At 45.8% G+C, this 101,962-nt stretch overlaps 1 protein-coding gene across 2 annotated transcripts; it reads left to right on the top strand.

The window, feature by feature from the left end:
- The first annotated feature begins 17,199 nt into the window (after positions 1-17,199).
- On the top strand, positions 17,200-77,841 carry JPT2 (Jupiter microtubule associated homolog 2). 2 transcript variants are annotated; one of them, XM_068244377.1, is made up of 5 exons: positions 17,200-17,320; positions 55,406-55,554; positions 70,024-70,163; positions 72,334-72,382; positions 74,840-77,841. In XM_068244377.1, the coding sequence occupies exons 1-5, from the start codon at positions 17,265-17,267 to the stop codon at positions 75,133-75,135; spliced, it is 690 nt and encodes a 229-aa protein (XP_068100478.1). In that variant the 5' UTR covers positions 17,200-17,264; the 3' UTR covers positions 75,136-77,841. The 2 variants fall into 2 exon arrangements, with proteins under 2 accessions (XP_068100478.1, XP_068100479.1); XM_068244378.1 differs by lacking the exon at positions 17,200-17,320 and adding an exon at positions 38,044-38,140.
- Positions 77,842-101,962: the final 24,121 nt, after the last annotated feature.

Below are 101,962 nucleotides of genomic sequence, written 5' to 3'. Positions count from 1 at the left end.
CAGTGTTTGTGAACAGCAGTTTTCAGATCTTGCCACAGATTCTCGATTGGATTTAGATCTGGACTTTGACTGGGCCATTCTAACACATAGATATGTTTTGTTTTAAACCATTCCATTGTTGCCCTGGCTTTATGTTTAGGGTCGTTGTCCTGCTGGAAGGTGAACCTCCGCCCCAGTCTCAAGTCTTTTGCAGACTCCAAGAGGTTTTCTTCCAAGATTGCCCTGTATTTGGCTCCATCCATCTTCCCATCAACTCTGACCAGCTTCCCTGTCCCTGCTGAAGAGAAGCACCCCCAGAGCATGATGCTGCCACCACATTTGACAGTGGGGATGGTGTGTTCAGATTCATGTGCAGTGTTAGTTTTCTGCCACACATAGCGTTTTGCATTTTGGCTAAAAAGTTCCATTTTGCTCTCATCTGACCAGAGCAACTTTTTCCACATGTTTGCTGTGTCCCCAACATGGCTTTCGGCAAACTGCAAACGGGACTTCTTATGCTTTTTTGTTAACAATGGCTTTCTTCTTGCCACTCTTCCATAAAGGCCAACTTTGTGCAGTGCACGTCTAATAGTTATCCTATGGACAGATTCCCCCACCTGAGCTGAAGAACTCTGAAGCTCGTCCAGAGTCACCATGGTTCTCTTGACTGCATTTCTGATCAGCGCTCTCCTTGTCTTGGTAGGCTTACAGTTGTGCCATACTCCTTCCATTTATGAATGATCGCTTGAACAGTGCTCCGTGGTATGTTCAAGGCTTTGGAAATCTTTTTGTAGCCTAAGCCTGCTTTCATTTTCTCAATGATTTTATCCCTAACCTGTCTAGTGTGTTCTTTGGACTTCACGGTGTTGTTGCTCCCAATATTCTCTTAAGGCCCGTACTCACGGGCTGCAAATGTTGCCTGTCGCCAGCACACGTGAGCGTGTGGGCGACAGGCCGGCGACAGCTTCTCGCCAGGTCCCTCCGCGTACACACGCGGAAGAGGAACCAGCGGCGAGGCGGAAGCTGTCGCCGACGTTCCTCCTCCCCCCGCCGGAAGCTCCATTTGATACAATGGAGGTTGCTGTCGCTAGTCCGCGTACTCACGCGGACTAGCGACAGTTGCGGGGGAGGTGCGGCGGCGACTGTCGCCATGCGATTGAAACTTTCAATCGCATGGCGACATGAGCGGCGGGCGACAGTTCGGGGTGCGCGCGCGTGCGACGGCCCATACTCACGGGCGACCTGTCGCCGCAACACGCGCGCGCCGCGTGTTGAGGCGACAAAAGTCCCTCGTGAGTATGGGCCATTAAACTACCTCTGAGGCCGTCACAGAGCAGCTGTATTTGTACTGACATTAATTACACACTGGTGCACTCTATTTAGTCATTAGCACTCATCAGGCAATGTCTATGGGCAACTGACTGCACTCAAACCAAAGGGGGCTGAATAATTACGCACACCCCACTTTGCAGTTATTTATTTGTAAAAAATGTTTGGAATCATGTATGATTTTCGTTCCACTTCTCACGTGTACACCACTTTGTATTGGTCTTTCACGTGGAATTTCAATAAAATTGATTCATGTTTGTGGCAGTTATATGACAAAATGTGGAAAACTTCAAAGGGGGCCAAATACTTTTGCAAACCACTGTATATATATATATATATGTATATATATAAAAATAAAATGCATTTTTGCTATCCAGATATACAGTATTAATAGGGATAAGGGGATGCCTGGTAGAACATTGAGGCAAAGGAGCAGCCCATAGGAACAGAGAGCATAAAGTACAGTAGTGCAAAAAGCCCTAGCACACACAGTTATTTGGTTGATGTGTTGCAGATACTTTCCAGAAACTAATGATAATCACTAATCACAAGGCCTACTAGCACACTGATCTAGCCTTTCACTGATGTCAGGAGCAGCCCTAACCACTTGAGGACTACAGTGCTAAACCCCCCTAAAGACCAGGCCATTTTTTGCTTAATAGGCCACTGCAGCTTTAAGGCCAAGCTGCAGGGCCGCACAACTCAGCACACAAGTGATCCCCCTTTCCTCCCCACCAGCAGAGCTTTCTGTTGGTGGGGTCTGATCGCCCCCCCCCCCCCCCAGATTTTTATTTTTTTTTATAAATATTTTTGTTATTTTTCTAATAAATATGCCTATTTTTTTTTAAAAAAATTACTGTCCCCCAACCCTCCCTCTTCCAGCCAGCCAATTAGCGTGATCAGCTGTCACAGGCTTCAGCCTATGATAGCTGATCACTCCCCAGCCTATAGAGGACAGCCGTGTCACACAGCTGTCCCCAGTACAGGGCTGCCTTAGATCACAGCGCTATACTAAGTAAAAAGACAGGGGTTTCGCCGTCTAACAGTCTCCCGAGTGGCGATCGCCGCTGGGAGACTGAAGGTGCCGCCCCCCAAGCATCCGCACGCGCGATCTCCTGCAGTAGCCGGCCCCAGGACTTGACGCCAATTGGCGTTAGGCGGTCCTGGGGTTACCGCCGCGGTCACGCCCATTGGTGTGACATAGTCAGTATGTAGTTAAAGGACATGGATGCTGCCATATTTACTTCCTTTGAAGCAATACTAGTTGCCTTGTTATCCTGCTGATCCTTTGCCTCTAATACTTTAAGCCATAGTCCCTGAACAAGCTTGCAGACCAGGTGTTTCTGTCATTATTGTCAGATCTGACAAGACTAGCTGCATGCTTGTTTCGGGTGTTTGATTTAGGCACTGCTGCAACTGGTATTGTTTAAAAGGAAATCCATATTACATACAGCCTCCATATTCTCACTACAGTTATCCTTCAAAGGAGTTTCAAAGTGAAATAAGCATATGCTTTTTTACTTGCCTAATGCTTCTTCCAGCCTCTAGAAGTTTCTCTGTCCATTGGTGCTGCTGCAGTCTTCTCTGGAGTCAGCCTGTAATGGGTCGCCAACCTGACGTGGTTAGTGGCTACTGTGCATGCGTGGGGATGTGTGCACTGCCCATGATCGCGCTCATGTCGCACTCCCAGTGATGTGTGATCGCAGATAGCGAATGCGCTTCCCTGTAGTTATGCCCCTGCTGTCTAGTTTGTTGCGCTCTTAAAGTCCGCAGCAAATAGCTGGTATCACCCTCCAAAGGAAGGTTGGAGATTGATAACACAGGATGTGCCCCCTATGAAAAAATAAATTCATTTAAAAACAGTATTATTAAAGGATACCTTTGTGCTAAAAATATGGCAAAAATGACACCTACTGTGTGTGTGGAGAGTAACGCAGAGGCTTCAACACCTCCATTGCCCCGTGACAGCCTCCGTTTTGCTGCGAAGCGGCCCGTTCCGAAGTCCTGGTCAGCAGGGTTGGTGCATGCGCAGTATGTCCATGGGAGTACGCATGCAAACCCACGGGAAGGTGTACACAACATGCACTGGACTTGAGGTCAGCAGGGAGCGCGGTCGCAAGATGCCCAAGCCGAGATACTGCACATGCACAGTGTAGTATGTCTGGGACAGAAAGCAATGATCCCGTTGACCAGGACTTCGAAAAAGGGCCGCTTTGCAACAAAATAGAGGCTGCTCCCTTGGCAAGGGAGTTGCAGTAAGCTTCTGCACTACTCAACACACACACTAGGCATAATTTTTGCCAATTTTTTTTAGCACTAAGATATACTTTAAAAACAAAATACAAGGTAAGTATAGAGACTGGCGCTAGTCTACTTTAGGGGACCCAGCAGGAAACCTCGTAGGGAAATTCTGCTAACATGATTGGACCCTCTCAAACTGTTAGGTTTCAGATAGGTTGTAGTAAAATAAGCCCACAATATTCGGCCAATCACAATACGTTTTGGTGTACAGGGTGCTTTGATTCATGAACTAACCTTTATGAGGTTTCCTGCTGGGTTTCTTAAACTAGATTAGCGCCTAGAGACTTCCGGAATAAACGACAATGGTTTAAAGAATTTTTATTTTACTATTGATGCATTTTGTGCCCCTTTTATTCAGGTCAGTAAAAAAGTGCCTATAAATAATTATTAATCGTTTTATTAAAATGTATAGTTCTTGGGTAAGTCTCTATACTTAACTTGTACAGTATTTTGTTTTTAATATTTTAAAATTATTATTTTGGGGTTCCTCTTTACCCCCTGTGTTATCTTAACCACTTTGCGTCCAGACTTTGTTTCTCCCTTATGGACCAGAGCAGTTTTGACATTTTTAGCTATGTCCCTATTTAATCAGCAATCCATTTATCCCTAAGGTGCATACACACACAGTTTGAAAAGATCGTTCCTCGATCATTTCAAAACGACGATCGTTTAAAAAAAAGCAGCCAATGATCATTAAGTCTAATGACGGACGAGCTAGATCGTTAAAAACGAACGATCTAGTTGGGTGGATTTTTTTCCAACGACGATCGTTTGCAAAAGTAGTACATCGTTGGAAAACGGTCGTTCGTACTAGGCTTGACATGCGCATTTCGCTATTTCTCCATGGAACTTTTAATTTTTATGCGCTAACGCAATAGTTGCTTTACGTGATGTAATGTTCGTTCTAACGATCAGATCGTTACACACCTTTAAAAGCTAACTTTACTTCGGTCGTTCTTTCGTCAATTAAAAGTTCGTTCGTCGTTCACAACGAACGATCGTTGTCGTATGTGTGTACGTAGCTCTACTGATGACACCTAAATTAAGTATATATAGTTTTTTTTCAAGACAAAATAGGCTTTCATTGTATAGCATTTTTTCCCTCAACAATTTTGTTTTCTATGCATTTTGATGTGAAAGAATGGAAACAAATAGAACAAACACATTATTTTTCAGTTTTACCAATTCCAGTTTAAAAATAAAAAGCGCTATTGGATAAAAAAGACACAAATTTTGTTTGGCTATTTCTACTGTTTATCACAAAACTTAGTTTATGTTCCTGTCACAATTTATGGTGAAGATATTTGATTCTGAAATAATGCTACAGAGTGTATTTTTCACTATGAACTGAGAAAATTAAAGTATATTTAATGGTAAAAATCTATTTTATTGGCTCAAGGAACATATATTCCCTTTCTGAGTCGGACTGGGACACGAAGGGCCCACCAGGAAAGTTTCTAGGACCTATATCTAGGTCCTCGTGGCTTAGATGAAGTCACAGAGGATGTAGATATACTGTAGTGGTGGATAAAGTGATATAGATGCATCTCTGTACATTATGTTTTTTTTCCCATTAACCTCCTTGGCAGTATTCCCAAGCTAGGGTCGGGGCGGAAAACCGCAGCTCAGAGCGGTAATTCCGACCTCTGCTCGGGGTAGCCGCCGGAGGCTGTATGCAGAGCAATGCGCACAGCAGGAGCGTTTCTACATACCTCCCAGGGATCTCGACGTCGGCCTCCATTCTTCTTCCTCTCCTCCGAGGCTCTGCTTCCTCCTGGTGAGATCGCCTGCTGTCGTCCGGCCGGCAATCTCACTTTACAGTTGTGCCACCCGGAGGATGGAGGGAAAACTACAGTTCTGGAGCCAGGGAGGTAAGTGATTTCTGGAAATGCTGCAGATCTCTCTGGTAACATGATTTTTTTTCCAGGTTTTAGGTCTGAAAGGGTGCAAAAAATGTCACCACTTTTAGACCCTAAAATCCAGAAAGAATCATAACGCCAAGGGGGTTAAAGTATCAAAGATTAAAATGTGCAGAAAAGGGCCAAAAATGCTACTCCTGATTAGAGATGTAGCGAACGGTTCCCGAACCGTTCGCCGGCGAACCGCTCTGCTACTCTGGGCCTCTTACTACTTCCGGGTCGCAATGACCCGGAGTAGTACGCCTGCGCTGCCCGGCGGAGCGCGTCCTAGATCGCGCTCCTATTGCCGGGCACTCTCTGCGCATACGCGTGACGTCACTCGAACGGTTCGGGCCATCACTACTCCTGATGTGAAAAAAAACCACCTTCAATTTCCATTTCCACAGGTTGTACAGTACTTGAGTTTCCCAATAGGAATGCATACAATAAGAAATGTGAAGTGTAATAGCTGCTATGTACAGATGGGAGTTCCCAGCAATCGCTGACATTATATGAACACCTACATTATGACGCATGCCAAGAGCGTGCCATTCAATGATAATGGTTTCTATAATGCTGGGATTCTCATTCAGCAATGTTATTATTACTAGGTGGGGCAGCATATACACACTTACTATACATTCTTTTCACAGCTGTTAAAATCATTTATTCAGCATATTATCCCAGACAGTGTTTTCACATTGCAGCGCTTTTTATGACCCAGTTTGCAAAGCTGACCCCAAACACCAGAAAAGGATTAGAGGATCACTATCATGAAAAATGGTGAAATTTAAAGTGTACCTGAGATGGGCACGCTAAAAGTTTTTATACTTACCTGGGGCTTCTTCCAGCCCCATGAGCACCGATGCGTCTCTCACTGTCTTCCCAAGTGGCTCGGTTTGCCTGGTATCGGTCGCGGTAATCTGGCTCAGTTGTGCCAATCGGCTTTTCTGTGCATGCATGGCCACTCCGCGCATTAGGTCTGAGCAGAAGAGCCTGACTGGCGTGGCTAAGCCAGTTACTGGGACCGATACCAGGCGAACGGAGCCACCTGGGAAGACAGCAAGGGTCACATCGGTGCTCATGGGGCTGGAGGAATCCCCAGGTAAGTATAAAATCTTTTAGCATGTCCATCTCAGGTTTACTTTAAGATACATGAAAACATATACATAAAAGATACATTTCTCCCAGAGTAAAATGTGATTTAAATTATTTTTCTCCTATATTGCTGTCACTGACAAGTTTTGGACTAGCCCATCTCCTCATGGAGGATTCTCAGGATTTTCTTTATTTTCAAAAGCACTTTGCGGGCGGCAGTTGCTCAGTCCAACTGCCAGAATAGTATGCAAACGGGTAGGGTGTGGCCTGTATCTTTGTATAGATGCTTTCCAGGGAGCGCTTTTGTAAAGAATACATATGAATTACTGAGGATCCCCCATGAAGAGATGGACTAGTCAAAAACCTGTCAGTTTCGTCAGATTTCTACTAACTACTGTAAGTGACAGCAACATAGGAGAAAAGTAATTTATAGCTCATTTTACTCTTGAAGAAACATACTTCTTGTTTGTATGTGTTTACATGTACCGTATTTTAAATTTTACAATTGTTCACGATAGTGGTCCTTTAAGATAAAATGGGGCCCTAGGCAAGATAGCTGTTTTTGCCCACCGCTGATGGTCACCTGGCTTTTTAAAGGGAACCCGAGGTGAGAAGGAAATGGAGGCTGCGATATTTATTTCCTTTTAGGCTGGTTTCACAGTGGGACGTTAAAGTCCCACGTTACAGCAGCAAGTAACGCAGCCTAACTCACAGCACTGTAAAATCAATCTGCTGGTTCACAGTGCACACGTTGCGTTACATAGTAACGCAGCACGTTTAAACAAAGTGCTGCATGCTGTACGTTATACTGGGCTAAGCCACATTACACTGTTTGCACATGCTCAGTAATGTTGGAGGAGGATGGATCCTCCTCCTCTTCCTCCTCCTTCTTTCCTCCTCCTCCTTCTCCTTTCCTCCTCCTCCTCTTTTCCTCCTCCTCCTCCTCCTTTCCTCCTCCTTCTCCTTTCCTCCTCCTCCTCCTCCTCCTCCTCTCCCCCCCCCACTGTGGTGACTCCTGGTGGGACTCCTAGTGTTGTCTGGATCATGAACGAATCGTTCATTTGATCAGGATCTTTTTTGTGAGTCGAATCACCCGGATCATCACAGTGAAAGATTCGGTTCACAGTGGATGTCTATCTGGAAGAAACAGGAACATACAGAATGTACAGTGCAAGGAAAGTCCTGTCCTGCTAGTCATTTCACCTAGTCTGCTTCCCTAGTAAAATGATTCAAATGATTTGGTTCAAAGATCCGGATCTTTTCAATGATCCGAATCCTTAAAAAGATCCGGACTTCCTATCACTAACCTGGAGCGGCTGCTTTGAGAGCTGCATAAACAGGGGTGAGCCTGGGGTGCCTGGCACCTGGGTGCAAGATTTTCTCTGGCGCCTATGGGAGTGATTAAATTAACCACGCCCAACCACATAACCACACCCATGTCCTGCCATGTTACTGACAAATACCTAAACATTTACTGACAAAAGATTTTTACTGACAAAATTTCCCCACTAAATGCACATAAGAGACAGCGTTTCACCAGTAAATGCACGTAATGACAGACAGCTTTTCACCAGTAAATGCACATAAGAGACAGTTTTTTTCACCAGTAAATGCACATAAGAGACCGCTTTTCACCAGTAAATGCACATAAGAGACAGCTTTTCACCAGTGAATGCACATAAGAGACAGCTTTTCACCAGTAAATGCACATAACAAGAGTAAATGCACATAATAAGAGACCGCTTTTCACCAGTAAATGCACTTAACAAGAGACCGCTTTTCACCAGTAAATGCACATAATGACAAACAGCCAGTGTCCCCAGTATATGGAGCCAGGGGGTATATGTGCCCAGTATATGGAGCCAGGGGGTATATGAGCCCAGTTTTTGGAGCCAGGGGGTATATGAGCCCAGTATATAGAGCCAGGGGGTATATGAGCCCAGTATATGGAGCCAGGGGGTATATGTGCCCAGTATATGGAGCCAGGGGGTATATGTGCCCAGTATATGGAGCCAGGGGGTATATGTGCCCAGTATATGGAGCCAGGGGGTATATGTGCCCAGTAGATGTAGCCAGGGGGTATATGTGCCCAGTAGATGTAGCCAGGGGGTATATGTGCCCAGTAGATGTAGCCAGGGGGTATATGTGCCCAGTAGATGTAGCCAGGGGGTATATGTGCCCAGTAGATGTAGCCAGGGGGTATATGTGCCCAGTAGATGTAGCCAGGGGGTATATGTGCCCAGTAGATGTAGCCAGGGGGTATGTGTGCCCAGTAGATGTAGCCAGGGGGTATGTGTGCCCAGTAGATGTAGCCAGGGGGTATGTGTGGCCAGTAGATGTAGCCAGGGTTATATGTGCCCAGTAGATGTAGCCAGGGTTATATGTGCCCAGTAGATGTAGCCAGGGGGTATATGTGCCCAGTAGATGTAGCCAGGGGGTATATGTGCCCAGTAGATGTAGCCAGGGGGTATATGTGCCCAGTAGATGTAGCCAGGGGGTATATGTGCCCAGTAGATGTAGCCAGGGGGTATATGTGCCCAGTAGATGTAGCCAGGGGGTATATGTGCCCAGTAGATGTAGCCAGGGGGTATATGTGCCCAGTAGATGTAGCCAGGGGGTATATGTGCCCAGTAGATGTAGCCAGGGTTATATGTGCCCAGTAGATGTAGCCAGGGTTATATGTGCCCAGTAGATGTAGCCAGGGTTATATGTGCCCAGTAGATGTAGCCAGGGTTATATGTGCCCAGTAGATGTAGCCAGGGGGTATATGTGCCCAGTAGATGTAGCCAGGGGGTATATGTGCTCAGAAGATGTAGCCAGGGGGTATATGTGCTCAGAAGATGTAGTGACAGTCTCCCCCCCCCCCCCCCCAGCCGCCGCCGCTCTCACCTTGCAGCAGCGTCAGACCTCAATCAGCGGGCGACCCGACCAGTAAGAGGGCGCCGGACACACCCGCTCTATATGCGGAAGTGATGTCACTTCCGCATATCAGTGCGGCGTGCTAGGTCCTAGCGCCCGCACTACTGGTCGCCGCCTGATCGAGATCTGATGCGGCGCCAGTGCACCTGCTGCGGGAGGGATGGAGAGAGGCAGAGCGGCGGCCACAGGGGGAGAGCGACGCCGGGCGGACGGCGCCTCTCAGAGGCAGGCGCCTGGGTGCCTTGCACCCGCCCAGGCTCGGCCCTGTGCATAACGCAGCTCAATCTGATGTCCAACTTCAACACCACCATGCATTGTGTTAGGGGCACGTTATGCGACCATAACGTCCCCTAAAACGCAACGTCTTGGTGGGAAAAGTAGCCTTAAACAATACCAGTTGCCTAGCAGGCCTCCTGATCCTCTGCCTGTAATACTTTTAGCCATAGACCCTTAACAAACATGCAGCACATCAGGTACTCTGACTCAGCTGACCTAGGTTTTACTGGATTAGCAATATGCTTGTTCCAGGGTTTTGACTCAGACACTACTTATCCCAGAAGATCAACAGGGCTGCCAGGCAACTGGCATGGTTTACAAGAAAATGAATATGGCAGCCTTCATATCCCTCTCACCTCGGGTTCTTTTTAAGATTTGGTGAGGGTAGTAAACTTATACTTAAACTTATACAGGATTTATAATTAGAGATGGTCAATGAGCTGGAGGAACTCTAGTGGAAATAACGTAATGAATAAATATTTTTTTTTTACAATATTAATTTAGGAACTATTTGGTCAATGTTTGTCCACTGGAAAATCTTTCCTCGCCGCGATTTACATTCTGAAATGTATCACAGGTGGCGACATCTTTAGTCCTGTTAGCGGATCTCTGTGGAATGTTTGGTTTCTAGGGCCTGCGACCCACCTGTAATTGCAGAGTGTTTTTGAGAGCAATTTTGCCACTTAGGGCTCGTTTCCACTGTTGCGTTGCGAAATCGCCTGGATTCCACCGCGGACGAAATCGCATGCGGATGCGTTTCCGCATGCTGTTTTCCCCGCGATTTTGCATAGCTAGGAAGCAGGCGAATTTAACCATGTCACTGCCTGTGTAAAGTTCCATAGCCTTACATGCGAAATCGTACGCGAAATCGCGGAGAAAACCGCATGACAAAGCCGCATGCGATTTCCCTATTAAAAGCATTGCGGGCGATTCGCCCGCATTCCAGCCGCACGCGAAATCTGACTACTCTGCCGATCAGATTTTCCCCGCACACCAAAACGCACCCGCGCGACGCACAAGTGGAAACAATCCCATCCACTTGTATTGCCTATGCGAATCTGCATGCAGTGTCTGCATGCGGATTCGCTATAGTGGAAACGAGCCCTTAAAGTGACACTGAAGAGAAAAAAATTATGATATAATGAATTGGTGGTGTATTCTAAATGATTTCACAGAGCAGGCTAGTGAACTTTTGAACTTTCCTCTGCAGAAGACAAAAAAATACAGTGACAGACACTTGAGATAATAAGCTTCAGAAAGTTGGAGAGATCAGTGCTCTTTTGCATAGATATCAACTGGAGTTTCTTAACTCTTCCTGTACTGAAAACAATATTAGACTCATATCTCTGCTGCTAATGTTTTATTTCTTAGCTGTACTGCACATAAATAAAAACAAAACCGCTAAATTTACTGTAAAAATAAACATAAATATTTGTTAAAATAAAAATAAAAAATTGGGGGAGCAAACACAGCTCACCAACATAAATCTCTGTTGGTGGGCAGCAGAGCTGGGACAAGGTCCTTCGGCACCCAAGGCTGAGACACCAAAGTGCGCCCCTCCATCCCTCCCCCCCAGCCGTCACACACTGATTGCTACTAGACTAAGAGGCGCCACAGGGCCCACATCCTCACCAATACCTTAATCTCTAGTTATCTGACTTGCAGTCACTGCCATGTATCTCCTTTTCCTATTTCTTTCTGCTTCAAACACAATTGGGAATGACAACTGAATGAATTGTGCGCCCCCTCCTACACTGCGCCCTAATGCTACGTACACACATGCGACAACGATCGTTCGTTGAGGACGACGAACGAACTTTTAATTGACGAAAGAACGACCGAAGTAAAGTTAGTTGTAAAAAGTGTGTAACGATCACATCGTTAGAACGAACGTTACACCACGTAAAAGCACTTAATGCGCCTGCGCATAAAATTGTAAAGTTCCTTGGAGAAAAAGTGAAATACGCATGTCCAGCCTGGTACGAACGATCGTTTCCAACGATGTACCACTTTTGCTAACGATCGTCGGTGGTAAAAATCCGCCAAGACAGAACTTTGTTTTGTAGCGATTTGCCTCGTTCGTCGTTTGCCTTAATAGTCGTTGGTTCGTTTTTTGTAACGATCGTCGTTGGTAAAGATCGGGGAACGATCGTTACAAACGACTATAGTCGCATGTGTGTACGCACCTTGAGGCTGGAGCCTTTCCAGCCTCTGCCTCGGCTCGGCCCTGGTGGGCAGAACAGAGGAGGGAAATCACTTGTGTGCTGAGTTGTATGGCCCTGCAGAAAGCACTTACAGCTGCAGTGACCTAATTTGTAAAAAATGGCCTGGTCACTAGGAGGATTTAAGCTTGTGGTCCTTAAGTGCTTAAAGGGAAACTGAAGTGAGAGGAATATGGAAGCTGACATATTTATTTCCTTTTAACTAATACCAGTTGCCTGGCAGCCCTGTTGGTCTATTTGGCTATAGTAGTGTCTAAATCTCACCAGAAACAAGCATGCAGCTAATCTTGTCAGATCTGACAATGTCAGAAGCACCTAATCTGCTGCATGCTTGTTCAGGGGTTGTGGCTAAAAGTATTAGAGGCAGAGGATCAGCAGGATAGCCAGGCAACTGGTATTGCTTACAATGAAAAAACCATGGAAGCCTCCATATCCCTTTCACTTCAGTTGTCCTTTAAGGCTACTTGCACACCAAGACGTTGCGTTAGGTGCTACGTTAAGGTCGCATAATTATGTTTGCTTTAGTTTCCATAAGTAAGGAATCAGGTTGTCATGGGTAACAGCATTTTTTTAATACAGTTTCCATGCCAGCGCCAGCCACTCTGGTTGCTGTGGGCAACAGCCTTAGGACCCACTACAGCAATTTGTGATTGCGTTTTGCAAGCGATTTGGGATCGATTTCCCTGCTCCTATACAATACATTAGAATGGAAACGCTCCCAAAATGCTGCATGTCCTATTTATCTAGTTAATTTAGCAAAACGTTTATGGAAATCGCTGGCGTTTGAAACCACTCCTAAACGCTCATAAAAAAACACTGTAGTGGGTTCCAAGCCTTAATGTTGGTCCTGCTTCCACAAGCTAGCAGCAGGTAGGGCCAATTCACACTAGAGAGTTTTGCCGGCGATTTCGGCAAAAATGCTGAAGTGCTAGCGCTTTTTAAAGCGCTAGTGCTATAATACCCTATAGGCCTGTTCTCACTTGGGCGATTTGCATTAATTGCTGGCGATTAACGCAAATTGCCAAATGCAAATTTGTAGCCTGCAACATTTTCAGGCGATTTCCTGGCGATCGCGTTTCAGTGCTATAGAAGCGCTAAACGCGATCGCGGAAAAATCGCTGCAGTGTCTACTGACTTTTCCGCGTTAATTGCGGAAGAATCACTCCTGCAAAACGTTTTGTGCTTTTAAGTGTGAATCTTATTACCATGGGCAGCAGCATTACTTATCCTTCAGATTTAATCAGAAACAGGAAATCTGGGTGCTGTGCGCACAGACATCCTTTTCATTTCATCAAAGTTACCTGGCTGTATATACACAAAAACAGGTATACACCCCTCTAGGAACAAAATTATATACAAATATAGAAACAAATGAGGGGTTTACTGTAGGGTTCGTCGGAAATACTAATTTCCAATTCCACAGAAATTCCAATTTCTGCCAATAGCGATTACCGATTCCACAGATTTTCGAGGAGGCTTTTTATTTATTTATTTTTATTATTATTTTTTTGCATTCTCTGATTGGTCCAATACTTCCAAGTTCTGTGATTGGGCTAAAATTACTGAGTTGTGGTGATGCGGTATTTCCATAGAAATCAGAGTTCCGAGCAGAAATGTGGAATTTCATTTTCACGGAATCCAGATGAGCATCCCTAGTTTACTGTAACACCAAGAGAAAAGCCTTTACCAAGTAAAATCCAATATACTTTTGCTACACACTCCACTCTACACAATTCAAAAGTAAATAAACACATCTGATTAAAGCTGAGTACACACGTACGATAACGATCGTTCGAAAACGAACGATAACGACAATCGGACCGATAATCGTGCGCTCCAAATTTTCCAACGATCGTTTTTTTGGACGATAACGACCGTTATCGTTCAATCCGACCGATCCAACCCGGCGGATTTTTTCGAAAGATAATCGTTCAATCGTTGCAGTGTGTACAAAGATCGTCCGATAACGCATGTTCTTATTGCCTGTCATAACGTCACTTCCGTTTGCGCACGCATTTTTTAATCGTTCGTCGTTCAGTACTTTATACTTATATCGCTCACGTGTGTACACAATCGTTCATTACGAACGATCTTTTCAGTCTAATTTGAATATCGTGTAAACGTCACGAATCGTTCGTAACGAACGATCTTTATCGGACGTCTATACGAACCCTTAGGCCTCTTTCACAGTGGGACGTTAAAGTTGCATGGTATAAAAAATTATAACGACATTCACAGTGCACACGTTACGTTGTGTGTAACGTGTAGCAATATTTAGAAAGTGCTGCATGCTGTGCGTTTAGCAATACATTTGTTGCGTTGTGTGTGTTGCACATGCTCAGTAATGTTTTTCTTTTATTAAAAATGTAACGCATGCGCCGTTTTCGTTCGATCGGTATGCGATGAAAACGGCGCACCAAGAGACACATAACGCAGTGCAAAATAACATCCAATTTCATAACCTACATGCGCTGCGTTAGGGGCACGTTGTGCGACTTTAACGTCGCATCAAACGCAACGTCCCACTGTGAAAGAGACCTAAAAGCTTTTGGTTGTTCATATTACACCATTGTGCACATCCTTGTTTACTGCGATTTAATAAAAGCCTGAAATGTGAAGAATTTTGCCTGATGCAAGTTTCAAGGCAACTATGTTGCTTCCTCAGAGATTCAATGAAGGCCATACAACTTCAGAAACAACAACCAGCCAAACATAATAATTCAACTCACCCAGGGTCAAAAGAGGACAAGCTGAAAAGTTTTTTTTTTCATCCCTAACTTCCTGTGTCATTCAACAATTATACACAAATCTTCCCAAAAGAGTGGGTGTTGACACCTACTCTTTAACAGTTGTTGTTCATGTTCTCTAACAAGCCTCAATGATAGTCTCTCCAGGTGCCCTGTTTGTGAAGTTGTACAGTCCTTGATGAGCCTCTGAGGAAGCAGCATTGTTGCTGCGAAACGTGCATCAGGCAAAATTCCATCAAGATGGACAATGGTGTAATATGAACTGCCAAAACTTTTGATCAAATGTGATTATTTAATGAATTGTGTAAAGTGAAGTGTGCAAATAAAGTTTATTTGATTTTACTCAGGACAGGATATTTCTTTGATGTTAAATGTAAATTACTACTATGTTCCTATATTTGTATATAATCATTTTTTTTTACTTCAGTTACCACAAATCTGTGCTTCCTAAGGGAAACAGCATCACTTCTGTCCACCAAACGAAGTTGCGATCACAATCCTGCCCTCCCAATAGGAGCCTAGGATTTCCCTGTAAAAAAACAGGAACAATAGTGCAATACTGCCTTTTGAGAAGCACCACGTGAGTCACTTCAATGGTCAGTGCAAATAAGGGCCCCCACCAGGGCTATAAGGAAAACAAGGGGGATCTGTATACCCCCTCTGTGAGTCTCACTCACCAGATTCCTTCTTGACTTTTATGCAAACAAGCCCTCCTTCCTGGGCAACAACAGCAGCAATGAACACCTTCAAACACCTTCAAATACAAATCGGAACTTGCATAGTGTAAAAAAGCTTAAAAGTTTATTACTAAAACACTTAAAAAATCTGCGTACCAGATAGAAGATCATACAAGCGTTTTCTATGTGTGCCAGCACCGCCGCGGTCGGATCTCTGCTGCACGCCACAGTCCCCGCTCTGATCACTTCCCCCTTCCGTCCTGCGTGACTCCTAGCTCCGCGGAGTCACGGAGCTAGGAGTCACGCAGGACGGAAGGGGGAAGTGATCAGAGCGGGGACTGTGGCGTGCAGCAGAGATCCGACCGCGGCGGTGCTGGCACACATAGAAAACGCTTGTATGATCTTCTATCTGGTACGCAGATTTTTTAAGTGTTTTAGTAATAAACTTTTAAGCTTTTTTACACTATGCAAGTTCCGATTTGTATTTGAAGGTGTTTGAAGGTGTTCATTGCTGCTGTTGTTGCCCAGGAAGGAGGGCTTGTTTGCATAAAAGTCAAGAAGGAATCTGGTGAGTGAGACTCACAGAGGGGGTATACAGATCCCCCTTGTTTTCCTTATAGCCCTGGTGGAGGCCCTTATTTGCACTGACCATTGAAGTGACTCACGTGGTGCTTCTCAAAAGGCAGTATTGCACTATTGTTCCTGTTTTTTTACAGGGAAATCCTAGGCTCCTATTGGGAGGGCAGGATTGTGATCGCAACTTCGTTTGGTGGACTGAATTTATTGGAGAGTGTGTGTACTCGGTTGAAGTCTGCGGATCCCCATACATAACTGGTGACATTGGTGCTAATATTTATTTATATGACTGTGGAGCGCTGTCGTTTTCTCCTCTCCCGGGAGTGATCTTTGTCTTTAGCATCACTTCTGCTCCTGTTTCCAAAATGCCAGCACAATGTGGTTGCTATGGGCAACAATAATAATCCATACATAAGGCAGAGCAGGATCATCCACCAGGCTAAGCATGTGCCCGGGGTTTAGTGGGTGTAAAAGGGCACTTCACCTTACCAAAGACCACAAGGGGGTAGCAAATCACTACCTTGCCTAGGGCCCTATCAGCGCTAACATTAGGTCCCCCTCTAGACTTTGGCTTTCCATGAATGGTAAAATTCTAGGTTTTCCACCTTTTGCCCAGTGCTTGGATACTAAAATGCGCTCAAATCAGAGCAAAGTAATCTGAATGCTGCATTTGCTCAACTTGCCATTCTTTTCTTTCTACATCTCCGCTTCAGGCCCCTTTTCCTTTTCCCCTCTGTTTGGCAGCCCAGTCTGTAGCAACTTCCAGCAGGGTGGATTTCATGACTGTGTGCTTATGTAAGAGGAGAGCCACCCTCAGCAGCTCCCCGTGACCCTGGAAGCCATGCCTGTTTCATATTTCCTTCTCTGTGTGGAATGTAACCCAAGTACAAGTTCATCGTCTCTTCGCCCTTACGTCATAATTTAAAGCTCACTCTTGGGCAGGTACTTTGCAGCCAATCAAAGGCGAGCGCTACTTACGCTAAGCCCCGCCTCTATCCTGTTATCTATCCAATCAAGCAAGCAGGACGTGATGAGTGACATTCCGTAGACGTTCCACAGTGGCAAGGAATCAGAGGGCGGGGGCTTGAGAATAGCTCGCTGCTGGTTGGTTGAAGGCTTTGACAGGCACAGAGGTTAGCAAATGACATGGCAGCCCGCGCAGGCTAGGGGTTCCCCTTGTAGTGAGTATTCGGTAGAGGCAGCTTCAGTAGCAGGACGCGTTGCAGACGGCTCGGTACAGACATGACTTCCACACACACCTTTCAGGGCCTGGAGTCCGAGAACAAGCCTAGCTCCAGGTGAGAGGAGAGGCGGACTGTGCCTGGGGTCGGCAGGGGGATGGGAGAGGCTGGGAGCTCCCTGACTCCTCTGTGCAGTGATTGCTGCTGGGTGTCACATTCTGGCGCAGCATGAGGAATCTCCGCATCCCAGAGCCTTCTGCTCAGACTTCCTGCGGGATGTGCATGTACTTGGGGGGGGGGGGGGGGGGGGGGGGGGGGGGGGGGGGGGGATTTATCATGCCTGATCCAAAGGAAACTGGAGCTAGAAGAACACAATCCTCGTTCCATTTCACAGCTAGAAGCTGATTGGTTATGCTAGGCAGCTACTCCCAATATCTTTGCACCTGCCTTGGATGAGACAGGCCCCATAACTGGATGTCACTTTTCTGTCAACTCACCATGGGTCACCTAAGATGGAGAGTTGTACCTGGGAATCCAGTTTGTCTGACCTCTTTTTTTTCCATCTATAATGAACTTAAAATTCAATTTTACTTGTTTTTATCACTCTGCAATAGCTAAAACTAGCAGAGTTCAAACACCAGTCGGTAAGCTAGGACTCTGTTGATTTGATTGAAACAAAAGGAATTTATTAGGCTCCAGATTCTATTGTGTAAAGTTACCTCTCAGTGAAAGACCCATTCCTGTGTTGCAGAAATAAAATAACTTTGCAATGCAGTCTACAGCTGGGTCTAAACCAGGACTTTGTTCAGGTCTATAGATAAACTGACCGCAAACCAAATATCTGGCCTATTAACCTTTGTGTCACATCTTATACCTAAAGTTAATTGCAAGCGCTTTGATATGGGAATGTGATGTTACATTTTTTTTTCCCTACACAGTTTCTATTCAACATTTTTTAAAATATGTTTGTGCAATTAAGGGAGCTACCATGCAGGTCTCTGTGCCTGGAAAGATGTCCCACTAGTCAGGATGTCTGTGATCTTCCAGACTGTGTGCTGCTGTGGGCCACACACTGCCAGCAAGCCTGGTTTAGCCTGCCAAAGATAATAGCTTCTAGTGCTCTATGAATTGCATCAGAAGTCCTCAGAGACAGTCAATCCTTGTGTCCTGACCAGGAAACAATCCTCTTCTCTGTTCAGTCCTTTGTTGAAGGGAATGAAAGCTCTAGCTGCCTGTCATGTCTTATGGTTGGATATGGGGCATTGACTAGGATCATGGGGTCTGAGTGCTATTCTTCATGGCTTCCCTCCCCTCCCCAAAAAACAATCACACTTTGGGCATTTGAACAGGAAAGAACTAACTAAAGATCCTTGCAGACCACAGATTAGCCTGACCTAGCCTGATGGTTTATGGATAAATATATCTGGACCAATCCCAGGTAGTCTGTGCCCCTTGGAAGTTACAGCTGTTTTCTAACTGTTTGAGTTTTTTCTCTAATTGTCGCTGGAGCTGGCTCCTGGATTCCAAATTGATTTGTCCATGCCTGATCATTTATTTGTTCACTCAGGTAAGAAGTTAATGCAGCTTAAGACCCCAGATCATTGATGTGTGAGACTATATTATCACTGCAAGATCTCTAGACAAAACTTTAAAATCCTGTCGAGTAAAGTCTTGCTGTCACACATCTGAGTAGTTACCTTACTGGGCGCTAGTATGATTGAGGCGATCCAGCGAAAAAGTTCACAGGTAAATTCCGCTAATGTGATGGGTGGACAGCATCGTCTCGACTTACTAGGTTTCAGATAGGTTGTAGTAATGCTATGCCCACACTATTCGGCCAATTAGGAGGCTTCAAGTTGTAGATTTTGCTGTGATTGGAGAACTGTTCCCTATGGACTTTCTTTCTGACCCACCTCAGCCATACCAGCTCCCCTTACAGTCCTCTTTAGTGATCATACTGCTTTGTTTCAGCAACTTGCTAATAAAGAACTGTCCACAAAGAAGGCTTTCTGTGCTGTCAGATTTTATCTTCACAAATTTACATAGTGAGTGTAATAGTTGGAGGCAGGGCCGTGGAGTCGGTACAAAAATTATCCGACTCCTCAGTTTATAAAATCACCGACTCCGGGTAACCAAAATTGCTCTGACGCAGACTCCACAGCCCTGGTTGGAGGTATAGGGTTTAGGCCCCATTCACACTAGAGTGTTTTGCCAGAGAATTCGGCAAAACGCTCAAACGCTAGCGCTTTTTAAGGTGCTAGTGCAATAATGACCTGTGGGCCTGTTCTCACTTGGGCGATTTGCATTAATCGCTGGCGATTAACGCAAATCGCCCCCCAAAAAATTGTATCCTGCACCATTTTCAGGCGATTTACCGGCGATTGCATTTAGTGCTATAGAAGCGCTAATCGCGATTGCCGGGAAATCGCCCCAAGTGTGAATGGCGTTAAGCACCAAAAAACGCCAGAGCAAAACCGCTAGCGTTTTGTAAGTGTTAATGGGGCCTCAGGGTTGGGGCTCCAGTTACTGTTAGAGGTTTAATGTGATAGCCAGGCATGTAGAAGGGGGGTACAAGTCAGGACTAGGCATGGAGCACAGATTGGCAGTAGGTCAAAGTTACCTGTTGTAACGTGCACTTCCCTTGTGATGTGGAACTACAAATTGCAGTATGCTTTATCAGTATCTTTCTACAGATCTAGGATGGAGTTGATAAATAGTCCATCTGACCACATAACTACTGTACCTGAGTATTCTGACTTGATCTGTAATCTGTATGGAAGAATGAGAGGATCTGCATGGAGGTGTGTTCTCCCTGCCAGCCATGTGCTATTGTCCTCAGTGCTGGAAATGCAGACAGGCTTGGCCAGGCTTTGTTCTGCTGTAGGTGTGTGTGATGAGAATCGGGGTACTCTCCTGGTTTTGGATTTCAGAGATGATTATATTTTGCAGAGCGTTTCCGCTTTACCAGACTCTGTGCTCCCAGCAGCGACCTTTGTCTTGTTACCTGAGCTAACAATAGCATCAGATGCTTTCATTGTAGACTGAATGAATCAGATAATAGCGTGACACTTTATATTTGTTGTGCACCAGCGATCCATGCTGCAGGACCACGCCTAAGCTGTGCATCCTTGCTGCTGTTCACTGTGTGCCATTAGGATATATTAGTCAGTCACTGTCGGTGACCTGCTTAATAATGTAACACGTTGGTTTGGCTAGGTGACAAGGGTGCAGACAAAAGCTCTAGTGAGATTATGCGAGATAAAGGTAAAACCATCCATTGGGATCGCCTCTGTGTAGAATTCCTCCCATCCCTATGCACATGCTTGCAGAGAGTCTGCAGTGTCTGAACATGTGCTCTGCAGTCTTTGGATTTTGCTCTAGGCAAGCCGTCAGGTGAAAGATGTCAGATTGCGGATCTTGTCTTGTATCAGTGCAAAGCCAGGTCTTTCCTTTCTAAAGACTTTCCAATGCCTGGCCTTGTGTAGTATGTTGGCGAGGCCGGTCATTATGGGTGGGGTGGGCCCTAGCATGGCCATGGAGAGTATTGTTTTGCAAGGTACTAAAGCATTCATAGCCTCCTCTTTTAGTAATTATCAGCGTGCCTTTTGTATCTCATAAGAAGTAATTTTCTGTTCAGTATATTTCAGAAATGGAAAAAAAAAAAATGCCACGGGCGTTCTCGGTTTTATGTAATCTCTTTGTGATCATGGGCTTTTTAAGGCGGGTAGAGGAATTGAAAAATTTTACTAGTGTCTATAGAATAGAAGGTATACCAGTGACTGGAACCTGTTGAGTCTCTGATAGTGATATAAACAGCTGCATTCTGTCTATGTGCTGCTATCCTAGGGCAAGCACTGTAATATGGTGTCAGTTTTAATAATTGACTATCTAATAGCGGCATTTTGCCTAAAGCTTAGGTTCTCAAAGGTGTCACGTCACTTCTCGGGTGCTGCAATACAGCCAGCATTCCCCACCGACTGAGTATAATGCACAACAGAAGCAGCGCTTCTCTCCCCTCCCCTGGGCGCCGCGAGCAATGTGAGACCTTCTCTCACCCTCACCACTCATTGTAGTGCCCAGCTTCTTCAGGGTCGCATAATTACATGTGAGATGCCAGCACTAGAGTGAGTGTTAAGGTCCGTACACACGCCGGACTGGAGGCAACGACGGGTCCGTCGTCACCTCCCGCTGGGTGGGCGTTCCAATGACAGTCCGGCGTGTGTACGCACTGTCGGCGGACTGATACGGCTGCTTCTGAGCGATCCGCTGCGGATCGCTCAGAAACAGCCGTATCAGTCTGCCGACAGTGCGTACACACGCCGGACTGTCATTGGAACGCCCACCCAGCGGGAGGTGACGACGGACTTGTCTCTGCACTGCTACAGACGCCAGATGGGAATTGTACATGTTGAAGCAATGCAGTGCAAGATCGTCCTTAGAGAGAGAGAGAACACAGAGACAGAATGTATGTGTGTCTTCCAATCGAGTCGCCACCCAGCGACTGTGAAAACACAACAACGGAAATGAAGTGGGAACGCAATCGCCAGAGTGGCGATTGCCAATAGTGACACAAGACCGAACTAGACAGAGCACAAGTATAAAGAAAGAGCACAGAGACAGAATGAATGTGTGTCCACCAATCTAGTCGCCACCCAGCGACGGTGAACACCCATCAGCAGAAACAAAGTATGAATGCAATCGCCAGACTGGCGATTGCCAACTGTCACAAGACTGAGCAGGACAGAACAGGAGAGTAGCAAAAGGCACAGCAAGCAAGAACAATCAGAACACCAAGGAAAATAACAAACGCTAGCTAAACGCGAACACAGCGAACGCGTTTACAACACGATCACCGCGCGTTAGGCGCCCAGTAACGCTTGCTAAATCGTTACCTCACCGAGCCTACAGCAAGCGTTCGTACCAGACAAGACAGACAGGACTACCAGTAGTAACTGCTGCTCTGGCTAGCACCCCCAAGGTAGAATACAGAAGGAAGCACTGCCACTACCATTAGGGCGAATGCAATCCAGACAGATGGAGCTGCCAGTAGCAACTGCTGCTCTGGCCTACACTCCCAGAGAGACAGAACGATTTCCTGTCGACCGCCGCTGGCGACAAGACAATCGAGACAGAACAAGGCAATACAGATAATGCAACCTGACTGCACTAGAAGGGATGCCTAGTGCAGTCCCCAGGAATTACTCTAAGATAATCTTTAGCAACCAAGCAAGGCTGATTCTCCAGGAGAGTTTAGCAGGAACAAACCATCATGACCAGCAAGGGATTGTGGGAGAACATGGTATTTATACTGCAAGCCTTCAAAGGAGGCAGCTAGGCAATTTGCATGACAAGTGTATGCAAATTCCTCAGCAAAGCAACTCTGAAACTTGCAAAGCGAAGACAGGTCTCTTTTCCAGAGACCTGCAGCATTCAGACCTAAAGAATGGACAAACAGCTGTCTGCCCGTGCAGACAGCTGAGCAGATCATTACACTAGAGATGTAGCGAACCGTTCGCCGGCGAACCGCTCTGCTACTCTGGGCCACTTACTACTTCCGGGTCGCAATGACCCGGAGTAGTACGCCTGCGCTGCCCGGCGGAGCGCGTCCTAGATCGCGCTCCTGTTGCCGGGCACTCTCTGCGCATGAGCATGACGTCACGCACATGCGCAGAAAGTGCTCGGCAACGGGAGCGCGATCTAGGACGCGCTCCGCAGGGCAGCGCAGGCGTACTACTCCGGGTCATTGCGACCCGGAAGTAGTAAGAGGCCCAGAAAGGTTCGCCAGACGAGCGGTTCAGGCCATCACTACATTACACATATCTGCTGCATTATGGAGCTGACAAAGTAATTTTTCTAGTTGTCTTCCTGTGCATTCTGGGAGATTGGAGAAATTACCACAGGTGTGTTCCCTCACAGTTTAACATCTGTACGCGTGTAAAGGTGCATACACACATCAGACTATAGTCTTTGGAAAATGAAAGATCACAGACCAATCTTACCACCCTTCATCTAGTATGAGAGCCATACCTAACACAGTCTTTTCTATGGAGCTGAACTCCACATCAGACAGATATCTTTGCAAGATGCTGCACACAAACATGCTGCACACACTCAAAAGATCTGTAGCTGCAAAAGATCTGTTGCTGCCAAAAATCCATTCCTGCAAATTGCAATGATAGTCTATGAGATCTGCAGATCATCATACACACATGATTTAACTGACATTCATCTGCAGATCAGATCCACCAGGATGGATTTTCAGATCTTCGGATGATTGCTTGATCTGCAGATGAATGTCAGTTAAATCATGTGTGTATGATGATCTGCAGATCTCATAGACTATCATTGCAATTTGCAGGAATGGATTTTTGGCAGGAACAGATCTTTTGCAGATACTGATCTTTTGTGTCTGTACAGCATCTGTGTGTGCAGCATCTTGCAAAGATATTTTTCTGATGTGGAGTTCAGCTCCATAGAAAAGACTGTGTAGAGTATGGCTCTCATATTACATGAAGGGTGGTAAGATTGGTCTGTGATCTTTCATTTTCCAAAGACTATAGTCTGATGTGTGTATGAACCTTTACAGAAGGGTCACTGCAGTATACCTACAGTTCACATTTGACATCCTGATTTGTAGTGACTTTTGATTAAAGGCAACCTGAAGTGGAATATGGAGGCTGACCTATTTAATTTTAAACAATACTGGTTGCCTGGCTATCCTGTTTATCGTGTTCCTCTAATGCCTGGTACACACCATGCAATTTCCCATCAAACCGATAGTTCGAATCGGATTTCCAATAGTAAACATTTCACTGAACTGAAAAGTGTTTTTTTTTTTTTTTTGTTTGTTTTGCTTTTTTGTAACATTGCTATTTTATATAATTTGAAGAAAGTGCAGTTATGTTTTAAAGGTCAACTATTGAAAAAAAAGTCGGCAGTTAAAATCTCACAGAACTGACAGGTTTTGTGCCCGTCTATCTCCTCATAGGGGATTCTCATGGTTTTCTTTTTGTTTGCATTTCCTGAACAGCAATTTAACTGCCAAAATAGTAAGATACCAGCCAGCCTCCCTAATCACTTGCACGCTATTTTGTCAGAAAGGGCCCTTTTCCACTAGCGGCGATTGCGATGCTGAATCGCAAACCGCTAGTGATTTTAAAATCGCTACAGTTTGTATATTAACATAGGAATCACGGTAGGTGATTTCCACTACCGCGAACAGAGCGATTTTTGCCGCGATTTTGCTATGCAGTCCAGTGCATAGCAAAATCGCGATTGCAAACGCCGGGTTACTTTGCTGAATCGCAATCGCTAGCGCTCAGCACGACCGCTAGTGATAGCTAGTGGAAAAGGGCCCATAGGGCCCTTTTCTATTTGCAGAGTGATGCAAGTGAGGCTACCTAGCCGCATCACATCACTTCTGCATCTCCCGTTACGGAAGTGTATGAAGAGGACGGCGGGTGGATGTTGCTGTACGAGAATCTGCAGCATGCTGCAGGTTCTCGGATCGCTCTGCACACAATGCACGCAGTGAAAACTGTTCCTGTGCCCTGCATTGGGATCAGGACACCCCGCGGTGCGATGCGGCTATATAACGGAATTGGGCCCTTAGAGTTTGTTTTCAACAGCATTTCCTGAACAGCAGTTGCAAAGAAAATAAGGGAGAGGGGAGCGTTCCAATAGTGCATTAACTTTTCGTTTCTTAAAGGAGTTATCAGGCTTTTATAAGTAAAATAATGGCTACTTTCCTGGGGCTTCATCCATCCCCGTTCCACGTGGCGGTGATTGACAGCGCCACTCGCGCAGTACAGGCCGACTTGCCGTCTTCACCGGGAGGCAGAGGCGGCGAATGGCTGCGTGCAGAGCTGCGATGAGGGACATGCTTGGGGCTGGACAAGGCCCCGGTTAAGTAGCCCTTATTTTACCTATAAAAGCCTGATAACTCCTTTAAAATCACAACAATTGCACTTACTAAAATTTTAAGTAAAATTTGCGTGTACAGGCCGCCAGCGAGAAATTGGTGCTGCCTAGTGCATGCCCGACCGACAAAGCGACCAATTTCGGGACAGAAATTGGCCGCACATTCGATCGCGCATGTTGGAAAATGTCGGGCCGAGGTTGGTTGGTCGGGTGCGCGGAGGTACGGCGGCCAAATTACGAACGACTAGACGACGAAACCCCCGCCGCTGCCGCCGCAATTTATAAATGTATGTAGTGTAGTGCATTTATACATTACCTGTCCGGTGTCAGCCTCCACGCGGTTTCCGTCCATTGCCGGGTTCCGCATACACGTCGGTGGCGCTCTGACATCACGAAAGGCGCATAGCAGCTGACGTCAGGCGCTCTGCGCCGCTAGCGTGTATGCGGCTTACCCGGCGAGCTGCTACAGGGCAGGTAATGTATAAATGCACTACACAACATACATTTATACATTTTGGGGGCAGTGGCGGGGCGGACGCGGCGGCTCAGCCGATTCCCTGATGATTTCATGCTGAAATCGCACGGTAATCGGCCCGTAGTGTATGGGCAGATTCGATTTGAGATAAATTTGTCTCTTGGTCGAAACTGCCCATATTCGTTCTAATGTATTGGCACCTTTAAACAGCAAATGTCACCTATACATGAGTGAGAAATAACGCCCATAATGCAACACTTCAAGCACATTGAGTGGAATATTTAAATTACGCCCTTGAAAGCCAGGCGTAGGTCCAGATCTGCTGGTTTATGGCGCTCTCATAGCTTCTTGGTTTTTGCAGAGCCTGAGACAGCTTAAAGTAAACCTGTAGGGAAAAAAAGTTGTAAACGGCAGACTATCCAGAGGCTTTCTAGTACTCAGTACTGCTAAGTAGTGGAAAGCCTCTGCATAGTCCAGCAGCTTCCCTGATCTTCCTTGACCCCTCCGCTGCTGGTCGGGACCTTCCTCACCTCTGTGGCTGCACTCCGATCTCAGTGATCTAAGTGCAAGCGTGGTTGTACTGCAGGCACCAGTACTGAAACTGCCTAACAGCACGAAGACATTCATTCAGAGGGAAATGCCGTGCATGAGTGGCATCTTGTTTGTGTGTATTTGCGACCCCTTTTGGCACCTACGCAGAACAGCCGCACTCAGAACAGGAGCGTGGCAACAAGAAACACATTAAACTTTTTTGTTGAATGTGTCAGAGCTAGCCATCGCTGCAACTGAGGCATGTAAAGGAGATCAAGGAAGCTTCCGGATTAGCCAGATGCTTCCCTCTACTGAGGTAAGTATCTAAGCGCATAGCATAGAGTTGCCCTGCTTAGTGATGTACTCCCTACTGAGCAGGAAGTGCATGCACACCGCACGCCCATTGATGAAATTCCGGCGTCGCTTATTGGCTCCAATGACTTCAGCTACCTTTGCGTCGCCACAGAAGTCATACGGTAATGCACTGCTGACTTTGTAGCTGCTATTCGGGATTTTTCGGCGCAATGTGGTAAGTGTACTAGGCCCCATTGCCGTCGCATTACCCTCCAGTAAAACAGAGTAACGCAATGCAAGTGTAAAACGGGCCTCAAAGAAAAACTGTAAGCTTTTGGCTTATAAGCTTTCTTCAGACTCCTGCATGCTGACAGTATGTTAGAACACACAGCTTATATATATTGAACATCAGCAGGAGGTGCATAGATTGTTTTGCAAACATAAATAACTCATTCTGATGCCTTAGGGCTCTTTCACACCAGGTAAAATAAAAGTCCGCAGACTTTCATTTTACCTTTCACATCCAACGCTGTGTTTTGGTGAGTTGCGGTACTACGCAGCTGGGAGCTTTTAATCGTCCGGCATTGGCATTTTTCCATTGGGTGAATTCGAACTACCGCCGCTAATTGGCGTCGCACCGCAACATCCCGACGTCCACGCCGCAGATCATAATGTTTGCAGAAAATTGGCTCCTGCAAGCGTTATGTAATATGAAAGAACCCTTAACAAAAGAACACCCAAAGCACACTATGTATCTCCTTTTGATGTTCAATGTATATGTTGTGTTTTCTTATATCAAATCAAAGATGGCTTTATTGGCATGACCAAGATTGATAGAGGCATTGCCAAAGCAAGGGGGACATGGGAAGGGGTGGGGTAGGGGTACAATGGGTTAGCAGTTCATGGACATTTTTAGGTTTACAGTTCATTTATGCACCTCTCGGTCTGTGGCATGCTGTAACATAGCATGCTTGTCATTGTGGATTCCTCTTCTAGAAGAATGAGGAGTTTTCTCTTATACTCTAATGCAGGCTTTCTCAACCAGGGTTCCCTGGAACCCCAGGGTTCCTTGAGGACTCTGCAGGGGTTCCTTGGCATTTTACCCCATCGTGGGTTAAGTATAATAGAGCACACTATAATAGGTGGTACTGTAACAAGAAGCACTAAGTTGGGGGGTCAGGAAATAGTATGAGTGGCAGTGTAATAGGAGATAGTAAAATTAGCAACCTAACCTATTTAAAGACCATGCCTCCTGAAAAATAAATGTAGGGGTTCCTCAAGACCAAAAAATTGTTTGCAGGGGTTCCTTGAGATCCAAAAGTTATTTACAGGGTTCCTCCAAGGTAAAAAGGTTGAGAAAGGCTGCTCTAATGTGTGAAAGTCTGGAAATAGTTCCATCAATATCTCGTCAGCTTACAAGAACAGAGTCTGAAAAAAAGGCTTATTAGCCAAAAATGTCTTTAATTTTTTTTTTTTATTCCCCTTCCAAGTTAGCCAATGGTATTTGTTTTCACTGAAAACTTCTTGCTTTTAGTAGCTGTGAGCATTTCCCCAACACTGGGGAGCTGACATGCATCAGGTTGTCAGCTTTGTTTGCCTTGGAGAAGTAGAGCCACTGGCCCTCACTAGGGCCTTTTTCCACTAGCAATCGCAATCACAAATGCCAGCGATTGCAATTTTTTTTCATTAATTCTGTTATGCGATTGCGATTTGTGATTTTCATTTGCATTGCATTATCATTGTAAAAATCGCTCCAGCAAGCAATTGCGATTAGCGATTTCCAAATCGAATCACTGTAGTGGAAAATACTTCTCGTGATTTCTATGATAAAGTAACAACTCTAGCGATTTTAAAAATCACTAGCGATTTGCGATTCAGCAATCACAATCGCTCTAGTGGAAAAGGGCCCTCAGAAGTGTTTACATTGCTTCCTGTGTCTGTATTGCCCTCCTTCACTCTGCTCAGGACTAAACATTGTGAATACTGCACTCAAGGCCTTATTAACCTGTCTGGTTGTCCAGGCTTTTTCCTATAAATTGAAAGATGGGATCTAGTAAAATAACCCAGCTGTCTTCACCCGACGGAGAAACCTCCCAACGTGTAATTAAAGAGATTTTATTTTTACTAGAATGAGTCTGTCACTTGTAACAAAACTGGTGTTGTAGTTCAACCAGAGATTGTGTTGAAATTGTGTATACTTTGCAAGTCTCTGTCAACGCCAAGTCGTCAGCAGTGGCAAAAGCCGGTTTTGGCATCCTATTTTATAAGGCTAATTTAACCATTAAAACGTTTTAGAATTTCACAATAAACAGAGCAGCAGTTTTAAATCTAAACAGTATGATGAGAGAGCTTTTCTGCAGCTCGTCTGTCACATGACCCACGCTGCTCTGTGTTTGCCCTGTTCTTGGAAAGAAGGTGCCTTGCTTTCTAACCTGACACTCGTCACCCCTCCCAATGCGATGAATGAAGGTTGCCTGACCAGCAGAAGAGGAAGTGGTTTAAAGGCGGACCTGAACTCAGAACTTCCTTTATCCTTTAAAAGATAAGCAACGACATAATATCCTTTAAAGGAAAAAAAACATTTGTTACAACTTACAGAACTCCTGCAATAAGTCTGCAGTGTGTCTACTTCCTGGTTTCATGGAAGCAGATAAAGGGTTAACCTCCTGTGTATACATATTAGCTGTATCTGTCAAGGTCTTCTGAATTTCTGTGCTGACACAGCTGAGATCATATTATACTTGTGATTTACTTGATGAGGGGGAATTAGACGGGCTCTAAACACGCACTGTGTCCTGTGCAATAATACTGGTCCACTTTAACGATTAAACCCCATACACATGCTCCATTACCATTGGCAAAAAAATTTGAGTGATCCCCAGCGTTTAGTGAAGAGCGAACATCGGCACATTGAATTCGGTGACGGCCCGACGACAGTCTGATTGGATCGTTGGCAAAAAGAACAAAAATTACCCAGAAAAACGAAATTTGCCACACATGGGTACTTTGAATGCATAAATGAATGAATCAATCATTTATCGCTCGGTACGAATAACTAACACCTGTTATCGGCCAAACCAATCCACCAGGATGGATCAGTCTACATGGACAATAAGTGCCGTCTTTTACAGGTTTGGGTTTTGTTTGTTTTTTTCCATATCTGGAGTCCATTTATGAGTGGCTACCTTTAGGCTGCTTTCACAGTGGTCAGTTGTGTTGCAGAAAAATTCTGAATGTCAACTTACTACCCATACAATTCTATGGACCTGTTCACGGTAATGGTTCGCATTTTTGCTGCATGCAAGCTTTGCATTAAAGTATATGTCCAGTCTCAATTGTAGTTCACACACATTTTAACGCATGCGTTTTGCAACTGACCACTGTGAATCCAGCCTAAGGCTCAACACACACACCATACAATCTTGTATATTGGTAGGTGAACAGAGGCGCCAGAGGGATAAAAGTACATAACATTTTTAAAAAATTGCTGGGAGGAAGTGGTGGACTCGCCTCCGTTAAAGCAGACACCAAGGACCTCTGGTGCTCTGCTTGCTATAACTGAATTGCTGTTTATCCCCTGCTTATTGCCTGAAGAAGTGGGCTGTGCCCGCGAAACGCGTTGCATCTTTGGGGTATTTTCAATAAATGTGTATATCTATATATTTACAGTCCTTGGTGTCTGCTTTAACGGAGGCGAGTCCACCACTTCCTCCCAGCAATTTTTTTAAAATTTTATGTACTTTTATCCCTCTGGCGCCTCTGTTCACCTACCAATATACTTGAGTCCACCCCAGGTGGAGGGGTGATCTACCCCCTTTCTTCCTATCTACAGAGAGCGACTTCTTAATCCTGAGTGAGGACAGGTCTAATCTCCTCACCTGCCTAATGAGTGGTTACCTAGGTGGTAACCCGTGTTTGTGAGTATTACCATCTCACTGTTTGATTTATCCAATCAATTTTGACATACTACACCATATTGGGCTCTCGATTTCTCTTCAACCATACAATCTTGGTTGTTCAATCTTACCACTTTCATGTATAAGAGCTTATCCAATCAATCATTTAAGGTATTTTTAATCTGTTGGCCCTTAACTACATAGATTTGGTAAACCTGTACAACCAAAATTGTATAGTGTGTGTTGAGCTTTAGGGCTGTCACAGTGCTCAGTTGCATTGCAGAATAATTCTGCTTATCAGCTCACTGCCCATGGGCCTGTTCACAGTACTGTATTGTAACGGCTTGCGTTATTCTAACTGTATGCAATATTTGCATTGAACTCTGTCTAGTCTCCATTGCAGTTCACACTCATTATAATGGGTGCGTTATGCAACTGACCACTGTGAATGCAGCCTAAGCCTGGATTGAGGGCCTGTTTTAACTACACACAGATTCTGCATGCAGAAAACTGACTCCAATGAATGCCTATGGGAAATCTGCATAAGAAAAAATCGCGTTCAGTGAAAACAGGCTCATAGACATTAATTGGAGTCAGTTTTCTGCATGCAGAATCTGCGTGTAGTGGAAACAGGCCCTCACAGTGGTCCGTTGCATAACATATGCATCATAATGTGCTCAAATGAGTGTGAACTGCAATGAAACTGGTCAAAGACTTTTTAATGCAAAGCCTGCATGTAGCAAGTTAGAATAACTCGATCAGTTATGACCCTTTACTGGGAACAGGCCCATAGAATTGTATGGGCAGTGAGTTAACATGAAGAATTAAGCTGGCCATACACTGGCCCGTTTTCCCGGCGATCGACAGCAGATTCTATCACTGGGATCGAATCTGCTGTCAAATCGTTCACGCAACATGCTAATTTTCGATCTATTTCGGCCCGAAATAGATCAGTCCCGTCGATCGCGCCGTGCGGAAAATTACCGTTGATCGCCGCGGGTAAGGAGCGCATCGCTAGCGGCGTACGACCGCCGCAGGTATACATTACCTGAAGCTGGCTCCCGTCATCTTCTCCGCATCACCTCCCGGCTGGCATCTTCTCCGCATCACCTCCCGGCTGGCATCTTCTCCGCATCAGCTTCCGCATCCCGGTATCCAGCATAACTTCCTGTGTCACTGCAGTGACAGCGGAAGTACAAATAGAGGGCGCTCTATTTGAACTTCCGCTGTCACTGGAGTAACTGAAAGTTATGCCGGGATGCGGAAGCTGATGCGGAGAAGATGCCCACCGGGAGCCGATGCGGAGAAGATGCCCGGGACCAGGCTTCAGGTAATGTATGCGGGGACCGGGCGGCGGCAGCTCAGCAGATTGTGATCGGTTTCAGGCTGAAATTGATTCACAATCTGTTTGCAGTAAAGGCAGCCATATGATCCCTCTCTGATCAGATTCGATCAGAGAGGGATCTATCTGTTGGTTGAATCTGATGGCAAATTGACCAGTGTATGGCTACCTTAATTCTACAACGGAACTGAGCACTGTGAACCTAGCCTTAGTTAGGGTCCAACCCAGCCAGCAAAAGACCGCAGTAGGAGCTTTCAGCTGTCTCTACTCAGCTGGCCTGTGTGGTTTGCCCTGGGAGATGCAGGCCAAAGATGCTTTAAGGTCGCTGATTCTCAGCATTTGTATGGTTAATTACAGTAATGTGAGCCAGCTTGTAAATGGAGCTTTACGTCTGCGGAGGAGCTGCCTTGTGACAGGACAATGACTAGGAAGTTTTCCCTTGTTATTGATGGCTCTTGTGTTTAATGGATTTCACGCTGTGGCTTCAGGTCTCAGCAGGGGACATGAGGGTGTGGCTGGCTAATTGGCTACAGACAGACAGGCAGGGTGCTGCTCACAACTTCCTCTGGGACTCCCATCACATCACTGCTCAGGGGACTGGTGGATACAGTCTATAAAGCTCTTGTGTTGAGAGAGATGCAACTGGCTGTGCTGCTACAGGAAATGCATCCACTAGTGTGATTAGGCTGTCATGGAAGCATAGATCATTTCTGACTCAGCAATGCGAAGACCTAAGTTAATTACATTAGAGGGATGGACAGGGAGAATGGATTTTTATTTTTATGTTAATCAAGCTGTTAAGGAAGTGAGTCATAATGCCAACCCTCTCCTCCCCTCCATCCAGCTGATGCACATGTTCAGAAACCTATCTGAGATGCACTCCATTCTTGTACAATCCTGTTTGAGCCAGCATTTTTTTTTTCATTACCTGCTAGATGTGGACTGGTTTGTATGGATCAAACATGCAAAGTTTTGAATCTGTTTACAATCAATTTGATAAAACAATGTAATCTATTTGTCAATCGAACACCAGAATTTCAGTGTATACCTTTATAATGGTGCAAAGACACCTTTTGACCCGATCCTCCTTGGTCGACTTCGCTGCGCTGGCCAGTACAGATGTTTGTCACCTACATAGCTGACAATGCGTTCTGCTACTGTGTGGGGTGGTGGAGGGACAGTGGCACATGCGTGGAGCACAAGGAAGCCATAACAATGAAGTTGGCCATCGGTGGGGTGGATTGCTTGATTATCAGCTGAGGTGGGCGTTATCTGCCACCTCTGCCGACCTTAGTCAAGCGTGTAGAAGCCTTAAGGTGGTGGATGGGGTGGTGCAGTCTTCCCTGTCACGCTGTGGGGAACCAGATCTCAAAAGCCACAAATCTATACTAAGTACAATTTAGGATATGGCAGGAGGTGCCCAGAGAAAATGAAGTGTATGTAATATTAAAGGACATCCGAGATGAAAATAAACTGTGATAAACAATAGTATCTATCCTCCTCCTCCTAAAAATGACCTTTTTAGCTATCGCAGTTTTATTTTTTTTATTTAAATTCAGTTTTTAAGTTTTTACTGTTTCATTGTGTCTGCTCAATGACACCCTCATTGAAGTATGCTGGGGCTGAAATCTATGAATTATTGACCCTTTTTATCTTTTTCCTGTTCTCAGAAGCAATTTACTGACAGGAAAGTGTTTTATAGCTGTAATTACTGAGGGTTATGCTATAGTCTACCCAGTCCCGACCTGGACATAAACTGTCATTTGCATACCTGAATTTTTTTTTTTTTTTCAGGCATAAAAAAATGGAACACAGCCTAGATATTTGTGTGCTAGGCACTGCACATACACATCTCTCATCATGTCACATGTCATCTCGGTTGCCCTTTAACCACTTCACCCCAAGGCGGTTTTTACCCTAATGGACAAGCGATTTTTCACCTTTCAGTGCGCATCCCTTTCATTTTCCAATAGCTTAATCACGATTAATCACAATGCTATCTTGCTTTTTTCACCACCAATTAGGCTTTTTGAGGTTATTTGTTTTCAGTACGGTAATTTTTCTCTATGCATTTTAAAGGGAAAAACAAGGAAAAATGAAAAAATACACTATTTCTCCAATTTCATCCCCTATAGTTTTAATATAAACACTGCTACTGAACATAAAACCCACGCATTTTATCTGCCTATTTGTCCTAGTTATCACAAGATTTTAATTATATCCCTAGTACAAAGTATGGCGACAATATATTTGGAAATAAAGGTGTATTTTTTCTGTATGGATTTTTTTTTTCCACTAATTTTACGTGCACGCTAGTGTGAACCCACGTGCACGCGCACAGCGGCAGCAGCACTGTTTGACTTATAAAAACATCCTGGAGCCGTTAAGAGGCTCTAGCAGGACGTTTTTAGAAGTCTGCTTGTCATTAAGTGGTTAAGTACAAGTTTGCCTTCTTAAAGGGAAGGTTCAGGGAGGGGGTAAAAAAAAAAAAAAATCAATATCCACTTACCTGGGGCTTCCTCCAGCCCGTGGCAGGCAGGAGGTGCCCTCGCCGCTGCTCCGCAGGCTCCCGGTGGCCGACCCGGCCAGGCCGGCTGCCAGGTCGGGCTCTGCTGCGCTCCAAGGCCTGGCACTTCTGCGTCCCACGCGGGCGCGCTGACTTCATCGGACGTCCGCCGGGCTGTACTGCGCAGGCGCAGTAGTTCTGCGCCTGCGCTGTACAGCCCCCCCCCCCCCCCCGGTTAATATCATTATTGTGCACTTACATGGGCCTAATATTTTAATCGGATGATATGTCACAAACTATCCCTCAGAGGAGCTCACAATCCAATCTAAGGTCACTGCAATAGTCCTAGTCTAATGTCCTAACCATAACATAGGCCCAGTGCACACCGAGCGGTTTTTGGAGCGATCCGCCGGCCGCATCCGCCTATAAAAACGCTTGGCTAATGTTTTGCAATGGGATGGGGCACACCGGCGGTTTGCGGTTTTTGCCAAGCCGCAAACGCGCCTCCTGCTGCGTGTTTGTGGTTTTCGGAAGCGTTTCGTCCTCAATGTAAAGTATAGGAAAAACGCAAACCGCTCTGAAAAACGGTACTTCAGAGCGGTTTGCCAGGCATTTTTGTTACAGTAGCTGTTCAGTAACAGCTTTTACTGTAACAATATGTGTAATCTGCTACACAAAAACGCACGCAAAACCGCTAGGTATGTTTAGAAAACCTCTCTAAACATACCTAGAATCGCTCTGAAATCAGCTCCCAAAACCGCTAGCGTATTGCGGATCTGCTAGCGGTTTTGGTGTGCACTGGGCCATAAATCCATTTTTTTTGGGGTGTGTGGGAGGAATTGCTGTGCATCTGTCATCCACTGTTGTATATAATATATATTATACCTGATGAAGAAACCTCACTGATTTGGATATTTTGTCTGGTTTGCCCACCAGTAGTTTTTTTTTTTGGGTGTGTGGGAGGAATTGCTGTGCATCTGTCATCCACTGTTGTGTATAATATATATTATACCTGATGAAGAAACCTCACTGATTTGGATATTTTGTCTGGTTTGCCCAATACATGTAATCACCTTTACTGAAAGGAAACTGAAGTTTCTGTTCTGCAGTGTGTTTTTTTTACTGGTTCCCAGGACTGGTTTGAATAGGAGTTTACTGACGCTACCTTGACACTTCGTAGAGCCTAATCACGCATTTACTTTGCTTTCTGCCAGAGATCCTTTGCTCTGAGGATAAATATGGGAATTCTGTTCGATGATTCATTATTACTGCTAGTAAGGCATTGCGGTGTATGAAGGAGGTCAGAATGCACTGGCTGCATGCTAGTTCTGGGTCAGTGACTCAGTAAGTAGGGAAGCCAGGATTGCTTTTATCACTCCTTAAAATAGGTGATGTCACTGATTTGGAAATTGCTTCATGAATTTCAGTGTTACTGAAATGGTCTGATATTGCTGAATTAAAGCCTGTCTTCTTGCTGTAAGATGTCTGTATATCTTTCCTTATTCAATACTGCTCATACGTCTCCTTTCTGTAGTCTCTCTCTCTCTCTCTCTCTCTCTCTCTCTCTCTCTCTCTCTCTCTCTCTCTCTCTCTCTCTCTCTCTCTCTCTCTCTCTCTCTCTCTCTCTCTCTCTCTCTCTCTCTCTCTCTCTCTCTCTCTCTCTCTCTCTCTCTCTCTCTCTCTCTCCCCCCTCTCTCTCTTCCCCCCCCCCCTTTTTTGCTTGTAGAGCTTTGAGACACCGAATGGGGGCTGGAATAATTTGTCTGTGATCTGTCCACACAGGAGCGGCTTGCTGTGTAAAGTAAGGAATTTTATTAGTAGCCAAAAACATGACCCTTCTTTTGCAGAGCTGGGGAGGGTAGGAGCAGCTACGTATTTGGCTGCTGTATGCGCCTTAGAAAATGGGACATGCCACTATTGATACAGTAGAATCCCTTTATAGTAAACTCCAAGGGACCAGGGAAAGTAGTTTTACTATATCGGAATTGGTCATACATAGTATATTTTTATACAGACGCATCTGCTGCGATCTGAGGACTGAGTTTACTATATCAGTTTACTATAATGAGATTCTACTGTAATTGCATTTACATGGGGGTGCAGGCTGTTTACTGTATTCTGTAAGGATCTGACTTATTGCAGCCAGAGATTCTTTATACTGAACAATTTTCTGTAATGAACAACTTTTTCCACCACAAGTCACACTGCTTAAAAACAAGTACCGATATGAGAATACCCCATCCATGTAAGTGCCCTGTCACACTGCCTATTGAGCTGTATTCACACCGGCACAGAAGGGAAAGTACTTCTCACTGAACTGACTGCCTGCGATTAGACGCAATAAAGTGATATTGATTGTGTTTGATGTTATACAGGAGAGACCTCTGCTGTAGGTCTGCGCAGTGTTATGTAAAGCCACCTCCAGCAGTGACTAATGGAGGCGAGACAGCCGTGTGTACAGTGACCGGGATTTAGAATATAAATAGGAAGTACAGCACATGCCAGGAGCAGAAACCAGGCCACAGATCTGTTTTATAGGCCAAGTCCTGCACAACAGACGACTTGGAGGAAGACCAGAAAACTACCTGCTGATCTGTTCAGCCAGAAACACTGTAGACTGCAGCAGACTTCAGGAAATTGTTCTGAATTGTTGTAGAAAACATGGCTAGTTATTCACACAGCCATTTGTCAGGAAACCGCCTAGAAAATTTGTGGTAATGTTTGATCAGTTTACTTCAAAAAGACTTTGTGTGGCTTCTTTTACGTTGCAGATCACAATTTGCTATTCCGATTGGCAATTTTCACTAGCAAGACAAGAATCTCGAGACCAGAATCTCAAGCTTTCACTAGCAAGACAAGAATCGCATTGAAATCGCATGTAACAGCTACATTACTTCTTTTTTTTTTTTTTTTTTTTTTTTACTCTACATGTGCTTTATAAGGCTACTGTAAAAAAAAAAAACTTAATGCGCCGCATTTTAAAGAAAACCTGTACTGAGAAAAAATATCCCTGGGAGGTACTCCGGGAGGGGGAAGCCTCCGGATCCTATCGAGGCTTTCGCCATCCTCCTGCATCCTACGGGGGTCGCGCTGTGCCCCTCCGAACGTCGGCGATGTAAATATATTTGTCTTCCCGGCTCCAGCGCAGGCGCAGTAGCGGCGCTGCGCTCCGAAGTAGGCGGAAATGCCCAATCTCAGTAGGGTCTGTTATATTGCGCAGGTGCAAGTCTCCGGCGCCTGCGCAGCAGAACGGACCTGACTGAGATCGGGTATTTGCGTCTACTTCAAAGCCGAAACAGCTCCCCCGCTGGAGCCTGGAAAGGTAAATATTGAACAGGCTGATGGATTTGTCGGGCCGGCTTTGAAGGACTGCAGCGAGACCCCCGTAGGACAGAGGAGGATGGTGGGAAGCCTCATTAGGATCCTGAGACTTCCCCCTCCCGAGGTGAGTACCCCCCAGGGGAAGTTTACCTTGTTACAGTGTCTCTTTAATGCTTTTTTTCCTCCATAGCACTGCATTGTGAAAAAGCTTCAGTTTTTTAGCATATAGTGTGAAAGAGCCTATAGCGGAACATGGGCACTGGACTGCTCATCAGTTGTCCTTTCAGTTACAACTGACGGCAACTAATTTCATGTAAAGGTCCCTTCTTAAAAGTTCTTGTTACTGTTGGCTCTGCCCTGTACACCCCTTCTAACGGTAAGGAGCTGTTTCCTGCTGGGACAAGAGCACACGCTGTGCCATGAAAAAAAAAAAACTGTAATGCAGACCAGAAGTCACATCCTCTTTTAATCTCTCTTCCCCTTTTACTGTTGTGAGTTGTGCACACTTGAAGCGGTGTTTCTCTCCTGCAGTGTGCTTTCTTCTGAAGAAGTCTAGTGTCATATTTCATGGCCCACTATCCGCACTCATCTGTTCTCTGATCCAAGTCTGGTTCTGTCACCCAGGTGATTGGCTGGCTGCTGACCTCAGAAGGTAATGGAATTTACAGGCTGCCCTCAGCCTCTGTCTTGGCTCCATGAATCTGTAGCTGGGCCTCACGGCTGTGAAGGGGGAGCTACAGGCAGGCGGCTGGGGCGATGACTTGTCAGAAGAATTAAGTGATCAAAGCAGATTTTCCAAAACTATCGGTTTGCTAGCTCCCCTCAAGTGGTCACTTTACAAGTAACTCAAGGTAATATGGGGAAATATGACATGTAGGCTGTAAACATTCTACTCCTTGATAATGGGATTCCTTTGATTATGAGAAGATGCAGATTGTGGACTATTTTCAACACCTCAGTGACAGATTTAGGAATGACCTGGTGAGCCAAAGCCTCTTCAGGTGAATGTCCTGCTTCTCCACGTTCAGTACCTGAAATTGTAGGAACGGTAAGACAGTCACGGTTTCACCGGTGCTCCGTCCTATTACTATTCTGTAGTTCCTCTGACTGGAAAAAGAGAATTGTGATGGCCATTTTGAAAAGTTTCCATGCCTCTCACAATGGCTTTAGGAAGGAGATTGCTTTAAATCTCTGAATCTGCAGATCTGGAACAAATGGCACTCTAGGATTAGGTGAGTATAATTTGTCTCTATATGTAAATTTTTGCCTATTGTCTTAAGTTAAACTATGGATTTACCGTATTAGAGGGACAATTTAAGGCTACTTTCCCACCAAGACGTTGCGGTTTAGGGGACGTTAAGGTCGCATAACGTGCCCCTAACGCAATGCATGGTGGTGTTGAAGTTGGACGTCAGATTGAGCTGCGTTATGCGGCTCTCAAAGCAGCCGCTCCAGGTTAGGAGAAAGTCCGGATCTTTTTAAGGATTCGGATCATTTGAATCGGATCATTGAAAAGATCCGGATCTTTGAACCAAATCATTTGAATCATTGTAATAGGGAAGCAGACTGGGTGAAATGACTAGCAGGACAGGACTTTCCCTGCACTGTACATTCTGTATGTTCCTGTTTCTTCCAGATAGACATCCACTGTGAACCGAATCTTTCATTGTGATGATCCGGATGATTCGACTCACAAAAAAGATCTAGATCAAATGAACGATTCGTTCATGATCTAGACATTACAGTCCTACCAGGAGTCTCTGCAATGCAGTGAATATTAATTAGCCATGTGGCTGGCCGTGGAGGAGGAGGGGAGACCTCCTCCTCCAACATTAGAGCATGTGTAAACAGTCTAACGTGGCTTAGCCCAGTATAACGTACAGCATGCAGCACTTTGTTTAAACCTGCTGCGTTACTATATAACGCAACGTGGGCACTGTGAACAGCAACATTGATTTTACAGTGCTGTGGGTTAGGCTGCATTACTGGCTGCTGTAACGTGGGACTTTAACGTCCCACTGTGAAACCAGCCTACAGATACCTGAAGTGTCATACTCATCTATGTAAAATCTCGCCAAAGGACCGGCACCTCTCGATGTATTTAGAAGCTCTTTGTAACTTTATTGGCATCAATATGAGTGGTGCCGGTCCTTTGGCGAGATTCTATGTGGTGACCCCTTGGTACTGGGGTGAGGACCTAGGCACACCTTTCTGCAGTAAAGCCACTGTGAGTGCTCCTGGGCACTTGGAAGAAATATACTCATCTATGTAGAATTTAGGGAATCTTGGGCCTGCTCTACATCTTGCAAGTGCCGGGACTGGTTTCAGACCTTAAAAGCTTTTTATGTAGATTCCAGGAGGATTCTAGTTGTAAATTAGCTAGTTCACAGCTTAATTACTTCCGCATTTATACAAGGGGCTTAGATCTTAAACCGGGCTTAAACTAAATCTTTGTGACGTTGTACTTCACCTGAAATACCCCAGTCTTTTGGTCTTATGTATAATTATGCCTGGAATCCAGGGATGTTTTACTGTCTTGACTCTGGCCCAATCACCACACATTTAAAGTGAACCCGAGGTGGGATTCTGACAATGGAATCCGCATGCAGAGGCGCGGTCTGCCTATACAGCCCAGTCTCTGTTGCCATCCAGATCCCCCCTAAGCCCCCCCTGCGCTCTGCGATCACCCATAAATCACAGCCGCGCTGCCGACACGCAGTTTGTCACAGCGGGCTGTGTTTACCTCTGTACTGTCAGTCTGCTGCTCCTCCTGCATAGCTTCGGTCCCCACCCGCGTCCCTTCCCTCCCCGCTGATTGGACAGAAGGGACACAGGCGGGGACCGGAGCTATGCAGGAGGCGGGGGGAGAGCCGAGACTGATAATACAGAGGTAAACACAGTGCAGCTGTGATTTATTGGTGAGCGCAGGGGGGGCTTAGGGGGGATCTGGATAGCAGAGGCTGGACTGTATAGGCAGACCCAGCCTCTATATGTGGATTTCATTGTCAGAACCCCACCTCGGGTTCTCTTTAATGTGCCCATACATCTAGTGATGATGTGCAGATTTGACCAACTGACAAATCTCTCTAATCAAATTTGATTAGATGAGATCTGTTGGCTGCCCATACACCGCAAGCCATTTCACATTCGGCCTTGTGATGCCTCCTCACTGGTCTGACGCTCTCACCCTAATGTGCAACGTTACCCCCTGGTGCCCAGTGTACTATACCTTACCTGTCTGTGGACACCGCTTGTCATCTGCTGCCTCCGGGCGCTGTTTGTCCATACACATGCCTCACGTGGTTGCTGGAGTAACGTGGGCACGTATGTGACATCACACGCGGCCGTATTACTCTGGCAACCACGTTGGGCCGCGTTTATGGGCGGACAGTGCCTGGAGCCAGCGGATGACAAGCGGCGGCCACGGACAGGTAATGTATAGTACATTGGGCACCAGGGGGTATATTGCACATTAGGGGGGACAGCGTTGGGGGTTTCGTCGCTTGTCCCAATATCGCTTGATGTTACCACCGTGCGCCCGATCGAGCAAGCCGGCACTTCTTGCAGCATGTCTGACCGATTAATACAACCAAATTTGGGCTGGCACCAATTTTCATCCAATTTCAATTATAATAATCGAATCGGATGATCGATCGGCCACCAAGTCACCTGATGTATGGTCGCCTTTACCCAAGTCGGTGAAGCTTGAATAGTGGTTGGTGAATAAATAGAAATATATGGTAGGAAAGTGTAACGCTGGGTAAAAGGTAAGGTGCCTTTTACTATTGCCCATGTCTTTAAATACTTGAATCTTTAAATTGCAATGCATTAGCATCATATTCCCCTCTTGTCTTCTTTAGTTAGGGCACCAGTTTCTCATCTTGGATGTTATGTTCCCCTCTGCTGCTATCTGGAAAACATGGACTGTGGAGGGTGTTCTGCTCCATGGTCATAGTCAACCTACTGAGGGGGGCAGTGTCAGATTTTATCAGTGATGTATGTTAGAGGACAACTGAAGATGGAGGTATATGGAGGCTGCCATGTTTATTTCCTTTTAAGCAATACCAGTTGCCTGGCAGCCCTGCTAATCCTCTGCCTCTAATATTAGCCATAGCCCCTGAACAAGCATGCAGCAGATCAGGTGTTTCAGACTTTAAAGTCAGATCTGACAAGACTAGCTGCATGCTTGTTTCTAGTGTTATTCAGATACTATTGCAGAGAAATAGACCAGCAGGGATGCCAGGCAACTGGTATTGATTAAAAGGAAATTAATAAGGCAGCCTCCGTATACCTCTTACTTCAGTTCCCCTTTAATCTGAGTTAAAGCCAATGGGTACCGTTTAAAAAAAGAAAAAGTCAGATACTCACCTAAGGAGAGGGAAGGCTCGGTCCTAATGAGCCTTCCCTCTCCTCTCCCGGTGCCCTCGGTGCTGCGCTGGCTCCCCCGTTCGCGTCCGCCGCCGCAGGGACTTCGGAGGTCTTCGGGAGCACTTGGGCTTCCGAAGATGGGCCGCTCCATACTACGTACGCGCGAGCGCGTCATAGAGAGAGGAGAGGGAAGGCTCATTAGGACCGAGCCTTCCCTCTCCTTTAGGTGAGTATCTGACTTTTTTTTTCTTTTTTTAAGCGGTAAACATTCACTTTAAGTTAGATCCTGTTAATCTGAAGTTGTTATGCTGGGAATACACGATGCGTTTTTGAGGCAGATAGATAATTTCCGACATGTCCGATATCCCTTTCCATCATTTTACTGCTCGATTTCTGATAGAAGTGAATGAAAATTGATAAGGATAAGAGAATCGAGCGGAAAAACGAATCGAAACACGATCGAACAGCAAATCGACCGCAAAAATGCACCATGTATTCCCAGCATTAGTGTGGTGCAGTTGCAATTAATTCATTTAGCCAGTGCCTAAATTGTGTAAGGACTTGTTGTTACCCCAGTCTTGCAGAGGATTATCCATTTTATAGCTGTGGAGTGGGTAAAAAATGATGTGGCAATGTCAGGGCTAGTTTGTGAACAGCTTGGCAGGGCCATTCTGCAATAACTGCAGTTGGTGCACGTCCTCGTTTAGAAAGGCCTGTGTAGAAAGCATTGCAACAGTTCAAAATGGTGACATATATTAGAATGCAGTATATTATTCAGGATGCACACTTTGAATGTAATTATCCTGGTTTCAGCATCAGAAACACTTCCTATATTTCTATGTTGGTATGTAACCCCACCCTCCCAGTGATCTTTAGAAATAGACTGTGCAGAATTTTACTCTCAGGGCATTCTGGGAGACCAGGTATATTTTCTACTAGTCTCTGAACTCTCAGCAAACATTCTGCCAAGCTGCACCTGTCATGACTAAAGATGTCGCCACCTGTAATAAACTTTTGAATGTAAATCAGGGTGAAGAAACATTTTACATTGAGCAAATGCTGACTAAATCATTTATTAATGAATATTGTGTTAAAAAAAAGACTGACTACAGTTCTTCTTTCAGTCATGATGTGAGAAGTCTGAACTAAGGTAGGCAGATCCTCTGGGGAAATGAGGTGATATAGACTGTTCTCTTATTAAAGGATACGTCCAAGGAGAATTAAAACAAAAATCCACTTACCTGGTGCTTCCTCCAGCCCCTGGCAGCCATCCTGTGCCCTCGCCGCAGCTCCGGTGGCTCCCGGTCTCCGCTGCAGAGGCTGACGTCGGCCCCCTGGTCTCGCTGACGTCATCAGGACGGTACGGCACAGTAGTTCTGCGTAGTACCGTCCTGGTGATGTCAGCGCGACCACATGACCCGCACGGTGGAGTGCAGAAGAAGCCGACCTGGAAGCAGACTTGGCAAGGTCGGCATCTGCAGCAGAGGAGACCGGGAGCCACCGGAGCTGTGGCGAGGGCACAAAACTGCTGCCAGGGGCTCTAGGAAGCCCCTGGTAAGTGGATTTTTGTTTTTTATTCTCCTTGGACGTATCCTTTTAAGCTTCCAACGAAGTGCACAACCAACACCACGACAAACCGTTTACACGACGTGTTTTCCATGCATCAAACAACGATCAACTTCTTTACATATTGCGCACGCAAGCAAAACGACTGACAGCACGAGTTGGCGGCATTTAAAAAAAGTATGTTGTTCAAATGAAGTTGAACACACAAAGCCAACTGCACAATATTAGCACAACAGTCATGTGAGTTGATATGCCAGATGGTTTGTGCAAACCGCCTGTTATCAGTCAGTCGTCTTGTCTGTCACGTATACACACGCCTGATTGTTATCCAACAGACCAAAATCAGACGACTATCAGACTGTTTAGTTGCGCATGTGTACGGGCCTTTAGATGTGGCTGTTTGCTCTTGTGTTTAATCTTTGCAAGAGGCTTGTGGCATTGTGTCACTGAAGGGCAATCTCTGTTCCACCATGTTACACAATGTTTATTTTTACCTTGTGACAGCAAGACAGACTGGCCCCATGCCGCGGCTTTTCCATATCAGCAGAGGGACACTGGTAGGTTTGTGAGAAAAATGCCCAGATACACAACGGCAGTATTTTCCAAAAGCAACAGGAAGAAAAAGTGATGTTTATATTTAGTGTTGTGTGTTTCAGTTTTTTTTATAATTTTTTGGATAAAATACAACAAAGGTTTCAGCAGCTCTTTAAAGAAAACCTGTAACATAAAAAAACCCTCTGGGGGGATACTTACCTCGGGAGGGGGAAGCCTCTGGACCCTAATGAGGCTTCCCTAATCCTCCTCCATCCCGGCAACCCAGCGTTGCGCCCCCCCCCCCCCCCTTGAACAGCGGCGAGGTAAGTATCTACCTACCGCGAACCAGCGCAGGAGCAGTAGCGGCTTTTTGTTCGGGCTCAAGCGGCACTCTACTGCACAGTCTAGTGTCCTTTGCACCTGTGCAGTACTGCGGATACGATCAGGCTCGGCTATTTCCACCTTAGCCGGAAGTAAGAGCCGTTACTGCGCCTGCGCTGGATTACGGTGGGTACATATTGCTACGCCGGCACATTACTGGTCAGGATTTCTTGAGGACTTTCAGGGGAGCCATTGCTGGATTGCCCCAAGCTACAGAGGATGGGAAAGCCTCATTGGGACTCTGAGGCTTCTCCCTCCCCAGGTAAGTAATCCCCCAGAGGGCTTTTTTTTTTTGTTTTGTTTTTTTTGTTACTCTTTAAGGGAAAATCCACTCTTGTTCAGAAAAATGCTGTACATTCAGTTCAACTCTATATACGGTTCAAGTCCTTTAACTGATTTATTTTTTCCCAGAACGTCCTCCTGACAGCACCCCTCCTATGAGACTTGTCTCCCTCCCAAACTTTGGACAGGAAGCTAGAAGATACAAATTTGCATAACAGGCAGGCAGGAGTAGTATATAAAGATGTTACTCACAAAAGGTATCCAGTTGTTTTTCCTGTCCCGGACGGGACGCTTTGAGAGGTCTCCAGGTGCTACTACGTCAGGCGGCGAGTGCAGCGTGCAGCGCGGGCATAGTAAGGCTGAGCAGGGGACTCAGCTGGTCCAGCGCACAGCGTGGAGGAGGCTTCTCCTAGAGATGCGGAAGCTTTATGGCGGCAGGAGCGCGAAACCGGAAGTTCCGGGTGGAAGTGACGTCATGCGCATGCGTCCCGCATGACGAGTCAGCTGACGGCATAGCGGCAGGGGCCGCGGCGGTGTTAAGATTGACTTCAGCTGCAGGTAATTAACAGGGGTATATATATGTGAATGTTAGCCACGATCACCATTGCTGTCGGTGATCATGGAGGACGCTGTAGGCCCTTCTCCTCTGACTTCTGCGGAGTCTGGCGCTATCCCCTCTCTGGTGAGCTGTAATTTTTCAGACTTTGAGGGAGTTGATTTGTAATCATAGGTCCACCTTGTAAGGCTGACAGTCTGTCTTTATTTCTTTTTAGCCTAAAGCCCCAAAAGGTGATAAAGACAAAGACAAGGCTGTGTCTCAGCAAGGTCAAGGGGGACAATCTTCTGGTAGAACTGAGAAACGCTGTGTTATGTGCAACTCTCGCTTCTATTCTTCCTCTACGAAGAAACTGTGCCAGTCTTGTAGAGAGAAGGTGGTAAAGGAGGAATCCCCAGTGGTATTTAAGGACTTGATGGGATGGATGCGGTCTGAGATGGCCTCGGCCATTAAAGAGATAAAGGATTCAGCAATGGCGGAATCTACAGTCCCTTCTACTTCTGCTGCTGATACTGTGCCTGCTCCCTTACCAGCCCCGATGATTGAGGGGCACAGTCAGTTAGAGGCTTCACCTCATCAAGTTGCAGCTAAACTTAAAAGAAAGGATAATGAATCAGGGGATTCAGATTTATCTGGAGAGGAAGGAGAGATTTCATCTTTGGAGGAGATATCTGGGGAGGAGGAGGAAAACCCAGAGGTTACTCAGAAGTTTGCTTTCGCACCCAACTTAATGAAAGACTTGTTGTCGGCAATGCAAAATACTATGGGGATAACAGTGGAGCGGAAATCTTTGACCCCCTTGGATCAGATGTACGTGAGTTTGGCGGAACCCCAGAATTGTTTCATCCCAGTCCATTCCTCTCTAAAGTCAATGATTGGGAAGGAGTGGGATGACCCTGAAAGGAGGGCATTTTGGCCCAAGTCTCTTTCTCGTCGTTATCCTTTCAGTCCGGAAGATCAAAAATTCTGGGGTCCGGTTCCCAAACTGGACCCGTCGTTTTCAAGGGTGTCGAGAAAATCCGATTTGCAGTTTGAGAACTTTGGGAATTTAAAAGACCCCATTGATAAAAAGATGGACAATCTGTTGCGTAGAGCTTGGGGTCAGCATCTTTAACATTTAAACCAGCAGTGGCATCCACGGCAGTGGGACGATCCCTTAAAGCTTGGCTCACGCAGACTCAGTCTAAGATAGCTTCGGGGGTGCCCAGAGAAGAAATTTTAGAGGACTTTCCAGATTTGTTTAACGCTACTAATTACTTAACTGATGCAGCGGATGATACGGTTAAATTAACGGCCAGAACAACTGCCCTTGTCAACTCGGCAAGGAGAGGTATATGGGTAAAAACATGGCAGGGGGACAATTCGTCTCGCTCCAAGTTGTGTGGTTTGCCCTGTGAAGGTGAACTGTTATTTGGTTCAAAGCTAGACCAGACGCTAGAGAGAACCTCAGATTATAAGAAAAATTTTCCGACCAAAAAGAGAGCTTTTCAGTACAGGGGCCCAGCTCGCAGCGGCAACAAGGAACCTGAGGCAAAGATCCCACCTAAAAAGAAGTGGATTCCAAATAGAAACCAAAAAGGGAAGGCTCTTTTTCCCCGGTCCAACCAACCCAATAAGCAATGACGCCAGTATTCCAGTAGGGGGAAGGCTTTCCCACTACTACGAAACATGGTGCCAGCGGTTCACAAGTCAGTGGCTCTTGAAAATAGTGTTGGAAGGTTACAAGATAGAATTCGAGTATCCCCCACCCCTGCAGTATGTGGTAACTCCACAGCCAAAATCACCAGACCAAAGGAAGGCATTACAGGAGGAGGTTGCTTCCCTTCTGGAAAAAAGAGTGATCCGAGAGGTACCATCCTGCCAGAGAGGCCAAGGGTTCTACTCACCAGTTTTTCTGATAAAAAAGCCTCAGGGAGCCTTCAGATTTATTCTAAATTTAAAGGGGTTGAACAGGGCCGTAAAATACAGGAAGTTTCGAATGGACAATGTGAAGTCTGTAATAACCCTGTTGCAAAAAGACTGTTTTCTAGCTTCTCTGGACCTCAAAGATGCCTACCTGCATGTACCAGTTCATCTAGAGTCCCAGCAATTCCTAAGATTTGCAATTCACCTACAAGAAGAGGTAAGACATTTCCAATTTAATGTGTTACCTTTTGGGCTAGCTTCATCACCTTGGCTGTTCACAAAGGTGATGGCAGAAGTTTTGGCAGTCTTGAGGTGTAGGTCCATTAACATCATTGCTTACCTAGATGATTTATTGATTTGGGGTAATTCTTTACAGTCTGTAAGTGATCAGGTTAAGATATGCATTGATAGTCTAGAGTCTTTAGGCTGGTTAATTAACTGGTCAAAATCGGCGCTAATACCCAGCCAATCTATGGAATATCTGGGGTTTATTTTTTCCTCCCGCCAGCAAAGAGTATTTCTCCCAGAAAGAAAGGTTTCGGCAGTACTTAATTCTGTTCTTTCTTTTCAGAAATCAAGGTCCATCAGTATAAGAAAAGCCATGGCACTTCTCGGTCTGTTAAGCTCAGTCTTCCCGGCAGTACAATGGGGTCAATTCCATGCCAGGAACCTGCAGTTGTGGATACTAAGGAGCTGGGACAGGAACATTTCAGCACTAGAAAGGAAGATTCTGATCCCATACGGTGTGAAAGTGTCGTTAAACTGGTGGCAGGAACTGTCTCACCTATCGGAAGGCCGCATGTGGTTTTTTCCAGTACAAAGAATCATAACGACGGATGCCAGTACGTGGGGGTGGGGCGCTCACATGGACTCTCTACCAGCACAAGGGCAGTGGTCCAGGGCTATGGCAATAAGATCCTCCAACAGCAGAGAACTGGAAGCAGTATGGAGAAGCCTTCAATTCTTCAAGGATCAAATCAATCAGTGTCATGTCCTGATCAGGTCCGACAACAGCAGTGTAGTGGCTTACCTGAATCATCAGGGAGGAACAAGAAGTCGTCGGTTGTGGTCTCAGACAGCAAGGATTCTGCATTGGGCAGAGAGCAACTTAACATCCGTCAGAGCAGTTCATTTGAAGGGGACTTGCAATGTTGTGGCAGACTATCTCAGCAGGTCAGCGATATTACAAGACGAATGGTCTCTGAATCCAGAAGTATTTGTTCAGATCAGCCAGGCATGGGGCACCCCTGCAGTAGACTTATTCGCAAGGAGACAAAATTCAAAGTGTCTAAAGTTTTGCTCCCTGTATCCAAAGGACAATCCGTGGGAAATAGACGCTTTCTCGATAGAGTGGCGGTTGAACCTGATGTATGCATTTCCCCCAATACCTCTGATATCAAGGGTTCTGAACAAGATTATGCAGGACAGAGCACAAGTAATTCTCATAGTACCTTTCTGGCCGAAAAGACAGTGGTTTGCTCTGTTACAGAATTTAGCGATGTGTCAACCAATAATGTTACCAGTCAGAACAGATTTGTTGTCGCAGGGCCCAGTTCTTCACCCGGACTTCAAGCGTCTTCACCTTTCAGCATGGAGATTGAGTGGGGAATCCTGAAATCAAAGGGGTTTTCGGATAAACTTTCTGAAACGTTAATACAATCCCGCAAGAAGGTGACGAGGCAGATTTATCAGAAGACATGGAAAATTTACTGTGAATGGTGTACAAGGAAAGAGAAGGATTCTAGACTTTCCGCCTCAGCTCTGGAATTTCTTCAGGATGGATTTCAGATGGGGTTAAGTTCCAGCACTCTTAAAGTTCAGACAGCAGCTTTGAGTGTATATTTAGAGAGAAGATTAGCTCAGGAGGAGTTTTTTCTTCGTTTTTTTCAGGGAATTAAACGTCTCAGGCCTGTGGTGATATCTAAGGTGCCCCCTTGGGACTTGAATGTGGTGTTACAGAGTCTTTGTGAACATCCCTTTGAGCCTCTGGATCAGATTCCAGATAAATTTCTGACGTTGAAAACGGCCTTTCTTCTGGCAATCACCACAGCCAGGAGAGTCAGCGAACTTCAGGCCTTATCCATTAAGCCACCTTATTGTACCATCTCGGAGGATAGGATTACTCTACGTCCAGACTTTGCATTCCTTCCTAAAGTGACTTCAAAGTTTCATCGATCTCAGGAGATCTTTCTGCCATCATTCTGTGATAAACCAACTAATGAAAAGGAGAGGAAGCTTCATTGTTTGGATGTTAGAAGGTGTATCCTTCATTATCTTGAAAGGACTGCATCTTGGAGAAGATCAGATGCCTTGTTGGTGCTGTTTGCGGGGAAATTCAAGGGGAGGCAAGCCTCTAAGACATCAATTGCAAGATGGATCAGACAAACTATCACCGCGGCTTATCAGACTCAAGGGAGGCCTTTACCGACCTCAATTAAAGCTCACTCCACAAGAAGTGTATCAACATCTTGGGCAGAGAGGGCAGGCGCCTCGATAGAGCAGATTTGCAGAGCGGCCACCTGGTCCAGCCAAAATACGTTTGTCAAACATTATAGACTAAACTTATTAGCCAATACTGATCTAGCATTCGGAAGAAAGGTGTTGCAGGCAGTAGTCCCTCCCTAACTTATAATGTTCTTGTTTATCGTCTCATAGGAGGGGTGCTGTCAGGAGGACGTTCTGGGAAAGCCAAGCTTACCTCGGGTAATGTCTTTTCCAGTAGTCCGAGTGACAGCACCCCTCCGGCCCACCCTAATAAAGGGCATAATTAAATTAATCGTTTCAGCAGCATTTGGTGTCCGTGTCTTTTTTTATAACTGAATACCTTTTGTGAGTAACATCTTTATATACTACTCCTGCCTGCCTGTTATGCAAATTTGTATCTTCTAGCTTCCTGTCCAAAGTTTGGGAGGGAGACAAGTCTCATAGGAGGGGTGCTGTCACTCGGACTACTGGAAAAGACATTACCCGAGGTAAGCTTGGCTTTTTAAATGGTCTGGGCTCTGATTAGACAACATGACAAGGACATTCCTCCAATTCTCATCCGGCCACTGAGTAGTTGATGTTGCCATGTTCTTGTACTTGCCTTGTTGGAAAGGGAACCCTCTTCCGATTGACTACTTTCTAGCGAAGGGCAGCAGGTTTGCCCCAAGAATTTGATGGTCTTGTGCCCTACATGTGGTTTCCTTCTGTCTTGAAAAGTCCAGTGGTGGTGATCTCAGGCCTGGTGTAGTCTGTAGGGCTTGTACCCTCTTTCCTCCTGTATCACCTGGCTCCAGCATGGACTCTGGCAGTTCTCCTGTCTACATATGCTTCCTATAGATTGCTATTGGAGTTGAACCTGGAACTGGCTGCTGCTTTCCTGAGAGAGGTGTGATTCTCAGTTGCGAGGCTTTTCACTGATGATCTATTGGAGACTCTGTATTTGTGTGTAGTACTCTGCAGTTGGCTGATGGTGTAATGGTTAAGGGCTCTGCCTCTGACACAGGAGACCAGGGTTCGAATCTCGGCTCTGCCTGTTCAGTAAGCCAGCACTAATTCAGTAGGAGACCTTATGCAAGTCTCCCTTACACTGCTACTGCCAATAGAGCGCGCCCTAGTGGCTGCTGCTCTGCTCTGGCGCTTTGAGTCCGCAAGGAGAAAAGCGCAATATAAATGTTATTTGTCTTGTCTTGCTAATTCTGGTCCTACTAGAGATCTTGTCTTTATCTCTGTGGACCCTGACCAATTCCATCCTATGCTCAGCAGCTCTGTTCTTAAAGGACCCCTAACATGAGAGGGATATGTAGGTGGTCATATGTATTTCCTTTTAAATAAAACCAGTTGCCTGGCAATGCTGCTGATGTTTCTGGCTTCAGTAGTGTCTGAGTCACACACAAGAAACTAGCATATGGCAAGTTTAGTCTGACTTCAGTCAGAAACATCGGATCTGCATGCTTGTCCAGGGTGTATAGCTAAAGGTTTTAGAGGCAGAGGATCAGCAGGACAGTCAGGCAATGTGCACTGTATAAAAGGAAATAGGTCAGCCTCCTTATCCCTCTCACTTCAGGTGTGCTTTAAAGTCTACCTGAACTGGGACATGAGATAAACATGCATCATTTTATACATTTAGTACCTATGCTACTCACAACTCGTATGTGTAAACCATAAACAAGCTCCTTATTTGTGCACGAGGCAGACTAGCAGTGGAATGCAGAAACAGCTCTCCTGAAAAGTAAGTAGAAGCCAAAACCATTGTATCTAGCTGAAAAAACACTCCTGAGAACAGGATCGTCCTGAAGAACTCAAAACGTCATTATTTTTCTGCGTGGTAGCTGAATTAATCATTTTTCCCCTCTACCCCCTGTGTGCACACCTCGCAGCCCTTAGGTTTGAAAATAAAAATTTGAGACTCCAGGGAAGTTCTGATTACCATTACCACCACATACAATTATTGCATGCTTTTTTTGTTTTGTTTATAGGTTTGTCTGTTTAACGTACTCTGTTATCCTTTGCGCTGACCCCATCAGCCTGGTCAGCTTGTCACCTGCAGACTCTCCTATCACAACGACACCATAGCGTCTTGGTGACGAGGAAGATCGACTATCGTAATAACTGGGACGGCGTACATTCAAAAATGGCGCTGGCAAATTTGGCCGCAAAGTGAAGCCAAAAGACAGCCAAATTCCTGCCCACAGTGATTGCTATTTCCACTCAGTTGTAGGAGTTTTGGAGGACATGTAATTTGGGCACCGGCTATTGCTGGTAGCTGAATTACCTCGTATTTTTGCTAATTTTAGCTCCGGCTATTGCCGCCTCTCAAATTAGTGACTGAGTCATTCGCATTTCGGCCTATGGTGGCACTTAAATCATTGCTTCGGTGCTTCGCCATATTGGCCGTCTCGGTTGTGACACCCTTAATGCAGCGACAGATGACAGCCATTAAGAACTGTGTTGTCAAGTTCCTTTATTATTTAGCTGAAGACTGTCTTTGTCTTGCAGTCTGCAGGCTATGTACATTCTTGTTTTAGTTGCACTGTGTGAAGTTATTCAGCTTCTCCTCCCTCCTTCACAGTAGATCAGCTGATCTGCATTGGCAGCGTTTCCCCTTCAGCCTTCTGCTTTTAATATCTAGAGGTACTTTTAGACTGACATGCTGCTGCCAACACATCATAGCTCAGTCACATTGCTTGTCTGTTATCTAGCCTGAGGTTCTCTGCATTGAACTCTCAAACAGTACTTGTCTTCATTGTAAAATTAGAGCTTCTGCATGCATTGCCGTCATAGCGAGAATTCTTGCATAGTCATGTTGTTTAAGGCTCCTTTCACACTGGCACTAAAACTGTTCCGTTTCAAACGGATCCTATGTTAAGAAATAGGAGCAGTTCTCATTTGTCTGTCTGTCCCAGTACATAAATGCAAATTTCGGTACTGCACCATTTTTCCGGATCGACCGGACGAAGCGGATGGCGATGGAGGCCAGTGGAATCCGTGCTAGCCTATTAGAATAGATGGTAACCTTCCTCACTAGGCTGCTCGTCGTGTGTTTTTTCACAAGATGCTCCCCTGCTGCCGTCCATTCAGGTCCCTGCATGCAACAAATGTAATAGACCAGTGATAGGCAAACTTGGCTCTCCAGGTGTTAAGGAACTACAAGTCCCACAAGGCATTTGCCTTTATTGATCATGACTGTGGCTATCAGACTCCTGCAATGCATTGTGGGACTTGTAGTCCCTTAACAGCTGGAGAGCTATGTTTTTTTTTTTCCTATTACTGCAATAGACCAATGAGAATGGTCCCCCTGTGTAGGATTTTCATTGGTTAACGGAATAATAGACCAGTGAAAGTCCTCCCTGGGGAAGCACAATTCCCATTGGTCTGTTGCAATTCAGTGGGAGCCTGTGATGCTTCTGCTGGGGTGTTTCCAGCGTGCAGGGACCTGAATGAACGGTGGCTGAGGACCCAAATGGGCGGCAGCAGCAGGAATGGGTGAAAGTGGCAACCGGTATCGAGCGGGTAGCGATCATATTAGAAAAACATATGAATACATAGACTCCTGCGCACTATGCAAAGAGTGCTTCTTTATTGGAATAAAATCAATTAAATGAATAAAATTCACAGTAAAAATGCCCAAAGATGCCTTTACCAAACATTAGAAAACACACCATTAGCTGTCTAGCAAAATATCCTGCGAGCAATCCACATCACCATACACACTGTGAGATCTCACACAGATAATTGGACAGATCACAGAGCCTCCTTCTGGCTCCCAAATTCTCGTACCCTTTGATCAGAACTATTGACTGTAGCATAACTGATTAATCACAGCGGATCAATGTCAGCTGTAAAGCAAGCAAAAGGGGATCAATGCTGCACAGGCTTGTATTTCACTGCTGCAGTTCAACCTCCTGACTGCCGGCCATCTACGCCTTCCAGCTTGCAGATCCATGCAGCAGAATTATCAGCGTTTGTATCGCCACCCATGTCCTTATTTGACACGGGCAACTAAAGTGACTTCAGTCTCCTGTGGAAAAGAGGAGATGGTGAGATAAAGCAAGTAGGTGGGGCAGTGTATTTATTTTTTATATCAGTTTTCTGTAGAATAAGGCTAGGTTTCCATTTGTGCGAAAACTGATTCCTCGCCCACGAATTCAAATGGAATTTGGCAGCCTATAGGACTCTATGCAGAGCATCCGAATTTGTGGCCAGGGAAAAAATCTGAGGCCCTGCAGCATAAATGCTCGCGTCACTGTCCGAATCCCATAGCCGTGCAAAGTGCGGCTAGAGGGATTCAGCTGCGAGAGACGTCACAGCTGTGCCGGCATCGCGTCTCGCAAGACACAAGCCGCGCAAGTGAAAACTGGGCCTTATGGTTGGGATAGAAAGTGGTAGATGAATTGCTAGCTGATGGCTGATTTCCACTTGCGCCTGCGCAGTAGAGCGGGCCGACAGCAATCGTTTTTTTCCCGCCTTTCTCTGAGCCGAGAGCGTATACTGCGCCTGCACTGGATCGGGGGAGGTAAATACTTACATGCCCGCTGTTCGGAGGGACACAGCGAGAGCGGCATGGGACACAGGAGGATGGGGGAAGGCTCAATCGGATCCGGAGGCTTCCCCCTCTACCGAGGTGAGTACCCCCCCAGGGGAACTTTTTGAAGTTACAAGTTTTCTTTAAGGCTAAACGGATGCCTCAGAAGGAAGTCTCTGGGTCCTGCAGAGGCCTCCCACATCCCGCCGCTGTCGCGTGCGAACTTCAGAAAGAAATCTAACAAGCTTAGTGAATATCTGATCATGTGTTCAGCCACCTGGGCAAGCACAGCAGCACTTGGCTCTGGCTTACCGCACAGGGAAGGCAGTACTCTGGCTTACCATGCAGTCGCACTCATGCATGAAGAATATCGCGCTCAATATTCAGGAGGATCCTGGGCAACTGCAGTGGTCTACAGGAGGATGTGAGGTAGTCTCTGGAAGATCCTGAGGTTTCTTTTTTGGGAAAGGGTGTGTTTTATTAACTTAGGATCGCCTTGTGTTCATATTAACTGGCTACACTCGGAAACTCCTACTTCCCAAGTCCTATCTGTAGAGAATTTATTAATCCATGTCTTGCAAGTTGGATTACATGGCTCTGTGAAATGAAAGGCTATAGGCATACTCGGGGATGGATTGACATTGAGGCACTGTAGGCTCGTGCCCCTCCCTGAGTACCTCCCTCCCTCTTTCCTTGTGCAGAGTCCTATGAGAGGTTACTAACCTGCATCTCGGCATTTCACTGACGAAATCTCCTTTAAGTCGTGGGCAAATTAATACTGAGGATACCTCTGGCTACCTAATACTAAGGGACACCTGTAGCTACTTATGCATAGCTACCTATGACGGGCTAAGGAAATAAAGGAGAAATCTTAGCTGAGCCAGCCAGCACACTTGCAGTGCGGTGCGGTTCGGCAGTGTTTGAAGGCTCATGGAGGGTGAAGTCTAGGGTACCTGGATATCTGTGCCTATAGGCTCCTGTCATGTAAATCCGGGCCTGGCCATACTGCAGACCATCGGCTATGGCTGTGTTCCAGGGATTTCAGGGACATAAAGCATTTGCATATTCACTGACTAAGCAGAAGTGATGCCTCGTCCTTCTTGTCCACATAACATGGAATACTTGCAAATACCTTCTCTCTTTTAAAACTGCAGAAATCTGTTGCCATGTAATTCAGTGTTGTGAGAGTTGGTTTACCAGATTGTTGCTTTGACTTTAGTTCCCCTCTGTGGTCACATGTGTTGTTGTGTATCGGATACCTGTTGTGCTATGGACAGTGTTGCTTAGTTATGCTGAATTTGTCTCTTCCTTTTGTTTAGAGTGTTGAAACCACCAGGAGGAGGGTCTAGTTGCATTTTTGGAGCTTCGGAAGAAGCCAGTGTACAAAGCCGGACGCACAGGATGTCCTCCAATATCTTCGGGTCAACAGCTGAGCCACAAAACGTACCAAAGAGGTCCAACCCTCCAGGTAATGTGACTGGGAGATTAAGAGTGAAGTGTTTTATTTTTGGCCAGTAACTGCAAATACATGCTACTTTCTCTGTCACCACCCCACCAATTCTCTGTGTGTGGATATTAGAAGCTGCTTCTACTGTTTCAAAGTTACATAACACCACACATAAACTCCCCTCCTGCGTCTAATGTGGTTTTGGAGATGAATGACACTTGCCACTCCCATGTCTCTACTTGCAGACAAGTAAACTAATTGCTCAATTGAGAGAACGGTCACACAGCAAAAAGCTGTGAAATATTTCCAGAGACATGACTAAACTAGCCTGGCTGCAGCTTGTATAGGGCAGTAATGTGAGACAAGATTTCTTGTATGGACGGGCTTTGCTTCTTGAAAGACCTGCAGATACACAATGTGATCAGAAAGTTACCTGTGGTAAATGTCTGATTGCCGGAATGCTTTGTCTGTAAAGGTGTCATACACGGGCACATGGCCAGCAGATTCAACCATTAAGCTACATACTCACCTCGCAACCAAGGTTTTTCCTGTACTGTGCATGTGCAGAATGCTGTCGTGCATGGGGACGCAGGGAGGAAGTGCGTGGGAGTCTTGGAAGGATGGCATGGACACTGGATTTACTCGAGGGGGCTGCAAGAAGCCCAAGGTAAGTTGAACTTTTTTTTTTTTTTTCCCTTCCTCTGTAGATTTCCCTTAAAACTAATGGTGGTTTCTAAAAAAAAGAATCCAGATACTTAAGGAGAGGGAACGCTCTGGGTCCTAATGAGCTTTTCCTCTCCTCTCTCGGTGCCCTCAGAACAGTGCTGGGTCCCCCGTTTAAATCCTCCGCTGCGGGGGCCTTCTGAAGTTTTCGGGAGCAGAGTCCTCCCAAAGACAGGTGGCTCCATACTGCACACGTGTGAGGGGGCACTCGCACTTGTGCAGTATGGAGCGGACCATCTTTGGGAGCACTCGGGCTCACAAAGACTTCCGAAGCCTCTCTTCGACGGCGTAGAGAACAGTACTTGAATAATTCAGTCAAATACTGCTACTGGGGAGCCAGCGCTGGAACGGGCACTAGGAGAGGAGCGGGAAGGCTCTATAGCAGGGCTGCCCAATAGCTCGATCGCCTGATTGGTAGATCGCGTCCCATTGAATTTTGCGGCCAGCAGCTGTAGAACGTGGCCAATCGGGGGAGGAGAGAGGCGCAGCTGAAAGGGCAGGGGTGGCTCTGCCGTGACACAGTGTCATGGCTGGGTGCGGCGCTGGAGCAACACTTCCGCCTCCACTCACGCTGCCCACCGGAGCGCTCCCTCAGCCGCCGAATTGCACATCTGCCCTCCAGGCATTCGCGACATGTGAAGACCAGGCCACACCGCTGGAGGGAGGTAAGTTATAACGTGTGCCCACCCTATACCTAGCTACCTATACTGCCGCACAAGTACACAGCTAACCTATACTGCCGCACATATACCCAGCTAACCTATACTGAGGCACATATACCCAGCTACCTATTCTGAGGCACATATACCCAACTAACCTATACTGAGGCACGTATACCCAGCTAACCTATACTGAGGCACATATACCCAGCTACCTATACTGAGGCACATATACCCAGCTACCTATACTGAGGCACATATACCCAGCTACCTATACTGAGGCACATATACCCAGCTAACCTATACTGAGGCACATATACCCAGCTACCTATACTGAGGCACATATACCCAGCTAACCTATACTGAAGGCACATATACCCAGCTACCTATACTGAGGCACATATACCCAGCTAACCTATACTGAAGGCACATACACCCAGCTAACCTATACTGAAGGCACATATACCCAGCTAACCTATACTGAAGGTACATACACCCAGCCAACCTATACTGAAGGGACCTATACCTAACTACCTTTCCGTGTAGCATGCTCGCTCATAACTTTAATTTGTATCTTGTGTACATTTTAGAATATGTGATTAGTGCAATAACTCACCCACTCGCCTATAAAAGCTAGCTTACTGGACCTAAATATAGAATATATTCTATATTATGCAAGGAACTCCTGTACAGAGTAGACTGCCACCATATTAAATTGTGAGTAAAGCCTTTTACACACGCTAGCTATTTCAAGGCCTTTAATGGCTGCCTCTACTGAGACTCTAGCGTGTGTACAGCAATCGCCAAAATCCCTTGATTTGTCGAGCGAGATCAAACTGGCTGAACGTCTCATCTGAATGCAGGCCGTGGTGATTGTGTTCCTGCTCACCCCTTACATTCCGTCGGCCCTACTTCCCCCTTCATATCATTAGAATGTGTAGCCGGCAGGCTAGTAGCGTTTCATACAGAAATCGTCCTCTGTCCTCTTAGTTATCGAGTCCTCTGTATGAGGCTTTCAGCCAGCTAATCTCTGCCTGTAGGAGGACATATGGAAGTAGTTTTACATAGCTTTATGCTTGTAACCCATGGCCGTTCCTCACTGCTGAAACACCATGCGAATCTTCCCAGCTAGGAGAGTGTAGCTATACGGCACACACCACTGTGCTCTGCCTGCTTCAGCTTCTCCATTGGCCATTAGGTTTGGCCATTAGCATGTGGAGATTCCAGGCTCCATTTGCAAAGTGTACTGTAACAAAAGATTCCTAGGAATGTGGAGTTTTACTACTATTTGGCTTGTGGTGGGTTGTTTTTTTTTAAAATCTGCAATCTGCATTCGTTTTCTCTGTTGCTCCACTTGTATTACATTTGAAACATGTTTACCATTAGGTCATTTTTGTAAGGTTGTTTTTTTTTTTTTTTTTTAAATAACCCTAATAATTACGGATCACAATGTTCTGAAAACCAAAACGTTTCCCCAAATGTTAATATAATATTGGGCTAGAAATCCCAGTTATTTCAGTAGTCTCTGGTTTGCACCCTTTTAATGCTTATAGGAACTCAGGAGGAAAACTTAGACAAAGGAACGTTACCCCTTCTATAGGTTAATGAAGATAATGGTGTAACTTTACTTCATTATTCTGGGTAATGAGTTGACAAGAAGAGCTATGCTAGGTACACACGATACAATTTTCTGGCAGATATACCTGCCAGATCGACTATTTCAAACAGGTCCGATCTGATTTCAGATTGATTTTCCATAGAAGTGAACGGAAAATTGATCTGAAGTGTTGGAAATAGTCAATCTGGCAGGTAAATCTGGCAGAAAATTGTATTGTGTGTACCTAGCATAAGTTTTTGTGAGCTAGGCATCATGGGAAGAGTAGTTCTGTGTCTTAAAAGCAGAGAGGCAGTTCTCCGTTTAATTCCACTTTAACTGCTTCCAGACCACGCCACTCTGCCCACTAAGGAACAGAGCCCTTTCTTTTCATGCGGCCGGTCTTTGATCATTGCAATTGGCTCACTGTGATCACCTGGTAAGGAGCCAATGAAGCTGGCTCATTACTGATATATGACAGCCTAGCCCGCAGTTGCAAGGATCGGCTCGGGAAAGCAGTAAGCTGCAGTGTAAAATCTACTCTGCATCACAGTTAGAAAGCTGCAGATGCGGCATAGATTCTACTTACTGCGGTCCCGAACCGGTTAAAGATAAACCATTGCATGATAACCTTTAGGGGAAAAGCATTTCTTCATTATGATTTATGTAAGTCCTAAAAAAAACAAACCCTGAAGTTTTAATTTCCCGCACATTCCTGGGAGCACAGATAGGGTTAAGGGCTTGCAGCCAATCGACCGTCTGATTTGATCATTTTAGTGGATGAAAATCTGTGCTTTAAGCATGACCGATCTGCCTATACATCACTAGATGTATGGGCACCTTTAAACATCTGTGTTATCAGACGCATGACACAGCTCACAGCCCTGATTCACGCTTTTTTTCTTTTTGCTAACAGCTAATTAAACAGGCTGATCTCCCTAAACACACACAATGCGCAGCAGTGAATTTCTTAGTAACTATGAAGACAATTTGTGTTCTCTGCAACAACTCTCTGCAAGAACATGGAGGCTGCTATATGTATTTACTTTTAAACAATACTGCAGCAGTGTCTGAATAACACCAGAAACTAGCATGCAGCTAATGTCAGGTTTGACAATGTCAAACACCTGACCTGCTGTATGTTTGTTTAACCCTTTCCACTCTGAGTTTTTTCCTAAAGGGAGTCGTTTCTGCTCTGAGTTGTTGGTGTTTTTTTTTTTTTTACAGAAATGCACTCTCCCTCTTAAGGTGGCCATACACTGGCCCGACTCGCGGCCGTTTCGACAGCAGATTCGATCCTGGGATCGAATCTGCTGCCAATCGTTCGCGGTAAACGCACCCGCCGATCCGCTTTTCTCCCGAAATCTGATCGGTCCGTCGATCGCGCCATGCGGGAAATTGCCCTCGATCGCCCGCGGGTAGGGAGCGCGTCGCTAGCGGCGGCCGATCCGATCAGGTATACCTTACCTGACGCTGGCTCCCGGGCATCTTCTCCGCGCTGCACGGCTCTGTTCCGGCTCCATCCCGGCGCTTCCTGTGTCACTGTAGTGACCAGGAAGTTCAAATAGAGGGCGCTCTATCTGAACTTCCTGGTCACGGAGTGACACAGGAAGCGCCGGGATGGAGCCGGAACAGAGCGGTGCAGCGCGGAGAAGATGCCCGGGAGCCAGCATCAGGTAATGTATACGGGGTGGGACAGGCGGCAGGAGCAGCTCAACAGATTGTGATCGGTTTCAGGCTGAAATCGATTCACAATCTGTTTGCAGTAATGGCAGCCATACGATCCCACTCTGATCAGATTCGATCAGATAGGGATCTGTCAGCTGGTCGATCTAATGGCAAATCGACCAGTGTATGGCTACCTTAACTCTCTCTCCCATTTTAACATGGAACATAACATAGTAACATGGTATATCTTATTTTAAAGAACACATTATAACGTTTAATTTAATACTTTATTTGGACAGTTTGGCATCTTCTATTGGCTGGTAGCAGAGAAGAAAGCCAAGGTATGGTACATTTTACAACAATTTCCTGGGTGTAATCCTGGCTTGCGTGAGCAAGTTTCACAATAAGTGGTTTTATGCCTGCCACCCGGTGTCTTCATGTCACTACACACGATGCAATCTTTGGTATTTCGATTGGGAATTAGAGCAATGAAATGCTGGCTACTATTTAGACGCTCCTCCACGTCCATTGGATAGGATGCCATTGATCCTCTATGCAACTTTGCAAGCAATCTGCAATGGAATCTGGAGAAAGGAATCTGCATGAAGGAATCTGCAAGGAATCGGCATGGAAAATTGAATGCATTGGTCACTTCCTGGTAGCGCTGATCGCGCACTTCCGGTTTCAGCCAGGGGGGTACTAACAGTGTGGGCATGTACTCTTACATACCCACTATACAAGGGGAGAGAGATCGGACTTTGCCCCCCCCTCCCGCAGATGTGCCTGCAAACATCTGTAATGAGGGAAATGGAGGCTGCCATATTTATTTCCTTTTAAGCAATACTAGTTGCCTGGCTGTCCTGCTGATCCTCTGCTTCTAATACCTTTAAGGTGCGTACACCTGCACTACCGGCGGCAACGACTGGACCGCCGGACCCTCCCGCTGGGCGGACTTTCAGCCAACAGTAGTGCGTGTGTACACGCTGTTGGCGGACTGATAAGGCTGTTACTGAACGATCCACTGAGTGGATTGTTCAGAAACTGCTGTATCAGTCCAACCAGCGCATACACACGCACTACTGTCGGCTGAACGTCCGCCCAGCGGGAGGGTCCGGCGGTCCAGTCGTTGCCGCCGGTAGTGCAGGTGTACGCACCTTAAAGGTATTAGAGGCAAAGGATCAGCAGGACAGCCAGGCAACTAGTATTGCTTAAAAGGAAATAAATATGGCAGCCTCCATTTCCCTCTCATTACAGTTGTCCTTTAAAGGGAAGGTCCAAGCAAAAAAAAAAAAAATGAGATTCACTTACCTGGGGCTTCTACCAGCCCCATGCAGCCATCCTGTGCCCTCGTAGTCACTCACTGCTGCTCCAGTCCCCCGCTGGCAGCTTTCTGACCTCGGAGGTCAGGGCCAAATTGCGTACATTTTTACACATTCCCGCTAGTGCAGGAACATTAACACATACATTTTTACGCGTTAGTGGTGAAACGCGTAAATTTTTGTTCCTGCACTAGCTGGAATGCGTAAAAATGTATGCAATGTGGCCCTGACCTCCGAGGTCAGAAAGCTGCCAGCGGGGGACTGGAGCAGCAGTGAGTGACTACAAGGGCACAGGATGGCTACATGGGGCTGGTAGAAGCCCCAGGTAAGTGAATCTCATATTTTTTTTTTTTTGCTTGAACCTTCCCTTTAAGCTGGGCATATACTATTCAATTATTATTTGATTTTGTTGTTGATAGTTAACCAATCTATTGTATTTTTACAACCAAGAAACATTGCGGAACTTGCAGTGACACAGCACTTGGTGAGAGGGGAGGAATGACACTGCAATGGGTTGTGGGTGGGAGCTACAGTGATCTATGGCTGGAATAAAACTGCAGTGGGCTCGGGGTGGGACTTAGGCCTCTTGCACACTGCAAGTGATTCCGATTCAGATTCCGCTTTTTAAATAAGTTTTTACATCCGATTCAGATTCTGATTTGCAGTGTGCAGGGAGCAAACTGCAAATCGGAATCTGAATCGGATGTAAAACTGATTAAAAAGCGGAATCTGAATCGGAATCACTTGCAGTGTGCAAGAGGCCTTACAGTGATAAAATATATGGCAGATATCACACTGGAGTGGGTTGGGAGCTATTGATATACAGTACGGCAGGAATCGCACTGCAGTGGGCTCGGGGTGGGACTTACAGTGATAAAGTATATGGCAGATATCACACTGCAGTGCGCTCGGGGTGGAAGCTAGTGATATACAGTATGGCAGGAACCGCACTGCAGTGGGTTGGGGGTGGGAGCTAGTGATATACAGTATGGCAGGAATTGCACTGTAGTGGGTTGGAGCTAGTAAGATATGGCAGGAATCGCACTGCAGTGAGTTGGGGGTGGGAGTTAGTGATATAGTGCAGGAATCACACTGCAGTGAGTTGAGGCTGGGAGTTAGTGATCTATGGCAGGAATCGCACTGCAGTGGGTTGGGGGTGGGAGTTAGTGATATATGGCAGGAATCACACTGGAGTGCGTTGGGGGTGGGAGTTACAGTGCTATATGGCAGGAATCGCACTGCAGTGGTATGGGGAGTTGCAGTGATATATGGCAGGAATTGCAATGCAGTGGGTTGGGGGTGGGAGTTAGTGATATATGGCAGGAATCACACTGCAGTGAGTTTGGGGGTGGGAGTTAGTGATATAGGGCAGTTGTAATGTCTGATTGCGCTGCCCGGAAGCTCCCTTCCACACTGAGCATCATGCATGCTCAGTGTGAAGTTAATTATGCTGCTGATGGTAAAATAATAAATATCTCCGCTTCCACACATCCTACACTCCTCAAATGTTCAGGGTAGGAAGAGGATCCCCAGAATGACCTCTATGCCAAATTGCAGCCCCCAAGCTGGTTCAGGAGATAGATTAGAGAAACCTATCTCGGAAACCAGTGGGTCTCGGGGGCTGCAATTTGGCATAGAGGCAGTTCGGGGGGGGTCCCCTCCCTACCCTGAAAATTTGGGGAGTGTAGGATGTGAAGAAGCAGAGATATTTAGTATTTTACCATCAGCAGCATAATTAAATAGGAACTGTGGCCGCACAGTCTCCTATTGCGCATGCGGGGCAGCGCAAATCTAAAGGCAGCGTAATCGGACACAACACAGTAATTGCACTGCAGTGAGTTGGGGGTGGGAGTTAGTGATATAGTGCAGGAATCACACTGCAGTGCGTTGGGGGTGGGAGTTACAGCGATATATGGCAGTGGGTTTGGGGTAGAAGCTAGTGATATACGGCAGTAATCACACTGCAGTGGGTTTGGGGTAGAAGCTGGTGTTATATGGCAGTAATCACACCGCAGTGGGTTTTGGAGTTAGTGATATAGTGCAGGAATCACACTGCAGTGGGTTGGGGATGGAAGTTACAGTAATCTATGGCAGGAATCTCACTGCAGTTGGTTTCCAGGAAGGGAAGAGATGGGAGGGCTGCACACAGGCAGCAGGGATTGTGCTGAGCTGGCACTGGAGTTCTTCCTGTCTGGTATCAGTGAGTGACATCGCTGAGGGCGCTCCTCCTCCTGTGCTCCCAGTCTTGGTCTCTGTCCAGCTGTATGGACAGGATGGCTGCTTCCTGTTTTCACGCTGCATGTATTCTTGTATGTTCTTCATGAATCACACATATCCCCATGGTAACATTCCAGGCTCAGCTACAGATGCTGGCATTCCATCACAGAAATGGGTATTGTGGCTTCAAAGAATTCCAGTCTAAACAAAAAATGTAGTTTTTGATAGCAGAGCTTTTCTGCTCTGTAAGCTATAATGCTTTTATGCTTCTGATACTGCAGGACGGTAATATGCCTGTGCTTTTATGGCTGATGCACTCATTTTGTCTGACCATGCAATGTCTGTGTAGAACACCCCGTCTTGGGAAAACCACAGGGAGCTGGCAGTTACCATGACAGGATTTTCCCCCCCAAATATTCACAGGGTGTCTCCCGATCCTCCTCCCCTCTCGTTCATAAGTCAGTACTTGCAGCTTGACAAAATCCCCTATGCATGAAGTGTCACCGAGTGCCAACAGTCAGATGAAACTGTCACATATACATCACGTCAGCCAACTATAGTGTCTGCAGGGTACTTAAAGGACAACTGAAGTGAGAGAGATATGGAGACAATATCAGTTGCCTGGCTGTCCTGCAAATCCTTTGCCTCTAATACTTTTAGCCATAGACCCTGAACAAGCATATGCAGATCAGGTGTTTTTATTTATTGTATTTTTAAAGCGCCAACCTATTACGCAGCACTGGACATTAGTTAGCCAATATTTAGGGTGACATACAGCAATAAGACAATACAGGAATACATGCAAATCAGGTCATACAGCACAGTATGAGTACAAGGTAATGCTTAGGCAGTCACTGGATAGGAGCATGGAGATTAGGCAACAACGAAAGGAAGACACGGCACTCAGGAGCTGTGTGCAGCAACAACCTGTATTGAAGCAGACAGTACACTACATGTTTCAGGCGGAGCCCTTCCTCAGGTTAGGCAAGTAGAGTTCACTCTAGAATTCGCTCAGATCCAGGTAGGAGACATATAAGATGAGGACCCTGCCCGAAGGCTTACAATCTAGAGGGAGAGGTAGGGGACCAGAGTTCAGCTGCGGGTTTAGAGCACTTGTGAGGGGGGGGGGGGTAGCCCAGAGTAAAAAGGTGAGTTTTGAGGGCCTTCTTGAAGATGTTGAAGGAGGGGTAAACCCTAATAGGGGGAGGTAGGGAGTTCCATAGTGTTGGAGCAGCTCTTGAGTCTTGAAAAGTCCTGGAGGCATGCATGGTATTGGGTGATGTGGGGGGCAGTCATGCGAAGTTCATTGGAGGAGCGGAGTAAGCGGCTAGGTGTGTACTCTGAGTGGAAATGTAGGTTGGGCATAGGGCTGCACGATTTTAGGGAAAAATCGAAATTGCGATTTTTCTCTCAGAAATTGCAATTTCGATTTTTCCCCGATTTTTTTTTTTTTTTTTTTTTTTTTTTTTTTTTTTTTTTTTTTTTTTTTTTTTTCCCCAAATGCTGGGGGGGGGGGGGGGGGGGGGGCAGGGGGGGGTTGGTCCGCACTGCCCGGTCCTGTCCGTAATTTTTGCCTCTGGCCCCGCTGTGCGCGGATTGGCCAGAAGCAGTGAATATGTATGAGAGTTAATGAGCGGGGAAGGGGGGGGGGGCGGATCCACTCCAGCAAGCGGCCGGGCACATGCAGCATTACCAATCACTGGCTAGCGATTAAATGACGGCAGCGGTAGGCGGAGCTGTATGCTCTGTACAGCTCCGCCTACCACTGCCGTCATTCCATCGCTAGCCAGTGATAGGTAATGCTGTATGATGTGCCTGGCCGCTCGCTCTAGTGGATCCGTCCCCCGCTCATTAACCTTCATACATATTCACTGCTTCTGGCCAATCCGCGCACAGCGGGGCCAGAAGCAGTGAATATGTATGAGCGTTAATGAGCGGGGGGCGGATCCACTAGAGCGAGCGGCCAGGCACATCATACAGCATTACCTATCACTGGCTAGCGATGGAATGACGACAGTGGTAGGCGGAGCTGTACAGAGCATACAGCTCCGCCTACCGCTGCCGTCATTCCATGCTAGCCAGTGATTGGTAATGCTGTATGTGCCCGGCCGCTCGCTGGAGTGGATCGCCCCCCCGCTCATTAACTCTCATACATATTCACTGCTTCTGGCCAATCCGCGCACAGCGGGGCCAGAAGCAAAGTATTAAACAGCAGACCGAAAAAAACGATGGTACTGACTATCAGCAGATCGTCTTGCCACGAACCGCGGTTTCGGTTTTAAACCGAAAAACCGTGCAGCCCTACGGTTTTGTGGACAGACACACAATCTTGAATCTGATTCTGGACTGGATATGAAGCCAGTGGAGTGATTCACAGAGGGGAGCCGCCGTGGTGGAGTGATGGGAGGAGTGGATAATTCTGGCTGCCGCATTCATTACTGCAGCGGGGCAATTCAGGTCATAGGGAGACCAGACAGGACATTGCTGTAGTCAAGGCGGGAAATTATGAGGGCATGGATGATGATTGGTGGTGGCAGAGTTCAGGAAAGGGCAGATCTGTCTCTGGTGTTTCTGATATTGTCAGATCTGTCAAGATTAGCTGCATGCTTGTTTCTTGTGGGATTCAGGCACTACTGCAGCCAAATAAACCAGCAGGACTGCTAGGCTACTGGTATTGTTTAAAAGGAAATAAATATGACCGCATTCATATTCTTCTTCTCACTTCAGTTGTCCTTTAAAGGGCTACTACACTCCAGTGCATAAATCTCTAACCTATATCCTGACGTCACGAGTTCTCTTAACTTCAATCTGCCACAGCTGCCATAATGTTTTTAGGAAACGTATTGGGTACCATGGCAACAGTATACAGTAACCTAGGAAACACCAGAGTAATTACAGGTCTGTCTGTGCTGATACAGCGTGTTGAAATACTTGAGCTATATAAAGGTGATTTGCTTAGGATTGTTTTTGTCCTTCTGGAAAGTGGTGTATTGATGGATGCAGAGCACGATTGATTTGGTTGCCCCCATTGCATTCTGTGCCAGTATATATATATGTATATGTATATGTATATATATATATATGTGTGTGTGTGTGTGTGTGTGTGTGTGTGTGTGTGTGTGTGTGTATGTGTGTGTGTGTGTATGTGTGTATGTGTGTATGTGTGTATATGTGTATATATATGTGTATATATATGTGTATATATATGTGTATATATATATGTATGCACTATATCAGGCTCAGCTGATGTCTCCTGTGTAGTGGAGAGGGGAGGAGAACTCGAGCATGAAAACAATCGTGACTGAACATTGTTTCTCTGCCTGCCCAATCGTGTTCTCCCAGCTGCACTCTGTTGGGAAATCCGCAGCCTGTCATCTGATCCTGCTGGAAATACCATCTGTGGTGTGGCTAAAATGGGGCTCTAATGAATAATACACTACATTGTCATTAATGACTTAAGAAAGGCACACAAATGCAATAGGGACATACAGACTCCATGCAGATAGTGTAATATGGTAGCTAGTTCTTGTATAAATATGTCTGGCTTACCCCCTCTCACATTTCACCATAGGCTAATCGCTGGGACAAGTAGCTCCTGACCAAGTCTGATCAGGGGGAGAGGAGAGAGGGTGACCCACAGCTAAAGTTTCAGTATACAGAACTATCAGTTAGTAAATGGAGCAATGCCTGTATGTGTCCTCCCTCAGTATATTTCATACAGCTGACACTTTTTGCTTGGGGGGGGGGATACTGGAATCTTCTCTGCAGAATTCCTGTCTGTACAGATGTGTGGCGGGTGTAATGCAAACAAGCCTGCAGGGTTTGGCCAGATGTGCAAATATCTGGGGAGCTGTTAAGAGCTGTCAGCCATACACTGTGTGCATTCAGGGATGTTTCATCCCCTGGCTTGTGTGCAGCCCCTGCTCTTTCTCCCCCCCCCCCCCCCCCCTCAAATGCTCTGGGCCCTGCTCTCCCCGACACTCCAGGCATTGCTCTCCCCCACACTCTGGGCCCTGCTCTCCCCTCACTCCACATGTTGTTTATTCTAGAGGCCATGACCTACTGTATATGCTGTACACATAAGAGATCCTCCTCTTACCCAGAAGCCTAGATTATAATACAGATCACAGTGTAGTGAAAGCAGAGGCCAGCCCTGTAGAAATGGCCAGTCTGGGACATTTTCAAGCGATTGTTAAACTGAATGATAGAAGCTGTCTATGGCCATGTTAACTCATTGGGGTTGATTCACTAACAGAAATATCGTGCTATTTCAACAGCGTGCCTTAAATGTAAGTGGCTGCATGCAATGCGCGCTACTGGCCGGCGGCCGCGTGGCACGCGTAATTACCCTCAGCCACAGGAGCGCACGCTATGCTGCGGGTAGTGCAGCATAGCAAGCACTATTAAATGACGCCTGCTCTCCCTGCAAATAACGAGCGCTCCACTAGTCCTGTTATTTGCCCCTTCAGGTCCAATCACTTGAACCCCTTCCCGACCGCCTAACGTCGATAGGTGTCAGGAATGTGGCAGCCCCATTACCGCCCAATGCCAATTGGCGTCAAGTCCTAGGGTGGGGCTTTGCAGGGGATCGCGCACCCTTCCCTGCTTGTCTAACATCCCCCGCTTGTCTAACAGCGGCAATCGCCGCTATTAGACTGTTAGATGGCAAAACCGCCATCTATTTACATTGTACATCGCTGTGATCTATGGCAGTGTTGTACTGGGGACAGCCAGTCCCTCTAGGCTTTCCCCTGGAGAGGCTCAGAGAAAGATCGGCTCTCTTAGGCTGATGTCTGTGAGAGCCAATTGCTGTGATTGGCTTGCGGGGGGAGGGAGTGGGGTTATAAAAATAAAAAAAAATAGCTATTTTAAAAACAAAACAAAAAAAAGGCAGTAATCAGAGCCCACCAACAGAAAACTCTGTTGGTGGGCAGAAAAGGGGGGCGGGGATTCATTTGTGTGCTCGGTTGTGTGGCTCTGCAGTGAGCCATTAACCACCCTGGCGTTCTATTAAAGAGGAACTGACCTTAACTTTTAACTATATCTCATAGATAAATATAACAATAAATATGGGTGTTTTTAAAATATTTTTTTTTAAATGTATTAAAAAAGAAGTTATGATAATAAACAACCTGTAGCCACGCCCCCCAAGCTTCTGTTGCCGCGGCATGGCCCCATCCTGCACAGCGTGCTCTTTCACTGGCCGGATCTCGCTCTGTGTGCAGTCTTCTGACATCTCGCGATGCTTCCTCCTGAAGCATCACCTGATGTCATGCTCTGCTGCTGGTGGCTAAATGTCCCCAACTGTCTCTGCTCAACATGACAGCGCTTGCCCGATCTGCTGCCCTGGCCCAGAATCAGGGTGGCATGACAGCACTGCCTACCTGTATTTTTTTTTGTGTGTGTCATTCCCCGGCGACTGGAGGAGCGGTGTACACTCTTCTCCTGTCGGGTCTGTTTGGGTCTCATATATTTTAATATAACATATATTTTTATTTATTAAAGCAGTATTATGCAACACATCAGATATTTTTACAGTATCAAATTTTAAGGTCAGTTCCCCTTTAAGATCGCCAGGGCAGCTGCGGGAGGTTTTTTTTTTTAATTAGGCCTTTAATGTAAGCCTTTGGTCCTTGAGCGGTTAAAGGAAGTGATCCCCGCACTTTGATTGGCCCAATAGGCTACCTGTCAGCTGCAATGTTTATTTGATGCCAATTGCTATTATGGTCTTGAATGAGCAATCTTCTACACATTTTCTTATGAACATTCTTCTTGTTTACCCCATAGGTGATGTGGTCAGGCAGTTATGTTCTGTTTTCAAACTTAAATGAGATGTATTTGTTAAAAATAATTGTAGCAAAAAGGATGTCTGTAGAAGGCTGTAATTAGTTTTTTGCCTATACATCCTGGTCTAGGACTTCAGGCAATGACTAAAGCCACACCACTGCCTGACTACCTCCCCACACATCTACAGCAATGCAGAGGACTAATGTGTGTTTGGCTCCTGTACTGAGAATACAAGACTAATAAGGTCAATCTGTACTATGGACAACATGTAGATTGCAGAGTATCTTTGTATAATTATTTGAACTGAGGTAATGCATTCTTGCAGATAAGCCTCCATTCACCATACACAATGCAACCAATCAAAATAGGTGAATTGCCAATGGGAATAAAGTGTTAGAATAAACAGAGACTGTCTGCCACAAAGCAGTTGGCCAAAGGACACAGAAACTGAACTGTTGCTTGCGTATTGCATGAGAATAACTCAGAACCAGCCTTCAGGATCCTTTCTGTGTTTGCCATATAGGTGGGAAGACGAGTATATTTCAGGACCCGTCCCCTGCGCAGGCACCACAGAGGCAGAACCCACCCGGTGGAAAGACCAGTGACATCTTCGGTGAAGCTCAGCTGACGACAAGCCCCAAGGCCCATCCAAATAAGCCCAAGGTGATTTCAAGTTTGGTTGTATTTTCAGACTTTTTTTCTAGAGGCTTTCTCATATTTCCTCAGGGCTCTTTCACATGGAGCCGTTCTATGTCCTGCGGCGTATCGTCTGGATGTAGCGGTGCGATGCAATCAGCGGCAGTAGCTATTAATTCACCCGATGGGAAAACGCCGGCTCCCGACGATGAAAAGCTCCCGGGTGCATCGAACCGCAGCGCAGCATAGGGTGTGAAAGGTAAAATGAAAGTGTATGGACTTTCATTTTACCTTGGTTAACGCAAAGAATTGACTTTGCGTTAAAATGCTGGAAATGAGCTTTAAAGGCACACTGTAACATCAAAAACATCCCCTGGGGGGTACTCGCCTCGGGTGGGGGAAGCCTCGGGATCCTAATGAGGCTTCCCACACCGTCCTCTGTCCCACGGGGGTCTCGCTGCAGCCCTCCGAACAGCTGGCGACAGACCCGACTGTCAATTCAGTATTTACCTTTGCTGGCTCCAGCGGGGGCGGTATTGCCGCTTTCGGCTCCAAAGTAGACGGAAATACCTGATCTCAGTTGGGTCCGCTCTACTGCACAGGCGCCGGAGACTTGCGCCTGCGCAGTAGAGCAGACCCGACGACGATCGGGTATTTCCGCCTGCTTCGGAGCCGACAGCCGTCAGAGCGCCTGCTAGAGGCCTGCAGCGGGTCGGGTACCCGCGGGTAACCCGAATTGCGGGTCGGGTGCGGGTACCCAAATTGATTTAAGGTGCGGGTAGGGTTGCGGGTAGCGGTCTGCGGGTAGTGAAAGCAAACATGTTAATTCTGACTGTGTCTTTTGCTTACTTTACTTTAAATGTGCACTTTAGATGAAAATGTAAAAAAGCAGGTCGCGGGTAGCGGGTCAGGTAGCGGTCCTGCGGGTCGGGTGCGGGTAGCGGTTCTGCGGGTGCGGGTCGGGTTGCTGGTATCAAATTCACCAGAAAGCGGGTCGGGTGCGGGTAGCGGGTTGGGTGCGGGTATGAGAAAGTGAACCCGCGCAGGCCTCTAGCACCTGCACAGGAGCCGGGAAGGTAAATATTGACGTCCTCTTGTTCGGAGGGCTGCAGCGAGACCCCTGAGGGACGGAGGACGGCGTGGGAAGCCTCATTAGGATCCTGAGGCTTCCCCCACCCGAGGTGAGTACCCCCCAGGGGACGTTTTGACGTTACAGATTCTCTTTAATGTGAACGAGCCCTCCAACATAAATGCATAAATTGATACATTTTGCTTCTTGGGAAGAGAAAGCTCATCGTCTGCACTGTGGTCTGCATTATTTGTGGAAATTGTTTTGGCATTTTTGATTGCAGTTTGGAAAGTTAGTGATTTAGTTTGTATTTCAGTATTTAGTAGATCCATGGAAGGAATCGCCCAGCTCTGATCCCTGGTGTTACCCTGTGCAAGACCAATGTGGGGGCTCCAGTAGAGTCGAGCTGAGTAAATAGTGGTCCACACAGGGCTGGTAATACCATATGCCTTAGTTGCTAAGAGTATTGTACATAAAACATCAGACTGCCAATTGAGGGCTACTTAGGGCTGATTCACACTACAAGAGCTTTTTTAAGTGCTAGAGATTTTAAAAGCTCTTTTTAATGCTATGGGGGAGTTTTACAAAACCTCATCTCTCCAGTGTGAACACCCATAGGATAACATTAGCAAGTGCTTTTAAAATCACAAAGTGCTTAGAGAAGCTCTTGTAGTGTGAACGAGCCCTTAGGTTCCCCTTTATTGAGGTGGCAAACAGCTGTTTGCTGTGGTCTATACTTTGAAAAAGGGGACTCTATGTGACCACGAAACAATTGTCTGATCTTTTCTGGACAAATCTCTGAGAATAAAGGATATGTGTTTATTACCAGCCCTGTGCCTGTTCAGTCCTTGTCTGTATTCAAGGCAAGCAAGTTTCCCACTTTCCCAGCTAAAAAGAAGCACTTTTGAATGTTTATATTTTGCAAATCATGATTTCCTCATCGTGGCACCTTATCGACACTATGGATCACTTTTGTGGCTTTTTTTTATTTGCTTTGAGAGCTGCAGTGCTGATAGAGGAATGTTGTTGCTGTTCCTAGCATGTACTATGCACTGTAGTTATGCCATTTTAGCTGCTACTTACAAGGGCTTTTTTTTTTGTTTTTTTTGTTTTGTTTTTGCTTTGCAGGACAACATAAGTTTAAAACAAGCAGAAGTTAAAGTCAGTAAGACACCAGGTAGGTACAATACATTGCCTGGAGCTCACCAATGCAGTTGTTTGCTTTTTAGCAACACATGAATGCACATCAGATGCTGAAAAGCGGACACAACTGCATTAATGAGCTCAGGGGATGTAGAGCTGATAATACAAACTGTTGTATCATAAAAGTGAATGTAAATGGTCTTTTCATAAACATAGACTGTTTTTGTTTTTTCTTTAATTTTTTTTATTACGTCTCTTTAGGAAATAAGTTGGAACAGCTCTACCATTTTTCATAGCACTCCATGCAGTAAATTGTTTTGCACATACATCCAATTTTGATTGGTCAATCCACTTCCATGTAGTATGGGAACTTACACAACTCCACAACCTGTTCATAGTACTCAATATCTGTTGGTCCTCATGCTACATGGAAGAGTATGTGAGTATTGCACCCCAACTGTCCTAGAGGAATCCAATTTCTACCATGGTCACAAGCGTAATTCTCTTTCTGTAGTCTAAGGGCAGTTTTGGAAGGGGCCAATTAACTTGCCGCCATACATTTGGGATGTGGGAGAATAGAAGAAACCCGCACAAACGCAGAACACCCAAAAAAATACAGATAAAATGAAATTCATGTTGGGAGCTCTGCAATGCAAAAGTCCTGACGTTTCTGACTCTTTGTGGCAAGACATTATCATTACTGAATTGTATATATTACAGCACAAGCTTATTCCGTGGCACTGTAGAGATAAATATTTGCTGACAAGTTATATAAACCAGTGTTTCTCTACATTTTATTGGTATGTACCCCTTTTAAAACCCTGTACTCACAAAGTACCCCCTGGCATAGTAAACATCTCAAGTACCCCTTGACAAATATACTTGGTTCTAAACCATTTCCAATCATTTGCTATTGCTTTTAATCAGCTAAAATACTAATTTGGTGTTTAAATAAGTTATATCATATTCTTAAACTCTAAATCTGTTATTCTTGATAACGTATATCAAGCCCAAGTACCCCCTGGGGTATGCGTACCACACGTTAAAGGGGAACTGAAGTAAGAGTTATACGGAGGCTGCCATATTTATTTCCTTTTAATCAATACCAGTTGCCTGGCAGCCCTGCTGGTCTATTTCTCTGCAGTAGTATCTGAATAACACCAGAAACAAGCATGCAGCTAGTCTTGTCAGATCTGACTTTAAAGTCTGAAACACCTGATCTGCTGCATGCTTGTTCAGGGGCTATGGCTAATAGTATTAGAGGCAGAGGATCAGCAGGAGAGCCAGGCAACTGGTATTGCTTAAAAGGAAATAAATATGGCATTCTCCATATACCTCTCTCTTTAGTTCCCCTTTAAGAACCTAGGATATAAACCATCAAGGCCATGATATGAATCAAAACACCGTTTATAGCACATCTTGTGCCAAGTAAAAATAAGTTTCCAGCTAAGCAGTCCTTGATGTGGAATTGGGAAGGTTGGACTAAAACTTCCCTGGTCCTCTCTGTCCCCTTGTTCCAGTGCTGTCACCTGGTGAAGTTATTTGATAGTCTTGGTTAAATAGTTTTCAGAGGTACTAGTGGGACACCGTAGGGACTGTACTGTGCGCTTGTGATCCCAGACTCGCAGATGCACCAACTTCAGAAGCACAAGTATTTCTGAAGACCGCCTGAGGAGGGACAGAGGTATTTGGTTGCTGACCTTCCCTGGGACCCAGTGCTGGATCAAGTGAACAGATAAGGGACTGGGAAGGCTTTATGCCAAGGGTAGGGAACCTATGGCTCAGGAGCCAGATGTGGCTTTTTTGATGGCTACATCTGGCTCAGTTAGGGGTTGATTCACTAAGCTACACTGCCTAATCAGCGCAAGTAAAATTTTCAAAGTAGGCACGCTACTGCTGTAGCATGCACTACTCACTTACTCGCGCTCCCCCCCCCCAACGCCCGATCCAATTGTCCCACCCTGGACCCTGTCAGGTCCAGTGACTTTGTATGACGAGATCACCGCACTTTGATTGGCACAATAGGCTGCCTGTCACTTGACAGGCAGCCTATTGGGCCAAAGTGCAGGGATCTCGTCCTACAAAGTGAATCAACCCCTAAGTCAGCTAGATAATTGTACAAGCTGTTAGTCGGTATTTCTCCTGTCTGGCTTTTGGGGAAGTTGCTGATGTTGCTGAAACCCATGAGAAGTTCAAGACGTTTCTAACACTTCCGCTGCACGGAGAATCAACTGTATACGTTTATGGCTCTCTGAGCCAAAAAGGTTCCTGACCACTGCTCTATGCTATTCAGAGCCTTCCCTCTTCATTGGAGAGCATATCTATTTAACTGTTTGAAATTGGGATTATGACTGCTGTATAATATCTAGGTGCTGCCTTTGCCAGTGAGCTATCAAGCATCCTTTCTGTAGTGCAGGTTTGGATATCAAAGTAAAAGTGATCAGCTGCATTGGACAATAGTCATATAACCTGTTCAACTGCTCTCTTTCAGTAAAAGCTGAACAGCCACCTCCAGCTCCAGCTCCAACGCCAGAACCAGCATCACCAGCTACTCCTGCACCAGCCCCAGTGGCAGCCCCAGCTCCAGCCCCTGCACCAGCTCCAGCCCCTGCACCAGCTCCAGCCCCAGCACCAGAAGTGAAAAAGCCTGTGGCCAAAGAAGAGAAGAAGGTTGTGGTGCCGGAAGTAGACCTTTCCAAACACGAGCCTCATCTAGGTCCTCGGCCACGCTCTCACAACAGAGTTCTGAATCCACCAGGGGGCAAATCCAGCGTTACCTTCTACTAACCACCAAAGTGCAACAGAGTTAGCAGGGTGGCTTTATGCATGTCAACCATTCTAGATCAGGGAAGAGCTGAGCTTACATTAGTGGTCTGCAAATTACATTCAGACCTGCCGATATTGAAGTCTATTTCTGGGCAGGAACGTATATTTTTTACAATGTGGAAGGAGGTTAGAAGCTCTTTTGGATTTTTATTGCTGTATTTGTCCCTATATTTGAGAAATCTGTTGCTTCCTTTCTAGAAAGAAAGTGGGGAAATCTTTCCAATTGACCGTAAACCTAAAATCCCAGACTCCTTTTTATTGCTGACTGTTATATCCTGTGTCCGGAACCATAATTTGTCAGGTGACGCCTACAGAGCTATATTTAGGTCATAGAAAATCTTCCCACAGGTGGCAATATAAAATCCAAGACATTTATAGCTTCTATCCAAAACTATATATATATATATATTTGTACCTGGATTTAGCTTCAAAGGAAGCCATCCAAATTGTAGATGGACCATTTTATCTCTGTATTGGTAAAAGAACCCTCTTTTAATAATTTATAAAATATAATGGCTACTTCCTGAGCCAGTGCCCCATTGATTTTTCTTTTTAATGTTCCAGGAGGGGTACAAACGGACATGTAATGGTTCCTGTCACAGTGGCAGCCATTTTGTAATGGCTGCTACTCCTCCAGTGTTGTTGAGTGCATACACTGAAGTAACCATACGGGCCTTACATGTTGGGTGATGCCTACATGAGGCGATCAGATTCCAGGAATGATCTGGTTGCTCTAGGCAATGTGTGCTCCACATCTTGCTTTGTGAAGCAGGAAGAGCAGACTGCTATTAAAGGATCAGTTTTTACAGTTCTGGATCAGTGTACAGAGCTTTTCTGCCAACTGTTGTATGTAGGTGATACATAAGACTCATGAAAGCCATCCCTGCTAATTCTGTTACCAGTTTTGTGCTTGTAAAGCCTTTTGACAACCTACAACATATAGAACTATATTGCTCAAAGCTAAGAATCCATTTTTGGATACCATCTTAAAAAAGAACAGGGCTCATGATACATAATCATGTTTGACGCACGGTTTCTACAATGAGAAGTACGGAAGCTTTAGTATGATGGGAGCCTAGTTTAATTAGAATGTGCCCCTCCTATATCTTGCTATTGAATTTGGTGGTCATTTTGTGTCAGTCAACATTATTTGTGACAATTAGGATTATTTCTCTGGCAGCCTTTAAGGCTCATTTTATCCAACTGTCGGGAGGTAGTACTGGCTGTTTAAAGAAGCCATTTGGGTTCTTCCTCTAGGTCTTGATGGGAAAACTCCTTGAAGACACTGTATAGGTTTATATGGAGCCTAATTGTTATACACTGAGGGCCTGGTGTACTGACGTGTCTCCAGAGATCCCCAGTTGGGAGACTAGCATGGGTACAGATGCCCTTCTAGGTTGCTTAATGATCTGACCTGCTGAATCTGTAAGCGGAGGTTTAGGGCAATGTTCTCCTTTAGGGCTTGTTTCCACTGTTGCGACGCGATTTCGGCCGCATTCCGACGCTTGTAAAAACGCATGCGGATGCGTTTCCACATGCGTTTTTACCCGCGATTTCGCCTGCGATTTCGCATGGCAGGGTGCCATGCGAAATTAACCATGACACTGCCAGGGCTAAATAAAATTGAAAAAGGTGCGAAATCGCGGGTAAAAACGCATGTAACAAACGCATGCGTTTTTACTATTAAATACATTAGCGGCGATTCGCACGGATTCCCGACGCAGGCGAAATCGTTGGCTCTTTTGTGCGTTTTTTTCACGCTGAAAAAAACGCACCTCAACGCTACAGTGGAAACAGGCCCATCCACTTGTATTACATGTGCGGATCTGCATGCGTTGGACGCATGCAGATTCGCGATAGTGGAAACGAGCCCTTACCCCACCCATCATTGTCCCTCCTCCCTTCCCCATAGCAACAGTACAGGTCGCTCTGTCATACTAGAGTGACACCTTATGAGTGTCACTAATGGTGTACATTTAGCGAACTGGCAAACCACAACTGGTGTTTTTGAATTTGTCTGCAATCATGTGATAAGACTGCAGCTTTCTCCTTCCTTTTTTTGTAAACCAATCGGGTTGTTATGAGGTTATCAGCAGTTTTGTGTATCTGATCAACTCTGACTCAAGCAAGGGTGCCAAATCCTTAAAGCACACCTGAAGTGAGAGGGATATGGAGGCTGACTTTTTTTATATATCCTTTTGAACAATACCAGTTACCTGGCAGCCCTGCTAATGTTACAGTTGCATAGTTATTTTGGTTGAAAAAAGACATGCGTCCATCGAGTAGTAGATCAGTAGTGTCTGATTCACAAACCTGAAATGTATGCAGCAAATCTTGCTTTTAGTAGATCAGGTCTATAGTTTACAATCACAGGATTCCTGTCAGATCCGTTGAGAGGAACAATGGTCTCTGTGAAGCAAGGACACAATATGCAATGGGCAACAAAGGTTTGTTTACACAACTAATTGAGAAAACCTGGAGCAGATATTTTGTAAAGAGTCTGTTTATTATGAAGTAAAACTAACCACCTGTTGCCTGGGCTACATCGGAATATAATGTGGATGGTTGATGAATTTTGATTTTGTGCTGTTGCAGCCAGAGCAAGAAATAATCTGTGGTAAATCCATGCCAGACTGGAATACTTTAATAAACTTCTTGTTATTTTTATTTTTTTTACACATGACTGCATTGCCACAACTGCTAATACAATATCTGCCGCATTAAGTACTGGTATAACCCATATAGTAGCAGACAAATTTTTAAAAATGGTCCAGTCCAGGTTTACCGGGTCACTTGTGTTCCTTTAGTAGATCAACGTCTGACCATTCTTCCTTCTTTGCGTTATGTAAAAGAGAATAGGTGGCTGCTGTGGTGAAAACTTCCTTCCGACATGTTGAATATATGAGGCACTGGGTGTCGCCACACAGAGACGCATCATAACTGCACTGCTGTTTTAGAGTAGTGCTACTATTCACCAATTGTTGGGTTGACTCAGACAAAATGGCTGCCTCCACTGTGCACGTACAAACTGAGCTGCTGGAGGAAGAATAATGTGGAATAGGGCTATTATATATGATGTATATGAAAGATATCCACTTGACTGGTTTGCACAGTAATCATAGTGGATGCGAATGTTACAGTGCCACTTTTTCCAGCATTTTCTTTGAGGCTAAACATGTGCCACTTTATTTGTTAAATAGTTAGAGGATGTATAGATAACTGTAGGATGTATTGTTTTATATATACACAGCCCAGCGACAGGAAATATTTGGCTTGACAGGCTTCAGGTATCACAAATGACTGAAGGGAATGTCTGTTGCCCATAGCAGCCAGTGTGGGTCATATGAACTGACCAAATGGTTGCTGTTGTGACAGGTTTACTATTAAGTATGTGATACATTAGATCTATGCATAACAATGTGATCTACGGGAATCACTAGCAGTAAAGGGACAAGTTTCAATGTATCCCTTACGCTGCGGTTTCAAGATAAAAACACTATTCTGTTCCCAAAGAACTAACTTAGGAAAGTACTTTCATAACATTTTAAAGGGGCACTATGGCGAAAAATTGTAAAATTTAAAATGTGCAAACCTAAACAAATAAGAAGTACGTTTTTTTTCCAGAGTAAAATGATCCATAAATTACTTTTCTCTTACAGTAGGCAGTAGAAATCTGACAGAAGTGACAGGTTTTAGACTAGTCCATCTCTTCATAGGGGATACTCAGCAAAGCTTTTATTTTTTATAAAGATATTCTCTAAAAAGGATTTAAACAATGATGCTGGCCAGCTTCCCTGCTCGCTACACAGTTTTTTGGGCAGTTTGGACAGAGCAATTGCCATTCACTAAGGGCTCTTTCACATTAGGGCAGATTTTCTGCATTTCAACGCAAAGGTTAAAGTTTGCGTTACCCAAGGTAAAATGATAGTCCATAGACTTTCATTTTTAGCTTTCACATATAACGCAGCCTTTTTGTGCGTTGCGTTACACTGCACCCAGGCGCAGTTTTTTGGCCGACGCTAGCTTTATGCGTTACAATGTTAGTCAAAGTAAAACGCACACTATGCGCGTTAACGCAGGCAATCAGTCCCAGAATGCAACAGAGGAACAATGTAGAAAGTTAAAAACTAAAAGAAAAAAAAATTACCTGCATTTTCCTATGTGCTGTAACGCATTGAAAACGGATTAAAAACGCATATCAAAACGTATGCTTTGAGTGTTCTCCAACGCAAGCTCTGATGTGAAAGAGCCCTAAGGCTGGTTTCACACCAGGACGTTGCATTTTAGGGGACGTTATGGTCGCATAACGTGCCCCTAACGCAACGCCTGGTGCTCTCTGCTGTGGACGTCAGAGTGAACCGCGTCCGTGATGCGTACTCTTGGACGCATGCGGCATCACGTGGTCCCGCCCGGCCAATCGCCGCACAGAGCGGCCGCTCCAGGAAGTAAACACTGCACGTCACACCGTGCAGTGAATATTAATTAGCCATGTTCCTGGCCGCTCTCCGCTCCTCCCCAACGTTACTGAGCATGTGCAAGCAGTCTAACGTGTCTCTGCCGCTTATAAAGTACTGCATGCAGTATGTTGTCTTATGGCGCAGCGTTACTAAGTAACGCAACGTGGACACTGTGAACAGCCCATTGATTTTTCATTGCTGTGCGGTGTGTTACAGGCTGCTCTAATGTGCGCCTGTAACGTGCCACTGTGAAACCAGCCTAAGCGCTTTTGAAAATAAATCCCTGAGAATCCCCTATGAAGACATGGACTAGTCCAAAACCTGTCACTTCTGTCAGATTTCTACTACTTACTGTAAGTGACAGCAACATAGGAGAAAAGTAATTTATGGCTCATTTTACTCTGGAAAAGATATACTTCTTATTTGTATATGTTTGCACATATTAAAAATTTTACAGTTTTTCACTGTAGTGGCCTTTTAAAGATTTTAAAATGGAAGTGTTGCAGGTTTTAACTCTCAGTAGGACAGGTACCTTTTCTCCTTATTATGGAAATCTTCGAGTGCTTCTCCAGGTGTAAACTTGAGGTGCCCATACACTTATCGTATTTTTTTCTGTTTGATTCCTGGTAGATTCCATCACTCTGATCAAATCTACTGGGAAACTATTTCCCAAAATATCTAGATGATCAACTTTCCATCGATTTAGACCAAAAATCAATTGAAAGCATTGATCGGCCAGATCAGAAAATCTAGGTCGGCGGTAGATTGACGTCAGAAATCAAACTGCAGTGTTCCTCTGCACAGTTTAGTTTTTTCCCAATAGATTTGCTGCTGAGATCTACTGAAAATCGATGCACTTTGCGTGATAAGTAGGGGTGGCAATTTAGGAGAATTAATGGTGAAGCAATGTGATCAGTTTGATCAGCTGATAGATTTGCAAGGCTCTGATTTGCTGTGATGACTTGCACACAATCATGACCAGCAACTCAGAACCTTACAAATCTATCAGCTGATCAAACTGATAACATACTTCACTATGAGATCTCCTAGGTATTTGTCATCCTTAGTGATAAGGATCAAATCCATTCTGAAGTGATTCTGAACAGAGAGAAAGCTATAAGTGTATGGCCAGCTTGAAGGCCCATACATGCGCCAGATGAATCTCGGCTAATAACTGCCTCTGCCCAGAACCCAACGTGTGTACGGCAACTGCTTGACCATCGTACAGTCATGGCGGATCACTTCAGCCAAGTGATGGGAGAAAGCATTGTTCTCATTTTACATCGTATGACATCACTCCCACAACGCTCCACCCTCTGCATAGAATAGAACAACTTGCAAGCGAGCAGCATGTCTGCACAGTTTCGACCCCGTAATGTCACTCGAGGGGTCTGGTCCCGATTGATGCAGTATGTGCAGGCTCTTAAGGCTCGTACACACATGCAGCTATTCTGCCCAACTATCGTCCAAACTTGGTCTGTTGGACAATAGTTGGGCGTGTTTAGGCATGGCAGTCAACTAGACCAGTGACTGTTAACCGGCAGTTTGCCTGATCCAACTGGCAGTTCAACTCAGACTGTTGGGCTGATATCCTGTAGTTGGCCACGTGTGTATAACGTCATTTGAACTCGTGTTGGGTGTTCGCTTTGTTGGATGTGTGCAGTTTTTCCCCATAAGCTACAAGTTTCTTAACTGTTCAAAGAGGATTGGCATGTAATAAGGAAACCTCAATAAGCTGTAATTATAGGAGTGGACCAGTGATCCTAAAATACAACTTGGCCGTGTGTGGGAATTATGAATAGCAGTCAAATACATTGTGTAGAAGTTCAATCCCTGGTCTGGAAATGATCACGTTCATTGCCGTCTGTTTTATCTTCCATTCCAGTTTGGCCGACAGAGGCTTGATTTATGTAGAAACATAGTGGTGTGAGTTGGAAACGGCTCTCTGAAAGTCTATGGCTTTGATTTTGCTCACCATGAAGGGGAATAGCTGAATAGGACTAGCTTTGCTGTGCTACTAGTATCTAACCTATAGGGAATAATGTGGGTGCACAAATGCTATTTATAGGGGAACATTTTCATTATAAATTGTACCTGTAGCGAAAATAAAGGGCCATAAATGGGTACTAAGGTGACTGGAATTGTCTGGGTAATCCAGAACCCTCCCCACCTTCCTACTCCTCACTGTTCCAGCACGGAGACTCCCCAAACCCGATGACATGGGCTTGTTGACAGATGCAGTCAAACTGTGCAGGTGGCATGCGCCTGCACACTATCACAGAGCCAAATGGGCTCTGCTTTCTCCACCCAGCTCAAGTGGCGGCTACATGCTACTGCGCAGGTGCACACTGTGACCATGCTCAAAGTTTCACAGTAAAAAAAAAAAATTATTAGACAGTAATGCTGTTCTTCCTTCAACCAGATTTGCCTTTAGTGACAGGTTGGTAGGGTGGTTATACTTTGAAACTGCCTATAAAATGGCTACCTTGAGGAAAGAACACTAAAGCAGGTTATTTATCAAGATGTGATTGTATCAGCAACAAAGCTTCATGAGAAATATGGTAGGTTCATGAAACTCAGATTATTGATATCTGCTATTGTTTAATATAAACAGATTAGCAGTAGTCATATCATCTTACTCCCTGCCCTTGTGATAATGTCCAGGAAGTGAACTAAAGATGCTGATGTGTATAATACACCAATGATAGATAATAAACAGCATACATTGTACCAGTGAAGGATTATTTTGTTCAATTTAACCCTACATACATCACATTAGTAAATTTCGGTGGCTTATAACATCTGTGGGAAAATGATTGTCATTATAAATCTGGTATGTCCAAAGTTCAGCCCAGGGGCCAAATCCGGCATGTTGAGGTGGCCCCCAAAGCGCTCTACAGCTAATTCCATGCGGTGCTGCATGCAGGGAACAGCAGCAATAGTCACTGATTAGCAGCTGACACTGTGCTAACGGCACATGGTATATGGGTTATTTTCCATGGAAATAATTTGACAAAATGTCACATGCATAGTGTACCTAATGGCAATCAGCAAAAATTGTGTTTCATTTCACTAGTTCGGCCTCCAAGCACTCTCAAGAATAGTGATATTGCCCTTAGCCTAAAAAGTTTGTCCACCCGAAGCAATCGTTCAGCTGGATACCTCTAAAATGTGACCAATTACCCAGCTGCCTGATTACTGGAACCATGAGCCCATATAATCTGCAGCGCTGATGTATCTGATCATGCGGTGCCACCTAGTGGTCATAGCTGACAAGTCTATTTGAGGCCTTAGACTTACTGGGCATGTATGTACTTTTCTGTATACTGAATGTACAGGTCCTGCTCTTGTGATTTTTTTTTTTTGAAGCAGGCTTCATCTTTTTTTGCATTTATCAAATCAATGCCATTTATACTGTTACCATAATACACCTCTTATTAAACAATGTATTTTGTTAATTATTCAATATTTGTATGTCAGTTTATTTACACACAACACACGGTTCAAGTTACCAATAAGTTTAATTTGATTCTTTAACTATATTGGAACTATTGTCTTGCTCAGTGTAATTGTAATTCCCCCAGATATTAATCAGCCAGATGTATGAACGAGCCTCAAGGCTATACGGGGGATTGTAATTGCTGGTGAACTCACCTCATCATTTTTTTAACTGCCCCATTTAAAATCCATATATAGTTTGTGGCTGGATAGTTTACTGGTGTAAGGACAACTGAAGTGAGAGGGATATATGGTGGCTGTCATATTTATTTCATTTTACAATACCAGTTGCCTGGCAGTCTGCTGATCTATTTGGCTGCAGTAGTGTCTGAATCACGCAAGAAACAAGCATGCAGCTAATCTCGTCAGATCTGACAATGTCAGAAACATCTGATCTGCTGCATGTTTGTTGAGGGGCTATGGCTAATAGTATTAGAGGCAGAGGATCAGCTGGACAGCCAGGCAACTGGTATTGCTTTAAGGGCTCTGACACAGGACACCAGGGTTTCAACTTAGGCTCTTCCTGATCAGTAAGCCAGCACCTATTCAGTAAGGAGAGGTTTCTTATATCTCAGAATGGTAGTTCTTCCCAACCATCTGATTACAGGATTGTACACTGACCTCTCCTCCCCTCTTGGGGCCTTCTGCTCTCATAATTACTGGTTTCATGTCAGAGATGGGAAGGAGCAATGCTCTCTATCCCGGTTACACTGCTTAGCTGGTCAGTTCATCCCAGTACTGGAGAGTTCTAATAGTGGGCCAGGGATCCAGTGGCATGAGGTGACCTGACTAGATTGTTGGCTTGATGATAACTTTCATGTACAGGTAAAACTTGAAAAATTATAATAGCGTGCAAAAAGTCAATTTATTTCAGTAACTCAACTTAAAAGGTGAAACTATATGAAGTAGACTCCCTACATGCTAAGCGAGATATTTTAAAGAGACTCTGTAACAAATTTTTCAGCCTTAGTTCTTCTATCCTATAAGTTCCTATGCCTGTTCTAATCTGCTCTGGCTTACTGCAGTCTTTCCTAACTGCACTGTCTCTGTAATAAATCAATGTATCTTTCCTCTGTCCTGTTTGTCGGGCTAAAGCTTGATTGTGTGGAATGTGCAGGGCTGCTTGTGATTGGTAGAAGCGATACACACCCTCTGCAGGCCCCCTGCATACTCTGAATGACTCATACACTATGCTTAGCTGAGCCTATTAGAAGCTGGTTAGTTTGTTTGTAAACCCTGCCTAAAACTGTTAATTACAAGCCAGGATTGCAGCAGAGAGTGGCAGAAACAGCACAGAGGGGCACAGGAGAAAATAATGAATAGAATGGTATGCTTTTTATTGTAAGAATATTAGAGTACAGATTCTCTTTAAGCCTTTATTTGTAATTTTGATGATTATGGTTTGCAAAAGTATTCGCAAAAGTGTGGCAGTAATGTGACAAAATGTGGAAAACTTCAAGGGGGCTGAATACTTTTGCAAACCACTGTACTCACTATGGTCATCTTTCAATTTCTAGTTCCATTATCCAGTCTTTCTACAAACTGTTTTGCTTGCAACTTACCTATGTCTTTTCCTGCCTCCGTCCATCTTCCAACTTGCATATGCCTTCTGTATTCTGTCCTTTTCTCTGAAATTACACACATATGCAGAGTTCTTGTTCCTCTCATACTTACCATTGCCGTCTTCCGTTTTCTAGTTCCATTATCTGGTCTTTTAACTTTTTTTTCCCTTCTGTCTTCCTGTGTATCCCTTCTTGCATCTTGTAACGCCTTTCTTTTCACTGTTCGGTCTTCTTAAAGGGAACCTTAACTGAGAGGGATATGGATGTTTCCTTTTAAACAATACCGGTTTCCTGGCAGTCCTGTTGATCTCATTGACCAAAGTAGTGGCTGAATCACACTCCTGAAACAAGCATGCAATTAATCCAGTCTGACTTCAGTCAGAGCACCTGATCTTCATGCTTGTTGAGAGGCTGTGGCTAAAAGTATTAGAGACACAGGATCAGCAGGAGAGTCAGGCAACTGGTATTATTTTAAGATAAAAGATCCATATCCTCAGTTTAGGTTCCCTTTAAATTGACACATTTCCATGCAAATGGTTTCCATTTTAACTTACCTATGCATTTCCCCTCTTACTATTTTCTGACCCTGTCTATGTTCCAACTTGCAAATGCCTTATTTTGAATTTTGTCTTTTCCTGAAATCACACATATTCTGCACTGTTCTTGTTCCTCTCATACTTACCATTGCCGTCAGACCGATCAGAAATAATCTGATCAATTCGTCCAACGGTGAGTTGTACCATGTGTACCCAGCTTAAAAGTTATACCCTCATTTCTACCCTGCAGTTTCTGATGTACCCAACAGTCACTTTTTTTCTGATTTAAAGGACCACTACAGCAAACAAAAGTAAGCAGTTAAAATCTGACAGGTTTTGGACTAGTCCATCGCCTGATGGGGGATTCTCAGACCTTGCAAATACCATTCAGGAAATGCTTTTGAAAATGAATATACTGTCTGCCAAAACAGTGTGCAAGTGAGTAGGGAGACTTGCTATCTTACTATTCTGGCAGTTCTGCTAGGTAAACACAATACAATTTTCTTAGATTTTGATTTTTTACAAGAAGTCCAATCTGATTTTAGATTGATTTTTCCATAGATGTGAACGGAAAATCGATCGGAACTGTTGGAAATAATCGATCTGACAATAAATCTCAGAAAATTGTATTGTGTATCTAGCATTAGGACTTAGCACCTGCCATTCAGGGAATGCTTACTTTTTTCACTATAGCAGTCCTTCAACCCTTCTGTATGTAAGAAGCATTTTGTTATTTGCAGCAGTGCCCATTGATATGCAGCCCCCTTCATTTATAGCTGCCCTATTCCTTTGTGTTTAGCAGCCCTAAATTTCCCATGATACAGAAATAAGACTCAGAATATACATACACTCTCTCATCACCCTCCGATCAACTGTCTTCCCCAATATTTCTAATTCAGTAAGACATTTTCACTGAAAGGTTATTTATTAGGGCTCTTTCACACTACAGGCAGCGGTAAAAGGCTAAAACGCTGCGTTTTGGCTGCAGGAGTTTTCAAGGCGTTAACGCCAATACATCACTATCAATTGTAATAAATGCCGCGGTAGGCCCAGAAAAAGCGCCTGGGAGCGTTGAAACGCAACGCTCCAAAACGCGGCGGTAGATGTGAAAGGTAAAATGAAAGTCTATGGACTTTCATTTTACCTTGGAAAACGCTCACTTTGGCTGTGGCGTTAAAACGCCGAAAAAGCCCTCTAGTGTGAAAGGGCCCTTACGGCCACATAGGGGAGCTCCTGCACAACTATTCTGTCTTCTCGGCTTGCATACAGGCTGTTACTTATTACAGCCACAAGGGGAGCTCCTGCACAACTAATGCTGTTCTCTCGGCTTGCTTACTGGCTCCTGGTTCCTCCATGTGTGTCTCTGGTGGGTAAGGTGGATACTGGTTGGCCACAAGGTGGAGCTCCGGTCACAGTTTTATATCTGACATGCGCACTGATCCTTCTGTGTTTCCTGTAATGTCTCTAGGGCTTAAAGTGAACCTAAAGCCGATAAAAAAAAGAGATTAACTCACCTGGGGCCTCCCTCATCCCCCTGCAGCCGATCGGTGCCCTCGCAGCTCCGCTCCGATGTCCCAGGACCCGCCGGTGAGCACTTCCGGTTTCGCCGTCACCGGCCGACAGGCATGGGAACGCGAGTGATTGTTCGCGTTCCCAGCCTGTATATCGCCCCCTATGCTGCTATTGCGGCCAGGAGGCCGCAATAGCAGCATAGGGGACGATATACAGGCTGGGAATGCGAACAATCACTCGTGTTCCAATGCCTGTCGGCCGGTGACGGTGAAAGCGGAAGTGCTCGCCGGCGGGTCCTGGGACATCGGAGCGGAGCTGCGAGGGCACCGATCGGCTGCAGGGGGCTGAGGGAGGCCCCAGGTGAGTTAATCTCTTTTTTTTATCGGCTTTAGGTTCACTTTAAAGAGACACTGAAGTGGAAAAAAATATGATATAGTGAATTGGTTGTGTACTATGAATAATTACTAGAAGATTAGCAGCAAAGAAAATATTCTCATACTTTTATTTTCAGGTATATAGTGTTTTTTCTAACATTGCATTATTCTATAATATGTGCAGATTACACAACACTCAGCATTCAAAATGAGTCTTTCAGAGCAGTCTGAAGTAATGACCTCTCCTCTAGCAGAGGAAAAGTAAACAGTTCACTTACAGTTAAGATAATAAAAGTCAGATAACAGCCCTCTCCACAACTTAGTCGGAGAGCTTAAATGGCTTGTTTGCATAGAGATAACTGGAGTTTCTCAACTCTTCCTGTACTGGAAACAATTAAGGTGGCCATACACTGGTCGATTTGCCATCAGATTCCGGCCTCTTGCACACTGCATGCATTTCAGATTCCGATTCCGCTTTTTAATCTGTTTTTACATCCGATTCCGATTCAGATTTTTAATCTTAACTGCATGCTGCGGTTTTTGATCCGTTTTTCTGTTGAATGTATTCAAGGAAAATCGGAATCGGAAAACGGATTTGCAGTGTGCAGGGAGCCTCCACCAACAGATAGATCCCTCTCTGATCAGAGAGGGATCGTATGGCTACCTTTACAGCAAACAGATTGTGAACCGATTTCAGCCTGAAACCGTTCACAATCTGTTGTGGTGGTACTGCTGCCCCCGCTCGCCCGCATGCATTACCTGCTCCGCCGGCGCGACTGCCCCCGGTCACAGCTGCTCCGTCTCCGCTCTGGTCTCCAGGTCTGGCATGCCTCACTTCTAGCCCGGCAGGAAGCTTAAACAGTAGAGGGCGCTCTGCTGTTTAAATTTCCTGCCGGGTTAGAAGAAGTGAGGCATGCCGGACCTGGAGACCAGAGCGCAGACAGAGCAGCGGTGACCGGGAGACTGCAGTTGCGCCGGCGGAGCAGGTAATGTATGCGGGCTCTATTGCGTCGGGCACTCGAACACCGCTAGCAATGTGCTCTTTACCCGCGGGCGATCGACTGTTATTTTCCGCACGGCACGATCGACGGGATCGGACGAAATGGATCGAAATTCGGCGTGTAGCGTGAACGATTGGCAGCAGATTCGAGAAACGGGCGCAAATTGGGCCAGTGTATGGCCAGCTTTAGACTGATGTATCTGATTTTAATGTTTTATTTCTTAGCTGTACTACACATACAAATCATAATTTTTTTTTCGCTTCAGTGTCTCTTTAAATGGAGGGAAACTCAATCCTATTGATGCTGTCTTGACTGCAAAACTTTTAGTTGTTTTTTACCACACTTCCTTTAGCCACTTTAGTTTGGAGGAGTCATGCAAATATGGGTGCAATACGTGCCATTACATTTGGGTGTGCCCATGAAAAACTCAGCTATAAGTGTTAATTTGGGCGCCAGACAAAATATTTTATTGAGCAAATCCTGTGCCCAGATTTACAGTACTACAATCTACTCTAGACTGTTACCGATCTGAACCCATACACTTATCAATTTTCCTGTTTGATACCCTGCAGATTTGACTGATCTGCAGAGAACTGATTCCCTCAAAATGTTTGATTTGACGTTCGGTCAATTTTGACCAAAAATCAATTGTAAGTATCAATCTGAAGATTTGGGTCAATTGGGGGCAGGGCAAGAGAAGCAGATCAACAGCCCATAGTGTTGTCGTATGGAACAATGCCAATAAAATCCCACCCAGATTTTAATTGGTCCTTCTTCAAGCTGCATACATTTTCATACAAAATATGCTTAGACCTGTATTATCTGCATGAATTCATGTCTGACTGCCATCCAATAAAAGAATCTGGCAACACCACATGGAAGTAATTAAGCTCTTTTAATGTAAAGGTATGAGAGGAGGCTCCAACAGCGAAAGACAGTGTTTCTGCATTGACCTCCATTTTCAAGCTGCTTTGGGTTCTCTCTAAAAGCCATTGTTCACCTTGCACAATATATACATTTTCAAAAGGTCACATGAACCAATCAAAATCACCTGGATGGAAGGCGACCAATCACAAGAATGACAATGCTGCAGAGGAGCTGATAGTGAACTGCATACTAGACATAAGCATGCCTCCCACAGTTACACCTCATTTGTGTGCCCTGCCTGTCCCACCCACCCCCCAGAACAAGCTACCAATAAGGCCCATCCAACCAAGGTGGACCTGATGAGGAACCATGCACTGTTCCATTCTACACACAAGCCACCATTACCAATGACGCTACCTGAAAGGGAGAGACACTCGCGATAAGTCACACCCCTCGCGGCCACTGCTCGTCTCAGGACCAATGCGCCACAAAGGCCAAACATGCCACCGTCCACTACAGTGAAAAAGCAGTAATCAGTTAAAATCTGACAGAACCGACAGGTTTTAGCCTTTTCTATCTCCTCATGGGTGATTCACAGGGTTTTCTTGGTTTTCAAAAGCATTCTCTGAATGGCAGTTGCTAAGTCTAACCATCAAAATAGTGTTCATGCGAGCAGGGAGGCTGGTAGGTTTCGTACTATTTTAGCAATTTTGACTTGACTTAACTGCCGCACAAGAAATGCTTTTGAAAACAGAGAATCCCCCATGGGGAGATGGACCAGCTAAAACTTGTCAGTCCTGTCAGATTTAAACTACTTACTTTTTTCGCTATAGTGGTGCTTTAAGTCGCACTCCCCAATGTCACAGGGACAATGCGTTGGAAAAAGCATGTGGCAACTGCCCCTTCCAAACACACGCACGCCTGCCATCCCCATAGCAACGCATCTCATAGTAGTAGCAGGATTGTCTACATACAAGAGATTCTCCAATAGGACATAGTAGTTGAAAAACTGCAGAAGGGAAAGATTAAAGGCAATCTGAGAGGGCCCCAATGCGTTTATTTATACTTACCTTTATTTATACTTACCTGGGGTTTCCTCCAGCCCCATGGGGTTCATGGCCTCCCTCAACGTCCTCTCCGTTCACTGGATGTTCACTAGAAATCCTTGCCAGCCTTGTCCTGCACATGCGCGGCTTGTCCGCATGCACCCTCATCGTGCTCCCGTGCCTGGGAGTGCTCTGCGCCTGCGCAGTGGTGTGCGCGTGGTTCACTCAGCCAAGCTGCATATGCACAGAGGCCGAGGACTGACTGCGACTGAACAGATTACTGGCAACGATATCTAGTGAATGGAGGGGACAGAGGGGGAGCCCACGGTAAGTATAAATATAAGCATAGGGTTCATCTCAGGTACACTTTAAAAGACAGAAAGGATAATGCGGGGCACACTAATGAAAGTGAATGCTAAGCCAAGTACCAACCAAATGATACGTTGAAAAATAAATGAGAACCATAAAAAAGTTATTGGTCACCTTCACTAACATAACTTCACCTTAACAGACATAATTATAAAGTTAGAATAAGATTAATAGATAGGATGGTGTTGCAACACCTAATGAGGTTAGCTGCTATATTGGGATAAGGGTTTCCCTACACCTTCAGGATTTGTAGAGTTCAATAGAAGTGTTCCCAACAAGCGCTACAGATTCACTTGTTAAGAATGAAGAATGGGCTTTATTGGAAACCATTCATGAAATATCGGAAATGGTTGAATGCAGCTACAAGTAGAGACTATTGACCATCCCTAATTTGCAGCTATAATACATGTAGCAATCCCTGCATTCTCAAAATCTGTTAGTGTGCCTACCTTAGGTTTTCACAGACCAGTCATTTCTCGGACAGCTACAAGGTGGAGGTCCGGTCACACAGTTTTATATCTGACATGCGCGCTGATCTCTCTGTGCTCCATGTGATGCCTCTGGGAGAATAGGCGGGACTTATCTGCTCTGCTATACAGGAATGCCTTTTAGAGGCCTGCGCGGGTCCACTTTTTCATACCCGACCCGCGACCCGCTTTCTGGTGAATTTGATACCCGCAACCCGACCCGCTACCCGCTTTTTTACATTTTCTTCTAAAGTGCACATTTAAAGTAACATTGAGCTGAAAAGTTAATAAAACCTATTTTTATACACAAACCAAAGCTAAAGAAGGTTTACATGTTTGCTTTCACTACCTGCGACCCGCACCTGCAACCCTACCCGCACCTCGCTACCCGCACCCGACCCACACCTTAAATCAATTCGGGTACCCGAACCCGACCCGCTGCAGGCCTCTAGTTCGGAACAGTCTACAGATACGTCCTCCTCTCCCGTCAGTGGTTATGCTCGTGCCTCCGCAGAGGAAGTTTACAAGGTTACCGTAGCAACTCTTATGACGCGTGACCATGCGGCTGGGCTGGAGATCATGCACGCAGGTGATGTACGGTATCCCATCTCGTGCTCAAAGTGCTATAACTCACCTACAGTATATATTTTATATATTTTTTGGATAAGAACAGATTCTTTTACACAGCTCAGCCCTATACTCTATTAGTTTTGGGTTCCTGTTGACGGTCCAAGCGCAAAACCGCAATATGTCAAAAATGCCACCTCGGCCCTTCTGTATCAGGAGTTATGCATTGGTGGTGTATGGATTGGTACTAAGCAAGCAGCATCGACTTTGTTTTGAAGGCAACATTTCTTACATTGAGGTGGAAATGTTTGTTGTTGTTTTTTTTTTGGGGGGGGGGGGGGGGGGGGGGCAGGGCAGGGTTGGAGTTATATTGCCGCCAGTGCTATCAGCAATCCTCATACCCACTGCTCTTCCATTCTCCTTCGTTCCCTCATAAATGCCCAGGTCTCGCACTACTGCGTAAGTGATGGCCCAGCCTGTGTAATATCAGAATGGGCAGCCCGGAAGCAGCCTTCCTCACTGAGTATCACGCATGCTTAGTGGGAAGTTAAGACATTATTTTTCTGAAATATCTCCGCTTCCGCAGCACGTACACTCCCAAAATTTTCAGGGTAGGGAGGGGAGCCCCCGATCTAGCTCTGTGCCGAATTGCAGCCCCAGAGTCCTGCTGGTTCCCAAGACTGATTTCAGCAAACCTATCTCGGGAATTAGCGGAGCTCGGGGGCTGCAATTCGGCACAGAGCTAGATCGGGGGCTCCCCTCCCCTCCCTGAAAATTTCGGGACTGTACGTGCTGCAGAAGCGGAGATTTTTAGGACGTTTTACGTGGCTGCACAATTTAATAGGGCGCAGGCTCCTACTGCGCATGCGGGGCTGCCCAATCTACGGGTCTGCCCATTCTGTCACTACACCGGCAGCCGCTCCCGTCCTTTATTGCGCTTGTCACGAGTCCGGAAGCTCTCTGCACATTAGCACTACATAACAACTCGTGTGCACATCACAATCAATGCCACACACCACCTGCCCTATGCTTGGGCCGTAGTGCGTAACCTGTCGTGACATATGGGGGCATTTACGAGGGAATGGAGGGGAGGGGGACAGAGGGGGAGGGGGTAAGTAGCAGGCTTGAGGTCTGCTACCCCCATGCAGGAAACCTCATAGGGAAGTTCTCCAATCATAGCACCCTCTACAGCATGAAGGTTTGTGATTGGCTGAATAGCGTGGGGGTGTAACATTACTGCAACCTATCTGAAACCTAGCAGTTTGAGAGGGTGCTGTCAACCCAATCACATTAACAAATTCCCTATGAGGTTTTCTGCTGCTAAACTGTGGGTGGTGTGTGTGTGTAACATTTTTGGCCTTACAGTGAGATTTATTGTCCGTTATTAACTGCGATTCCCGGTTCTCCTTCAGCAGTGTATTCGCTTTCTGCGAATGCTTTGCCCCATTCATTCTGCTATTTTTCATTCGCGGTGGCATACAATAACTGCAAATGTGTGTGTTGTGTGGGAAAAAGCGGAAAGCTGTACAATGTAAATTGTGCCGAGAATCATGCCTGGCAGTACTGCTGATCACTTTGGCTGCAGTAGTGGCTGAATCACACACCTGAGACAAGCATGCAGCTAATCCAGTCTGACTTCAGTCAGGCACCTAATCTGCATGCTTGTTGAGGGGCTGTGGCAAAAAGTATTAGAGACACAAGATCAGCAGGAGAGTCATGCTACTGGTATTATTTTAAAAGGAAAAATCCATATCCATTTCAGTTTAGGTTCCCTTTAAGTACCAGCGGTCTCTGCCTCCTTAAGGACCAGAGACCGCTGGTATAGAAAACGGAAAATTGTATACTCACCTAATGGTAATTTTCCTTTCCATGTGCATCCATGGCAGCATACATATGGGTTAAGCCCCACCCCTACCAATTAACAGGACCTTAGCTATAAAAGAAAGTGACGCCTAGCGAGCAGCATTCTCATTGACTAGCCGAACCGGAGAACAGCAAAAAGTCAACAAAAGGAAAGGGAGGGAAATCCCTATGCTGCCATGGATGCACATGGAAAGGGAAATTACCATTAGGTGAGTATACAATTTTCCGTTTTCCATATGCCTCCATGGCAGCATACATATGGGATCTAACTAGCAGAAAAAAAAGTAAGGGTGGGGCAAGACTTGCTGACCAAAAAGAATTTCAATTAAGGCTTTAACAGATTCAGAAATAACAATCTTTCTAAATTAAACTGAAGCGGAGGCTGCTGGATTGACTCTGAAATGGGCAATTAAAGTATGGACAGAGGACCAGTTGGCAGCCTGGTGAATCTTTGCCCGGATAGCGAAGGTGGCACAGGGGACAGCTGAGAAGAGTGCACTGTGATGCCACCCAGAGGGACAAGGTCAAAAAACCCTGATAATAGGCTAGCCTTAATAAAAGGCTTTGTTGATTCATTTGAGCCATGAAGAGATCTTTTGAGTTTGATGTTAGCTGGCTCTTTCTCAGACCTGATGGAATTATGAAGAGCTGTTCTCATTTCCTGAAGCTCCCTTGTTACATTCACATAGGCTCTAAGTGTTCTTGCAACAACTAGAACATGCAGATCAGAGGAATTTGTATCCATAAAAGATGGCACTGTCCGATCCTGATTAAAGGAAAGCCCGGAAGTGAAGTGCTGTAGTAGTCTCAAAACTACTGAGTATAATGTCAAGAATGAGCCCCTAGATCCTGGAGCTCCGTAACTCTTCTGTCCGAAGAGATAGCGACTAGAGGCATAGTTCTTAAGGTTAAGTCTCATTTCCTGCAGTCTTCCAATGGGTCAAAAAGAGCTTTTGCTAGGTAACTGAGAATCTGCGCAGTTCCCACTTTGGAAAAAGGTTACAATTAGGATGCTTGTTTTTGGTGGCAGCCTTCATAAATTGCACTATTAGAGGGTGAGAGACCCAGCAGTGATCCGTCAAAGCAGAGATAGCAGAAACCTACACTTTGAGAGTGCGAGCCAATTGTTTTTCTAGGCCAATCTGGAGGAAGCTAAGAATAGGTTGTGCTGGTGCAGCCATTGGATCAAAATTATTTACCAGAGCAATTGTGAAAAAAATATTTTCCAGTTTGTGGTAGTTTTCACTGCTTTTAGCAGTGTGTTTATCAATGATTCTGAGTTTACCAGGTCTCTAAGCTTCCTCCCAAAATCCTTAAACCATTAAATTAAGGGATTGAGGAGACAGATGATAAATTGAGTCCTGGGACAGGGGGTTTGGTCTGACTGAAAGAGGAATAGGAGGTTCTAACTTCAGGCTCCAAATTAGAGGGACTCATGGCTGGCATGGCCAAAATGGACCCACCTCCAGTAGTACCACTTGTTCTAAGAGGAGTCTCCTCAGAATTATGAAGATAAGTGGAGTTGGAGGAAAAAAAACAACAGAAAAATAAGAAATCAGATAATACTTTCATGCAAGGAATGCTATGTCATTTATATTGCACATAGTACACAATACTTTTCATATAACTGTTTATAATGAGAATGGCAGATGATAAAATATAGTACATAGTGCTACCAAGATACTTGGAATAATTCATAGCTGGGACAAGGTCCTCCAGCAACCAAGGCTGAGACCCCAAAGTGCGTCCCTCCATCCCTGCCACCCCAGCCATCACACTGATTGCTATTAGACTAAGAGGCGCCACAGGCCCCACAACCTCCCCAACACCTTAATATGTAGTTATATGGCTTGCAGTCATTGCCATGTATCCCCTTTTCTTATTTCTTTCTGCTTCAAACACAATTAGGAATGACAGCTGAATGAATTCTGCGCCCCCTCCTACACTGCGCCCTGAGGCTGGAGCCTCTCCAGTCTATGCCTCGGCCCGGCCCTGGAATAATTTACCTCCTCCTGCAGCTTGAGAAGCATTACATTAGAGGGACAGAAAATAATAGTGCCTTTACCTTTAAGCCAGACATAGAGGGAGGTAGTGTTGCAGCCAGCACAGTCCTGTGTGTATCCAGCCTTGTGAGAGGAGAGGAGGAGAGCTCAGCTGCAGTGGCGTAGCTACAAACCTCTGGGCCCCGATGCGGAATCTGGATGTGCCCCCCCCCCCCCGGCAACAACAGCCCCCCCTCCCCCAGCAACACCCGACGGATGCACACACATATCAAAATCCCTATAGCCAGCTATAGGTACCCCCAGTATAGGTAGTCAGGCATAGGTAAGCCAGTATAGTTGCCCCCGGTATAGGTGAGATAGGCAGGCGCCGCCGGTATAAGTTAGATAGATAGGTGCCCCCAGTACAGGTTAGCTAGGTGGGTGCCTCTAATATAGGTAGCCAGAATAGTTGCCCCCAGCGTAGGTTAGATAGGTAGGTGCCCCCAGTATAGGTTAGTTAGGTAGGTGCCTCCAATATAGGTAGCCAGTTTAGTTGCCACCTGTATAGGCTAGCTAGGTGCCCCCAGTATAGGTTAGATAGGTAGGTGCCCCCAGTATAAATTAGATTAGGTCGGTGCCCCCCAGTATAGGTTAGATTAGGTAGGTGCCCCCCAGTATAGGTTAGATTAGGTAGCTGCCCCCCAGGATAGATTAGGTGCGTACATTTGAATACGGCGCTGGTAGACTTGGGCGCAGGATCCAGCTGTTAAATGGCTGGTCCTGCTTCTGCACAAGTCCGGGGCGTTTTAATTACTATTCCCCCTCCAGGCCGACATGGATAGTGGGGGAATGAAATAATTCGGCTTCCAGCGATTGCTGGAGGCCGAATTATTGTGTTTTTTAAACAACTTCGGCTCCGTCTTCTGACGGAGCCGACCTTCCTCACTGAGCGCCGCTATAGACTGATTCCTATTACAGTCTATGGCGGCGCTGGCTGCGCCCAAAGCTAGCAGCGCTGAAAAGCACTGCTCCGAGATTAGGTAGCTGCCCCCCAGGATAGATTAGGTAGCTGCCCCCCAGGATAGATTAGATAGCTGCCCCCCAGGATTAGGTAGCTGCCCCCCAGGATAGATTAGGTAGCTGCCCCCAGGATAGATTAGGTAGGTGCCCCCCAGTATAGGTTAGATTAGGTAGGTGCCCCCCAGTATAGGTTAGATTAGGTAGCTGCCCCCCAGGATAGATTAGGTAGCTGCCCCCCAGGATAGATTAGATAGCTGCCCCCCAGGATTAGGTAGCTGCCCCCCAGGATAGATTAGGTAGCTGCCCCCAGGATAGATTAGGTAGGTGCCCCCCAGTATAGGTTAGATTAGGTAGCTGCCCCCCAGTATAGGTTAGATTAGGTAGCTGCCCCCCAGTATAGGTTAGATTAGGTAGGTGCCCCCCAGTATAGGTTAGATTAGGTAGGTGCCCCCCAGGATAGATTAGGTAGCTGCCCCCCTAGGATAGATTAGGTAGCTGCCCCCCAGGATAGATTAGGTAGCTGCCCCCCAGGATTAGGTTAGATTAGGTAGGTGCCCCCCAGTATAGGTTAGATTAGGTAGGTGCCCCCCAGTATAGGTTAGATTAGGTAGGTGCCCCCCAGTATAGATTAGGTAGCTGCCCCCCAGGATAGGGCAGGTAGGTAGGTACCCCGTCCCCATAATGGAGGGGGGGGGGCCGCGGGGAGGGCAGCCCGACCTCTCCCTCTCTTCCTCTCCCCGGGCCCCCCCCCCCCCCCTCAGATGCAGAGTGAGCGGCTCACGGAAGCGCTGTGGGCAGAACTCACCTCCGTCCCTGGTTCCAATCGCCGCTGATCTCCTCTCTGGCTGGCTCTGCATAGATGCTTACACACGCAGCTTCCTGTTTAGCTGGAAGCTGCGTGTGTAACAGCATCTATGCAGAGCCAGCCAGAGAGGAGATCAGCGGCGAGTGGAACGCAGGGAGGTGAGTTCTGCCTACAGCGCTTCCGTGAGCCGCTCACTCTGCATCTGAGGGGGGGGGGGGGGCCCTGGGGAGAGGAAGGGAGGGAGAGGTCGGGCTGCCCTCCCCGCGGCTGCGGCTCCCCCCTACCAGCGCGCACGGGCCGCATGGCCCTCCAAACGGAGAAGGGCCCCCCGGGCCCCTCCCCCGCCTCCTCAGGAGCCGGGCCCGGTCGCCAAGGCGACCACTGCGACCACGGGCCCTACGCCCTTGCTCAGCTGTGAGGAGATCTGTGCTGTGTCCACAGCAGGGATTGGAGAGCGGTTACTGCAAACACTTCCTGATCTGATGGTTGTGTGTTCCAAGCTGGAATGCACTCTAAGCCATGTGCTTCAGAACCTTTCACTGTGAGACAGGGGAAGCAGGGAGATGCTGCAGGACCTGGAGAGGCTGAAGTATGCCTCACATAATGGAGCCTGAGCAGTCAGCAGACAGAGCAAGAGGAACAGGTGAGACGGATCACACTGAACAGGAGAGGCTGAACTATGCCTCACATAATGGAGCCTGAGCAGTCAGCAGACAGAGCAAGAGATACAGGTGAGAGGGATCACACTGAACACTCAGCAGCACCAAACACCCAGCAGGAGAAGGGGGGGGGGAAAGATCATTTAGATCAAGCTCCCACCATCACCCCAGATATAAGATCCCTGAATAATTTGACATTAAGTCATGACAACAGGGCTGCGACCAGGAGAGGCTGAACCTGGCCGGAACGCCGCAGGAATGTCGGCGAGGTAAGAGTAAAATAAAAATAAATAGCGATGAAACACTAAGGAACCTTTTCAGAGGTGAGGACAAAAATGAGAATGCTGCTCGCTAGGGGTCACTTTCTTTTATAGATAAGGTCCTGTTAATTGGTAGGGGTGAGGCTTAACCCCATATGTATGCTGCCAAGGAGGCATATAGAAAATGCAGAATTCAGATGAAACGCCGCACATACCTGCCGTCACTGCCGCACGTCTCGGGAACCTGGGCCACCCACTCTTGATCTGTGATCTCCTGACTGTGTCTTCTAATGTAAGCCAATGGGAGTCGCTTACATTGATAGACATGGCCAGGAGCCAATTAAATCAGCTCCTGACTGGCTCACAGGGCTCTGCAGTCATAGAGACAGGCAGGGCGAGTGAGCTGCGATGGGAGACAGCGGCGGGAGCATAGAAAACGGCGAATGCAAGCAGCCGCAGTGAGTTAAAATCAACGCCCTGGTAACCACAACAGCATCAAAACAGGGCGTAGATTTCAATTAGCGTCGTCCAAAAGTAGTTAATATCTAGTGTAATAACCTTGTGTATTTTGCGGTCCACGGCAAAACGCGCACAATCGCGGCTAGTGTGTTCCCTGCCTAAGGGTGCATACACACATCAGACCATAGTCTTTGGAAAATGAAAGATCAGACCAATTTTACCCCCTTCCATGTAGTATGAGAGCCATACCTACACAGTCTTTTCTATGGAGCTGAACTCCCCATCAGAAAAAAATCTTTGCAAGATGCTGCACACACAGATGCTGTACAGACACAAAAGATCAGTATCTGCAAAAGATCTGTTCCTGCCAAAGATCCGTTCCTGCAAATTGCCTTCATAGTCTATGCTATCTGCAGATCCTCATACACACCTTGTTTAACTGACATTCATCTGCAGATCAGACAATCATCTGCAGATCTGAAGATCCATCCTGGTGGATCTGATCTGCAGATGAATGTCTGTTAAACAAGGTGTGTATGATGATCTGCAGATATCATAGACTATGAATGCATTTTGCAGGAACGGATCTCTTGCAGGAACAGATCTTTTGCAGATAATGATCTTTTGAGTGTGTACGGGCATCTTTGTGTGCAGCATCTTGCAAAGATTTCTGTCTGATGGGGAGTTCAGCTCCATAGAATAGACTGTGAAGGTATGGCTCTCATACTACATGGAAGGGGGTAAAATTGGTCTGTGATCTGTCATTTTCCAAAGGCTATGGTCTGATGTGTGTATGCACCCTAAGGCGGCATTGTGCATTGGCTGTTTTTTTTGTTTTGTTGTTGGTGTGTGTGTGTGTGTGTGTGTGTGTGTGTGTGTGTGTGTGTGGGGGGGGGGGGGGTAGGGGGGGTAAGAGGGGTGAAAGATGCTGTCAGCGCTATAATTAGCTTTGTATAGATGATCAGTGAGATGCAAATACTTCTGAGTTGATGCAAATATATGCAGTTTGAAATTGGACCAATCAGTTTAAACCTGGGTTTACATTGATTAGTCCATTTTCTAACTTCATATATTTGCATAAAAATTTGCATCAACTTGGAAGTATTTGCATCTCATTGAGCATCTCTAGTGGAGAGGTGTAAATCAGGTGTAAAGCTGTCATCTGTTTTGGTGGGAAAGGTTATTTAGTAGGCAGTGATGGATTCATTCTTGGGGGACACATCTTATGTTTTTCTCTTTTTTAGGGTGGGCTGTGCATGTTTGTGCAGAGTAAAGTCTGTGTCCCTGCAAGTGTACCCTCAGTGTCCCTGTCAGTGTAGTGTCTTCAAGGCCCTGTAAGGGATCTTTTCCACTAGGCAGTTTTGATCCAAAAATCGGATTGCACACATTTTGCCAATCGCTACAGCACCGCAATTACCATGTAAATCGCTGTACTGTTTTGCCACTAGTGTAATTTGTTTCTTTCCGAATCCGCTTGCTGCATTGTTGGTGCATTTGCCCTTGTACTTTGTAAAGGAACAAAGGGAAATTGCACAGCGATCTCGCTGCTATACGATTTCCCCCTGTGATTCGGCACTTCAAATTATTTCCTGTCTGAGTTTCCTTTTTTTTTTTTACCTCCCATCAAAAATCTCAAGCGTAAAAGCACCGCCATCCTTCCATATACTCGACTGATCGTGGCTAAATCTCTATAGAGGAAATGGTGGGAAACGCGATCCCATTGCAGCTACCCTAACTAGAGAACTTTTTAGTTGAATGATCACACTACTTTTTGCCACTTTAGTTCAGTGTCCGGCACTGGTCCATCCACATACACATGCCCCACGTGGTTGATGACATATATGGGCACGTGTGACCACAGTTGCCACCTCATCCCTTTAAATACAGCAAAACTGAGTTATACAGGTTCTGGGGCTACTTCCACATGATCAGTGCCTAAACTGCATCTAACTAGCCACAAGGCACGTATAATTTATATGTGCCGGTATTTAAAGGAATGAGGGGGCAACCTTACGTGTGACATCGCATATACGCCGGCAACCACATGGGGCGCATGTATGTGGACGAAACACGGAGACAGCGGCGGACATTACACCCACGGGGCACATTTTACACTAGGGGCACAGGGACAAGGCTGCATCACAAGGCCAATTTCTGCAAGATTGTGTAATATGCTGAAATCAGTGCTGCAGGAATATGTTGGCGCTTTATAAATACATGCTGAAATGGATCAGGAATCGGCCTACCGTGTATGGACAGCTGACAGATCTCTCTCCAATCAGATTTGATCAGAGAGAGATCTGTCTCTTGGTCGATCTGACCATACATCATCTGAAATATGAGCACCTAGAGGGCTTGTTCGCATTTTTTTTTAAGCGCCGGCGATTTTGAAAATCGCCCTAAAAGCGTTTGTGCAATGATTCCCTATGACAGTGTTCGTTCACATCTGAGCGGTTCGATTCCGATTCCCTCACCAAAGCGCTGCCTGTGCCATTTTTGGGGCGATTTGCCTCAATGGCAGGTATAAGGAAATCGCAAAACGCTTGAAAAATGTATAGCGGTTTCCCCAGTGCTTTTAAGAATAAATACATTATATTTATTCTTTTCCAGGTCAAAGAGTTCACTTCCTGACTTGCGGCAGGAAGTGAAAAAAACAAATCGCTCTGCAAAAGCACTTTGAAAAGAGCTTTACACTAAATCGCAACATGCAAGTAAGCGCCAGGAGGCGCAAAAAAATCAAAAACCGCTGGCATCAGCTATTTCAATTTTAGATGTGAACAAAGCCTTAAAGCATTGTCATATGCAGCCAACACATACCTGTGAGTGCTAGATTGCTGCAGGTGCAGCTAAACTGTCTGAGCAGCTCTCCCATGTGCTTTTCTGCCTGATCCGTGCATTTGTTCCTTCTCCCTCCAACTTAACCCTCCTGGCGGTTAATTTTTTTTTGCCAAATTGGCAAAAATCCTTTTTTTTTTAATTTTTTTTTTTTGTGTTTCATGTAAAGCTACCAGAGTGGTAGCTACATGAAACACCACTAGAGGGCGCATGTGTCCCTCTAGTGCGATCGTCGCCGGCATCAATAGGAAACAGGGGAACGCGTATATAACGCGCTCCCCTGTTTGGCTTCTCCTGTCGTCATGGCGACGATCGGAATGACGTCATGGACGTCAGCCGACGTCCTGCCGTCAGACACCTCCGATCCAGCCCATAGCGCTGCCCGGAACTCATTGGTCCGGGCAGCGCAGGGCTCTGGCGGGGGGGGGCCCTCTTGTGCCACTGCGTACGGGCGATCGCCGCAGAGCGGCGGCGATCGAGCTGTACGCGCGGCTAGCAAAGTGCTAGCTGCGCGTACAGCATTTTAAATGGAGCAAATCGCTCCACCAGGGGCTGAGATATCTTCCTGCGCGGCATAGCCCGAGCTCAGCTCGGGCTTACCGCCAGGAAGGTTAATGCCTAGAACATTCTTTAGCTCTTGTCCACAGGT

This window comes from Hyperolius riggenbachi, chromosome 7 (genome assembly GCF_040937935.1).
Source record: "Hyperolius riggenbachi isolate aHypRig1 chromosome 7, aHypRig1.pri, whole genome shotgun sequence".
NCBI classification, from domain to species: domain Eukaryota; kingdom Metazoa; phylum Chordata; class Amphibia; order Anura; family Hyperoliidae; genus Hyperolius; species Hyperolius riggenbachi.
Note: the sequence above shows the minus strand (reverse complement) of the source record. Positions and strands in the feature narration are given on the sequence as shown.

Excerpts from the sequence above, each read along its gene's own strand:
- JPT2 (XM_068244377.1), top strand. The coding sequence starts at position 17,265 with ATGACTTCCACACACACCTTTCAGGGCCTGGAGTCCGAGAACAAGCCT. Across the intron at positions 55,555-70,023 it reads AAAGAGGTCCAACCCTCCAG|GTGGGAAGACGAGTATATTT; the intron begins GTAATGTGACTG and ends TTTGCCATATAG. Across the intron at positions 70,164-72,333 it reads CCCATCCAAATAAGCCCAAG|GACAACATAAGTTTAAAACA; the intron begins GTGATTTCAAGT and ends TTTGCTTTGCAG.